The 107,058-nt window shown below is 39.0% G+C and overlaps 6 protein-coding genes across 14 annotated transcripts in view; 2 read left to right on the top strand and 4 right to left on the bottom strand.

The window, feature by feature from the left end:
* The window catches only part of LOC101855438 (protein SDA1 homolog), a 27,463-nt gene extending 26,033 nt beyond the window's left edge, over positions 1-1,430 (bottom strand). Inside the window, exon 1 of the mRNA XM_005104488.3 lies at positions 1,141-1,430. Coding sequence (XP_005104545.1) covers positions 1,141-1,239 — 99 coding nt within the window. The 5' untranslated portion in view covers positions 1,240-1,430. The remainder of the gene's footprint in view (positions 1-1,140) is intronic.
* A 295-nt stretch (positions 1,431-1,725) lies between these two features.
* LOC101854593 (nudC domain-containing protein 2) lies at positions 1,726-10,397 on the top strand. 4 transcript variants are annotated; one of them, XM_005104485.3, is made up of 5 exons: positions 1,726-1,826; positions 2,181-2,475; positions 5,802-5,850; positions 6,760-6,911; positions 8,318-10,397. In XM_005104485.3, the coding sequence occupies exons 2-5, from the start codon at positions 2,290-2,292 to the stop codon at positions 8,390-8,392; spliced, it is 462 nt and encodes a 153-aa protein (XP_005104542.1). In that variant the 5' UTR covers positions 1,726-1,826; positions 2,181-2,289; the 3' UTR covers positions 8,393-10,397. The 4 variants fall into 4 exon arrangements, with proteins under 4 accessions (XP_005104542.1, XP_005104541.1, XP_005104543.1 ...); XM_005104484.3 differs by having other exon boundaries at positions 1,752-1,926; XM_005104486.3 differs by having other exon boundaries at positions 1,753-1,795.
* A 10,041-nt stretch (positions 10,398-20,438) lies between these two features.
* On the bottom strand, positions 20,439-47,640 carry LOC101853477 (transmembrane protein 144). Of its 3 annotated transcripts, none has more exons than XM_005104477.3 (11): positions 47,467-47,640; positions 35,391-35,619; positions 33,077-33,196; positions 31,779-31,878; positions 31,047-31,227; positions 29,547-29,627; positions 27,394-27,497; positions 26,522-26,619; positions 25,015-25,109; positions 22,728-22,907; positions 20,439-21,434 (listed from the first exon to the last, which is right to left on the bottom strand). In XM_005104477.3, exons 2-11 carry the CDS (start codon positions 35,557-35,559, stop codon positions 21,354-21,356), a joined length of 1,209 nt encoding a protein of 402 aa, XP_005104534.1. In that variant the 5' UTR covers positions 35,560-35,619; positions 47,467-47,640; the 3' UTR covers positions 20,439-21,353. The 3 variants fall into 3 exon arrangements, with proteins under 3 accessions (XP_005104534.1, XP_005104536.1, XP_035827242.1); XM_005104479.3 differs by lacking the exon at positions 47,467-47,640 and adding an exon at positions 47,196-47,397; XM_035971349.1 differs by lacking the exons at positions 29,547-29,627; positions 47,467-47,640 and adding an exon at positions 47,196-47,400.
* Positions 47,641-47,874: 234 nt separating this feature from the next.
* On the top strand, positions 47,875-76,221 carry LOC101854353 (torsin-1A). Its single transcript, XM_005104482.3, has 6 exons — positions 47,875-47,987; positions 65,173-65,508; positions 66,596-66,861; positions 70,723-70,898; positions 71,750-71,880; positions 74,660-76,221. Exons 2-6 carry the CDS (start codon positions 65,325-65,327, stop codon positions 74,980-74,982), a joined length of 1,080 nt encoding a protein of 359 aa, XP_005104539.1. The 5' UTR covers positions 47,875-47,987; positions 65,173-65,324; the 3' UTR covers positions 74,983-76,221.
* On the bottom strand, positions 55,701-56,753 carry LOC106012589. Its single transcript, XM_013085957.1, has one exon. The coding sequence runs from the start codon at positions 56,751-56,753 to the stop codon at positions 55,701-55,703; it is 1,053 nt and encodes a 350-aa protein (XP_012941411.1).
* An 8,549-nt stretch (positions 76,222-84,770) lies between the features above and the next one.
* LOC101853110 (GH3 domain-containing protein) overlaps positions 84,771-107,058 on the bottom strand; it is a 23,592-nt gene continuing 1,304 nt past the window's right edge. For all 4 annotated transcript variants that reach the window (XM_035971347.1, XM_005104475.3, XM_035971348.1 and 1 more), the window contains 10 exons: positions 104,802-104,903; positions 104,145-104,395; positions 103,266-103,478; positions 102,599-102,744; positions 100,065-100,492; positions 98,059-98,231; positions 97,165-97,292; positions 95,607-95,764; positions 94,797-94,894; positions 84,771-93,648 (listed from right to left, as the gene is read on the bottom strand). In XM_035971347.1, coding sequence (XP_035827240.1) covers positions 93,427-93,648; positions 94,797-94,894; positions 95,607-95,764; positions 97,165-97,292; positions 98,059-98,231; positions 100,065-100,492; positions 102,599-102,744; positions 103,266-103,478; positions 104,145-104,395; positions 104,802-104,829 — 1,845 coding nt within the window. In that variant the 5' untranslated portion in view covers positions 104,830-104,903 and the 3' untranslated portion in view covers positions 84,771-93,426. The remainder of the gene's footprint in view (positions 93,649-94,796; positions 94,895-95,606; positions 95,765-97,164; positions 97,293-98,058; positions 98,232-100,064; positions 100,493-102,598; positions 102,745-103,265; positions 103,479-104,144; positions 104,396-104,801; positions 104,904-107,058) is intronic.

Here is a 107,058-nt window from a genome sequence, read left to right as displayed (position 1 = left end):
CCTCCCCCTCTCTCTCTCACACATATGCACACACACACATACACTGTCTCTCTCTCTCTTTCTTTCTCTCCTCTTTCACTCCCCCCCCTCTCTCTTCTCTCACTCTCTCTCTCACACACACACACCCACACTATCTCTCTCTCTTTCTTTCTCTCTCCTCTCTCTCTCTTTTACTTTTCCCATCTCTCACTCTATCTCTTTTACTTTTCCCCCCTCTCTCTCTATTCTCTCACTCTCTGTCTCAATCTGTCTCTCTCTCTGTGTGTGTTAATGTATTTTTGTGTGTGATTGTAAGTGTGGTGTGTGTAAAGACAGTATTAGTGGGTGGTTGGTGGGTACTCTTGTGTGGTCTGCTCCTACTTTCCTATTCAACATCTGTCATCCTTATCTTTCTTTTCCTTCTTTTTGTGTTTGTTACTCTACCTCTAATTCTCTGGCGCTCATATGACCTTATGCAGTTGCGAGTGCCGTAAAACCTCTGCTAACACTAAACTAAACTAGGAAAGATGACGGGGAGTAGATTGGGATAATTTTCGTGGTTTTGGAACATAAAAAGCGGAGTGAAACAAGAAAAGGGTCAAGGTCACGAAGGGAGCGAAGCAGTTACCGTGCACCTAGCTCAAGCGCCCGCCCACAAAACAAAATACCCGGTTACAGTGTACGCAGACACTGAGGCTACGCGCCCGGTTGCTGGTTACCGTGTACGTAGATATTGAAGCTAGATCTACTCGCCTGGTTACCGTGCGTGTGACATTGAGACTACACACCCGGTTACCGTGTACGTAGACCCCGAGGCTACGTACGCGCCCGGTTGCCGGTTACCGGTACCGTGTACGTAGACACTGAGGCTAGCTTACCTGCCCGGTTACTGTGTACGTAGACCAGGAGGCTATGTACACGGTTACCGTGTACGTAGACCCCGAGGCTACGTAGACACAGCGTATTATGCCGTATAGTATAATAAATGCAATTCCTCCAGCCATCCATGGCAATGGTCAAACAATGGCACTACTGACTATCTGGATATGAGACTGGTGTGGAAGTAAATCAACACCAATTAATCTGCATATTTAGATCTAAACTTAGCTGGTTGTCAAAGACTAGATCTAGATCTAGTTTAGATCTATGTATCTACCATACCTCATCTTTGTATGACTGTGGATCACGTTTCATCAAATTTTGAAGCTGTGGCAAGTTGGATGCAAACTGCACCGACTTCGCAACGGCTTTACTGGACATTTTGAAGTCAATCAGCTTTAGCCTACTTCTAAATTTGAAGAAAAAGGTCAAGAACCGAATATTACAGAGATGTCAGTTCAGATCAAACTCCCTCAATTTTGGGAGTTGACTTAAGATTCCCTCTTCATTAAATCCATGAAAGTGAAAGCAATGGCACACATGTTGACAGATTTTTTTCCAACTTATTTTCGATTACTATGTACTTATTTTATCGATATTCGTACTTTTTGTTTGTGTCGTTTTTCCTTGGTGTCTAAAGCCAAAGAAATTAGATCTTCCTCATTCTCTTTATGATTGTGTGAATTTCTAGAGACATTACCTTTACAAATATGATTAAAAAAATATTTTTGTAAATTTTTGAAAATATTTGTTATTGTGATCTTATTCTATAAATTCTGAAAGTAATAATATATCAGAGCACATTTCTAAATGTTCTGGCCTACAAACTACAGAAAGTGCAACCTGGCTTATTCGAGATTTGTTTCCTTATCTCCTAAAAGAAAAGAGTGCCCGGCATCCGCACTTTCGGTTTCACATTGTTTATTTTCCTGTAACTGTGGGTGGAAAGTGGAAAGTTTCATGTCATTGTCAGTCATCATACTCAGATTCGTTATACATGAAATATTTGGCTGCTTTTAATGTTGAGAGTAATGAAAGACAGACCATATGAAAGGGGTGTTAATATGGGTATAATTGACTTCGACTTCGCTCAGTCTTCTCCGTCCTTTTCCTCTCGCCTCTTCTTGGTCTTGACAACAGTCTGCTAAGCCTAGATATGTATGTAAATCTAGTTAAGTTGCTACACAGTTGTAGTTCTAGTAAGCAAGTCTTGTCTGCACGACTTTAAAGTGCAGACAGTACTGAAGCTACTAGATTGTAATTCATTTTTAGTTTAATGTAGCCCCCATTCATTTGTACTTTGACTGTTTGTCTTCATCTAGAGAGACTGTCACTCACCTGGGACTGACACCATAAATAATATCCAAGTGAAGCCAGGCATTGTCACTGAGTCTTTAGAGTACAAAAAGGATCCCACAAAGCCAAAGCAGAATGACCCACTTTGATGAAAGAAGTGGAGTAATTCCATGCAAAACCGAATGGGGCTTCTGGTGGCAGACAATGGAAGAAGTCTTTATAGAAGTAGCAAGCAACCAGATACTGAATGCCAAGGAAGTGAAATGTAACATCAAACCGAGAGCCATCAGTCTTTCCATTCAAGGAGCAACAGTGTTTCAGGTAAATGGTTGGATTCTAATTAATTCCAGGTGCTTATTAGCAGGGTCGGGTCAATTTAATGGCGCCCTCAGTTCACAATGTGAACCTTGTGCAAGCTGTTAATTATACTCATCTGATGAATTTTTATGCGAAAGACTCATCATGAACTGAAAGTTCAAGTTTAAAAAATTCTCTGTTAATTCAAAATAAAAATCAGTGTTACTATAGGCCTGACGTAGACTGTGGAGAGCTATCTCAAGCAATGATTTTCCCTCAGATGAACAAATACACCTAGATCTATTATGATAATGGGTCTAGTCAAAATTTTAAAAAGACTGTATGAAAAGGCCACTTCTACAAATCGGACTCCAGTCCGATAAGATTTTTTATCTATTTGGACTTGGGTCTGAAAAAAATGTTTTATTCATTCAGACTCTTCTTCTAACTTACTGGGTTATAGAGTGTTGTTATAAGGAGGCTGCGTAATACAACTGTCGTCGTGGGATTTTTAATTTTACGTAAAAAAACCATAATTAGAAATAGAATTCCCTACAAGATTTGTGTAACTGTGTCAGAAGTCAAAAGACTGCACTCTCATTACCCAACGGCAGTGTCTACGTACATGACATGGTAGCCAACAACTCAAGAGTTGACATATATGTGGCAACCAGCCCCGGGTACCACTACCAGTCAACAGCATCTTGATTACTTTCACCACCTTTTGTCTTTTCAGTATAAAATTTCATTTTGTTGATGTTTATAGTTTTTCTGTAATTAATTTATTAAAAAACAAAAACAATTACATTGCACAAAATTGGCAGCCGTGGCCTCTTCCCAATACCTCTTCCCCCATCTAGCCGAGAATGCGCGATCGGTTATACATGATCTCATTGGTCAACCTATTTAACTTTGCCCCTGGCGAGGTCAACTCAACGTGGTTGTTCTGAAACATGATAAATAGATTACTAGGCCTATAGATGCAGAGAGGACCAGTTTAGAGATCGGGCTAGATTTAGTAACTAGTGTAAGGAAGTTACATTATATAACTGTCATCTGGGGACTTTACGTAAAGCTCACGTCTCGATTTTTATCATTATAATCGAAACAATTTTTGTAAATGCTGGAAATATTTAGCATATAACAGACAACCGACTCGTGTGTGTGTGGGGGGCTCTCGTGGCCTAGAGGTTAAGGTGTTGGCCTCTCATTCAAAGGTCCCGGGTTCGAATCCGGGTAGCGACCAAAAAATTTTCTTCTCTAAAATTGTCTCCTTTCACCTCCTTCCCTGCCCTCTAGCAATGTTCTGTTGTCTGCTTTCATTTCCACTTTCTGCCCCCACCCTCTCACCTCCTTTGCCCCCTCCTCTGGGCTCCTGACTCTTTCTGCAGCCTTTCTACTGCTACTCCTTGGCCCCTCCTTACTGCTGTCTTTCTGCCACACCCCTGATCTTCTGGTAGGAAAGATCTACACTTAGCCTTCTCGGACAAGGGCGAAAAATCTCGGAGGGCCCGTGTGCAAGTTGCACACGTTAAAGATCCCTTGGTGGTCTAAAATCGATAAGAGTAGGTTTCGGTCGCCACCCGGGCAAAATTCAAAATTTCCTACCAACTGAAAATATTAGGTGTGTCCCGCGCGCTCATATGACCTATGCAGTTGCGAACGCCGTAAAACACTTTACAAAAACAAAACAGACAACCGACATACAGATTCGAATCAGAGTCCGAATATAATTTTTCTTGAATTGGACTCGAGTCCGAATAGTCACTTCGATATGAAAATGTATTATGATAGATAAACTATTATTATAACACGATCATATTTATAAATGATCTTTACTTTTTAATAATATTTCATCTTGTTGCATTTTAGTGCTGTTTTATCAGGTATAGTTAGATGCCTATAGAAAATAAAACATTCAAAGGGACTGTCTGAGCCCACCAGCTAGACAGTACATTTTTTAGCTTATGATTGAGTATTTTCTTCTAGTTTTTAGAGTATTTTTCTATTGGATATTGAGTGCTTCAACTTGAAGAATATTTTTGCATTTTGTCTAGCAGGGAATCTTCAGCTACATCAATGACTCTGAGCCCTTCTTTCCTTTGACTTTCTCTTTTTTGGGGGATTTTTTTCTCCAGGGTATTTATTTTTTTCATCTAAATGTGGCAGTCATTGATATTATGCAATGAAAAGGATGTACTATAATTTAACTCTTTGTATATGGCGCAGCAGTGGCCAGTTCAGTGGACTCACGGCAGTCATAACAAGACTCCAACAGACCTCAGCAAATTCTTTCTATATTAACCAACGAAGTGTATACAGACCCGGTAACCGGGAACCAAGTCACGAAGTATACAGACCCGGTAGGGGAACTCTTTTGTGATTTCGGAAAGTTTCAGCACCCAGACCCGGTCGTGTGTGTGTGTGTGTGTGTGTGTGTGTGTGTGTGTGTGTGTGTGAGAGAGAGAGAGAGAGAGAGAGAGAGAGAGAGAGGGAGAGAGAGAGAGAGGGGAGAGAAGTGTTAGCAAAATGTGATAACATGCCCCGAGTTGGTAGGAGGGAACGAGAGAAAGATAGAGTGGGAAATAGGTGGAGAGAAAGAAAGACGGAGACAAACAAAGAAAAAGAGAATGCGAGTGATACACACACACACACAGAGAGAGAGAGAGAGAGAGAGAGAGAGAGAGAGAGAGAGAGAGAGAGAGAGAGAGAGAGAGAGCCAGAGAAATAGAGAGGGTGACTGCTCGATTGAAATTATGACATTGTTCTTTTCTTCAAATTGTGATTCCTCCAACTCCAAAACGGAGGAAAAACTATCGTTCATCGAAGAGACATCTGCAATCTTCATTTAGATCTAGATCTAATCTACATTTATAATGTCTGTCTATCTAGATCTAGACCTGGGCCATAGATCTAGAAGAACCTAGGTCTTCCCTGAGCCAACAGGCGCTGAAACTTTCTGAAATCACAAAAGAGTTCCCCTACCGGGTCTGTATACTTTGTGACTTTGTTCCCGGTTACCGGGTCTGTATACACTCCCATTAACCAAACTGTATTTTACTGCTTAGGACGTCTTTATTTGCTGAGTTCGGTGTTTGTTTTATGCAAAGAAAGTTTGTGATGCTGAAATCTTGGCTGACAAAACTGGCTGCGTAGGGCCTACGGAAGAGTAGCAATTAGCCTTCCGTAAACTAAGAGTTAATATAATTTAAAAAGCTTCAGTACAACATATTGTTCTTCTTATCAGATGAATTAATTATAATTATATTGATATTATATATACATATATACATGCGTCTTTGAAGTAATACACCTACAATGTTAATGAAATCATTTTTTGTCTTCCACAGGGCGATCTGTATGAACCAGTCCACGCTGATGATGCTGTGTGGACACTAGGCGAGTAATTGATTTATTTATGTGTAAACATTTTTAGTCATTAAAACAAGAGACAGAACACTCCACATCATGTGTACTCCACAGGTTCACCTATCACAGCTTTATCAGAAAAGTCCAAATATAATCATTTAAACAAGTCATATTGTGTCTGCTTTTAGCACTTGATCTTAATTTGCATGAACTCAGGCTGATTATGCTAGACTAGTTAGAGTGCTTAAGTGTGGCTTGTGTGCACTTTGAGGTTGAACTCAGTGTGTGCCTTTATATTTCTTTGAATGGGGTTAAAGTCTGGAAGGCTCACCCCATATTATTGCAACAAAAAAAAACCATTGGCTCTGCTAATATGTGTGATCTAGGTCCGTTTTGGGAGGGGCGAGAAGGATTTTATGTTTAAAAAAAATGTTGTTAGGAAAATTGTAGGATGACGACAGTATGAGTTAAAATGTTTTGCTGTAAAAGCTAGTCTTCTGTTCAAATAAGCTAAGTTTTAAGCTCACACTCACAGAGAGCAAGCAAATTGCTGTCATCGCATAGAGTCATAGATAACAGTTATCTGACGCAAGGAAGAGGGATTTTCTCAATCAAAAGAGAATTGGATGATAAATTGGAATGTGTAAACAGAATTTAGAATACTCAGTTCTCTTAAAGTGGCAGTTCTTGTGTGCGATGAATCTGATACGGTTTATATAAATCGCTGTGTGTAACCAGGGATGTAGACTATGGCATAAGAAATGTCCTAATTTGTCTATGATAAAGTCACTATTGCTAGGTACTGTTAGGAAAGAAAGTTCTCGCTCATGTCTGTATTTGAAGTTTGATAGAAAAGTTTTAAATCCATGCTATATTTTCATACTTATGCTATGATACAGAGTGTATAATACATGTATATTCCTGTATTATTGTCCACAGAAGATAAAAAGATGGTACGGATTTGTCTGAGTAAAGTTCACAGCACAGCAGCTCATTGCTGGCCCTCTTTGCTCAAAGACCAGTACAGAGCTGACCCAGTCACCTTTGACGAAATGCAGAAAAAATTGACCTTGCAAAGATTTCAGTTTGAGGTTTGTGATTTTTGGCTGTTTTTTAGTTATTTTTTAAAATACTCCTGAGCTCTGCTCCAGCTCCTTGAATCACTAATGCAATCTAGACCAGTTTCAATGTTTTCAAAGACTTTGTAAGTTGTTTTTTTTGTCCTGTGTTTAGTGTTTTTATTGCCTTTTAGTTTTGAGCAGCTCAGAATAAAAGTGTGTTACCATTTTCAAGGTGAATGTTCCTTTCCGTATAATGTCCCCGAAAACTCTTTCTTGTCCGTCATTATTTTTCAGTCATTGACAAGTGTGCAAGAATAACATCATTTTAGGTGTCCATCCAATAACTATTCATGTGTGTGTCTGTGTAATTGGTGTTCGTGTGTGTGTGTTGATGAGTATGTATGCGTGTACAGTGGAACTCGGATTCATTGAAGTCGCCTGGCCTGACCTAAAATCTTGTTGAATCTGAGTGTTCGTTATAGCAAATATGACAATATGAGGTTTTGTGTAGATAATTACTGGCACTGAGCAAGTAATGTATAAAGTGAAGTAACTAGTGGTGCCTGAAGGAGAAAAAAACGGGGAACCCATCTCCTCTCGTTGAATCCAAGCTCTCGTTGAATCTGAGCTCCACTGTATTTGCCGTGCTGCTGCAAATTTATCTGTGCAGAGATCACTAAATTGCTGTCTTATCTTATTGTTCGGGCTCCCCAGTCTTCCTTATAATGCTTGAGACCTTTAGTATGTCTTTTTTCCTCTTTACTATTAAGCTAAGACAACATGATGGCTTTGCCTAAGTATCTAAGACATAATTCCATAATGATAAATGATGGTGTGTTTGCTGTCTTGGTCATAAAATGTTGCTTGTCAGGTCAATATATGCAAAGAATTTGTGGGTTCTGCAAGTGCGAGGAAATGGTTGAAATCTGCACTCTTTGCATCATTTTGTGTCTCCCCAGATCTTACGGATGCCTTCACTGCTTCATACTTCTGTTTCATCTTGAGATTAGTCTTGACTTTGTCATCTTTGATATTCTGTCATTGTTGTCTGTTCTAGAGTCATCACTCTGTCTGTACGCCTGGGGTTATTTTGTACCCCAGAGGTTGTATTCTTCACATTTTAGAATACTTCTATTGTGAAGATCTCTTTGAAACTTTCAGTATTTCTCAAAAAATCGTTTTGACAGACTGCTATGCAAAGTGTACAGATCGGATTAACGAGTAAATTTCCTCTTTGGAAAGTGGGGGGCTCAGAGTTCCGCATGTCGTATGGATACGATAGTAAAGCACGACGTACGGATAGGGTTAAGTTGATCTCTGACAAGGTCATTTCCCTGTTGTTGGTGTTCAAAAACCAATACTTAAGAGCATTTTGTAATGAAACTTGATTAGGGCCTATTAGTTATTTCCTCACATGTCCCTTTTTTTTTCCACAGAACCCAGGCATGGACTTCAGCAATGCAGCGATGACGGGAAACTATCAAAATGGAGGTCCTGAGATGCCTAGCTAGAACCAACACAAACTGTAAAGAATTTCATACACCAAGACTAATCCTCAAAAAAGAGAGAAAAAGCTGTGTGACAGTGCTTTACTTTTTTTTATAATTTTCGTAGAATTTCTTAAGATGTCAGAGTTGTGAAGATACTTGCTCTACAACAGTCTTCCTGTTCCCCTGTTATGGTTGTTTTAGTAAGATCTTTTTGGAATCATGTTCATAGATGCCAATCAGTATGTTAAAAAAAAAAGTGTTTACTACATTGTTGAGGCTCTGAGTGCATTTTTGTATTTAAAAATATGTATTCATATTTTTAGTTAGTATTGCTCCTCACTGACATGTTTATGCTGAACAAAAATTATGAATTTTCTGATGAGATTTGTGAATAATAATGAGAACAAAACCCAATAGTCAATTGGAAAAATCATTTTCTGCGGGTCAACTTTGAATAGCTTGAATCTGTTGAATACAGAAAAGTGTGTGTGAAAGGTTGGAGGGAGGTCACTTGACCAATGCCCACCACCCTGACCCCTTGCTTGGTTAGTGTCTGTTTTCGGTTTTTGAAAAGTTGACAACTGCGCATGTATATATTTAGTAGACTAAACACCTTGCTGCATAGCTCGTCTCTTACGATCACTTTATCAAAAGTGATTTGCCGGATGTTTAAGACTGCTTCATATTGTTACGCTCATAAGATAATTGCCGGAGTCATTTATGACTGGTTAGTTGGAGTTGGAGTTTTTGGTTCTGAAATGAAGAGCAGAGCTAGCTTGGTAATTTAGTTCACTTGGACAAAAAAATCCAAATATAAAATCAAGTGAGTGTACCAAAATTCAAGTGTTTCACAGGGTCAATTGTTTAAAAGAAAGTTTTTTTCTAATTTTTTTCAAAATGGCTCAAAATGACCTCTAGGCGTTTATCTTATGAGTGTGACAATATAATTTGCCGTAGGAGACTACAATTTCGAACTCCGATATTTTATCATTGTGTTTTACGATAATTGGTGGACTCATCATTTGAAGAAGTTGGATCTTGAGACTACTCTCGCAGTCAAAACAGTTATCAGTACCAGATGCAGGACCACATCAAACCAAATTTTCTTTGTCATTCAACAAATTCGCTTGTTTTCGTAAGTCAAAGGAAAAATATGCTTTGCTAATTCCAGACGATGAAACTGTCAGACTGACTGTAGCTCTGTGAATTTCGCGGTCTCTAGCTTATGTCCTAGCTCTAAAACAGGACACTGCACTGTGGTGACCACCACTGGTGTGGGTATGATCTTATCTGTTTTTTACTTGTTTTTTTTAATGTAGGATGACTACAGCGGTGTTTACCAATACACCATGCCTTTGTAAAATGATTTTTCTGAAAAACGCCAAGAAAGAGTTTTTTTTTTTACTGTTTCCTTGATACCTGTTTTTTCTTAGAGCAGCCTTTTCTCTATTCATGTTTAAACAAAATGAAGCGGAAACTTAAATAGTAGTTAGGCTACCGGACTTATAATCGCGAGGTTGCAAGATCGCGGGCCCGACGTTGTGTCCTTGGGAAAGGCACTTTACACGAATTTTCCTCACTTCACCCAGGTGGGAATGAGTACCCGGCCATAACCAGTGAAAGATCTTGGCGGTATGTTAGTTTTTAGCGCCTATAAATGGCTGCCTGCACTGTATGCTTCCCAGAAAGATGAGGTTGTTTCAGAATGCTCTCAGGTCTGCTGGGGTAATACATGTAGTATAGATTGTGAAGTGCAGAGGGCTTGCTATTGAGCGGGGATTTGCACAATACAAATGCTATCTCTATTATTATTATTCAACTTCGTTATCAGAAGTATCTGCCATGCTGTTTTGTATAACCCTGCCTCTCTTTCAAATTGAAGAATTAACCGATGTAGGCCTGTGTATGCATTTTAGCTATCTGAGAGTGAGAGATGCGAAATTACAAAAACCACTCTCATACTCACATGGCTCTAGATATCCTGCTGATACTGCATAAGCTGATGATTAAAAGCTCATGAAAATTATATGAAGGTTTTTTTAGTGATTTATTTCTTTGATGAAAGTGGAAGAACTGAAATTCACACTGTTGACAAACATGGAATCTTCAATATCTTTTAAAAAATATTTATTTTATTTTACGGACATGGAAGACTGACAGGTGGTCTCAGAAGATGTTGCACGAGTTCTTTTCATATTATAAAAGTATATTTTTTAAATTCCTTCCGCTGACACAGTTTAGATAATTTAGGAAGCAGACTGCTTCAACAAAAAACTTCCACAAGAGAATTGAACTCATGCTTCTTTGCGCAACATTGAAGAGCTTAACTATTACACCACAGATGCTGGTCGAGTCCGTAATTGTCTCTTCATTCCCCATTACTTTTTTCTCTCAACCCGGCAAACTTCCCACTACTTAATACTACTGCAAGCTGCTGTAGTCCTCAGTGTATGTATAAAAATACATACTTCTTCCATCTTTTTTTCCCCTCAATGGACTTGTGTTCTTAACCATTTAAGCCCTGACTTCGCGAGGCTACTGTGCCCCCTCCGCCTGAACTCCAGAGTGATTTACGCCTTCATTCATATCATCATCAGAATCACATTCCATATCCCACATAGGGTAGTCCTTGTCATTACCAGCATCTTATTCAGAAAGATCTTCAAAATATAATCAAAAACGTCCTGTATGGTTAACAGTTTTCTGTGCACATTTTGTCCCAGGTGGGCCAAGTTGAGAATAGAGCCTCATTCACAGCTGTACCTGTGGTTAGGGCTCAAAGGGTTTAAGAACTACACCAATGAAAATCAGATCTTCCTCCTGGTTCTTAATCTAGTTTTTCAGGATATACAATAAATATAATGTTTGAAATATTTCATCATCATAGGGGCTCTGTGCCGAGTCATTTAAACATTTTTCTTTAAGAGGGTAGAAAATTATAGTTGACAAAATTTGTCTGGCTAAATCAGAAACATAATTGAGGATGAGAATTTTTTAAATAGGCTGTTCTGTGAAAATTTCAAATTGTTTCGATATGTAGATTTTTACAAAAATAGACTTAAAAAAGGTCTTGCCCTCCAGAAAATCATGCTTTTCTACTGTGTAAATTTATATCTTTAGTTTTAGTTGTTCAAAAGTTATGATTATTTTTAGGATAGCAATTTTGCCTTGAATTGGTCAATTTTTTTTCACTGATTTTAGTGCCCAAATGAGGACACATTTTAGACAAAAACATCATATATAATATATCAAATTTTTTTGAACCTTTAAATACTATCACAATGAATTTTTTAAAACCACGGTTTCTAATTTAACACAAAAGAAGTAGCCCATATAAAAATCAATCAATATCCAGAACTTTAATTTCTGGGTTTTTTTTCCGGTAAGTGTTTTGCAGCGCCTGCAACTGCATTAAGTCATATGAGCGTGCAGGATACATTAAACATTTTCAGTTTGGTAGGAATTAATTTATAATTTTGCCCAGGTGGCCACCGAAGCCTACTCTCATTGATATTAGGATCACCAAGGGATCTTTAACGTGCACAACTTACACACGCGACCTCTGATGATTTTTCACCCTTGTCCGAGAAGGCTAGGTGTTAGATCTCACCTACACTAAAATCAGGGGTGTGGCTGAAAGACCGCTGGAAGAAGGATCCAAGGAGTAGTAGTAGAAAGGCGGCAGAAAAGAGGAAGAGGCAAGAGGGGGGGGGAGGGGGGGGCAGGGCAGAAAGTGGAAATGAAAGCAGACAACAACAGAATGTGGTTAGAGAGCAGAAAAGGAGGTGAAAGGAGAAAATTTTCCATTACTTTACTGTCAGGTTTTGAACCCGGGACCTATTGAATGAGAGGTGAACACTTTAACCTCTAGACCACAAGAGCCCCCCCTTGGGTATATGAGTATGACAATACAATACATTGATAGTGCAGTACAGAAATTATGACACATTCGTCTTTCTGGGTGAAACACAATTCAATGTTTAATGGGAATGCATAATAATAGCAAATAACACTTTAATTTTGGATATATATAAGAAAATTCACTCTCAGCTGATTTCACAGTCATACAGTGTACTGTAATTGCATTTTCAGCCACGACAAGAATTACATGACCATCAGTGGCTGTCACACATATTGAGTTGCAGAATTCTTACGTTAAATAAACAATATTTGATTTCAGTATCTCAAGAGACACAAAAAGTAACTATAACCACTTAAGGGGATCATCAACTAACATAACTTTTGCTGAAAATATATTTTGTGACACTCATTTTGGATCATGTGGTTCTCATTTCGGTGTAAAGTCTGCAGAGTAAAAGATGTTGAGAGGTTTTTTTAGAACAGGATTCACAACATGCATGCAACAATCTGCAAAGTTTGCAGTTACACTAACTATTCAAATTCATTACCTTATATTTCAAATTACCGTACTCTAACAATTCTATACCGGTACCTTATTTCAAAATACTGTAACTAGGCAGGTAAAAAACAAAAACAAAAAAAACAAAAACAAAAACAAAAAACACTCGCCCTTTTTTGGAATTTTGCTTTCATCAGTAGATTAATATTTAGAACAGTCAATTACAAGGAAAAAAAAATATATAGATAGATCGTAAAAATTCAAGACTAATGAACATTGTACGATTATTTAAGAGGCAGTGCCTTTGAATCAAAATTTAATGTCCTTCCAAAAGTACAGGGTCAAGTGGGTGGAGATATTTAAAAACTCCAAAAAGAACCCATTGGCTTTTCTAACCAACCTCAAATATCCCCTCTTGAAAAAAAATAAATAAATTCCTACACAAATTTTCCTCTCAAGAGATTGTTAAGACAGTTATCAATACACAAACACTCTGTAGTACACCTATCTCACTTATGCATACACACATAATAAAAAAAAGTGTACATGTATGTATTATATACACACAACATTAGTGTACATAAATCACACACACACAAACACACACTTAAGTCCTGTGTACATTTCACACGTTTCTTCTCACAGTTGCACATGTACAACAAGCATGCACAACATACACTCATTATCATAGAAAACATGCTGTATGATTCCCAGCAGGAGACATTGGCACCATCAGAGGGCCATCATGGGTAGTTTGTTCACAATGGGTATACATGTTCTGGCGCACACTTATATTATATTGTATTATATATGTTGGCCTTCGTGATGAGGTTCACACAGGTAATTTCTGTTGAAGGGGGGGAAAAAATACAGTATTCGCCTATAACACAAACTTTAGCACAATCCAGGGGTATGCTTTCACTCAGTGGGTGGTAGCAGGGCGCCACTGGGTAGGTCCTTTTAACTTGTTTACTTTCCCCTCTGTTGTTTTAGTCTGTCGATCTTACTTTTTTTTTTCTCAGCACTAAATGACCGTTTCATAAGCTTCTCTTTACTCAAAAAAACCAACAAGTTTTGTGACCCTACAATCAGCCCATTTTTGTAGGTTGCGTATATAATATCCAGTGAATATTTGCCATGCTTGAGGGGGCTCAACATGTGTGAAATCAAGTACTAGTTGCGTATCAAAATAGTGTTTTTACCTCTTGTGTTTTAACTGTTGTTTGTTGCATTGAGATTGATTTAATTTGTGAGACTGGAGTGGCAGGTAATCCAAGCAGAATGTCATAATGATAATGTGTTGTAATAAGCAGATTTTTAATAAACCCTATTTGGCATTAAGCCTATTTACTTTTCTTGGGGCTGATGCTGTCAGTATGTTGTGTGTACAATACGAGGGTCTATTTTTGGGCCTCATATTTAAAATAGAATCGCGAGTATATATGGTGCATTGTGTATCTCAGGCCACGGTTTTACATTTTCCCACACTACAAATATTCATTCACACTGAAACCATTACAACTCTCATCTTGAAATAGACCCCCCCCTCCCCCCCAAAAAAAACAACATCAAACAAACATGAAAGCACGGACAGCTTTACTTGTTGAAAGGCAAAGCGATGGCTTTTCTTGAGTTTTGTCTGTACAAGTATTAAACATCATTACAGGATTCGTCCTCAAGAGAACCTTTGGGACCAGTTAGCTAGATACCTTTGGATAGAAGCCACTTCATTTATATATCATATATATGTGTGTGACTGTGGGTTAGTGAGAGTAAGCATATATCATGTGTGTATGTGTAGAGCTACATATGTGTGGAAGAGAGAATGTGTGTGCGTGCGTGTGTGTGAGTGTGTGTGCGTGTGTGGTAAAACATTTATCAGTGTGCCAGCGTCTGGACAACAAAAGTCAACAGCAGACAATCCTTAAGTGAATGCCTGCAGAGATCATAGTAGAAACAAACATTGTCTTCAAAATAATAATCACATTTCAATTGCATTCTCACAAACTTCTTTCATTGTATAGCTGTCATATTCTCTCTTTGCAGAAGCACCTCACGGCCGGATTCTTTGTGTGACATTTTAAAGGAAAGATTGTAAAATGATATGATTCCCATATTTAGTTGCATGGAATACAAAAAAAACCCAAAATATATATATATATATATATATATATATATATATATATATATATATATATATATATATATATATATAAAAATAAAAACAAAAACAAAACAAAACAAACCCTGGCTTCCTCCATATGGCCAAATACAGTAGACTGGAAATGTAAAGACTGGAAATGTAAAGACAAATAGGAAGTTCACCCTGTGTGTTTCAGTTTAAGTTTTAAGTACAGTCAAACCTGCTCAAACAAATGGCCATCTGTCCAAAAAAATCACCTGAACAAATGACCATTTCCCACTTCCCCCTTTGTGTTTTTAAAAACATATATTATAATGACACAGTTCAAGATATCCCCTGTCTAGGACAACCACTTTTGTCCTTGATAATGGGTGGCCATCTTGGACAATTTTGACTGCATTTAATTTAAGTCATAAAGTGTTAGTTATATCAAAATTGAAATACACACTCCAGCCTGTGTGTTGTTACACATGAGGACTATACACAAATAGACTTATACAAATTGGAAAAACAGGGCAAGCTTAATGCATATCGATGGCTGGATGCAAGACCCCGACAAATACCATTTGGCAATTAGGTGAGGAAAAGGGGCAAACTTATACTCTCCTATATATACATAATATATATATGTAAACACAATAACAATAGTCATGAGCCTCAAGGCAGAACACAGGGTTTCACTCCAAATCTAACGACTGAATGTAAATACAGTGTAACATGCACATAGCAAAAATGACCAGACATAGAAATCTTTTCTGGCAAGTACAAATTTCGCACTGCCGTGTGTGTTTTAAATACACACAAAAAAAAAAGTAAGTAAAACTCTGGACATGAAAATCTGTTCGCTTTATGAGTGTTTCATTATGTGCATGTTTGCTATGTGTGCACTACATTGTATGAAAAAACTGATGATAATGCAAGAGTGATAATAGGATTTCATAAGATGCTGTAGTTGAATCCAATAGTCAACAGTCAACAAGTTTTTTTTACCTCATATCCCAATCTGGTGCAGTTTGGTAAGTTATGTAGAAAATGTGTCAACAAGGTAGTAAATGTTATTGTTATGCTCCCAAGAAAGTCAATAAGAGTTTTGTTTCCATGTGGTTGTTATTGATTCAGTTATGATTGTTAGTTAAGCCTTTTCCTCGATGCCAAGAAATAAAAATGTTCCAAGTCTGAATAAGAAATTTGCTTGATCTACAATATTAAGACCTGGAACATATTGTTAGCAATGGGAGACAACACAATTTTAAAAAAACTGACTTTGATTTACTACTTCAAAACTGGTAAAAACATGAGACCTACAAAAAATGAACAAACGGTTGAATAAAACACTCTCTTCGTGTTCATCAAATTCACCGGGTTGCCTGTTCCATTAAGAAAACCATGATAGTAAAAACTGGGCACCTGATAAAATGCTGATTTGTAAATGATCAAAATACAATTTCAACCTGTTATCCTTTGGCAGTTAGTACATTCATTAAAACATTTTTGAAACATGAAAGAGAGGAAGACGCCCACGCACATTAGGCAAAATTCATGAGACAAAGTTCACATAATCTGTGAGCAAATGGCAGAAAAATACCTCTAACAGTTCCACTTCTTGACTCTCTTCCTGTTGTTTCTGACTGCCAGTGTAAAAAACAAATCCACAGGGTTTCAACTGAAGATGGGAATCAAACTCATATATAAGCAAGATGATGTTTAGAAAATACTGTACATCTCGCATATATTTTTATACATTTGCTTTCCCTGTTCTCACCATATCATAGTCCATTTTACACAAGACATAATAAGAAATAAATCTAAAGATCCCTGTACTCGCTGTATCTTGCTCTGTCAACATCATAATAAGATTAAAGAAAATCATGCACAGGGCAGTGTTTCTATCCTCCATAGCCACTGGGACCAACATCAATGCACCCAGGGCAGGTCCATCAGACCGCTGTGCCTTTCTCTATAAGACAAACAAATAAGTACCATGACTTATATTCTGACAACCCGTAAGTGCTTAAAGTACAGTAAGCCTACTGCATACACAAATTTGTATGACACACAACTTAACTTTTACAGGCTGTTTTTTGTGTTTTACATCTCAATCGACACAATTTAGATAATTTAGGAGGCTGGCTGCTTTAACCCTGCCAGCAAGAGCCGACCTGTGGGATTGGGAGATTCAACTTCCCAACAGAAACATGCAGATATTCAATAAAAATTCTCCCCACACGGGAATCAAACTCCTTTCTTCTGCATGCAATGGTTAAGTTCCCCACAGACACCAGTTACACTGTCACTGAACCCTCAAGTGTGGCTAGCAATTATTATCAATAACCTCTGGTGTCAGGAAAAATAACATGTTTTCACCACAATATTTTGGAAAATGCTTGAGAAAAGGCAAACCCAGTTAATACACCATAAATCTATTCATTTTCAGATAGTAGTATGTAAAAATAGGAACTAGAGCTCATTTGTGAGGGAGTTAAAATGTCTGATGATATATAACTGAACCAAAGTTGCGCCACCACAGAACGAAACTTGGGGTCAATTGGCCTTCAACATTTGGAGTATTAAGTTTACATACAGCCTTAAGAAGAAAATACTTTCAAAATTTAAATGATGAGAAAATTATGGAAATAGCCCATCAAAAAACATTAATTATTGGAAACACTTATAAAAAAGTTATAGTGTGGCAGGACAGGTTAATTAAGATATCCGATTATCTTCATTTTGGAGTGCATGTTATCATCACATATTTTAAAGAGTTTATAATTAAGGCAACCCAAAGTATCTAAAATTACTTGGTCCTTGTTGCGTGAAAGCCAATAACAAACACAAGAAACAGCGTACATGTGGGCTAAAAAAACAAAAACAAAACACAGCGACAGTAAGAAACATGATAATATTCAAAGCCTTTTAGTATGAAATGCCTATAACACTTCAAACAACTACTCAAATGATTTCGCCAAAATATATTTTATGAGCTGACTTTCCCTTCAACGTAAAAAGAAATGTGCCAATGTTTATTCATACATTTATACAAATGGAGACATATTGCACACACCAGGTATATCACAAATCCTCAACTGGCAAGATGCACAGCAAAAGAACAGTGTAGTAAAAATCAATAAGGGTATCTAAAATATTCGAAGCTTAATTAAAAAAATGTTCATACATAGCTACTGCCCACTTTCATTTCAGCTCCGAGCTTTCTTAGAGAGCTTTGCATCTTACAACACAGAAGATTCCGAAAAAATTATGAATACTACATAGGAGTTCTTGTCATGGCAGCAATCATAAACAGCCACAGCAATAGCTGTAAAAGTAAACTCCGTAAATGGTACAAAACCCCAGTAAATAATCTCAAGTGGTGTCATAGATAAAATGAGCGAGACATTAAGATACACAGGCTAATACCAATAACGAAACTTGTCACAAAAGTAAAAAAAAAAAAAGATCAATAAAGCGTTCTCTAAATCTAAATGCATTTGTCTGATGTAAAAACAATCACTTAAGAATAAAGCATTGGTACAGGAACAGCCCACTGGAGGGAGAGCACAAGTCTGAAGTTGGTCTTCTTCTTTTTTTTTAAAACCAAAATTTTGGTTCTAATCATTAAATACTAGCAAAAATTACATTCCAAACGACTCTAGAGGCATCTCAGTGTTGAAGCTTAGATGGCATTTAGCAAATAAGATTTGGCACTGAAAAGCTCCCTTATGCCTACTGTACAATAGGCACTGGAAAGCTTCCTTATTTATGCCTACTGTAGAAGGGGCACTGGAAAACTCCTGGATGCCAGCTAACATTCTGATTGACCTTTTATAGCTGATACATACAGATTGTAAAGCCCATAGAGCTTGCTGCTGAGCAGGAATTTGCGTTATACAAATGCTATCTATTAAATAATCTATCTATTATTATAGTTCTGAAAAATATGTCAATTTTGTAACATAAATGACAGGTTATCTTCTACGCTAGATGATAAAAGAAATCACAATCAAAGTACTAACAATCTCATACTTATTTCTCTGTCTCCAGTAGTTTTAACAAACAAGATTGGACAACAACAAAAAAGTGGTCTACTTGAAATACAATTATATATTGAACCTGTTCTAATGGCCACATGTCCTAGACAATCACCTGTTCACACAACCACTTTCCCCCCCCCCCCAAACATATTTTCTATGTTACAATGACATTATCCAGGACATTCACCCATCAAAGACAGACACCTTTCACCTTGACAAAGGGCGGCCATTCAAGACAATTTTGATTTTTGACTGCTATTTTTCTGTCTCAGAGCTGGATTGAAGTTAAGTCTGTTCTTTGCCTTAGTTTAGTACCGTAAGAGTTTTACGGTGCTCACAACTGCATAAGTGTTGTAAGTCTGACCACAAGGCGGATGCTGATGAACAAGTGCTCAAAGACACAAAGTCCCAGACATGTATTATGTTTATAAAAAGGGAAAGAAAAATATAATGGCGACATTCACTACATAGGCTTTTGGTCACACTGTATGTATGTAGTTGCTGTTGTTGCTAGTGATCCAGCAGCATCTGAGCGTTAACTCTTCTGCATGATGCCATTCTGTAAAAGCTGCATGTCTGTTCTAATTGTTGTCTTGAGGAGACACTGTATGTATGAAAGTGAAAAAATAGTTGTTCAGGAAACTGTCTATGTAAGGCCAAACATTTCCATTCAGACAGGAGATCTGGGGTATTTGTTGAGAGAAGACAGAGTGCACCTTTTTGTGAAAAAGAAATCTTCAATCAAATCTGCTTCTAATCTCGTGGCATCCATATGGTGCATAAACATAATATATTAATCCTCTAAACTTGAGTATGTGCCTGTGTATCAAATGCACACTTCAGAATACAGTGGGTATATTTAACTGTCGACACACAGGAGCTTAGGTCTTATGGGTTAAGGCAGGCTAGAAGGGTACATAAAACGGTTATCATATTCTCTGAAAAACCTTATCTCCCTTCTGCTTTTTGGATAATCTTTAGTTTTACAAGTATTTCCGGAGGCCACAATTTAAAACCCTCACAATGAAATTGAGAGGCCAATGAAAAGAAAATCAACCATAAATAAGAAAACTGGACAATAATAAAAGTATTCATGAATGTGGATATATATATATATATACAGTAAAACCTGCCCAAATGACCAACTGTCTACGACAATCATTTGTACAAACAACCACCTCCAACTTCCACCCTTGCACTTTTTCTTTATCAAAATGACACAGTCCAAGAAGACCCTCTGTCTTAGATGAGTACTTTTCTTGGACAATGTGGGACAGGTAAGACTATATATATCTGTCTCATCGTTCATGTCACGGCCATCACACATGTGGCAAAATTACAAAAAGGTTGATTTGTCACTGCAGCTTGAGTAGAGACGGGGTTAATTATTTGCTTACATTTTTCAATACAGTAACAAAATTAAAGGTACACACCAATGTTTTAACTCATTGAGACAATGTGCTCTGAATGCCAATGTACGACCCATAGACGCAACAATGTAAGGTGTAAAAATATAAATTGCGTACAATCCCGAAATAAGGGCAAAAGCCGTAGACAGAATTTTATTTGCAGTACTCATAATTATACTAAACATGAACAAAAAAGATAAGCACTCAAATTTCAAGCACTCTTTTTTCATAAGGAAACGAAATTGAACAATTTCTTTAAAAAAATTACTTAAATACATAGAAATTTTAAAAAAACGACCCCCCCAAAAACAGAGCAGTTTATTTCAATTTCTGCAAAATGTTAACTGCTGTAAGATGACAAAACCCCTTTTTTCATTTCTGGTGCCAAATTTTTTTTATTTGCTAAATCAAAAGCCTGATCAGTTATCCTACTTGTGTCAAAAAAATCAAAGTGAAGCTGTAACTAATTTTTGAATGAATTAGAATTCCCTTTTCAGGAGAGCGCCTTTTTTAAATGGTATGCTGGCAAAAAACTTCTTTATCTCGAAACTGCAGTGAATAAAAAAAAAGGGCGCTTTGTCAGCTTACGGCAGTAAAGGGAGTATAAAAAGGCAAAGCTTTTTTGACACATTTGCTGGTCACATGGGGCCCACACCATCTCAATGAGTTAGTATTTCATCACAGCACCAGGGCGGCTTTGCACCAATGTGAACAAATTACATAGAAACATTTCAATAAAGCAATTTATCCTCATTGCAGTTTGCTATCCACGTATGGAACAAAATTTGAAAACTACGGTATAAAGACATTTGATCTGAGCACAATCTTAAAAATCAGCTCACACATTTTAACTAGCATCAATAGTTCATGACAACTTAAACATAAATTGTAAAAATCAAGAGGCTAATACGCGTACTAGAGTAATAAAAAAGGTTTTTAAAATTTTTTGGAAAGTATCTGAATGCTCAATACGCGGATAGCGAAATGCACCAACGATATAGATAACATAGAATCTGTTGTGCCATATCTGAGTCCTTGTGTCCTACTTGGACAGGCCGGCTAAAACAGCACCTCCACTCATGATGCAAAATGCTGCAATCAGAATCAGAATGTTTCGCTTTCCCTGAAAAAAAAAAAAAATTTAATAAAAAAGAACTGCAGTAAACCCGCACTTAGCACTAATTGGCATTGGACAGAAGGGCAGGAGCCCAGCTGTTGCTGGACTGATAACAACAACAACCCTGAAAAAGGGAAAAAGATTCAAGACATCTGATATGAAATTAATATTTCTAACTACCGTACATACATGATCCAGTAACTGATACTATTATTCTTATCATTCTTTACATATCACATATTTGAACACTGAAATCAGATTAAAAGTATTGGTAAACCAGTAAATTAATTTTCTAATGAAGAGTTCAATGACTTGTAGTGCACCCTGAGTCAGCATAGGGATAGCAATATTTTATCAGGGACAGCTTAGGAGAACAAAGTCATCACTGATAAGAGGTTAACTCCACAGGACCAATCAGTCCTTGACTTTCATAAGAAACAGCCAAATATGCAACATCTGAAAAACAACAACAACAAAATTCCAAAAAAGATAAAAGTTACACACATCTGAGATCTTCATAACAACAACATCTCATCTGTGTCTGATAAAATGCTCTCATCTAATTCTTCTGTTGTGATGAAATAAAAAATAGTAAAAACATTTTTTTTAAACCCACAAAAGTGAATGCCCATATCTGAAAGAAAGTACGTTACCGCAGCGCTTGCTGTCGCCACCATTACAGACATACATGAACCTCTTTGTCTGACTAAAAGCAACAACTGTATAACACCAATTTCAACATAGTGAGGATTTCTAAGAGGATAGATGGATAGACCTCTTAATTGAACTTCAGACTAAATAAGATTGAGCCAAGAGCTTAGAATTTCCCCAGCAATCCAAGAACACTTTGGGGAATTTAATCAAGGACATGCCTACCATAGCAAGGCATAACATCAACCACCGTAATGGTGCACCCCCTTCGAATGATGAGAAAAGAATAAATGAAAGTTTGTTCGAAAGACAGAGTGGGAGAGAGAGAGAGAGAGAGAGAGAGAGAGAGAGAGAGAGAGAGAGAGAGAGAGAGAGAGAGAAAGAGAGAGAGAGGAGAGAGAAAAAGAAAGAGAGAGAGGGGAGAAAGAGATGGAGAGAAAGGACCACTACTGAAACTGTATGGTAAATGTGTTCTTAGTATTATTGTAAGTGCATTGGGCATTTTCTTAATGGAATTGTACTGTACAAGTGAAATTCATAATTATTATTTACAAGATGGAAAAAAAAGTTAACAAAAGGACAGAAGAAACAATTTAAAAAGAGAAAAGAAGCAGGGGCCAGAGGAGGCAAAACCAACTGCACACTCACCTTGATCTCATGAAAGACAACGACGCCCCAGAAAAGTGAGGCTATGGCAGCAGGGGCTGTGCTTATGATGGGGAAAGTGACAGATTCCGACAAAGTGGCGTTGGCAATGTACCAGGAAGCTGTGGCGATACCCCACATGATGCCAGACACAATGCCAGGCAGGATCACCTTTGGGTACACCTGTATGAGACAAATATCAGTACAGTGCCAGTAAAAACAAAATTAGGGGGCTCTCGTGGCCTAGAGGTTTAGGTATTCGCCCCTCAGTCAAAGGTCCCGGGTTCGAATCCGGGTAGCTAGAAAAACATTTTCTTCTCTAAAATTGTCTCCTTTCATCTCATTTCCAGCTCTCTAGCAACGTTCTGTCGTCTACTTTTGTCTCCATTTTCTGCCCCCCACTCTGTCACCTCTTTTGCCCCCTCCTTTGGGCTCCTGACTCTTTTTAAGCCTTTCTACTGCTACTCCTTGGCTCCTTACTGCTGTCTTTCAGCCACACTCCTGATCTTCTGGTAGGAAAGATCTACACCTAGCCTTCTCGGACAAGGGCAAAAAATCTTGGAAGTCTCGTGTGCAAGTTGCACAAGTTAAAGATCCCTTGGTGGTCTAAAATCGATAAGAGAAGGCTTCGCCTGCCACCCGGGCAAAATTCAAAATTCCCTACCAACTGAAAATGTTTAACGTGTCCCGCATGCTTATATGACCTTATGCAGTTGCCAGCGCCGTAAAACACTTACCCAAAAAAATATTTTAAAAAAATAATATGAACTTGTACATTGCCCTTGATGACCACAATGGTCAAGGAGAAAACTGGTTATTTTACAAAGGTGGATGTCTTGGACAGTGTCATTACACTTTAAGAGGGGGTGCTGCAGAATAAGTCTATCTTAGCTAATACCACTCCTATGGAGCTTATATTTGGTGTGGACGATTATATAGCAATGGAGATTCGTTAGCGGTTGTGAAAAAAGAAATCACTGATTCGATTACCATGGAAACGGCGGCCCTATTGGATTTTAGAGACATAATGACATACAATTTTCTAAACTTATTTACAAACAGATTAGGTTCATACTTAGCATGCACACTTATAAGACAAAGATAAAACATTCTGTAAGAGGAATTTTTTATATCTACTTTAGTTTTTATTTTATGGCACTTTCAAATCCAGCTCTAGCGAATTAATGGAAAACCTGGAAAAATCTAGTTTTTCAAGCTCACAGATTAAAAACCAACGCATCTATCATTAATTCCCCTTAGAAAAAGCTCAATTTGTATGGTAACAACATTCTGTGAAAGTTTTATTGAAATGGAGTTTGAAATAGAGCAGAAAAATAGTACCAACCGTGAAAAAAATAGGATGCTTATTTTTGGACAAAATTGGAAAATATTTTCTCTAAAAGAGACTTGACCGTACGCTTTTAAATCCCCCAAACACCACTTTAGGGTGCAGGGAGGCGTGTGTACTTTCTAGATATTGTTCAGGACATGTCCAGGAATCTTAAAGTGTAATTATCTCAGTTTGTGTCATTTGGCCCCAAACGGGCTTTTCTAACTGCAGCACCACCCCTTAAAAACAAATGTATTTGTGGGGGGGGGGGGGGGGGGGTGTGGAGTGGGAAGTGGCCATTTGAACAGGTCATTATCTTGGACAAGTAACCTCCAGAGCAAGTTTGACTGTGCATGGTAAAATGCATGTAAAATACAAGTCAAATTCAACAGAAAAATAGGCAAACCCAAGACACAGAGGTGATACTAGGCACAATGCCTCGGAGGATTATGTTTAGGTACACTTGTGTGAAAAAATTCTCCATAGAAACAAGGTATAAACCACTATGTAATGAAAGGTATGTAACATACAATTCAAAATTTATACTGAAACAGACAAGAGCATTATAAAAGGAAAATACTATGACAGTCACATGTGAGGCCTACAAAATTCGATATACTTTCTGTTTATAGATAACAGTTTTACTGTCATTGTTAGGTCTTCTGTGAGACTGTCAACTCTTCTTCAGATATACATGACATGTAGGCTATATACGAAAACACCACATCTTGAGTTAACAGAAAAAAACAACTATCAAATTAATAGACGTCTTGGACAGCACTGACATTGACTTCCTAGAAGTATTTTCAAGCATGTTACTTTAAGGTAAAATGTCATCACAAAAAAGCTAAGAAACAATACAATACCACCCCCACCCCCCAGTCTCACTTTTTCATTTCTAAATTACCTTTTCAAATTGAGGGATATATTGATATATATTGAATCATCCATTTTCCTTACCTTGGGTTTGTTCTTTTTTACAGCACAATAGATGTAAAAGTATATGGAGCTGGACATATAGATGCCGCAAAAGTGGGCAAAGACATAATCCAACCCTGCAAAATGAAGAAACAAGAAGTACAACACTCTTTACATATGTTAAATTCACCAAATTTTAAGACAAGTGTGTTTGGGTGTGTGTGTGCAGTGAGTTAGGGTTCAGAAAAAAAGGGAACTGTGAACGTAAGGATAATAGGGTAAGATCCAATTTAAAAAAAACAATGAAGAAAGTTTGCGTTTCGAAAGATCTCCTGTGCCAAAAGACTAAAACCTATGGAGACCTCGACCACCAAAAGAGCAATCTGTCATGTCATCAAAGGAAACAAGCAGCCAGCGACATGGACCTAGATGCAACAAAAAGTGCAATGAGGGGCTTGCAAAATTCTGCATATTCTGTATGTGCATAAGATTTGTTATTGTTGTAGTTAAAATTTCACTAAGACTTTCAACTCTTTCTCAAACATAATATAGAAAGACCATTTCTTTAATTTAAAAAAGACAATCAACTAGAAGTCTTCGACAGCATTCAAATTGGAGTTTCGAAAATTTCATCAGCACAATACTAAGAACCAGTAAAACAACCTATTTCATGTCCAAACTGAGGGGTGTACTGAAAAAGTTTGCCTTTTGTAGGAATGCAAGAGAAGAAAGACAAAAATCTATAGAGATCTCACCCACCACAAGTGCTAAGAGTAATGAGAAAAGAAGAAAGGACTACGAACTAGTGACTTGGATATAAGTGTAAAAGGAAAGAAACAAAATACCAGTGTCTGCAAATGAACATTAAATTACAACAACTGTCTTGCATTATAAACAACGTATGAAGCTGACTGATACCTTATTTGGTATAATGCTGAGTTATAGCACAGTTCACTATTGTTTAAATCACCAATGAGGCTATCATCATCTACCATTGTTTGAGAAGGTCTCTACGCCCTCGACCCACTTTGGTCAGTCCTATCAGATACATTCATTTTGGAGGCTAAGCTTCTAAAAAAAGCTTTATGTGGATACAGATAGGCTGAACCAATACCATATAGAACACAATGTGCTTTTTCACAAGTTATAGACAGTTTTAGACCAGAACCTACTTTTCCCAAATAAAAAACTTGAGTCTTATTCTGCAAAATAATAAATACTACAAGCACAAAAAAGAAAAAAAAATGCACAGAACTACATATCGATGATACTGTTATTCTCTAACCGTGTAAATGGACAAAATAGATCAACTCTTTTCTTATCTTAAGCCACTGCTATGGTCGATTGAAAAATCAAGGAGATAGAATGAACAAAAAATAGTATTACAGTTATGTGGGCTACCTCTGGTGTCTTTTCTCATCATTCAAATTAGAAATTGCTATTTTGCATGTTAAAATTTTAAAAGAAATCAGTTAAACTATAAGAGAATAGCGCCATCTATATGTGGTTCTGAGTGGGCACTAATGAGGTTACAGCATAAAGCACAAACCATTCTTGCTGGCGCCTTGTACATTGTCCTGCACGTGTATGGCTGGAGTAAAGTTGATGCCGTACATGAAACCAGAAAAAATGGACAACCCTGTGCCTCTGAAAAAGACAAATATGGCGAATTAATGTAATTACGTAATTGCAGCAGTATTATGCCTCCATCGACACTATTTAGGTAATTTAGAGAAGGGCTGTTTCCATACAGCCTTCAAGGGCCAACACGGGCAAAGAGGGATACAACGACTTAGCAGATAGATGGAGACACTCAATAAATAAAAAAACAACCTCCCCACACGGGAGTCCACTCCTTATGTCTTCTGCATGTAATAAAGATGTAAGAAGCAGCATTAGATTTCTTTAACACAATTCAGAGCTGATTTATTCAGCTCACATTCTTTCATTACTGTGAAGAGTGTTATGAATGACACTGCTACGCTACAGAAACCAGGTCATGATGAAGTTATTATTTCATAATCAGAAGTAATAAAGAAAAATTATCATGAAGAATAATAAAATAGTGAGTAAAACATCATTAGTTCTTAGTTTTTAAAAAGGAGCAATAAGATAAAAATCAGCACAAAGACTTATCTATTTAGGATGGGGCTTTCTTCAATTCTGTTGAAATATACATTGTGTTTGTCGTTCTAAAGAAACATTGACTAATAAGTAAAGTAACAACAGTTTTCCTGCCAGATCTTCTTTCCATCAAGCATTATTTACAACACATATCTGTAACTACTTTCTAAAATTAGAAAAAAAAGAACATAACATTGAAAATAGCTGTACCCATATTTGCCTACACAAACAAAAACAACAGGTTCAAAAAAAAAATTCAATAAAAAAAAACAACCCAATCAGTTTGCAATCACTTACATTATTCGCTTCAACATGGGAGACAAATCTTCAATCCACATGCGGTCATCCTGCTCATCATCCTCATCGTTTCCGTTGCCGTTACCAGATTTCTTTGCATCATTCTAAATTTAGAAAAAAGATGAGACAAGAAATATAGTAGTCTCACACTTCTTTGTTAACAACAGACAGCAAACATGATTGTAAATCAACTGTAACAAAACAAGACAGATAAAGACGAGTAAAGGAAACTACAGTTGCATCAGTAAATTAAAGTCAGAATAAAAATTACTCCAATGAATTCTACACCCATATGGAAACGCAGCCACATGCTGCTAACTTCAACTCACCATGGCTGTATCATTATGTACAAGTTTGGGGTAAACTTTTAAAAATAAATACACATCAGTCATTATTGAAAACCAAAATATTTACTTTTCAAAATATAAATGAGGGATTATAAACTCTCCACAGAAAATATGCTTTACGAATTCCTTTTAAAAGACTACGGAATGTGATAAAGAGTCTTGGAAACATCCACAATTTGGACATTGGCATTCTCTGGATTCCATCCTAATAAGAAGGATAGAACTGAACAACCTGCAACACACTCTGAACAGGGACCAGCACTCTCTGAACAACAACACACTCTGAACAGTGTACAATGCATTCTGTAGTGTAGGCCTACAGCATTCTCAGAACAGTGCAAAACACACTCTGAACTGTGAACAACACACTCTGAACAATGTGCAACACACTCTGAACAATGTGCAACACACTCTGTCTGATCTGTGAACAATACACTCTGAACAATGTGCAACACACTCTGATCTGTGAACAACACACTCTGATCTGTGAACAACACACTCTGAACAATGTGCAAAACACACTCTGATCTGTGAACAACACACTCTGAACAATGTGCAACACACTCTGTCTGATCTGCGAACAACACACTCTGAACAATGTGCAACACAATCAGATCTGTGAACAACACACTCTGTCTGATCTGTGAACAACACACTATGAACAATGTACAACACACTCTGAACAAGGTGCAACACAATCTGAACTGTGAAAAACACACTCAGAACAATGTGCAACACACTCTGAACAGAGTACAAAGCACTTGCATATACCACAGCCATTTCTGATTGCAACACTGACCATCTACTCAATATTTTGTAATTAACACTTTCATCGACACAGGGTGCACAGTGCCAAATATCGAACGTGTTCATTGAAATAAGTGTCAGAAATGAAGCTAAAACCATGAGCACATTCATCACCTTCATCCTCATCATAATGACACTGTAAAGCAACGCTCGAAATAGGTGCACTCGACAATTTTAAAGAATTTACACTCTAATCATAGCAAACAAACTGGCTTCAGAGCTCAAAGGCCACAATCCATTCAGGGAGGAAGTTGCAACTGAAGCAATCGCACATGTTTACAGGGAAATCATTCCTACATAGGTTACCGATCAGCGTCTCGTGGGAGCCAAGTGTTAGGCATTTTCAAATTTTGAAACATAACAGTAAAGTCATCATCTTGTCCGAGCAATCAAACACCCCCATTGCTCTTTCACTGTGGTTCTGAGCTTTCCGTTAACCACATGTTGCAACTCTCACAGATAACAGCCTGAAGAGGGACAGGCACTCACCCCCTCCCCCCCCCAAAAAAAAACCCCCTTTCAAATAAGCAACATTCTGTCAGGCTCCTTAGTCTCTTTTTCTTTTCACCACATCACACAGAATATAATCAAAGAGGGCATAAAATAAACAAGGATAAAGTTATTGTCAGTACTGTAAGCCTTGACTCATAGTTATGATAGTCATGCCTCCCCCTATACTCATAAAAGAACTTCACAACAAACTCCCTTGGTTTGCCAGTTTATTCAACATATTATTTCTGCTCAAGTTTTTGTGTGCTCTCCAAACAGAGTTTTAAAAAGAGGTTATCATCTTGAAGTGGGTCGAATAAATTGGTCAAAAGTCTGAAATAATGGAAAATAAAATATAGACATATACAATATCATTGTCCATTTATGGAATCACCTGATATGTCTGCGGTATGAGAAGAAGATTGACGGGACACAACATTGAAGGTTATTTTTGCTCTTTCAGCAAATACATGCACCACTGGAATAACAAAGGTCATCAAGTGCACTTACTGCCAACTTGTTGAAGACAAGAACATCATCACCATTGCGAGAGGCTGGAGTCGACCTTTGCGACTCATTTATTGAAGATTGCTGTATGAGAAAGATAATGGCAAAATAATCACAGATTTCAGCATCTTTTTGCAGCAGCAGCAGCTTGCCGTTAAGCTGTTCTGACTTACGCTGCTTTACGACAAAAAATTTAATTTACTTTGAAAGTTGGATACATCACGGCTAACCTAGCCTAACCCAGCCTGAGCGGAATTAAAGTATCCCAGCAGACGGACAAAGACATTTAATAAAATGATCTTCTGCATTCAGGAGTCAAGCTCATGTCCTCTGCCTTTGATGGCAAAGAGCCTAACCATTACACAAAGAAGGACATGCTCAGCTTGAAGGAGTCGATATCAAACACTACTGTGGCTAGCCAATTAATCAACAGCAGAACAAGCCACAGTCACAGTCTGCTTCATCTATTCAGAAATTCTCACACTATTCCAGAACTTTTTTTGTCATTTCGTCACACTCTTAACATAATTGCCTACGATAGTTTTTCACGTTTCTAGTCATTCTTCTGCTTCTTCTGCTTCTTTCCTGTGGTTGGGGCAACCGTGGGGGCACCACTGCATCTGAAAACCAGCTCTCGCCATCTATTTCATGATTCTAGTCATTGGTATAGTACAAATGTCTATAACTTGTTTTGTATCTTCGATTTAGCAAGGTTTTTTTCTCGTTATTTTAACTTTCATTTTTGATCAAGTCACAAAACTGAATAAGGGAAGCAGTTTTTTTTAAAATGTTCTAAAAATTACTTAGATAATTGAATTATGACCAGATGATAAGTTAGAATAAATCTCAAAGAACATTTGGGTGTTATGGGAGGGTTATCTTTTTCAACGTCCCAGGACAAACACACTGACGTGCTTTCCAAAAAGCAGTACTGGAACCATTACCCACCTGCTGATTTAAAAACCAATCTTTTTTTAATATGAAAAAAGTCTGATCCTTTGTTTTTGTTCCCTTATTTTGTTTCAGGCAATTTTCCAGACCTCACACAGTATGCAAATTTTTACCTAACATCAAAATATCAAAAGAATTTACGTGGAATTATTTAGTTTACAGTTCTTGAAGAAGGCTATTTCTACAAGATAATGACAACAACATTTTGCAAGATCTGGTAGGCTAGAAAAAGCATGTAACTTCAAAGCAGTTCAACAATAAGATGCACTCAAAGACTAGTAAAAAGAGGACTTCCACCATTATACATTACTTTTAACACAAAGTTAACAAGCAATTTCGAATTTAGAAAACATGTTTCCCTATTTTCTTATTGCCACACTGATGTAACGTTTATTCACTGAACCTTGTCACATTGAGTGGGGTGTAAATTCTTGTGTAAGGGCACAAATCTGCATCTTGTTATTTGCAAGGTGGACATGCCATGACTCTGAGGATAAAGTATGCTGCCTCGTCTAAAAAAAAAAAAAATTCTAACCCAAACCCCTTACTTACTGGTCCAGAAATGAGAGGAGAAGTTTCCTCCTCAGTGACAATTATCTCCATCTCTGTGGAACCGCTGACTTCATTTTTCACCATTACATAAAGCAGAATACTTCCAAACGCCAAGCCGACCCCTCCATAGTTCATAGCAGGGTTACTTATTACATCGTCCTTATTCCCAAACCAGCCAAATCTGAAAAAGAGTGACAAATATTCAGCCAAATCTAAAAATGAGTTCAAACTTCTATTTACTTTATAAGAAAACCTTTGGACACTTACCTCATAGAAAACACAACAAAAGGTCACCTTCATTGCTGCAATGACAAATACAATCTATCTGTACAAATATCTGTCGATAGCTGAAGAGTTTTGAAAGACCTGTGCTTGACTGTATATGGCAAACAGCAAATTTCCCTCTCATAAAAAAAATTCAGCTATGAAAATTTTGACTTTCAAGTAAAATCATAACCAAGCATGTACATTCATAACGCAGGTATGCACACATAAACCCACATCACAATTTATAGAATTCATATGGTAAAACAGAGTTAACAAGAGTACGTGGAGAATGTTCTGTTACAAAAAAGCTAATGTAAGCGAGAAAGCACTATAAAATATATCCCCACAGTCTCTTTTGCATTCTCGCTGTGTATCAGCAAAACTGTGCAAAATATTTTTAGCACTTCTTCACTCATGCAAGCTTTTTATAGCCTACAGTGTTCTCTCTGACATTAGGATACTTACTTCCCACTGGCCCATCCAGCCACCAGGGCAAATGTGCCCCAAATGCTCATTCCCAGTCCCATTCCAATCGTTTTAAAAACGGGTACCACACACAAGTTGCCTGTACAATGAATGATACAAGAGAAAACTGAAAACATTGCTACAATATCATTTTTCCAAAATTGGTACTAGCAGTCAGTTTATGGTTGTTCGCCTGAGTGGAGACAACAACATTGACACAATTATAGCTAATAAGAGGAGGGAAAGTAAAACAAACAGCAGAAACAACAAAGGTGAAAAAAATATTATAAGATCTACCAGGGGCACCCCCCAACTACCCACATCCCAGAAGTCAAGAACATAGAGAAATGACCCATTTCATCTAAAGAATATGGTTCACTCATTCGAATTATCCTTTTAGGAGATATCACCACAAAGGATCAGCACAGTTATCAGTTATCACAAAGGCAGTGAGGATGAGGCTAACACCAGCAAAAAGCTGTGTGCCGCAAATCCGCCATAGTAAATCTGTTAGTCACAGTTATTTCCCTTGATTTCCTTCAATTTCTCATAATTTGTGTGTTTTATGGATTTACCCGAATTGTGGATGCATTGAACACATTTACATGTTTCGAGTTATTCCACGCCTGACTGTGTATCTATGCTGCGACAAAACCTCATCATGAGGGACTGTCAATTATTTAGCAGATAATAATGTTTCTAGTTCAAGCAATCATTAAATAAAAAAGCGTCAGCATGAATAACAATAACAATAATAATAATGATAATAATAACTGCATGAATAAAGCACATATCCACACTCTACAGCATGCTATGCCCTTTACTAGTTCTATTAATCCAGTAGACCCCAGAACACTCAGAAACGTTCTCAGCTTCCTTGGGAAGATTGCAGTACAATAAGCCAGCTAAGCGCTCAAACACAAATAAACTGACAAGATCTTTGACTGTCTACAGCCGGGTACTCACTCCCACCTGAGAGAAGTGAGGAAAAGTCATATTAAACGCCTTTCCCAAGGACACAAGGTTCGAACCTATGGACCTTTGGTTACGAGCCAGACACCCTATAACCATTAAACTCCTGATGCCTTAAAACATTTGACTAAAAAGCTGACTTAAGTTTTGTTTGAATAGAGAAGCTCATAGACAAAATAATGGTCATATCACTTTGCGCAAAAGAAAAAGAAAAGTAGACAGACAGAAACAGCAAGGATCAAGACAAGAAGTTGGAAACCCCCAGGGGCACCTTCCAACCACCCACAATGAAAGGATAAAGGAAAATGAAACAGTATAGAACTTACCAGTGGCCCAGATAAAACCTCCAAGCATAACCAGGGGGTAGAAAGTGGAGTTCTGCACAAGCTGAACCACAATTCCAACCAGGAAGATACCACTGCACAGAACATACTGGAAGAACATACCTGTGGGGAGCGGGTGGCATATAATTAGAATAACAAAGGTCAAATAATTAAGGTGAAGATTTTTACAACAGTATAAAGAGGAAAAAAGAATGTACCCCTAGTTACGTTTTAGTAAATGTTTTTTCATTAGTTTTAGTAAGAATATTACAGCACTTGCAACACATTACGGTCATATAAGTGCCGAAGATTAGAGGTGTTACAAGAGAGTAACAAACACAAAAAAGAAGGAGGAGAGATAAGTACATAGATGTTTAATAGGAAAGAAGGAGTAGACCACATCACATCACCCCCCAACCACCCACCAAAACCTTTAATCAAAGTAAAATTAAACATATATACAGTCAAAGTTGTCCAAGACGCTTATTAATACAGTCCAACCAGAGAGACCGACTTGGGCCTGGCAAGGAAGGGGAAAAGCCGTGCACTACCCACTTATGCAGCATACAGATTTAAAGCCCTTTCTAAATTCTGCATTATCTGACTTTGACATATTAAATATGCATCTACGTTAAGAGGAGACTTGAGTCCTCAGTCGCCATAGCAGTGAAGGGGTAAAAGCTTGTTCATTTGCCTTGCATTCCAAGCAAAAATACTCATCTATCTTGAAAAGAAGTCGAAATATTTCCGATTGAAGAAGAGGGGGGGGGGGGGGGGGGGGGGGGGGGTGTCACCTGGTTTCAGAGGTAAAATTGTAGCATTATGTGTTGGCTTTCTACTGACAACCTGGCAACTGACACAATGAGTGGAGGTTAATACAACAAAAAGTATCCAGAAAAAGGCCACCAAATTTTACGAGCTTCTAGTTTGAGAGTTCTTAGAAAACAAAAATTTACTTTTTTCTTTGGCCATTAAGCAACGCTTTTCAATAAAATCCAAACAGGAATGTGTTTTTAAATAAAATAAAAGGTGTTGAGTCAAAAAACAAAAATTCAATAAAAATTGCCAACCCGGTAGAGACATGCCGTTTTCTTCGATTTCAGTATTATGACGAAAGCCTGGTTTCACCTTAATGCCTCACATATGTGTGTGTGTGTAGTGTGTGTGTGTGTGTGTGTGTGTGTGTGTGTGTGTGTGTGTGTGTGTGTGTCTGCGTGCATACGTGCATGTGTATGTCATGAAACTTTGAAATCAGGTGCAACACTCAGTTTTTGGATATGTGGGTTTATTGGTATCATCCTAAAGCTTGTTCAGGTTCATCTGCCTTACTTTTGATGTAAAAAAAACCCAACCTATCTATCATGCACGGAAGTCAACTTATTCGCACTTAAAGGGGTTAGGGTTTGCCTTGTAGAAGAGGTCAAATTAACTAGAAAATGACCACCACTGTTTGGTGTCTTCCAAAGCTTGAGAGCTATCGTGTAAACTGTGAATTTACATTTGTGTGACTTTGATCATTGTTATTCAAGAAAATCGGCCTAGACATGTGTTCTTAACAGGACATAAAGTAAAGGCATTGAGCCCAAAAAATGAAAAATCATAATCAATAAAAATTGTCCTACAGACGGAAAAATACTGCTTTCTTTCATTTTATTATTTTAACAAGCGCCTGATTTCACCAGGATGCCTCACATCTAGATATATATAGGGAAGGGGCAGAGAGAGAGAGAGAGGGTGGGGGAGAGAGAGAGAGAGAGAGGGGGGGTGAGAGAGAGAGAGAGAGAGAGAGAGAGAGAGAGAGAGAGAGAGAGAGAGAGAGAGAGAGAGAGAGAGAGAGAGAGAGAGAGAGAGAGAGAGAGAGAGAGAGAGAGAGAGAGAGAGAGAGAGAGAGAGAGAGAGACGCAAGGGGGGAAGTGGGAAATGATTGTTTGTACAGGTGAATGATAGAACAGGTTTGACTGTTCATGCATCCTTAACTCTGATGTGTAATACATCAAACTTTGCTGGATCATCCCCCATTCCTCCTTATCACAATAAAACATAGGTAAACGTTAAGCCCTGATGTGTGATAAACACACTTTATACTTCGCAACATTATACTTCCATGTTCTTCATTATAACTGTACTGCATCACTTTTCCATCTCCTCTACTCTACGATATAAATTTTTATTTGTTTACTTTTATATGCTATAATATATATATATATGTGAACTAAAGTAAGCAAATAAAAATTTCCAAAAACTGATGTATGTTACTAACTTAAAAAAAGGATTTAAATGACAAAAGAAAGTTCAGTCCAGTTTTCAACTAACTAACCATCTCCGGTGACAAACTTCTTTACGGGTACAAAGTTACTGCCATACATTAGTACAGCAATAAGGGAGCATATGTAGCCAACATAATCAGGATACGAGTGTGACTGGGGTAGGGGTGTTGTCGTGTTGTGTGGGGCCACTGTAGTATTCACAACATTTATCCACTCCATTTTGCACTGACAGAGAATATCCACAGGAGAACCAGTCAAGTCCTTTCACATCAGAATATTCTGAAAATGAGAGTAGAATTTCAAACTTAGAAGTAAAACAGATTGAGGTTATACATACACATATATGAGTGTCCAGCACTTCTCAAGAGGCAAAATATCACAAGTTACTACCAAGTGTAACGCTAAAGCAAATCATTAAAATAATGAACCAATAAAAACATCCAAAAAGTGAAATTACACAAAATTTTATTAGAATTCAATAAAACTGATCTAAAACATGAAAACAAAACTGATTTCCAACTGCTGCATATTTTATAGGATAGTAATGAAATAAGACCTTTTGAGATGCAACTAGAACCCTCAACACAGGTGAATGATCCAAGAAAGAACTAGTACACCTACTCCTCTATCTCTATAGAGATATTTCACAAAATAAAAAACCAAGATACTATCAGGATGGCTCACATGAACTTGCCCTTTGACCTTTACAAATAAAATTGACAAACAGAAACAGATTGAAATCAAATGTTGAGAAAAGAGATAGTACAACCTCAGTCAAAAAAAAATGGGTAAGATTCTTTCAGCGTCTTTTTGATAAAATTCTAAAAAATGAAGGACAAACAAATAGTTTGAATGTTATAATTACAAGGACAAGGAGTTTATCTAGTCAAGTCACCCTCAAGTCTATGACTTAAGCTGTAAACCGACCCATACTTAAATTCCAGCATTATCATTTACTGGCCACTTGGAGATCAAGATGGGACGTTATCATTGAAAAGTTGATAAACTAGCTCTTATGATGAAATATAGGACAACTTCATTATCTACATGAATTAATTTATATGACCTGAACCAACTTTACTCATAACAGGTATGTCGGTAGAGATTAGCAATGTGCTATCAAACATCTCACAGGCAGAACAGACAAATAGCAGATCCACGAAGGAGTATTTCATTTAGCTTGACAGGAGCATCTTTGTAGTAGTTGTAGTATAGGGTTTTATGGCGCCCGCAACTGCATAAGAGGAGCGTCTTTGAATTTTAAAAAATGATATAATATACAAAAGAACTTTTAGGGTACTGACACCTGCACGGTCAAGCTTTTTTCAAATGTACATGATATGTACATGTTGCGCTTTTTAATTTTTTTTCACAGATTGTTTCCCTCTTTGATTTATGTAAAGAGACAATAGCTGTGGGTACACTGGGGTAGGCACTAACTAATTTGACTTCATCATCATCACATTTATTATGTTTATCAGTTTCTAAGGGGTATAGCAGAGCTGAAAACAAAGTAAGCCATCTAGCAGTCATGATAATCACATAAACATCAGCACAAGAACCATAACACTTCAACATAAATCCAAGGGTCAAGAATCACATTGTTGTCTCTTCTGTAATTCATTTTTTCTTTTCTTTCTTTCTTTTTTTTTGGTTAACCAAAATGATTTGCAATCTCTCATACTTATTGTTTTCACATATAGGCCATCTTTACCAAATATTAGCCAGCAATGAAGAAAATCTTTGCTTACTCTAGATACAGGTCAATAAACACACAGCATGTGACCAGAGGGAGCAGAGCATGTGACTCAGCCCTTTGTACTTATGACTCACAGAGTCCAGCTGGAGAGATGAAGAAATCATAAAAAGACCCAGATGGCAAACGTTTTCCCTGAGTAAGCCTACTTGAGCACAAATAAAATGTGACCTGGTGAAAATGTTGACAAGCCCCCAGTTCTTGGCTTTTAACTTATCAAAAACACCCCCCCCCCCCAAAAAAAAAAAAAAAACCTAGTAAAAAAACTCCTTTTCTCATACTTCCAAATCTTAGAGCTAATCAGTTTTCTCTAAAAGCAATATATCTTATGAGCATTTTTAGGTGTGTGGTAACTCTCTATTTTGCCAAACTGCAACGAGATCAAAACCCCAAAAGTGATTCACGAACATGGGTTGCTTGGGGATTCTTTACCTTTTCACCCACTTAACTCAGGTCTATCGCAAGAGGACAGAAAATTGGAGGTTCTGTGTTTCAAATAATCTGACAAAGAAATACTATAATTAAACTTACTTTCATGACCAACAAAACAATAACACCTACCTTGAATTGACTCTAAAAGACAGAGAAAAAAACCCAAAACAATACACAGATCAGAATGTCTTAAAGTGAATCCGCTTTACTGTACGCTGATTTGTTTTCCTCTGCACTTATCTTCATTAAGTTTGTGACAAAAAATAGTGCTCTTTTTTCCTGAGTTAGTTCATATCTGCATCTCAACACTGTAATTTTTAACTAACAAACACACTTCCAATGAAAAGCTCAAATTTTAATAATTTTTCAAAATGTTATAAAACTCTATATGTAAAAGGGTTCTTAATCTTAACAACACTTAAAGAAAGAAGAACAACTCAATTAAATTACAAGAATCTTCCTTCACTTTGAAATCAATAGCTGTGACCACAGTGGAATCTAGGGTTGTCTACCAAACTGAATAACCAAACAGGTTCAAGCACATTATATAATCATAGTATTATTAAATTTTGAATCTTGAAACATTTGAATTGTTGTCTGTTTCTTCTTACACTATCTGACCAGTGACAAAATTTTAAACATGAGTCATCAGAATGAAATTATAGACCCCTATGTCAAGTGCAACCAGATCCGAAGCATTAAATTCCATGGCACTATACTAATCAACAATAAACAATCTATTTTCCTTTGGATGTATTTCTTGCCAGGAGAATAATAAGTTTTCAGGGAAAAAGAAATATCAACCCCCACTACTCCTTTCTCCTCCTTTCCCTATGGTAAACCGCTGACTTTTTTAAAACTTAATAACCATCCTATGATTCATTAGAAATTGAAACCATAGGGAAACAAAACTGCGCTCATTCTGAGAAGACGAAACACTAAAATAAACAAAATTTTAGGAGAATGACATATTGGGAGCAAATCTATAACATCTGTTCCTGAATTGAACAAAGTTACCAGGGTGGATCAATAGATAGTTACACATGGTTTTTCTGATAGTGAGAACTTGGGTGCTATTATGGAACGTGATACCGACATAAACAGAAGCCTATTATGTCATCACATGCAAAGGGGGAGAGAACAAAAATTGTATTGTTTGTCTATGGCCATTCCAGTAGTTTTCTTGTGACAATGAATTTCCATTGCATTCTACAGATTTTAGGGCTCACATCCTCATTGCCAAGCTCAGGATCATTATTCATAATGCACATGTCTGTGAAGAAATGTTAATTTATGGTCTCTTTGAATATTATAATGCACATAAGAGTATTTTTTTTTCAACAGAAAAGCCAATCATAAACACTATTAATTATTACCATTATTGTCGTTTTTAAAATATCATTTATTATAAGTTCAGGAGAGAGAAATTTATTACGAGGAAAGTTGAGACATTCTGCCTCTAGACTCGAGAGGCTTCCAATTTAGAAAGGTTTCCACCCCAGACAACTTACCTTAATACCATGTTGTGGATTAATTTATATAAAAAGGTAGTACAGGAGAGAACAAGTTATGCTACATGATGATTTTAGAGATAGTGGCAAACCATGGATTAGTCGTCACTTATTCATTAAAAAGAATCTTTGGATACAAAAAAAAAAAAGAGCCTGATCAAAAGTGCATTCGTTTTCTCATTCTCTCTAAACACTGTTTCTATTCACAATCAGAACAAAACTATTACGACAAATGTAAAAATCATTTTTTTTGTTTTAGTAAGCCACTTTTATATGGCGCTTGCAACACAATTAGGTCATATAAGGGCCGAATATATATGGTCGCTTTTAAGGACAGGCGAACTAACCCAGATTTGGGGGGTTTCCAGAAATCTTGACCTACAACAAAAGTGGGAATTGCCTTACCTATATGAGAAGTTTGGTTTCATTGGTGAGTTTATTTGTTTGATTATTGAGAAAACTCTCCTTGTCTTTTAAAGAAACTGAATAAGGGTTCAAAAACTTTACCTTCGATTTTCTCAAAACAGCATTTTCTGGGATAGCCCCCTTGTACTTAAAAGAGATCATATATTAGAGGTGTTACAAGAGAGTAACAAAGGGAAAAACAGGAGGATAGATAAGGATCAGGATAGATATTTGATAGAGGAAAAAAAGGAGCAAACAACACTAGAGCACCGGCCAACCTCCTACCAAATGTAAAAAGTTGTTCTTAGAGCGGAACCTGTGACACGAAATGGAATACTTTTTGAGTATGGGGTTGTTTATTGCAGCTGTTTTTTCATAAATTTAAAATTGCTTAGTCCTAGTTTAACAAAAAAACAAAACCCCAACATCAATTTCAGGCAAAAATTTGCCACTATTTAATTTCATCAACCGACAGCTCCCGATAACAACTTCCAAGATGGCCACACAAATCTCTCATTGCCCAACATAGCCATAAATCATTTACTGACCCCTGACGCTGTGGTTAAAAGCCTTTACAATCCATTCACCTGTCGTTATTGTCAGTGGCGGCTCGTGGTTTATAGAACTGACCGGCGGTCATTCACGTCGACTATTTTCCCGCCCCGCCCCCATCCTTCACAACACACACACACACACACACACACGCACACGCACACACAAACACACACGCACGCACACACACAAATGCTCTCTCGCTCTTTCTCTCTCTCTCTCTCTCTCTCTCTCTCTCTCTCTCTCTCTCTCTCTCTCTCCTTATTTTATACCCCTACTTTCGCCATCCCCACCCCCTCCCCCACTCACACACGCACACACACACCACAGTAAACATTGTAATATAATGTGAAAGAGCTAAAATATGCGGTAGCGTCAATAAACAATATTATGAATAATGTAAGATGGAAGTTCCTGAGATTAATAGAAACTCACTTGATCGGCACAGAAAATGAAACACACTACTTGAGTCTAAGCTAGAAAACAAACTGAAAGTGAGAAGCAATAAATCGCTGGTCCTGGCCTCCAGTACAGTACTTTACTCGTACTTTCTACGCCCCCATACAAAATATTGACCTGCATTGAACCCGTTAAATATATGTAATAAGAACTGTCCTGTATGATGACAAAAAGTCAATTGCTACTGTATCAGTGACGCTGTCCCAAGCAGATGAAGTCTACAATCAGATGCTATACAAAGCTGGACAAAGCACACACGTTTCCGATCATTATATCATCAAATGTACTTCATCGCACTTCTCAGTTCTCAGAACTGAACACTGTGTTGTAACAAAGTGGGGAAGTGTGTCAAATTCTAATTATAGAACTTGGTGTCTAGCTGGGGTGAGGGTTGAAAAGGGGAGGGAAGGGAGGGGGTTTTCGGCCCAGACTCTGACAGCTGAGTGCCTACGCTCCTCGTTAAAATTGTCCTTATATATCTTCACTAGACGATTCCTCCCTCCGCCGGCCAGACTCCTATGGGCCAGGTAAGTTATTAGTGGGGAGAAAACGATGAGTATATGTCAAACAGGAACTATAGGTGGTTAAAAAGTCAATAAACAAAAAAGAGTAGTGCCATGCTGACAATAAATGTTCTGATTAATCTGATAGTAGTTAGAGAAAGGCTGAATGATAAATACATGTTTTGCTGATAAAATAATACAAGTGTCTGTGCTGCTCAAGACAGTCTCATTCTTAATTTTGTAAGCTACAAAGAGGCCAATCTGGCAATTAAGGGATACTCTAATCCTTCTATGGACTGACGATGGATTTGTCCATGGGACTGACGTCATCGCTAGGCCTTAGCCAAGCCCGCCATGTATTTGTGTGTACGTAGTACGAAGTTCCACGACGTGACGGTTTGATGGGAGACGATTTAAAGTTACGAACCGGCGCGATAACAAACGTGAAGGAATGAGGTTATGTCGCGAAAAAACAGCAGTGAATCCCACTTGTCTATTTGAGCGCCTTCAAATCGGCAAGGTGTTTTTGAATGTTGATACATGTTTGTTTGGATTTACTTAAAACTGAATGAAAATCGTCATCAGCAATAAACCTTTAGTCAACAGTTCAGTTGACAAAAATCTGACCGGCACCGCCGGTCTTGCCCAGTTAACAAACCGCCCCTGGTTATTGTTTGCCTGTCCTATGAATCAACTAATCGCTGACCAGAGCTTTGCGAAGGCAAGGTTTCTGGTCTCTCCCACTGTAAGTTGACCAGTCAGTAACATTTGAATGGGCCTTGAAGCAGTCTTCAGCTTGTGACCTTCTATGGAAGGATCCTCAGAAGGAATGGTCCATTTTTTTCCCCATTTTAATTGGTCACTGCCTAAGAAGGCAACTTTTCTACTGCAAGGCAGTACATCAGAGTTTACTATTCAAGTGATCCCCACCTCCCATTAGTAGGCAATGTTATTCAGGTTGGCAAGCACTGGTCTAAGGTGTGTATGCAATGGTAACAGTGGCAGCCCTCTATGCATTGATGGGCTCCGTTGTCATTTGAATTTGAGGTAAATTTTTACTTTTAGACCCGCACGTAGGGGTTAAACTGCCGTAATTTTAGCTGCAGAACACACACATATAGTCGCTAAAACCCTTGCAAATCAATTCAAGAAAATATCAAACATAATTGCAAAATATCAAATTAGGCCAGAAATCATTCCCCTGCTGAAACCCCTCAGATTTTTTTTTAGTCAGGTGGGAAACCCCCCCACATTGTTAAGATCAAGTTAAAATTACTACACAATTAGTCCTTGTAATAATTATAACAGTAATATAGTTCGTATAAGAATATATATCTCTCAAAAATGAATAATTTGTGGTGGATATATAATATTAAGTCAAAATTCACGTACAGTGGATACAAATGAACAAGAAAAGAGCCTTAGAATACTGAGCATGAGACGGGTCCATGAGTAAAATAATAATGAATTTGGCAGGGATGGAAAATTATATAAGACTAGATGACCACCCAATAGTTGATGATATACTGTACTTTGCCTCGGAATACCAAAATATGTGAGCTGCATCCATTTCTCTCTGGATCTAGACTTTTCCTACAATACAAATTATAATATTGAAGTAGCTAGCCATACATATAAGGACGGCTAGAAAGGCAGGCTAGCCATACTTAATGATGACTAAACTGACAAAAAGAAAAAAATTGCTGAATTTGTAAATAAAATTTTAGTTTGTAGTAACCTAAAGTATATTAATTTGTATTTGTGACGAAACCAAAAGGTGCCTCAAACTGACAGGCATCATGTATTTAAAACTTGAATAATTACTAATGAGACAGTTACAAAACGCAATAAAACAAAATTGGAAGCTGAGACTGACACAGATGAAACTTGATAATGACAAGGTTCAAACTTAAATCTCCTAAAAGGGAAATGTCTTCTTCCTAGGAAGGGTGGTTGGCGGGTGCTCTGGTGTGGTTTGCTTCTTCTTTCCTATCAAACGTCTATTGTCTTTATCTCCCCTGCTTCTTTTTTGTGTTTGTTACTCTCTTGTAACACCTCTAATCTTCGGCACTTATATCACCTTATTGTGTTGCAAGTGCCGTAAAACACTTACTAAAACTAAAAACTCTTCCTAGGGAGAAACGTAGGAAGCAGTTTCTTAAAAACCTTGGCTCCAGGATTGTGGAATAAAACATGTGTCCTATATGGGGATCTGGGGTCAATTATGACAAATGACGACAAACTACCCTTTGTTTCTCTTGAAATTAACCTTCCTTGATCAAATAAGCAGTATTATAGTTCAATAGAAGTGTAACAAAGAAAATAATAATGGATGAAATTTCCCTGGAAAAAACCCCCCAAGAAATTTAAACACCTGGGGAATTGATGACGCCATGTGTCATAAGTGACACTTGCTCTTTTTCAGATGACTAGTTCATTTGTTTCTTTATCATTTGGAATGAAATGTGATTCCAAATAATACATTTTCAACATTCTCCTTTTCAACTAAGAAGTAAGAAATATCATAGATGAATATACACCAAGTGTCAATAATATTGTCCCATTGTCCCTCAATAATGGCCACCCATCAATAAACAGTAAAACGCACGGAGAATGAAAAATCAACAAAATTCATGAAATATGAACCAAACCAATCTTTGACACACTGACTTAGTGTTTGTAAAGGAAAATGTTGAGTACACAAGTCCCATTAGTTAAATAATTATTATTCATGTTTAAAATATGCACGATGTCAGTAATAGTAAGAGGCACCTTTTGGTTTTGTCTCAAATAATACTTTTTTAGATACAATCTAAGATTTTATTTACAACAGTATTTTGAGCTTTTTCTCAGTCTAGCCATCATTAAGTACGGCTAGCCTGCCAGTCTTGACGTCCTTAAGTACGACTAGCCTCTTCCTTGAAAGGGTGCCCACTAGCGTGGTCGGGTCAGGTCAGGTCGATTTGGTAATCGGAGCTAGCTAAATTGAGGGCGCAAAGCAGCCATCGTGGCACAAACCGATCGACTCGGTCGGTGACCTTCAAAAACGAATCCATTTGTTTTCAGGCCTGCGAGTCGCATGATCAGGCGGTTTGCAGCCAATCACAACAAGGCTGAGTCAGGTAATAATAATAATAATAGATAGCATTTGTATAGCGCATATCCCCGCTCAGCAGCAGGCTCTATGCGCTTTACACTATATTATTACCCCAGCAGACCATAGAACAGTCCGAAACATTCTCAGCTTCCCAGGAAGCATACAGTGCGAGCAGCCGATTAAGCGCTCAAACACTAACAAACTGACAAGATCTTTCGCTGTCTGTAGCCGGGTACCCATTCCCACCTGGGTGAAGTGAGGAAAATTCGTGTAAAGTGCCTTTCCCAAGGACACAACGTCGGACCCTTGATGGGATTCGAACCCACGACCTTACGGTTGCGAGTCCGAGAGCCTAACCACTAGGCCACCGATGCTGTGCTGTCAAGGTCGCGCATTTCCGCGTGAAATACCATTAACAATTGACAACAATAATGGAGTCCATCCACTTAAAGAAAATAATAGAAAGTTATCGAAGTAACCCAATGTTTTTATGGGATTCCAGGCTGCCGCAGCACTGCAACTGGGAACGGCGGAAAGGAGCACTAGACTTGAAGCCACTGAAGTAAAATGTTTCTCTACTTTAACTTCCACGTCGTCAGGTACAATCGCGGCGGGGTTTTGTAGAGTGCACTGAAATCATCAGAAAACGACCCGACCTGATCGCGTTTATGGGCACCCCCTATAGTATTATGCCCACACAACTGTGCAGACTTCCGAAAAACATTAGAAGTGGAAGAAACCAAGAAAGAGAACCCACCCTCAAAATGTCTGAAATAAGCTAATTGCAGTCTTTTGGTCTTGCTTAGCACTTGGCCTTGGCTTGACTTGACTCCATCTGACAATTTTGCGTTCAAGAAAGTGCAAAGTTTTTTACACTAGGATACTAAAGTTTTTATGATTACAGTGGAATCCTGTTATAACGAGAGGGGGGGACTGGTACAAAATTTCAGTTATAGCAGGATTCTTGTTACATAAGGGATCCAGTAATAAATTCAAAGGAAATTTATAATAAAGTAGGCCTAGTGTATGAATTTGGTTGTACATATATTTTTGGGTTTTTTTTTTTCTCACCCCTGATGATGATTTTGCCCAACATGACCTCTTGGTCTTATTTGATCAAAAATCGAATCAGGTTTCCTTCTCTAGCATTAGTAATGTTGACAGCTCGGCGTTGGCGATCAGAAAGAGTTCTCTTGGCTAACTCGCCCACTGTGTTTTCCCCCACCCCACCACACCCTGTGGTGCATTCCGTCTGCTTGCGCATGTCACACATCAGGGTGACCTCTCCATCCTCGCATCGGAGAAGTGAGACGCATGGTAGGCCTAGATAATCTAGACTAGGCTGGCCTATCACGCGATGCGCTCTGCTTCACAATAGCTTGTCTGCGCATTGCCACACCCTCCCCACTCATTTGCTCCGGCCTTCAATGTTGGCACACATGGGCTCTCCCATTCTTTGTTTCGCTTGATCATCAGCAATTCAGTCTCTCAACAGGCGAGGTTTTACATGTATAAATAGCCTATGCGCTGTGCACAGCAGCAGCAATATTCCGCAATATATTTATAACTATCTGATTGTGTTATAGCAGTATTTTATACAAAGATAAAAAAAGGAAAAAAAACGAAGTTTTACAAGAGAGTCTTTATAACAGACTTCTCGCTATTTCAGGACTCGTTATAAGTGGACTCCACTGTATTTATATTGGTCAATGTTGTCGAGATACGCCTGCCTATATATAATCTTAAATGACTTTGGTATGCCTCTAGGAAGAGGCTAGCCGTACTTTCTTAATATGAAGGCTAGATTGACCATAAAAAAGGCCTACTGAACTGTAAATAAATTTTTAGTTTGCAGTACCTAAAGTATTTGTATTTCAGACGAAACCATGAGGTGCCTTAATGACAGTGCATGTATTTTAAACCTCCTGCCTGTTTTCTAATGTTAATAGGGCCTAAGTACGGCTAGACTTCTTGGCTAGCCGTATGTATAGACTTCTTGGCTAGCCGTAGGCTAGATTATCAGGCTAGCCGTACTTGATGAGCCGTAGGCTAGATTATCAGGCTAGCCATACTTGATGGCTGAATTGTAAATGAAACGTTTAGTTGGCAAAGCCTAATAGAAAGTACCTGGGCCCCCTTTCGATGAAAGGGATGATCAGTGCTTTAATATAAGCTAAAAGTCATTGGCCTACTATATTTACACTCTACTGGAATGGGGAAATAAATATTGAGAGAGACGCAAAAAATTAGGTCTAGATCTATACTCTCAAAACAAAATGCGCCTCGCGAAATATCACTTCCGGATTTTCTAAAATTACAGAGACAGAAGCGTCGGACTTCAAAAGCGATCAGCGAAATAAAGAAATTTAGCTTTTTGCAGCAAAACTGTCTCAAAACTGAAAAAACCAAGCAAGGGCGCCATGATCTGGAGAATATTTTAGAGGATTTTTTGGCGAAAACCGCATGTCGATCGATGCAGCCATTAAAAAGCCTTTTGAATAGCAAAATTCGGCCACCACAAATAGATTTAATAGATTTGTATTTCAGACAAAACCAAAAGGTGTCTTACTTTACTGACTTGCACTATTTAAACCTGAATAATTAACTAGATCAAGATCTAAGTCTAATGAGATCTAAGTACTGGCAGTCTAGCCGCACTTTAAAAAAACGGCTAGACTAGCTAGCCACTTCGATGTCTCTATCATCAGTTTCTACACTCTATTGTAGTAGGTAGTCTTGGTATCTAATATAGATCTAGATCTATAGATCTATGCCTCTATCATCAGTTTCTACTGACTTTATTTATCATATGTATGTAAAGTAGAATCTAGGTAGGCATGGATCTAGATTCTAGATCTAGTTTACTATTCATGCATACCCATGAATCCATGATGAGTTCGATGTCATGTCTATTATTATCTGAACAGAAGCAGCGAAAAGAACAACAGTTAGCAAGCACAACTCAGTCTTCAGATCTATGCCTAGACTCTAGACTGTCTAGATCTAGATTCTAGATTATCTAGATCTAGATTCTAGATATAGATCTAGATTCTAGATCTAGATTCTAGATCTAGATTCTACATATCTGGAAGGCTAAGGCAAGGAGTCTCGGGCAGATCCTAGATTTATTCTCTAATCACCTTTCAAAACAAAAATTCGTTGTCGTTTCACATAGATCTACTACACAGCCGCGATAACAAACATCACAGCCAGTGTGTAGGCCTAGGCCTATCACAAACAGATGATAACATTCGGCAGTCCAAGACGAGAGAATGGAAACAAAACAACGAAGTCACATGATCGCAAAGGGGGAGTTACCAAGCAAAGTTGATCATCTCAAAAAGTACAAAACAAACAAACCAACATCTAAATCTAGATCTAGATATTAGATCTAGATCTAGATCTACTTACAATTTATTGCTCCTCAAATTGGACTGAAAATAACTTGATAACTTAGATTTTGTTAGAATCTAGATATATAGACTAGATATCTAGATTCTAGATCAAGATCTAGACCATAGATCTAGGCTAGTTTACACCTTTGTACAGTCAACCATAATAATATCATCACAATAATACAATGAGATCGAAATCGGTAAAAATAGTTCAACATCCAAACACTTACGATAAAACATAATCGATCCCAACATAACATTCTTTCTTTTTATACATGATAGTCGAGTACTTTGGACTCGCTCGCCCGTCTTCAAGAAAGGATTGATATAATCGCACGGTAGAGCAGAAACAATTGAAGAGTGGGGTGGGCAGGGCAGCAGCAGCAGTAGACCTAGATCTAGAATCTAGATCAACGGTCACGGCACGGCGCCATTTCCTGAAAAGTTGTTGTAGTATTGTACTGCTAAACTGCTATTTGAGAGACTGATATTTTTGAATGAAAAAAGCCCGTCCGTAGATCAGATGTCAACAAAGTGGTAACAAATAGAATCTAGATCTAGATCTATCTATATCTAGTGTTATAATTAGGCTAATTAAAATTAATTTTATTCCTAGGATCTAGAATAGATCTAGATCTAGATCTAGATTAGATATCTAGAGATACCTCGTGAATATAGTTTGGGATCTAGAATCTAGATTTCTCTAGCACTCTTTGAAGTCTTTGGGTTGCGAGTGGCAATTTTGTTTGGTAAGAAGATTGAGAATTGAGGTCAGGATTAGTACGGACAAATCTTGATTCCAGTAGTAAAAGTGAGGCTCGAGGCAGGCGCCTAGTTGGCGCAACGCCGCGGTCTGTCTGACCCTGAACTGAATAGCTCCGGTGCTATTTGAAACGCTGCGATAGATTCTGAATAGCTCACATGCTATTTGAAGGCCACCTCTATTCTCACCCAGTTGAGAATAGTGCAGGCGAGTCTTTTGGCTATTCGCTATTCTCACCCGGTGCGCGTTCACCGTTATAGCCTAGATCTAGGCCAACAAATTTTGCGTTCACCCTAAACCACAGAATTCTACACTGTGATAACAGAAAAATTGTAGAATTCTGTGCAGTGAACAAACGTTCCATTACAACTGTAGCCTACTAAAAGCGTACAATTTTGTCTGTGGGCAGTGGAGAGAGAGAGAGAAGGAGAGAGGAGTAGCGCGAGAACTTCCGGTCAAAACAAAATGGCGACCCGCGTAGTTCGGCTCGATTCGAAAAGTTAAATAGCCGTAGCATCTTTGTAGACAACCAAATTAATTTACTTTTGTGTTATTATAACATCATTTTTTAACTTTGTTTTGGTCAATTTGATCGTCCACACCGATGGACAGTATTCAGAAAGAGACAGAGAGAGAGAGGAGGAGTAGATCTTGCGAGAATTTCCGGGCAAAACAAAAGGCGACCCGCATAGTTCGGCTCGATTCGAACAGTGAAATAGCCATATCATCTTTGAAGACGATCAAATTAGCTTACTTTTGTGCTATAACGTATTTTTTTCTTGGCTTTTATCAAATTGATCATCCACATCGATAGAAAGTATTCCGAAATGAGGAAAAACAGGTCTAGTTTCAAACCGGGTGAGAATAGCCTACGGTCGCAAGTCTCACCCGGGGTGAAAGGTAGATCGTTTTTCTATTCTCACCCCGGATGAGAATAGCCACTTCCCTATTTGAAACTCCAGTACTAGAGACAGATCTAGACCTAGTAGCCATCGGGTGAGAATAGTGCAGGCGAGTCTTTTGGCTATTCTTACCCCGTGCGCGTTCACCGTTATAGCCTAGATCTAGGCCAACCAATTTTGCGTTCACCCTAAACCATAGAATTCTACACTGTGATTTTATAACAGAAAAATTGTAGAATTCTGTGCCGTAAACAAACGTTCCATTACTACTGTTAGCCTTCTAAAAGTAAAAGTGTACAATTTTGTCTGTGGGCAGTGGAGAGAGAGAGAGGAGTAGCACGAGAACTTCCGGGCAAAACAAAATGGCGACCCTCGTAGTTCGGCTCGATTCGAAAAGTTAAATAGCCGTAGCATCTTTGTAGATGACCAAATTAATTTACTTTTTTGTGTTTTAACATCATTTTTAAAACTTTGTTTTGGTAAATTTGATCGTCCACACCGATAGATAGTATTCAGAAAGAGATAGAGAGAGAGAAGAGGGGAGGAGTAGATATTGCGAGAACTTCCAGGCAAAACAAAATGGCTTATTTTTACCAACAACGTCCAAAATTCGAATTATTGTACGAATAAACTCTGTCTGGTTATTGGTGCAATTGTATTAATAACTGGTTAGAGTTGTACACACTATTGTACCAGTATCCACCGCCTTTTTTTATGACGTTGTCTTATTCTCCAATCATTATTGGGTAGATGTAGATTAGATCTAACCTTTGTTTCTGACATTGTTTGCACAAACGCAGTGGCTACGTTCACGGCGGCCTTAAAGTAGTTGGCAGGCTACGTTCACGGCAGCCTGAATGAAGTTTGCAGGCGCTGTTGAGGCTACGTTACGGCACTAAAGCTTTCTTTAGACTGAGTGTCCACTGTCGGTTTAAGTAAGCCGGTTTTAGTCACTGACGACAGTAACGTATTTAATATTTTGGCCTACTTCTAACGTTCCATCCTATGAGATGAAGGAAAACGAAGCGGTGATCCTGGACCGATCGACCATTCGTCGTTTTCCATTGCACTGGCTCAGAGCTTGCCAGTAAAAAATGTGTAAGGGAAAGCGACGAACTTTCAATTACGCAACAACGCGTTAGGAAATATATGACAAAAATGTATACACCAACCAAGATGTCTCAATTGCCCTATCTCGCGTCTTGGCGAGACTTGAGCGCGACCGTGTATTAGCGCGTGATGGCCCGTGATAATAATATACTTGTGTAAACAAATGTTCCAGAGCTCTGGAGTTGAAAGCGTGCAATTTTTGTCTGCAGGCAGTGTGTGTGTGAGAGAGAGAGAGAGAGAGAGAGAGAAGGAGAGGGGGGGGGGAGAAAGAGGGAGGGAGAGACAGATAGACAGAGGCCGAGAAAAATAGAGAGAGAAGAGGGGGGGAGGAGAGAGAAAGAGAGAAGGAAAGAGAAAGGGGGAGAGAGAGAGAGAGACAGACAAACTGAAAGAGAGAGAGAGAGAGAGGGTGATTGATATTATAATAAGAATTTATAATTGATTCCCGTCATTTTCTCTCTGCGTCGGTTCCCACGCTGACCCGCTGCAGTGCAGTCATTATTGTTATATTGTACTCTTTTTATGACCTGTCCCATCTTCTGAATCCCACCTTCAGTTTCCCATCTCTCACCTCTTGTTTCCCATGTTCCGTTCCTATTTTCCATTATATCCCATTATATCCTGACTTTAATTCTGTAAGGGTGTTTTCCTTCATCTCATGGGATTCAACACTTGAAGCTGACAAAAATTTAATATTAAAATACGTCACTGTCGTCACTGACTAAGACCGGCTGACTTAAACTGGCAGTGGAAGCTCCCCCAAAATGAAGCTTTAGTGCCGTGAATGTAGCCTCAACAGCGCCTGCAAACTGCATTCAAGGCGCCATGAACGTAGCCTTCCAACTACGTTCATTGCACCACTGCGTTGCACAAAAGTAGACTAAACGTAGTTTTGTTCATCTCTCATAAAATCATAATCATTTGAGTTTGAGCAAGTAAGTGGAAAGACGCTTGGATAACAATAACAAGACAGTGCAACTTGGTATAAGCAGTATTTCCTGTCCGCAGTGTCATCATACCATAGATCTACCTAAAAATATTATCTTTAAGTTAGGTCTACAGAACGTATACAAGCTGTCATTGTTCTCAAATGTTCAGTGCTTGCAAGCGTGGCTTCGAATCTCGGTCCCAGAAGATTTTTTTTTCTTCTTCTGTGCCTAAAGTTTAAAAAAAAAGCAACTAAACTCTCAAACCAAGGAAAGCCTGTATTGAACTCTAACCAGGCCTAGCTCCTGGGGACAAAACCAGAAAGTGCATGCTTCATCCCTACACAAACAACTAAAAGCTCTCTCTTGCCCTTTTTGACTCCCAGTGGAGCACAGGCCATCAACAACATTACTCCAGCGAAGCCTGTCCTGAGCATCCTTTTCTAGCTGTTTTCATGATGTTCCCGCTTTTTCAATTTCCGCTTGTACTGCTCGCCTCCATGTCATCTTTGGTCTTCCCTTCTTACGTTTTCCTTGTGGGTTCCACGTTAAAGCCTGCCTGATGATGCTTGTCAGGTGTCTCCTCAGGGTGTGTCCAATCCATTTCCATTTCTTCACCTGTATGTCTTCCTTTACTGGCCTTCGGCTTGTTCTTTCCCACAGTTGAACATTAGTGACTCGATCGTACCTCTTGATCCCCACTATCCTTCGTAGGCATCCATTTACAAAGCTCTGCAGTTTCCTTGCTACATGCTGCTGATACTGTGAGCCTCCATGTCTCTGAACCATACAGTGGAACAGTCGTCACGTTTGTTGTGAAGATCCTCAGCTTGGTGTTAAATCCCAGTTCCTTACACATCCATAAATGTTCCTGAGAATGATGAATGCTGCTCTTGCCTTTTGGATTCTGACCTTGATGTCTTCGTCTGTTCCCCCTGCCTTGTTGATGACACTTCCCTGGTAGGTGAAGGATTCAACATCCGCCAATGGTGCCCCTTGCAGTGTGATAGGAACGTCGGCTGCATCCATTCGTAGAACTTTCATTTTATCCGTGTGAATATGGAGTCCAACTCTACGGGAGAAGGTCCCGAGGCAATCTGTTGCATCTGGGCTCAACTGTGAGAAAGAAGTGCCAAGTCGTCGGCAAAATCCAAGTCTTCCAACTGATTGGAAAGGGTCCACTGTATGCCACCGCGTTGTCCCGATGTTGTCTGTCTCATTATATCCAATCCACTGCTTATAAAATGAGAAAAGGCGATAACAGGCATCCCTGTCTCACTCCTGTATTCATTTCAAATGAGTTTGTCCGCTTCCCTCCAAGTAAGACTGCAACTCATTCCCTCATACATCTTCTTGATCTATCTCACGAACTTGTCAGGTATTCCGTAGTGGCGCATGAGCTTCCGTATTGAGTCCCTATCTAGGCTGTCAAAAGCTTTCTCGTAGTCAACAAAGTTAACGTACTGGTAAGAGTTCCACTCTGTGGACTACTCCACTATTATCCTCAAAGTTGCATTCTGATCTGTACATGATCTCTTTTTACGAAATCCTGCCTGCTCCTCTCTTAGTTTTGCATCCACGGCTTCCTTCAGTCTTTCCAGTGTGGGACGACTTAAAATCTTCCCAGGAATGGACATGAGCATGATTCCTCTGTAGTTTTTACACTCTCCTTTCTTGGGTAGTTTCACGAGCAATCCCTCTCTCCAATCCTGTGAAAATTCTTTGCGGTCCCATATCTTGCCAATAATTCCATGAAGAATCCCTGCCGCAGTGTCGATATCTGCCTTGAGAGCTTCTGGGGGAATTCCATCTGGGCCGGCTGCTTTGCCTCCTTGATCTCCTCTAAACTAGGCTTTTCTTCACTCTCCCCCAGATCAATCTCTGCTGGTGAAAAGTCAAACTGTTTTTCTGGCCTAGGTCTGTTCAGTAGCTCTTTGAAATGCTCCTTCCAGCGTTCTTTCTTCTTCTTCTTCTTCTCGATCGCATCACACTTGAAGTCCGGTATCTGTCATAAATTGGGCCGTCCTGGTCAGTTCATCTGGCGGCCTGTATAGCTTCTATTGTAGCGTCAGTGGGGTTGGCCATATTTCCTGTCCCAGGGCCCTGTGTGTCTTGCAGTGCTGAAGGATGTGTTCAACAGTTTAGTCCGCCTCTCCACACTGGCATTTTGGTGATTGTACTATTTTAAAACATTTGTACATATGTTGTCTCAGTCTTGTGTGTTGTGTCCTTAGTCTGAAGATAATCAATTGTTCTTGGCGGGACAGCTCATGGTAGCCATTTGGTGTCTGAGGTGCTTTAAATAGTGTATTTATAATAGTTTTTATTTCTGTGTAGTTAACGCTGTTGTCTGGTTGCTCTTTTTGTGCTCCTAGTTTGGCCATCCTGTCTGCCTGCTCATTTCCCAAGACACCACAGTGTGATGGAATCCACTGCAGCATGATCCTCAGACATGGGATGTCCTCAATTTCTTTTCGTAGCCTTGGTAGTTTGCCGGAAATGATTGCCTGCAGTACTGACATGGCATCTGTTAGGAATACTACTTGGCTTTGGGGGTCTACCACATTCTTGATGATGTTTGCTGCATGCACTAGAGCCTCCGTCTCTGCCGTGTAGTTTGTACAATGTCGCCCTGTTGGGACTGCCTCTGCTTGTCGTCGTCCATTTGGGAACTGTACGTACACTCCGGCTCCTCCTCTTTTCACAGCATCAGTGGCAGATCCGTCTGTATAGATCCTTATCCATGCTTCTAGTGGGTATCTTTCTTCATCAAGCATGGACAGGGTGAGGGACTTCTTGCTCAGGTCGCTGTGGTCATCTTTTGTGGTGAACATAGGAATGGACGTGTGTATAGATATGTTTGTGTTTTTCTTTTCCCATGATGGTGCCTCTGGGGTGTGATTCAGCATGTTAACTGTGGCTGGTAGATGGTCCTGTAGGGATCTTTGGATTTTTCTGCTTTCTTTGATGAAGTTGGATCTTTTGAGTCTTGCGGTGTTTGATCTCTCTGTTCTCGTGTGCAGTATATGATCCTCCATAGCTGTGGCCTTGGTGTACTGTATGAGGGCCTTGCGTTCCCATCTCCTCTGCAGGGCCACTATAGATGTTGTTTGTTCCATCTTTTCTATAGGCGTTGACCTCATTGCTCCAGTGATTATTCGGAGAGCCTGGTTTTGCACTTTTTCCAGAGTGTATTTGTGAGTCTGTGCTGCAGTCATCCATGCACTGGATCCGTACTCGAGATGGGGCCTGATTGCGCCCAGATAGACCTGTCTAAGTGTTTTCTCATTTGCTCCCCACTGAGTCCCTGCTAGTTTTCTCATGATGTTAAGTTTCTTCCTGGCTTTATTTTCTGCATTCTGAATGTGTTGTTTCCATGTGAGACGCTTGTCAAAGATTATTCCAAGATACTTCTGTTGATTCTCAAACTTTAGGGGGATTTTGTCTAATGTGAGGTGTTTTGGCTCAGCCTGGCTGAGAGTGAAGAGTGTAGCAGAAGACTTTTCTTTGTTTACGGTTACACACCAGGTTTTTGTCCATGTAGTGAGTTTGTCCAATGCTAGTTGCATGCGATATGTGGCTGTAGTGACGAATTCCTCAGAGCACCAAAGAACCAGGTCATCTGCATACAATGCGGCATGTATTCCTTTGGGCAGTTCATTCATGAGGTCATTGATGAAGAGGATAAAGAGCAAAGGTGACATGACTCCACCTTGGGGTACTCCTTGTCGCAGCAGCATTTTCCGTCCTTGATATCCATCCACCAGCACACGTGCTCTTCTGTTGTGTAGATAGGATTTGGTCCATTGGTACATGTTGCCTTGGATACCACTTCGAAGGAGCTTGACTAGTAGACCCTCCTTCTACACCTTGTCAAACGCTTTTTGTAGATCAACAAAAGTTGCTAGCATCACTTTCTGTGCCTGGAAGGAGTCCTCTATTACTTGGGACAAGTATGTTGTTTGGTCCTCTGTGCTCCTGAACTGACGGAATCCAGCTTGTTCTGGTACTATGATGTGTTGTGCCTCTAGGTACCACTGCATTCTGCAAGCTATGATGCGCTCCATTGTCTTACATACACAACTTGTGAGGCTGATAGGTCTATAGCTTAAGGGTTGTGCCTTACTTTTCCCTGGCTTGAGGATCGGGATCATCGTTGCTTCTTTCCAGCACTGAGGTACTTGCCCTATTTTCCAGCTTAAGTTGAATATATCCAGTAGAGTCTGTAACGCTGTGTTGCCTAGGTGTTGTAACATTTCGTTTGTAATTTCATCGGGGCCTGGTGATTTTCTTTGTTTCAGTTGATTTATTGCTTTTTTCAGCTCTTCCATGGTGATGTCCTTTTCCATTGCTTCCGGGTTGTTATTTGTACTTCTTTTTCTTCTTTCCTCTTGTCTGACTTCTTTTTGTCTCTCTCTTGGTATTTTGATGTTGCTTTCTTGAGCATATGCTTTTACAAAGGTATGGGCAGCCCTTTTCTCCATTTCCATCTCTCCTTCAACTTCTAGAGTGATCTTGGCACTTTTATTTCCTTCGTCATTTAGCCCCTTTACAAGCCTCCATAGTTTTGTGGTGTCCTTTTCCAGGTTAAGTTTGTGCGTTTTGTCTCTCCAGCTTTTCCTGGTGCATCCAATTTGGTTTTGAGATAGTGGGCTTTACACCTCTGTAGCTTGTTATTGTTTTCTATCCCTGGATGTGTTTCGGCTTGTTCTCTGGCCTTGATGAGGTCGTTATGTGTTTTCTGGAGTTCTGGCGTCCAGTATGGGGTGTAATTTTTCCTTACCCCTCTAGGTATGGTTTCTTTTGCTGACTTAAGGATGTTTTCATTGAACTCTGTGATGGCATTGTTTATGTTTTTGTCGAAGACTGCGATGTTCTTTGTCAGCTCATTAGTTCTTATTCTGAATAGTCTCCAGTCTGCCTTTTTGTAGTTCCACCTCGGCCTTTTCGGGCTGTCCTCTGGCAGGCTCTCTACTATGGTAAGAAGAACAGGGCGATGGTCACTTCCCCCGAGCTGGGTTTCCACTGTTCTGCTTAGATGTCTGTGCAGGTTTTCTGTGCAGAGTGCTAGGTCTGGAGTCGTAGTTGAATGCCAAGCTCGAGAATAAAATGTGGGTTGATCTAAAGGATCATTTACAAGCAGAAGATGGTTTTCATCTTGCCAAGCCTCTATTTCTTCTCCTCTTCTGTCTAGTCTGTTGTAACCCCAACTCTGGGACTGGCTGTTGAAATCTCCAGCGATGATAAAGTCTGTGTCTGGGACTTCGATGGTTTCTAGCACAAGGTTTTTATCGTTTGGACAATAATAGTTCACTAGATCCAGATTGCCTCTGCTGGTGGTGATCCTGTTGTGGATATATTCAGCTTCTCCTGTATATTTCTTGATTTCAACGGTATTTAGGTTATTTCTTACCCGGGTCAATACTCCTCCTATTTTTCTACCTTGGCGATCGTTTCTGAAGCACTGATATCCTCTTACCTTAAAGCTTGCCTCCTCCTGCAGATGTGTTTCCTGTATACAGCTGATGTGTATTTCATTATCTTTTAGAAAGTTTTCCAGCTCTGTTTTCTTGTTTGAGATTCCTTCAGCATTCCAGTGCATGATATTAAGACTTTTCTTTACCTGTTTTATTTTGTGTTGCCAGTCGCTTTTCTTCCTCGTCTCCTGGCACTCCAAGACGATGGAAGGCCCTCCAGTCGCTGGGGTGGACCCCTTCGAGGCTTGGGGCCCGGCACTGCACCTGCCTGGTGGGTCCTCACAGGGCGAGCACCATATCTAACGTTACCTTCTTCAAGTGTCATATATTGCAGTATTACGTGGTATTGTGGTTCTCTAGAGTGTGCCTTGCGGCCCAATACCTCCGATTTCAGCACTCCAGCTCCAGGTCCAAGGACCTACCCTGGGAGCACGGGGAGGAATTGTTACCGGATCCCACCCGTAGCCAGGACTTAATGCGGTCCTTTTCCGCATGATGCTCCCGTCAGAGGACTCCTAGGGCATTTAATGACGTGGTAGTGCCACCTACCACCTCACCCCGTCCTGGTAAGAGCATCGCCAGTTGGTCCGGGGCTGCTTATTCAACATATTCACAGCTAACCTCTATAACAGTGGCCATTCCCTATCCGCCACCTGGGACCCGCCGGGTCGGGGATGGTCGCCCCACCCCGGAGCGTTCTTTCTGTTCGTCTGGATTTGTGAGAAGCTTTCTCTCTTTATCCTTCACTGGCACATCTGCGTTCTTGTATCTGCCAGCAAGTTTCTTGGTGGTTTCGTACAGTCCTCTCATGTTTCCTGCCCCTGCTGCTTCCTCTGCCTCCTGCGCTAGCTCATCTACATAGTTTCTTTTGTCTTTCAATACGCTGACTTTTACATCCTTCATTATTTTGGTGTATTCTTCTTGGGCCTTTGCTTTGGCTGCTCTTGTCTTGCTCCTGTTTACCTGATCCTTTTTCTTTTTCCTGTCTTCTATCTTCCTCAGAGTGGTGGCAGATATCCAAGGCTTGTGCTCACGTTTCCGTTTCTCCGGTACCTCTTGACACACAGTGGTCCACCCTTCTTTTATTGCCTCCCATGTTTCTTCCGCGCTGCTATCCTCGCCTAGTGTTTCCAACATTTGGAACCTGTTCTTAACTGCTAAAACTACAAAGCAACAACGAGAATAGGACTAAAAAAAAAAAAAAAAAAAAGAACTTCCTTGACCGGGATTCATACCCTTGCTCCTAAAATAATGGTTTGGCTTCAAACGCAGACGCGCTGCCCCTTCGGCCATCAGAACTTCCAACAACGAAAGGTAGATTTAGCTTCATATAACACACGGTGTTTTATTTAGCTCTGGTGCTAATCGCTACGCGGCGTTGCAAAATAGGCCCTTCCAAAAACAAAAGACAATGAATGCAACGATCTTTCACTTTAGTTTACATTCAGTTTCACCTTGTTTCTGTTTGAATTTGAAGTTTCCCTTTTTTGTTATTGTTGTTGAAAAATGACAATTTACATTAATAAATGGCACTCTTCGGGAGAAGTGGTCCCGGCCTAGATCTAAATCTAACTCCATAGAAATTTATAGGCCTACACAAAATTGGGCACTCCTGTACTCCTGTATAATTGGGGTCCCGTTAGCACTAAATCACACTAGCACAGAGTACTGGATATCGATACTGATTTAAATAGTCAGTATCAATGTTGTATCAGTAGATCTAACCTACAAAATGAGCAGTAAAATTTCACTGGTATTTAACAAGGTAAGGGGAGTTTCAGGGATGACCTAACAAAAGGTAGTGTCAATTGCCACCGAGTCGAGTGATGCGGTGACAATTGATGCCAGCGTCAATTGCCACCGAGTAAGTTGGAGCTCTTTTGCGTTGGTGAGGAAATCTAGCCTATGTGAGCTCGCTGTTCTGCGTTCGTGGACTTTCGGTTACGCTCACCTCTGTCCCTGTGTGTGTGTCTCCCTAACTCATTGACATGGCTTCACTCTGTGGCAATTGACACTAGCGTCAATTGCTACCGCTTTACTCTGTGGCAATTGACGCTACCTTAACAAAAACATGGGGGGGTTTCAGGACATGCGACTAAACGTAGAACGACACAAACTATTTTAAGGTAAGGCGGCCATCTTGTGTGACGTCAGACCGGGATGCCCCTCCAATCACGTGACTGCATGATCCAAACATAGCAAACCGCATCAAACCGAAGATCATGTACCTTCCATGGCACGACGTTTTTGTGCGATATTTTTCCAGGAGACGTACCGGTAATGTGATATGATGCGGTGCTCCGATGATGCTGCTGCTTGTCTCTTCTGCACATTGTTAATCGGGCTTGAGTGGGGTAATCTCTGGGTGTCTTTACGGCGATTTTAGTGCGCTTTATTGTCTTTGCGTTTACAGTGCTTCAATTTGAAGCATCAGCGTTCTTACTGTTCTGAGCATCAACGATCTAAGCGATCTTCCATCCCCAGAGCATGGCTAGCGCGCTGCTGTTAGCCCCAAGTGTGAAATTTTATTGTGCGAAACACATCGATACGAATAATAGGTCAAGCAACTGACCCAACATGTCATTCCATGCGGTATCTCCAAAGATCGTGTAGTGTGTAGTGTAGTAGAGAATCTTTGATATCTCCGCAGTCTTCTAAGAATAGTCTGTGGGTATCCCAGGATGTGATGACATCACATTACTAAAATAAGCAGCCAATCAGGCAGGTGCGTCGTTCTACGTTTAGCCGCATGTGGTTTCAGGGGGATTTGAGGGCTTCCCCCCTGACAAAAATAATAATAAAAAAATAAAACTCACTATCTTCAGGTTTACACATGGCTATTTATCAGTTTTAAAATGGCTGCCAATGGAACGGGGGAGGCAATTTCCAAAGAGCGCCCAAAATTGGAAACGAAAAGGGAAGTCAAGTAAAAAAGCTGGCTGAGTTGCCAGGGTGAAAAGACGCCGGTAAATTTATATTTTTTAAAAAAAGGTCCCCAAACCCATTTTAGACATATTTTGCTAAAGTTTCAAGTTACATAATTTCCTAAATCAGGAGGCAAAAATACATGGAAATGACATCATGGAATCGGACTTGTAACGGTATTTGGACCTTTTATATTTAATAATGGCCTCCTGTCCTATCTATATTCTCACCCCTGGTGAGAATAGCACATGACCCGCTATTCTCATCCCCCCATGGACATCGACAGTGATGTAGATCTATATTTTTTTAATGAAATCGTTCGGCCTGCTTCAAGCGTTCCATCCCATGAGATGAAGGAGTGTTCTTACAGAATTAAAGTTGGGATATGGGATATGGAAAATTACGACTTTTGAAACAGATATTTATATGATCATCTTAACCAGATCTTTGCTAAATTAAATCTTTAATGAACAACAAATAGAATAATCATCATTATCCAGTGCCAGATCTGCGACAGACATCGGCGATCATGGTTCTCCATTCATTCCTTTGCTCAGATGCTCTCAAAAAAGCTACGTTTCCCTGATCTTTCCCTGTTACCCATTTGTTTTGGTTCCTTAAGTAGGTTCTTCTGGGCATACCCCCTGCCTCGTTTGCTCTCAATTTTGCCAATGAGAGCTAGATGTTCAAGACCCTTATAATGTTCAGGTGTCCCAGTAACTGATTTTGTCCTTTCTTGATTGTTTTTAACATTGAGCGTCCCGTGTGGGCTCCATCAAGCTCTACCCCATTTGATTTCTTTTCTTCCCACGATACTCTTAGCAGTCTCCTAAGAAACCACATTTCTGTTGTTTCTACTATATTTTCACTGTCTTTAGTGATTTCCAGCATTCACAGCCATTTAGATGGGTTGACCATTCCTAGCACTTCAGAACTTTCATTTTGGTGGTCATTGAGATGTTTCTATTTTTCAGGATTGGGCTCATTTTATTGAAACTAGCCTTAGCCATTGTAATTGTACGTTTTATATCTGTGGAACATTTGGCATCAGATGTTATCATAATATCCTAGATATTTAAACTGTTGGACTTGTTTGATCTTTTCACCTTTGCTAATGAGATTACAACTAGGATTTGCTGCTTTTTTTTGGGATATTACCATGCATTCTGTTTTCTTTACATTTAACACTAATCCTTTTCGTTCACTTTCTGTAACAGCAGTATGTAGAAGTTATTGAAGGTCCTTTTCTGAGCCTGCTACTAAAACTGTGTCATCTGCATACCTGATGTTATTATTATTTTCTCCCTTTACTTTGAGACCTGGACATTCTTCTATGTTTCTAAGGATTGTTTCATTGTAATAGAATAATAATAATGTAAAAACATTGTTTTCGCCTCTCCAGTAAAAAATATGTCTCACTACCGACACTACTGTGCGGGATGTGGGACCGGCCTCATTCGTTGTTTACACACTTAACGATGGCAGGCCTCTCTGCCTGCACACAATATCTCTGCCTGCACACAATAAATTATTATTTATTGTTCAAGGAACAGAGAACGTGTACGAACGTAACGAAATACGAGCACGAGAATAGTGTAAATTATTCAGACCAAATGGGCGAGGGCTTTAAGTCGTGTTAACTAGTTTAATAATTAAGTAATCCAAGCTCTTTTCTTCACTTTCCTTTTTTTCTTTTATTCTTTCTTTTTCTTTTTTACTTGCCTCTTCTTTCCCTTCCTCTTGAACATTTGGAGTTATGAGTCAAAAAAGAGCTAGAGAGCCAAATGAAACCCTCCGGGCCAGATGCAATCCAAAAAAGAGCCAATTTCTGGGATTTGGCTCCAAACTGACAACACTGACTAACTATTCGGACACATACACGATCCTGGGGAGCATCAGTCCTGATACCCCCCTGAGGGGCATTTCCGGTAACCTGTCAGCCCTGATCCGTCTTGGGTCTTTTATGGTAAAATGAGGGGGTAAGAAAAGCGAGACATTTGTTTTTCTCACCTTGGGTGAGAATAACCCTTTCCTTTAATAATACCAGGCCACCCAATGAGGAAAAAAAATAATGAGTAGAAAGTATTAAAAAATCAAATTACCCCCCCCCCAAATTAATAAATACTCAGTCACTCAGTCAGCTTTTTTGACTAGACTTCCATTTCCGATTTTGTGTATAAAGTTCTATGGAGTTATGGAGTTAAGCTGGGACCACTTCTCAGGAAGAGTGCCAAATTTATAGTAAATGTACTAGCTTTTATTTTATTGGGAAGACCCGGGTCGGTGATCCCAGAAAATATCGATAAAATTTTTCAAACTATTCAACTTTTGTGTTTTTTTGCTGAAAAACATCTTTTGACATTTGTTCTATCAGGTCACAATAAAGAAACTGTGGAAAAAACACACTAAATGACTTAAAAGGGCGTTTGAAAAGTGCAAATTGCACTAAAAATCCTTTTTAAAATCCCTGTTTTCTCTGTTTTTCTCAAAATCTACTTTTTGACATATGTGACCTCCTTGGTGCAAGGCGTTTTCAAAAACTACGGAAGCCAGAAGCTTCAAATTTGGCGTACAGGTGCTTTAAGATCCATTCAGGGGATCTATGTGAGGGAATTGGAAAATATAGGTAACTTGTGGAAATATTCAAATTTTTTGTAATATGTATCCCAAAATTTCGTCAACTGACTCTCGGGGGTCCATTGACTTTGGGCTCACTTTTTTAGTTTTAAAGATAGGTCAAAATCCTCATATGGATCCCCAGTCCATATAGGTTTGTACTTGTGTACCAAATTTCAGGCTGATAAATCAATATTTACTATGAAATTCTTCTGCACTAAGAGACTGGTTTGAAAATCCAGGATGGCCACCACAGAGACCCATTTTTCTGAAAAAATCAACAAATTCACCCTTACTACATCCTACATCCTATTTACCTATGAACTTCTTGCACAATTACATGAAAGTGAATAAAAGTCATTCGTTTAGAAAATTTTTCCGGGAGTGTACGTCTCCCTTTAAGTACAAAGAGAGAGTAATATTGAACTTTGGTGGAACCAACACTGAATGAAGCCCGAACTACTTTTGAGCCTCGCTTTGCAATGCCCTACAATATAATGTTATTGTTTTGCCAAACACGCATGATGGCCCCAAAAACCGTTCCAAGTCAATGGTTTTCAAGAAAACCCCAAACCTTGCCCTATTAAGGAAGAGGCCAATCATACCTAATGATGACTAGACTGCTAGACTAGACGTACTTAATGACGGTCAGACGGCGGCTAGGCCGGTCGTACTTAAGGGCGGCTAGACTGGCAGGGTAGTCGAACGTAATAATGATGGCTAGACTCACAAAAATGTTTTAGATACTGAATTGTAAATAAAATTTTAATTTGCAATACCTAAAGTTTGTATTGAGACGAAACCAAACGCTGCATTACTGACATGCATTTATTTTACCTGAATAATTACTAATGTGTACTCAACATTTTTCACATGAAGCTACAGAGAGCACCTAGCACACTTCTGTAATTGGCCCAAATATAGATGACGTATTTCCGCCAACTATTTTTGTCGTATTCCGGGGTTTCTCTCACGAGTTGACTCGATCTATCACCATCACCTTTTATTATTATTCTTTCATCATCCTAATAATGATCTTTATTGCCATTTTGTATAACAAATAAATTGGTATTATATACATTTTGGTATTGCTCAGCCATTCCAGACACTCTCAATACATAATAATTTATATTCTTAAGCACACACGTATAGACGGACATACATCCACATAAAAACACATACACATGAGCAAAGGAACGGGATGATTTCACACATGCACGCATGGGCACGCTAGTAGATACACACATGCGTAAACAGACACTCTTACACACACACACACACACACACACACACACACACACACACACACACACACATACTATGAGACACACACACTGCAAAGATAGGTATATTTGATATATTTAGATAAATACCCTTTCCAGTTGATATTCATACTTATAATTACACTTGTCACCTTCATTTTGATCCAAGTTATTTATTTTTTTTATGCAGTCTTCAATCAAATTATCATATTCCTTAGTTTTCTAGTCTCAACTCGCGAGGGAAACCTTGGAAGACGACAAAAATAGATGGTGGAAATATGTCATCTATATTTGGGCCGATCGCAGAGATGTGCTAGGTGCTCTCTGTAGCATCATGTACTTTTTTCTTTATAAACACCAAGTCAATTCAATATGTCAAAGAATGAAAAAGCAAATTTTATTGCTCTTGTTTGATTCACATTTCGTGAATTTTGTTGATGTCTCACTAAAGATGCCTTAAATTCGTTTTACTGATTATTGATGAGTGGCCATTATTGAGGGACAATTAACACCTTAATTGGTGTATTCCATAATCCATCTATGATGATGTCTCTCACTTCTTAGTTGAAGAAGAATGTTGAAAGTTTATATTAAATTTCATTCAAACTGATAAAGAAACAAATGAACTATGGTCATCTGAAAAAGCAGGTGTCACTTATGACACATGTCATCATCAATTTCGTAGGTGTTTAAAATATCTTCAGGATAAGATATGATTCCAAGAGAAACAAAGGGTTTACAGTTTTGTCGTCATTTGTCATCATTTTAGTGACACCAGAACCCCATACAGAGAATCGACTGAGGCCAAAACAGGTTTCGATCAATAGGGCCTAACCTAAGTACAAACTGGCAGGCTAGCCGGCTAGCCACTTTGTTTATATTACTATGAAAAATATCTAATTGTATGGGAAAATACAGAACTAAATCCTCCCATATAAATTTCACTCAGGGGATATGCTCCCCACCTCCCTCAATATTTAAAAACCTTTAGAAATGTTTGAATTTTTACTAATTTTCAAGTAGGCCTAACGTAAGAGTAACTTGAGTTACATAGTAGTTCAAAGAAATGTGCAGTCTTACATTAATTTTGGATTTGATGGTGTGTAGACAATTTGTCTTATCAGCTAAATTTTTAGCCTTTGCTCAGGCTGTAAAAAAACACTTTCTTTTTTTTTCTCCAGTGTATAAGACACCTTACTGTTTTCAAGCCATTTGGTGTCTATGGTGGGTAGAAGGTGCAATTTCCATTAAGTCAGTATTACGGAGGTATCAGTCAGAAAATTCTTTTATGTTACTTAAACATCAAAAAGAGTTGCTTGAGAACTGAAAGTATTGTTTTAAGACTGCACCATGTGTCGCATGCAAGGCCCACTAAGTCTAAGAAAGTTGTACAATGTAGGTAAGCTAGGTAAAAAGCAGGTTCAAGCTTGCTATCATGATTAAAAGCAATTCAGAACTCAAAAAACAAATTACCAAATAATTTTTTTATAATGTTGGATATGTGCCTTTATTTTATATTCATGGAAATGTAGGCTACTTGGTGCTCAGCTCTGACCTCCCTCTCAAATAGTCCATCTCTATTTTGGGGTAATGGAACCCCAAGAACTGGAATCTTGGGAAGAGACTATTAACTTTTAAAAAACTGTGTGTTACAGACACAAGTTGATATTTTTCATCTATGAAGGGTTTCAGATCTTATTGACATGCAAATTGACAAAGCCAATGCTTTTTCTTTTTTCAGTTTTGTCTTCAGCTGACTGCCATTTGGGACCATGGAACAAAGTTGATGATTCTGCACAATGTTTCTGGGGAAATTACTAGTTTAATTTTTTTTATTAACTGTAGGTTTATAGGCATTCTTTCTTTTAGTTGATAGCTTCACACAAGTTTAGAATGCTCAAGAGAACTTTTGTGCTGGGCCTTGTGCTCTTGGCTAGCACCCCAGGAATTGCTTTTTCTGCTGGAATATCTGCTGGTTTTGCTGCCTTGGGCTCTTTGGCCTATACCAGCTTCGATGCACTGAGATGCAAAATATTTGTGTGCTGCAATGATGTTTGGATTCCTAGCAACATAGAAGGTTTGTTGTCAAAAATGATATTTTTGTTTAATTTCATTGTTTCTCTCTTTGAGATATAAAATTCATTGTCTTGGAATTGTTCTAGGAAAAATGTGTAAACAATCAATTTGCAAAAACATTTTTTAATTCAATGCTGTATGTGGTGCCCTTTGGTCTGTTTGCATTCTAAATTTATGCAATAGATGAAGTGTTAAAAGTATTGATGGATCAAAGATAGATTGTAGATCTGTGAGCCTTTTAAAAAGGTACCAATTTCAAAGTAACTTGTTCCATCTTAAAACTGATTTTGTGTGTAGAATTTTGGAAATGTAATTAATCCGTGCAAAACTTTGTTGAAGTTTTATACAGGCATCTGGAGAATTTGCTGCTTGATATTACATATCTACCTGATAATTAATATAAAAGGTAATTTTTGCTGCTTGTCTACATTCTGTTGTAATTTGTGAGCTAATCAATTAGAGTTTCGGTTGCCATTGTCAAAATGCTTTTAAAGCTGAATCAAAATCGGAATAGGGCTATACTTTTTTGTCTCATAAAATTTTGATGTTTTTGATATTTGTAATGAAGAAACGAAAGTTTACTTATATTTTTAGGGATATTTTTTGCTGAGGCGAGGTATCACTTTAAAACAAACTACCGTCCCCTATTTGGAAATGAGTGGACCCTCTACGCAGATGTGGGGTCTCCATTCGCAGTGGGGCCTCATTTGAGTCTTGCAATGTCTTTCGAAAAAGGCAATTTAAAACTATTTTGAGAATGAGGTTCTGAAATTTTTCACTCAATATTTCTCGAATCGGTATATATATATTTGTTAACTTTAGCATGTGTTTTTACCCCTTTTGAGCCCCACCGGCTTTCCCGCTGTATAGACATACCGGCTTTTACCTGCCTGACTCACCCGCCTTTAGTGCAAGCTTAGAAATAAAAAAATTCCACTCTAAATTCAGATGCTGACGTCCTTGGTCTTTGTATGGAAAATTTCACTGAAATACGTGGTTAAGAACTTAGATCAAAAGCCAGTATTACTTTTTAATAACAGTAAATGAGAAAATTCTCTGTTATATGGGACTGCTTGATTCTTTCTCAGGCCTGTCTCGTGAGCTGGCTGAAAAGTTACATGGTCAACACCTGGTTCAAAGAACTGTGATTGGTCACGTCAAAGGACACATGCGGACTAGCAACCCACCCAAGGCTCTTGTCCTGTCTTTCCATGGTCTCACTGGAGTGGGAAAGAATTTTGTGAGTCGCATCATCGCAGAGAACATTTACAAAGGTGGTCTGCGCAGCCCTTTCGTGCATCTCATCTCGGCTACAAAAGAATTTCCACATGAAGGAATGGTTGAATTTTACAAGGTACTTTGATTTTGACTTTTCTTGTTGTTTTTGTTAGTAGCAATGTAGGATGTCGTAAGTTTTTTTGTGGGTTTTTTTTTTTTGTCAGTTACTTTTGGGATATTCTAGTCTAGAGGGTCAAGGTATCAGATGAATATTACAAGGATCACAGGCTATATTTCTGGCTGTGACAGTTAAGGTGTTGATTCATTAGAAAAGGTACTTCACTCTACCTGATCTAACTGCAGGTTGGTACAGAAAGGTGAACAGGATGTATTGAGTCAACTGTTTCCCCTGGCCCAGTCACATATATTTTTCTCACAGGGCACTGGCCTCCTCTACCCCAGTCAGGTATTTTTACTGAAATCTGTCCAATTGTCTCCCCAAAAAAAATTCTTCATGTTGTCTTCAAAGACAAGTTCGTAAAGAATTTTTTTTAATGTCTGCAACATGTTAGTCACAGTCAGTATTGGTTAGGCCAGAAGAGTCAAGGACTCCAGCGTTACCTGGGCCAGAGGGAAGTGAGGGCTAAAAATAGCCTGGCACTGTAACTGTAAGGCTTACTGAGCTCCTTGTGTGGAGTTTTGGAATTTGGCCTATATGGGGAAAACTTCTTCCTGAAGTTTTAGCTGGTCTCTAATAGAGGTGTGCCCATTCGACTTTACTATTCGACATTCATGATATTTGCACTATTCACAGCTATTCGAAGCCTGGCAGAGCCATTCGAATGGCGTGTGATTAAAAAGAATAACAGATATGGATTTCCGTCTCATTTTTTATCGAACTCAAACGTAGAAAAATTGGAGCACATTATATCTAAAATCATTAAGATAAATATACAAAAATACTCTTTATTTGATGGTTACGAGACAGAGTGATAATAGTTATAAAACAGTCCTTTAGAGCTCTTACTATTCAATATTCACTCTTCACTCTATGGACAGCTCAAGCAAGGGCACATGACTCTTGAATCGCAGCGAATGTTTTTTTCATGAAGTTAGCCGTCACAATGAGCTCCCCTAACCCTACTCGAAATTCGAAGCGCTATGAACGGTGACGTGATGTCAACATGTTGCACTGTCTGCGACAACAACACACGCGCACTCAGTGACTGGCGTTGAACAGCGCAAGTCAGATCTGGGTTATCACAATATAAGAAAAAACCATTCGACAGCGCTTCGAATTGCGGATTTAGATCTGGGCCCATCTTATATAAGAAAAAACTATTTTTACGGCGCTGTGAAAACTGGAAGTTAGATCTGGGCTTATCACATGTAAGAAAATACGATGCGACAGCGCTTCGAATTGCGAAAGTTAGATCTGGGCATATCTTATATAAGAAAAAACCGTTCGACGGTGCAGCTAATTGCGGAAGTTAGATCTGGGTAATCACAATATAAGAAAAAACTATTCGACAGCGCTTCGAATTGCGGATTTAGATCTGGGCCTATCTTATATAAGAAAAAACTATTTTTACGGCGCTGTGAAAACTGGAAGTTAGATCTGGGCTTATCACATGTAAGAAAATACGATGCGACAGGGCTTCGAATTGCGAAAGTTAGATCTGGGCTTATCTTATATAAGAAAAAACCGTTCGACGGTGCAGCTAATTGCAGAAGTTAGATCTGGGCTTATCACATATAAGAAAAAAAACATTCGACAAGGCTGTGTTTAGCTAGCGAATGTAGAGTAGCGGCACTTAAGTCTGGGTTTATGCTTATCATAATATGTAAGAAAGAAACATTCGACGGGGGTATTCGAATGTCATGAATAGTGAGCTCACGTTTCGAAGCTTGGGTGATTTTTTGTTTATTCAAAATCGCACAGCACTAGTCTCTAATGCTGGCCCTTGTAAAAGTACCTCCTATCTAGTAGAGTTGGGGGGAGCTGACAGACGGGTTCTTTACTCGCCGACTCAGTCTGAGCGAGCGGGTAACAGACGGCCATGCGAGCGTACAGTGGGCCTCAAGACAGTTCGTTTTTTGGGTCCGCTCCCCAATTTTGTTCGCTTAGCGGGCTGGGGAACGGACCAACTCTAGCAGACAAGATACTCCGCGAGGTTAGGCCCTTTGTCTATTTTTTGTGAATTAGGCCAAGTGTTTCAAACCACTAGCGGTGCCACAGGGAGTGAGAGAGGCTGGTGATGTTGTACTATGTGTGTAACCTTTCACCTAGTGTGTGGTTCACACTGAGTGCGTTCCAATTTATCGCGAAGGTGAAGTTTAAAGAATTCGCAAACGCCTTTTTGAGGGGGGGGTAGAGAAATTTCCGCCCTAAACGCGTAGCTACTATGTGAGGCAGGAGGGTGATTTAAACATTTTTTTGTTAGTTTTGAGGGGGGGAGGTGGATGACGGGGTATAGGGGTTCTAAGTAGTATGCAATGGAAGGAGTCGCTCCCCGTCCATCAGCCCGCACGCTCGCTCACTAAACAAACTGTTGTCTCTGCGTCCAATGTGTAGCAAGTAGCGAACGAATCTTCACAAGCAGATGGCTTGTTTCCCATCCGCTCGTTTGCGAGTAGTGCCAGTGAATCATTCGTTACTCGCAGACGCTAATTTAACGAGCGCGACCCAACTCTACTATCTAGAACCATTTAGACCATTCATAATTAAGATAATAGGTTACCTTTATATATAGCGCTCTATCCCATACACGTATAAACTTTGAATGCTTTACATCAATGGCATGAGTAGTGAAAGTAAACCACGCTCACACTCACACACAAAATCCAAAAAGCATTTAATAATATACAGTCGAACCTGCCTTAATGGTCTTAATGGAATCTCCCCGCTCCCCCCTTGATATATTCCTCTGTAATAACCTGTATAAAAGGGAGACCTGTTCGTTGCGGAAATGGAAAGGAAAATCTGCTCCCTTTCGAGGGTTTTAACTGTCTAAGACGAAAAATGCTTCGCTCGCTCAGCCCTTATTTGAAACAAAACTCGCAAGTTTGGTTCCTGCCGGCTCTAAACTTAACGCCATGCCGCTGTGTGAGGAAGGGGGGCAGGGGTGCAATTTGGGGGTAGATGTATCCATCTATGTGAGCATTGAGCGATGCAGATGGTCAGAAAGGTGTGGGTATGAAATCTCACGTGTGCCAGTGAAAGTGCTCGAGTAGCGAGCCACCACGGAAACTTTCTTGGGTATCCAGAAGCCAGGTGTGTGAAATTAGTTTGACTAATACCTGCTGCCCTGACCGTATGATTGTACGGCCCGCTGAGAAAAGGGTTCTAGTATCGTTGTTACATGGCAGTGAGGGGTGGCATTGGTTTGACTGTGCTTGTTACACCGATGGGTGGGGCTAAGGGTGGAAGCAAAGGAGATTCTCAAACGTTTCTGTTTTTAACAGGTCAAAAAGTGGTCCTATGAAAGGCAGGCAGTGGTGGTAATTGAACTTGATTGGACAAGCAAGACTGACGCATGTCATTATTAGAGAGGATAGCAATTGAGAGGTTTGAAGTTTTGACTACTGATTGTTGATCAGACCAGCGATCCTTGATCCCACCGGCTGGGGCTTTGACCCCTAAATTCCCCTAGTGGTAATTGGATAAGTAAGACTGACGCATGTCATTGTCGGAGAGGATAGCAGTTGGGAAGTGGGAAGTTTTGACCACTGCTTGCCGACTGGACAAGCGGTCCTTGATCCCTCAAGCTGGGCCTTTGAAGCCCCGCTCCATCTCCCCCCTAAATTCCCCTGAGACGGAAAATATCTATGACTGTGTTTTTTTCGGGCTCCCTTGCGATTCTGTCTTACACAGGTTTGACTGTATACCTGAAAACTAGTTCAACCACATAAGGAAGAACTCTTTTAGCCGTACTTTAATTATGTGTATATGTGCATTATAAAAGGACATTGAAAATATGTGCACACCTTCTTTCAGGCTCAGCTCAAGTCTTGGATTGAAGGCAACATGACAAGATGTGGTCGGTCCATGTTCATATTTGATGAAGTGGACAAGCTGCCCCCTCTCTTACTGGATGTGATCAAGCCGTACATGGATTACTATGATGAACTTGGTGGCGTCAACTACCGCAGAGGCATATTTTTGTTTTTGAGGTAATGAAAAATGAAGCCTACAAATACGGAAGATAGATCGTATGGCTTTTGTCAAAAATCATATGTTGAGTGAGAGATAAATTGTCCAAAAAATTTTAGAGTTCTCTGTCCCTTCTGTTAGTTTGATTAAAAAGATTTTTGATTTTCGATGTTGATGTAATTTCACATGTCTCGGAAATCTCTTGACGTTCTACTCTAGTAATAATGCTTCTGATCTCAAACAAATGCAATAAATTTAGTCTTTAGTTGCAGGTGGTTGAAATCCATCACTGATCCTCCTCCTTTTCTTCCCCCCTATTGTCCCTGTATGGCTGTTTCCCACTTCCCCTGCTATAAATGACAGTCTTTGTGTTAACTTGCTGCTCTACTCAAATCTGAAGATATTTGTGGGGAACTAGTGTGAGTGTTCTGATGTCTCTTTACTACAACTTTAACTAAAATGTACTGTCCAACCTGTTCTAAGGGCTGGGACAAATGACCATTTCCCACTTCACAGCACTGTGGAGAGGGGGGTATGTGCGGAGATGGCCGGTCATTGCCCGGAAATGTCTGTTGCGATGGGCGCAGGGGATGTGTGGGGCTGGATCAGGCTGGGAGATGAAGTTCTTTCTGTCTTTTCTCAGCTGACTTCTCTGTTCTTTATGCCTGATGCTTTTCTCTTCAAAGTCAGCAACTCTAGATCTTCTTAAAGAGTGCTCAACAGGGTGGTCTTGAGCAGTTTCTTCCCAGGTGATATTGATAAATGTCAACATTGTTACAGGGATACCTTCAGTGATTGAAGAAATACAAAACTCTTTACCACAGCTTCAACGACTTGATTCATAAATACATACTCTTCTAAATGTCAACAGTAACTCTGGAGGTTCAGCTATCGCTCAAACCGTGCTGGATCACTGGCAGTCTGGGAAGAAAAGAGTGAGCCTGGAGTTATCAGAAGTTGAGGGAAAGGTTACACGTGCAGCCGTTAACTCTGACAGTCATCGTAAGTTTACACAGCCAATCCGTATGTGCACATTTTTAAACATTCGGATGGATAAGATTACGGTTTAATTTATTGATCCTTTATATTAAGAAATTGACAGTGTACTGTCACACACTACTGCAATGGATCTCATGGATGGCTGGTGCCTCTATAAATAAATCATTGATGGTCTGGTCTGGTCTGACTACTGCAATGGAAAATACACACACACACACGCATGCAGCTGCACACGCATAAGCGCACTCACGCACGCACACACACACACATACACATGCGTGCACACACACACACACACGTACATTCGAACCTGCTGTAAAAGCCACCTGTATAAGACAATCACCTTTTATGTCTTTTTTGCATTATAAAATGAAACTCTGAGATATCCATCTGTCCAAGACCACCACTTTTCTTCTTGACAACGGACGGTCATCTTAGACAGTATCAACACTATGTAATATCATATCTGCACGTCACATTCTCTCCCTCTCATTCTCTGTCTGTCTGTCTGTTTCTCTGTCTCTCTCACTCTCTCTCTCTCTCTCTCTCTCTCTCAGGGTGTCCAGCAAAGTCGCCAAGTCGTAAAAAAGTCGTAAATTCGGCACCCTAGTCGTAAAGGCCGTAAACGGTAGTAAATTTGTCTTGAAGGTAGTAAACATTTGGTAAACGGTCGTAAATTAGCCTGCTTACTGAGTGATGAAGCCAGCAAGACTTTTCAGTGAACCCTAGCCGCGGTTCATGACTCCGTTTTTGACGGTCGCGATTGTGATATAATATTCGTTCACCTTTTCCCCATCCGAGAGTACGTTTCAAGCGAAAAGGCGGCTATGGCGGTAGGTGGAAGTGTATGTGACACCGAGGCTTGATCGGGAAAATCAAGATCTACTTTCGCTTTCGTTACGACCCAGAAATTTGCCGACGGTAAACTGATAACGCAACATTTGTGATATGCAGGTTGTACAGTATAAACGCTGTGTCGCCGTGCAAATAAAATTTAATCATTACTTGCACTCTTCACCGTGCTGTCACTTGTGTGTGTGTGAAAAGAAAATGCAAGCGTCATCCGATTTTTAGATCGTCGGGCTCGCCGTCGTGACCGGTCAGTGAACCTTCGCGCGAGGCACCACAAGATACAGCATCAGTGAGCACCGGAGTTTGTTGGGGTCGCCAAAGTTCATTAAAAAGTCTGAGCGTTGCGAAGCATAGGACTACGGAATAGGGCAGGGATTATTGATTTTTTTTTTAACTCTCGAGGGAGGGAGGAGGGGCTGAAGGTAGCACCAGAGGACGAAAACTTGTTAGGAAATTTCAGAGTTTTGATTAGATTTAGAGCCCTCTGCAAAGCGCGCGTTGGTGCAGGCCTTGTTTGAATCGGGGTCCTTCATGATACCTTGTAAGCTGTGTTATTGAAATAAAGTGTTCGCGTTTCATTTGTTGGGTGATAGTAAATTAGAACAATATTGTAGCTTTTTGTTCAAGACTGGCAGATTTTCAGTGTCACTGCCTCTTGCCCCCCCACAGTTCTTACACCCCCCACCCTGAATAGGTCTACTTGAGCCATTCAAGTTATTGCTCTACTTTTAGTTTGAGCAATAATTTTTTTCTTTCATGTTCATAATATGAGTCGTGACACCCAGACTGGTTCTTGACAGTAGAGATTCTTGTTCAAGGCCCTCCAAATGCTCAAAGCAGGATTCATAAAAAATATAAAAAATACAATGTATATAATAATTAGAGGAAAATATTAGGCCCCTATAAGAAACTGAAGTACTTAAGTCAAACAAGACCCCAGTGCAACACTGACATGTTGTTGAATGACGTGTGTGTTGTTGTGTAACATGGCTCTGGAAAATGGATGACCCCCCTGGAAAATTGAGAAGCCGGTATGGCAGTCACCCTGTGTGTATACATTAGGTCTAGATCTAAAGCTACCCCCTCCCCCCCACCACCACCACCAGGGCAGTGCTACTGACTGAAACATCTTTAGGCCTTTCCCAAAGGGATATTAACATGTTCTTATGCATAGCAGAATTGTAAATATGGGCTGATTTATCAATGTCATGCTCATATTGTGCTGGACCAACATAGGGGGCACTGTTGCTTGTTCTGTCCTCTTCTTTACTGTCGTCATTTTCCTCTACTTCTTTTGTATGTTTGTCACTCTTGTGAACTACTATTTCCAGGGTGCCTTGTTAGTCAAAGCTTGATTCCCCGTTTGGACTTCTCTGTTGACACCCACCCCTTGTCGCTCATATGACCTATGCAGTTGCGAGCGCTGTAAAACCCTTACTAAAACTCTAAATCTAGCGGCGAGCAAGCTTGCGATCGTCTGTGTCCATTGTGTCGACTGGACTTTGTTGTGTGTTGTTTTCGTTCTATATATTATATAATAATATGTGTTATTGATGGCGCAAATGAACTCCCTTTTTCGAGCTGGTGTGGGGCTTGATTTGCTGGGTAGTAATTTTTTTTCCCTGGTAGTAAATTTTTTCAGGAAATATTGCTGGACACCCTGCAGTCTCTCTCTCTCTCTCTCTCTCTCTCTCTCTCTCTCTCTCTCCCTCTCCCTCTCCCTCTCCCTCTTCCTCTCCCTCTCCCTCTCCCTCTCTCTCTCATAATGTTTTTACTGTATGTTTGCATTACTTCTGTAGCTCATATTTTGTTCAGGGCAGAACCTACCTGTGACCGAACATGTTCTTTGAAATCTCTGCAATTTTTTGTAGTCTGTGGATACTGTAATTACAATCATTTACAATCGCACACTTCTTTGTTCTCTTTTCAGAGGGCCTGTGGCACAGCCAACTTATCAGCAATCATCTGATAACCGCCTTCATTCCATTCCTACCCCTTGAAAAGTCGCACGTGAAGAAGTGTATAACTGACGCTCTCATCGACCGAAAATACTTCAAGAAAAGACACACCATTCCCTCGGAGGTCATAGACAGCGTGCTTAAAGAGTTGACCTTCACACCTACCACTGAGCAGATCTTTTCTTCAACTGGTTGCAAAAGGGTCTCTGAAAAGGTCGACTATGTCATGATGGACAGGGAGGTTGTAGGGAAAGAATCCTGGAATATGCCTGGTGGAAGGAAGGATGAGATGTAGCTGTTATGTAAGAGTGTGTTGTGTTCAACTTTTTTGATGATCAGATGTGTTTGTCTTTCTAAGTTACAACAAGCCCACTCATGTGCTCTCACATACACATATGTGTTCTTTCACACATATTCATAAACACACATCAACACACTTCCTCACACACAAACACCTGCACACTATTTACATACACACACACATGCACTCACACACACACACACACACACACATATTTACACAGGTGCTTGCACTGCCTCACTCATGCACAAAAATAAATGTAACACACACTGACAAATGCATACACACACCCTCTCTCAATGTTACACTCCCTTCTTACAATGATCCAGTTCCACGTGACAGATCTGTGGAACTATTTAGTTCCCCCTCCACATTATATTCCTCTTTTTCTCAAGACATTTTTGTGATGAGAAAATACTAGTCTCAGCTTTCTGGGGCTACCAAACTATGTTGATAAAAATGTTGCGTGTTAAAGCAGGAATTTTACTGCCATTTTATGTTGAATTTACACTCCCATGTTTTATTACTCTTTGTATGTTTTTGTTTTTTTCTCATGTTTCTGTGGTGCTCTTGTGTTGTCTCGTGCTCCCTAAGAACTTTGCTTTCTTTTTCTGTTTTCATTTGTGTGCTAGCTTTGTAGGAGAAGGTGAAGGTATAAAACAGATATTTGGTGCTGATCTGTCAAATCAGAGTGTAAGGTTTATGACAATGGTCTTCATCTTATATCTTCTCTCTCTATCTCCATTCCTCCCTCCCTCTTTGTGTTTATCCCTGTCTCTCTTTTTTTTTCTTCTCACTCTCTCTCTCTGGAACATGTGACTAATTATAATGAAGCTAGTGAGTGTGAGAAAATTCAGATGGCTATAAATCAAAATGCGAGAAAAAGTTGCAAAGCTCTACAATCTGCTGCATCATCTTGTGTCTCTTTAGGTGTGGTATTTTTGCTTTCAGTGCTACCTCCTTCTCTTTTGTCTTGAGACTGGTCGTAGCTGCAATCTCTTGCCGTCTGTTCCCTTATTCTAACTGATCAATGTTATTAAAGTCAAGTCTTTAAGGCAGGCATATATATGTATGTGTACTGTATATCAGGTTTTTTTCTCCTTTGGACTTGATGAATACGTTATTTTTGCGCTTTATAAGGAAATTTGCGAATTGCATAAAGGAGTGCTACTGCATTGCAATATATGACAGTGGGTGACTCAACGTTCATGAAAATCGGAATAGGCAAAACACAGAAAAAGAGTGTGGAAAAAAACCCTGATGTACAGTGTCTTACTAGGTGGGAAATAACTTTTTCCCCTCCTTCCTTTCTCTAGTTCTCAACATAAGAGATTTTTTTTAGTATTCTCCCTTCTTTTTTGTAGTTAAAATGTTTTAACTATCTTAGTCTGTGTTGTACGAGGGCTGTCCCACGGAAAACCAGAATTTGGCTGTAATTTGAAAACTATTCAATATTTTGACATTCTGTAAACGCACACTTGTAAAACAATCATTTTGGAATTTCCTGATTGAGAACCATGAGCATTGCACAAACCAAACGAACACAGCAGTTCTCCAAATATGGCTACCCCCTTGGAAAATTGGTCATAGGTAGAAGTGAGGTCTGTCATTCGGTTTCTGACCCCAAAAGGTCTCAAGCCTATAGAAATACACACTGAAATAAAGTCAGTTTACAGGAAGAAAGAAATGGCAAAGTCACAGGTGTATGAGTGGTGTAGTAAGTTCAAAGCCGGGCATAAGGATGTCAATGACAAAGTTCTCCCAGGACCTTGTTTTTCTGCCAAGACTGAGGACAACAAGAGTCGCATTAACGGACTCATTCAAACAGACAGGCGCCTAAAAATTCCCGAAATTTCCGAGTGTCTAAACATTTCAAAGTCGACTGTTCATAGGATAGTGTTTGATGAGTTGCACTTTCGAAAGGTCTCTTCTCGCTGGGTCCTAAAAAGAGCTGACAGCTGACCACAAGACGCAACGTGTTGAAGTGTCTCAGACTTTGTTGAATCGTTGTCGCCAAGCTGTCACGGGAGTCATGAACGCATCTGGAGACGTCCAACAATACGATGAAGCATTCCTGAGAAGCATTATTACAGGTGATTAGACTTTGATACTCCACATGACCCCTGAGACGAAGAAGGATTCAATGGTTTGGAAGCACACGTCTTCACCTCCCCCGAGAAAGTTTAAAGTTCAGCCATCGGTGAAGAAACTCATGGCCACGGTTTTCTGGGATGCTAAGGGTTCTCCGCTGGAACCAGGACAAAAGGTTAATTCTTACAGATACTGCCAGATTCTTGATAATTGAGAGATGTTGTGCGCCGAAAAAGACCAGGCCGGCTGTTAAGCGGGGTCATTTTGCAGCATGACAACGCCGCGCCAAACACCGCAAACGCTACGAAAGACTGGATCCAAAGGTTCAGCTGGGAAGTTCTGCCACACCCCCCTCAAAGTCCTGACTTGGCCCCGTCAAATTATCACCTTTTGGACCAATGAAACGCCATATTTCTGGACAGCGATTCACCGACGGCGAAGACGTCGTGGAAGCTGTGAAAGATTGGTTGAAATCCCTTGACGAAAAATTCTTCAGGGAGGGTATCTTCTCCCTGATCCGGTGATGGGAAAAATGCGTCCGGCGGGATGGTGATTACATTGAAAAATAGAGCACATGTTTAGGTATGATATGTTACATTTTTATCATGATAGGACAAAGCTTGTTGCTTTTATGGACCTTTTCCGGTTTTCCGTGGGACAGCCCTCGTATGAGCAGTGGGGAAGTGACATAGAAACTACTAATCTTTCCGGCACCTAGTTGTTGGTAATCTTATCTCGCTTTGTTCCTCCAAGAATTATTCTTAGGCATATATACTAAGACAGCATAATATTAATAGAACCCATGTGTAATGCCCACTGCAAATCGGTGACAATACTTCAAGCCAGGGTTGTGCATTCTGTTGATATTTCTTTGTTTAGTTTAGTGTGGCAAGTCCATAATGTGATTTATGCAAAGTGAAATGAATCATCAGCCAGTACGTTCACAGATTGACTTTTTTATATCAGACATACACCAAATTCTATTCCTTGCCAAAGTATGTTCTCACCCAATTTGTCACTGATCTTCCTATAGTCATGGATAAAATTCCTCTTTTTTTTCTGAGGAGTTGTATGTCCTGTATTTCCTATCTCCACATTTTCTCAAATAGTTTGTTACTCTTTCTTGAAGTTTTTATTTTTTTCCATCCCCCTGTTATTACTCTTTAGTTTAGTGTTGTGCTTTCTCCATAACAATCCAGCTTCATGCTCATATTTAAAATTGAATACATGTTCCTTCTTACCGAATTTGAAGTCATAGATAGGCTCATAGTTAGCTCGGTTGGTGTCATGCTGGATTATGAGATGTGAATAGTCCGAGTTGGAGTTTTTGACAGGATGTTCTTGAAGTTATTTTGAGAAGTTAATGGCTTTCCACCCACTCAGCTTGGTCCTGTTGGAGATGGATGTTAAGGTGCTTCTCAATCAATTTGACAGTGTTGAAAGGGAAATGAAACTTGAGCAATACCATAGAAATTGATGTCATACGATATGACACTGTTCTTAGGGTTGGAGTTGGAGAACCTGAGAGACATGATCGACTCTCTCTGTTGATAACTTTGTCTGTTTGTGTAGACACAAAAATGAAAAGTGCTGTGGGAAATAAAAATGCTGTGCATGATGTAAACAAGTGAACGGAATGCAGTTTTACTTGCTATGAGGTTGAATTCAATCATGGTTCCAACACATACCTATTTTCCCACATTTGGCAGTCTTGCATCTTGCCATCGAAATGTATTATTATATATCACTTTTGTTGAACCCTCTGAAAGAGCGCCCTATACTTTTTCTGAACTTGTACTTGTTTTGCCCATTGTGTTTGTGTGTGTATGTGTGTATGTGTGTGCATGTGTGTATGTGTGTATCTTTTTATGAGTTTGAATGAGCATATGAGAGTAGGTTTTCTTGTGAATAAGTGAGTGGTTTTGTGTTTTTGAGAGAGTATTATGAGTGTGGATGTGGGTGTTAATGAGAGAGTGTGGATTATGTTTGTACAAATGTCAGAGAGTTTGTTTATTTGAGAAAATGAGTCTGTTTATGAATGGTTATGTGTGGTACATCAGGAATTGGGGAAAAAGTGTGTAATTTATTTAGTTCTCCTTCCATGAGCGTAATATCCTTTGTTGTCTTGTAAAAGGACCTGTCAAATTTGATGTCACATTTTCACAAGATAAGGCCTGTTGTTGTTTCTCATGTGGATGACGTTATGCTTTAATCGGCTTAACTGGCTTTTTGAAAAATTGTCAACAGGCAAAAACACTGTCTGATTCAAAATTTGTAGGAAGACACAAAATTTAGCCCACAATACTTCTTTTATACTATTCATAGTAGGCCTACATGCTGACTTCTGTGGAGGTGAGGGGTGAGGGGGTTGGGGGGTTTGCACTGCAGATGAACAGATGAACCTGGACAGTGGTTTAAGAACGAAATAGCTTCTTTGACCTATTTCTTCTTATTACACAGTTAAAACATTACATCACTGATATGTCAGTGAGCTAGCCATGTGGCTGAGCCAGTGTATGTAGACACGACACACGCTAGGGAAGTGTTTTTCTTTCAGTTGAGCCAGATCCTTTCTTGTTGCTACACGGGTGTATTTGCAACGATGTGCCTGTGATCTTCCTTTTCATTATGTTGTCTTTGGCGTACAACAAAATGCAAATAAAGATTATCTTTGGAGACTTTAGAGTGCACTTTGTTTAAGAGGTGTTTTGATTTTACCCAAGTGATGGCTTGGTCACTGAATGATTTTAGCTATATGTCTACAGAGGGTTTTTATTGGAACCTTGCTTATTGGGTAGCATTATTGTCTGTTTACATTATTGTCTTTTTCTACATGTAGCTTTTTTCTCCTCTCTGCACAAAAGGGAAGAGGAGCTTAGTGTGCTGCCCTTTCTCAAACATTAGAGGAGTGAAACTATGTTTTTTTGTATTCCGTTTGTATAGTATTTCTCCACCCAATGCTTGGAGAAACTGAGGAGTCATCAAGACAGACACAGAATTTTTTTTCTTATTGTTTTGAATAATTTACTAATAAAACTAAGGGTAGCTAATTGAGATTCTTCAACCGACTGTGCAAAGTAACTTTAGCTTGTTCACTTTCGTCTGACCGCGTAAAAAAATTCTAGCTCATTGAGTTGAGAAATTTACCTATGCCCATGAAACTTTGCATGGCTCTTATGCAGGCCAGCGACCAAACAGTTTTTTTTTTTTTTTTAAATCTTGACCCAGTCATAAAAAAGCTTTTTTCTTTGGGGCCTATATTCAAAACCGCTCTTTTGATGCAAACATAGGATCACTAAAATAAATGACTTACAGTAAACTAGCCTTCAAATTGCTTATTTTGCGACAGTGACACCACTCTGCCCCCATTATAAATCATTTCAGTGTAAGCTTGTAGATTTCATCCCCCAGCTGTCTAGAAGTTTCCATGCGCTCCACGTGAGTCTCGAAAACTACTCACCCCATCTCTTGAGTCATGTTTCTTAGGCGAACGTTAAAGTGAAGCATTGAGAAAAATATGTCAACTTTTAAATGTTTTTGGTGTATGCTGTAAATTCCCTATTATTTTTTTACCCCCTTTCGGCTTGCATCAAAGAAAATGTGTCGGAACCTTAGTTTGCAGTGACCTTCATGAATGGGCTTTTAGATTCTGTTGGTCATCCAACTTTTTGGCCCGTATGCAAAGATCCGAGAAGATTGAAAAGAGTGATTTCATTTTATCCTGTTTTAACTGCGGTCAGATGAAAGCAAACAAGCTATACAATTTTATGCTTTAATATAGATTATTGATTACTTTTTCTTTTTCTTTTTTTTTTTTTTACAAGTTTGTAGTCGTTTACTTTTTGGAAGAGATGGTGTGGTGCCTTAAAAATCTCAGCATAATTAGAATAGACTTTGACACTGATGATTATGAATCTATATAATACAGTAATAATAATAATAGATAGCATTTGTATAGCGCATATCCCCGCTCAACAGCAGGCTCTATGCGCTTTACACTATATTATTACCCCAGCAGACCATAGAACACTCCGAAACAATCTCAGCTTCTCGGGAAGCATACAGTGCAAGCAGCCGATTAAGTGCTCAAACACTAACAAACTGACAAGATCTTTCGCTGTCTATAGCCGGGTACCCATTCCCACCTGGGTGAAGTGAGGAAATTCGTGTAAAGTGCCTTTCCCAAGGACACAACGTCGGGCCCTTGACGGGATTCGAACCCACGACCTTACGGTTGCGAGTCCGAGAGCCTAACCACTAGGCCACCGACGCCACAGTACAGTTCCCTGGCTTATTTTGTCAAGGCTGTGATAACTTTCCCACTAACAATAAGGACCAAGTAATACAGAGCAGACTCTCTCTCACATGGAACATATTGTCTGTCTGTCTGTCATTTCTAAAGGCAGAGAAAAAAAAATTCACATCTTTCAAAGAAATGAAACCTATAATATAAACCTCTTATTTTAGCATCTTGATGTTATTTCCAGCCTTCTCCTCTGAGTGCCAGATCTGAAACAGACATCAGCAATCTTGGTTTGCCACTCATTTCTCTATTGGGATGCTCTAAAAAAAAACTATATTCATCCTGGTTTTACCCCGCCCTATCTAATATTAATGTCTGCCTCTTTTAATAACTTAACAGTGCTGAAAGGGGTGTTGAATCCATTCCATATATATTAATGCTGCTGTCAGTCTGGACGAGTTAATGGCCTACGCTACTTATGCTGGTTTCTCATAGATGGAGATGGGTACTGTTTGTTTCATATTTGAGCAAACTTCTGCAAACATGTCGAAGTCAAAGCCAGTACATCATTCTTTGAAATAGCTAGAAATTATATTATTACCCTGGACAACGTTTGTTTGTTTTATTTCTTAAACATTTCAATTTAATTTCCAGATGAAATTGACATGACAATGATAATAAAAGAATATACAACATCAAATATTACTTCAGATTTCATGTAATATTCCTGTTTTTGAGGGGTGGGATGTCAAACAGGAGAAAACCAAACATCAAAATATTCATACACTCATCAGTGGACACATTCATCACCCCAACAAATCATATTATAACAATTGCCGAACAATCAGTCAAAAGGAGACTGTGGTTGCAAGATTGATAAGTGCATGCTGACCTCCATCATTAGAGGTAGTCTAGATGTAGTATGAGTGAAGTTGGGAAACATACTTTAAAGAGCAAAAACATTTTTTGTGAAAGTTCTAAATGCCCCCATTGGTACAATCTGTAGTCGGATACTGATAACTCAAACACCTTGGGGATTGACAAATGTGTGCGACACATCTATAATTCGAGTTAACCGAAAAAGGAAAAATTAAAGCGATATCAGTCGGGGAATGGCAAATTGTACAAGCTATGCATGGTTTCAAGTTTTCTGTATTTGTGTTATCTGTGCCTGACTGTATATCATCTAAGAGGCAGGCGGCATTGACGCCCTACCGGTATGGCCAACTTGAGCCTTGCAAGATGTGGCATTCTAGCGATAAGACAGAGGTAAAATAAATGTCCCCGCTTTGAAATAAACCTCGCGTCTTTATCTTGCAAGGGCAAAAAGCTTAACTATAACACCACAGACAATGGTGTACTTCTTAGAGATACTCATGAAAGAAACAGACTGACAGAGACCTAAATCTGAAAAAAAAAATGTTCAATTGTTGGGACTGACTTACTTGGGCCTCAATTTGACTGATAACAGGACACAATAATAATATTATTAAAAGTAAGTTTGTCTCTGATTAAACTGGCAGATCCTTTAATTAAATGCTGTGTTGGTTAACACAGTACCTCAGAAAAGTTTAAATAACTAATAACATTTGGTGCAGAGGAATCTGTGATGTGCACTAAGTAAAACAACACAAATGTTTAGAGAAGAAAATCACGAAGCACAAGGTAAGCCAGCTGTTGTAGAAAGTTAGGAGAGGAATTCAGTAAGACTACTGAAGGGATTTCTTGTCTGCTAAGTTGCTACGAGAAGTGGCATTTCTCTCAGGACATGGAATACCTCCTCTCAACTTAGTACAATAACGTGGCCAACCCCACTGACACTACAAGAGAAGCTGTATGGCCCGACGGATGAACTAAGCAGGACGGCTCTGTATATGACAGATACGGGATTTCAAGTATGATGCAATCAAGAAGAAGAAGAACTTGGTACAATTGTGTTTTTACAAGTGGTTTACTTTGAGAAAAGCAATGTTTGACTGACTGAGAAAACATGAGACTTATTGGAATTCTGAAGGACGTTTTTTTTATTGCGATGAATTTTGAAGAATTAAGACCAGTCAGAGCTGATGATTGCATTTAAAGTCATAGAATATGTACAGCGTAACTCGTATTTAACAAGCTCGGATTCAATGAGAACTAGGATTCAATGAGAGGAGACGGATTCCCCGTTTTTTTCCTTATTTTTAAATCAACAACAATAAGACAATCGAGTTGACACAGGCGTGCATTTAAACGACTTGGTCTTTTTTTTGCACAGCTCATATGCAGGAATTTCAGGCACTACTTGTGACTTCTCTTTATACATTACTTGCTCAGTGCCTGAAATCATCTACACAAAACCTCGTGTTTGCTATAACGAACACTTGGATTCAACGAGATTTTAGGTCAGGCCCGGCAAATTCGTTGAATTCGAGTTCCACTGTAATAAAGTACGGTATGGAATGGGGTACATCATCCTGTCATAACAGTAAGGTCACATGCACTTACAAGACAGGACCCACCTCTAGGGGTTAAGCTCACTGGGTGGAGAGCAGAGAAAACTCCTCAAAGTAAAAAAAATGAAGTCCAAAAATGCTCCGCCGGGAATTCGAATTTGGGTAGATTCACACCCACGTAATGTGATAATGCCACACATTGATTCTTTTATTAACGCCTCACATCATGTTTACTTAAAGACTGATACCTTTCATCTTGATTGCATGCACTCATTATCACTTAAACACAATGGAAGTCAAAAACGCATTCCATACATCTGACAGTACGCCTTCAATGCAAAGTACCTAAACACTAGCAATTGAATTAGCAGACGGAAAAAAGAAGAAACCATTTAAGTTGAAACCTAGACTGTAGTACCCTGTCTGTAAGTCATAAAACTTTAAACATAATATTCTGAAAAGAAGAGCAAAAAGGCAGATACATGTATACATGTATTTACATTTAGAACAAAATCAAAAGTATTTTTACCAACAATAGCGAATTGTAACCTAAAAACATCTTTAAAATGGAAACCGTTACCAAATCAGTTCACTTTAAAGCTATCGCTTCCACAAAACCACATTGCTCTACATGCAACTGAAAGGAGACCATTCCTTAATAGAGTACAACACGGATAGATCGAATACAGAAGACTCGAAATTACGCATCTGTCGAACTGTGCCTGCTGTCCAGTTTTTTCTTTCTTATTTTTCTTTGTAAGATATCCCTCGAACTACAGATCTGTCGAACTTCTAGGGCTGATCCTGACAAATTTGACCTATCTTTGTAATAGGTAGATTGGAAAATGTAAGCCCCTATCAACACAATTAAGATCATTCAGTAGGCAAGCTACTTTAAGGCTGCCAGTTTGGGCAAGCCTTGGCTAAGTGGGATGCAGCAGCATCCTAACAGACAGCAGAAATCTGTAAAATAATTTACAGTTGAAATTGTTACAAGAGACAAAACAGACAGTGGTATAGAATTATTCTTTTTAATGGAATTGTAGTTGAAACAATATAAAGGCAAAGAGACAAAATGCATTTACTGAAGAAGAAATAGGAAAGTACTGATTGTCACATAAACTATAACAAACAAGCTTTATCTTGTTCAGACTATTCAAAGACAAAACTTCAAAAGTAGACATGTACAAATTACTCTCAGATAACAGGTGATTTAAACCCTTTAAAGCTTCTTCACAGTGCATTCCATTGGTGAGTCTTCATTCATCATAACAAAGAATTTTGTCATACACAAGCCAAACAAGGTAATTCTTTTTACTTTCCTTGAGTTGCGACAAATATCAACAAGGTCAAGTTTACCAACTCTTTGCCCAAGGCACAGACTTGTTCTGCTAAACTGGGCACTGTCATGGCTGCTGCTCTTTGCTGTTTATAAAAACTTCACTGCTAAGCGTGCACACATAGTGGGCTGCGCCATTATACCCCATTGAAGGGCAAAACACCAGTCTCCCCATAGTCCAATGCATGCGGCACCTCCCCTTTTGCCTTTCATTTGGCTCAAATTGTGTCAAACAGTGTGCTCCAATGTGAACCGCGAAACATCAGAGTGCACAGTCAGGGATATTTTAATACAAGCCTATAGTCCAAGATGAGTACTAAAATCAATTTCCCTTTTCTTCTTGAGGGAAAGTACGAGACCTCTGCACTGATGGAGACTGTGAGAGACAAACAGGAGGGATGTGGACCAGACAGATCTATATCTTTCTGAAGAGTCTACTTCTACAAATGAGTACTTGAATAAACGACTAAATCACGGGTCAACTTTGAGAGGCACTTCACCTTGTAACATGGTCACACTCAGAAATAACATAGAAGTAAATTCCTCGATATCATTGTGCGAAGCAAATTCCTCATTATTGTAGTGTAGTCTTCATATGAAATCTGAATAAAGTCAAAGTGGAGAAAATGACAGACACTGTGGAACACAACCCATTAAAATGACACCTCCTTGATGCCAAAATCTAGACTAAAAAGATTTAATTTTATGAAAAATGCTTTGTTCACTTATAATAATACAACAATACCTACAGATGCTGCCACTCCCAAGATGGCACATAATATTGACGACACCTTCCATGTATCACTACAACAATGTTGTCGGGCACAAACAGGCCAAATCAGCAATTTCCATGATTTTAATTTTTTAAAACCTTTTTTTTCTTTATTTGATCTACAATAAGGCGTTCCAATATCTAGTTTAAAATTAAAAACACTTCATATCCCTCAAACACATCGGAGGCAGGAGGGCGCTCTGGTGTGGTTTGCTCCTTTTTTCCCAAACAAAGATCTATCGTCATCATCACTCCTTCTAATGGTATGCTACTCTCTCTTAAGACACCTAATCTTCAGCTCATATATAATATATGACTTCACAGTGTTGTGGGTGCTGTAAAGCTCTCACTTAAGCTATACTAAAGCAAAAACCTCAATGAGTCAAACTTACGAAACCTGGTGACCCAACATTTCTTGTTCCTTTATGAAGTTTTTGCTCCTCTGGAAATATTAGCTAGCACTGCCCGGGCCTGCTGATGACCGGCACCATCGGCTTGTTGATAGGACAACTAGCGGATTTATAACAACTTTTAAGAATACAGCACTGGAGTCCACTTAAACGAAATTCGCTTAATCCAAAAACAGCAGTAAACTGAAAGAAAGTAAAATCACTTTTTTCCTTTCAATCTAGGCAACCTCTCTAAACTGAAAACCTGGCAAAGCCAAAGAAAATCAGATGACTTTGGTTTAAGCGGACTCCACTGTATAATAATGCAAACGGCGGTTGGGGGGAGGGGGGGGAGGGACTGTAGTTTATGTTATGAAAAGGTGACTAGAGTCATGGGTGTCCACATAAATTGTTGTGTGTTACTGTTAGCCAAATGAGAAAAACTCAACTAACATACTATGCAACAAACAAATCTAAAAACTTTTTAAAGGATCACAGTAGATCCACTTGGCAAAAAGCAACACAGCATGCATTTCAGACCACGGAACGAAAAGTATTCTCCATAAAATTGGAAAAATCTATGTGAATGAGTGTTATGTGTAAAATTGTGTACACAAAATGAGTAGCAATGCGACAAAATGAGTCCTTTGTCACACTCAGTTGTTTCAAGATAAAAAAAGGCAATATCTCCATTTTCTCCAAGCTGTGTGTTTCTGACTCCCTACCTCAATCTATAATTTTGTACTCAAAGCAGTGATAACATTTGTATTACCCTCCACACTTAGGGGCTGGAACAGATATTCAATTTGATATCCTGCTGTCCTACTACATTGTATATAATTAATGCATGGCTGAGAAAGTTCCTCCTTATGTGGTTGAACTGGTTTTCTTGTTTATTTGAAATGTTTTTTCTTGTGTGTATTGAGACATATTCTCAGTAATCATGTCATGGATGTAAAGTGGTCAGAGCTTATACATGTACTTGTACGGGATAGAACGCTATATATAAATGCAATCTATTATTATTATTATTACTATTATTATTAATATATCCATTGAGTTATATTGTCAGAATGTGACATGTGACTCATTTTGCAGTGTTGCTACATGTGTACACAAATACTAAAACACAATGACACTGGGTGAGGAATGTGTGTGGCCTTGAGTCTGAGGAGAATCGCAGTTGACATAACCATATTCTTAAAAAGACAAAACTCTTTTTGTTTAAAAAGAAAACAAAAAAAGAAAACAAGAGTTTCTTTCCACAAATCACAGGATACACCGTCACACCACATTTCTATTGAAATTTGACTTCCAAAGACAGTGAAAAAAACCCCAAAATTTTTACACACTTAAAAACATGACCGGATAATAAAAGAACCTCAAAGAATGGCAATTCTGGATCAGAATACGAATGGCTTTCGATGGATCTCACCAGCATTGGCAACATGCTCTGTACACTACAGATACCCTTTCATTTGTTAAGAAATTTATATACAGTACAGGGAGAGAGGACATACATTATTATATAATAAATACAAATGGAAGTTCCTAAATACATTTAACACTCAAAGAACACCAAAAACCATGAATGCAACACACCACATCAGCTGTTTTCAAGCAGTTTGCGGTATTCGCAGACTAAAAAATATCAACATAGAGATTAGAATCAAAATGATCAACGACTTTGTTGTTTCAATGAAGTTACCAACTAGCAGCTGGCTGGATTTCTACTTCTTCGCTATATTATGTCTGCTTTGATTGTATCTGTCTGTTTTATCTTTTCCCAGCACTAAAAAATGACAGTCATTGTATCCATGTGCTTCCCTTCCATTCGAACTTTTAAAGTATCAGTTTAACATTACATTCCTTTCTATATTGTAAATTTTGACAAACTCAAAAGCTGTACTGGAATACGTCATAAAATAATGTCACACAGTAGGCCTTCATACAAAGTATACAAACCACCTCAGCGAGTCAGTAATCGAAATGATGAAAAGGGTAGAGAATTATCCGTATCAGTGTACAAACTGTCCTTACACGGGTTGTGAACCTTTTGTTGGGTGCTATAATTTTTATCTCCTTATCTGTTTCTAAACATCACCTCCGTTCGTAAATTAAAAACTCCGAACTCACAGAATTTAACTGCAGTTGAGCCTGTTCTAACAGCCACAAGTCCAAGACAATCACCTGTACAAATAACCATTCCCTCTTGCATTAAAAAAATTTATAATGGCACTGTTCAAAACGTTCACCTGTCTTACATAAACACTATTTTCCTTGACAGCGGGTAGCCATCTTGGACAATTTTAGCTATAATTAGAACCAACCTCCTTGATCCATGAAACGAATAAAAGAATGGGTTATTTTTGGCTTTTTCTAATAAAAGAAAGGGAGAGAGTTTACAACTCACAATGTCATGACCTGACAACTGTAGCATTTACTCGGGGCACTACACATCTCATTGAAGTTGACACAACTCAATAACATTTATCCTAAGGTACATGAATATCCTAATAAATATGTACACATTTGTAGATCACCTTAAATGATTAAAGATCGCTTATAAAGCTAACATGTTGAATGCACTGAATCATCAAAATAAAACATTACAAATTCAGGCATTCCAATGTTGAAAAAGATAACCCCATTTTAGACATTAAAATGTCGACGAAGATAACCCATAAAACCACAACAGAACAAATAGAATGTTGTCAAAACAAGGATGAATCTACTGAGCGCAATAAGAAACAAGCAAAAAAACAAAACAAATCAAACAAGCTAAAGGCAGTGGGAAGGAATGCACGATTGTGGAGGGGGAAAGTGTTCTGTACAACAACAACGAGGGATATGGAGATCCCGCCATATCTGACTGGACGTTTACCACATAGGTCCAGCCTCTTGAAACAACCTACATTGTGTGCTACAAATAGAACATAAAATAATAATCTGGGCCACTCCAAGAAAAATGAAACTGAAGAGACACCACAGGCAACACAGACATGACATGATGACTTGATGAAAAAAAAATTCTAAGCACTGATAGAGCCATTTTTTATTATTTTCTTTAGACAGAGGCAATCTTCCTCTTAGTTTTTAGCTTTAGTAAAAGTTTTACTGCACTTGCAACACAATAAGGTCATAGGCCATACAAGTGCTGGTGAAGATTTAGAGGAGTTGCAAGAGAGTAACTAATACAAAAAAAGGAGGGGAGATAGGGTGATAGATGTTCGATATGAAGGAAGGCCAAACCACACCAGAGCACCCGCCAAACTTCCTCTGACACCCCCCGGCTCTATAACGCTTTAAGATTTTTTCAGCAGTTCATCATCCCTGCACTATGTATTTCATTGTAGTTTCATTTTTCATGGAATTGCCTTATTTCAAAACGAAGTACATGTATATCAACAGCAGCTGAAAATTTCTCAACACAACTTCAGTGACCAGAATTTTCTCACTAGAAGAATAGGAGATATAATACTAAGGCCAATAAAACACAAAATAACAAGACACAATTTAGAACACAACCTGCAAAGGAAAAATAACATCGTCAATGTCCCAAGTCTGACCATGTATATCTGCAAAACAGGTCAAACATTTTTTTTTGTTTCAATATTATATAAGCCATTAGCAACCGTAATGTTACAATTGGTGATAATATAATAAGCAAAAAGAACACTCTAGCCAAAATCTGAGCCATTCTGGAAGATAAAAAGAAAGAAATTACAGGTTTTTGTTTGTTTGTTTTATAAAAAGTGTTTGACTTAATTTGGCAGTTACAGGGTTAGAGCCGCATCTCAACAATGTTAACTTTAAAGCCAGTAAGGAACAAGGAATGAAACACGACCACCTCAGAGAATGAAAAAATTATTTCGCTTTGACGAAGAACATTAAAAAGCAGTACTATAGTCATCAAACTGTTAAACTGTCAATACCATAAACTTCTAGTCAGAAACTTTCCATGAAGATAAAGACTGCATATTTATTTCACTTTAATCTCACATATAAAATAACTACTATAAACCTTTGAAGGACATGTATGAGTATTTTTTAAAAAGCCCAATACTCTTTCGTTTCATTGAACATCCTTTTAATATCAACTACAACAAATAAAAGAAACCGACCTGGCAGACTCTGATGATCATACAAAACGAAATACAAATAATCAAAGATTTGAAGAGAAACTTCAACTCTCACTGTCTCACTTTCAAAACATAGCGGTAGTAAAGCCCAAACCAACACTTTTTGCTCTTCTTAAGCACTTACTACACTTAAACAATAATCACTCCTGCCCACTCACAGATGAGATAACAGACTTTCACACATCCAAGATTCCATGTGCACATGTCATGACAGAAATGGATATTTCAGTATTCAGTGTCTAAGGGAACATGCATTTGAAAATGGGGGGGGGGGGGGGGGTTCTAGAGTGTGTTTAATTATTTATGATTTATGTAGAAAGCTGCAACATCAAGAAAGCTCTATTGGCTAGGATTCCCTAGTTTCTTTTTATTTTTTGTTGTCAGAGTAGCTAGCATTCAATATCCTAAAATCTACAGCATACAAAGTAGGTGGGATAATTTGTAGTCTTTAATATATAAGGGAATAAACTAGACCTAATACAAAGAAAAAAACTGTGCTGAGTGCTACATCAATGGCATTTTCAAGCTTTCAATATTTTGTTCATCAGATGATCACAGAAACATTGTGACATCCATCTCACATAGACATCTGAACTCAAGTTACTTCATGTAACTAGATAAAGCAAAATATATAGTGTGGCTTTTATTTCTTAAGCTCTCAAATTCTCTGTACCTCTAGGAAAATCTGATTTATAATTTTCTTTGGTTCACATGAAAGTCCTAAACTAACAAATTAATTTGGCAACATGGGAGTAAACATGAATTCATTCAGAACTTATTTCCTCCTGTCCTGCAGTATGGATTGAACAGCAATTTAATGTAACTCTGGTCAATGAGGCATTGTATGGTATAGTGGGCTGCAGTATGGTACGTTAAGGTGTAAAGGTTCGGTATGGTATGGGATCAACACTCTCATCTATACTGTAAAATATGACAAAGCACCTGGTCTATTCTTTTAAGTTACAAAAAGAAGCCTTCTGCCACAACTTCAGATAAGCTGTTCACATTTTAAGACAAAAAGACATGAAAGAGTACTGAAACAAAAAGCAAAGGAAAATGGGAACAAGGCGCTAGATGATAGTCTTAGGTGCACTAATACGCCTCATATCAGATCGCTAAAAATAAAAATGTAATCGTCAGCTTCCACTTTGCCTATCAGGTCCAAACCTAACTGAGGATTATGATGTCCCAGCAAACAGAAAGTAAACAATATCATTGTTCAGTCAATTCGAGGAGGAGAAAGAAAACAACTAGAACAAACATTTGGCTGCAAAGAGGACAAAACGGAACAAAATGCGGAAATCAAGGGAAGGAAAAGCCAAATGCAAAACAAAAAACACTCTGAAAGAGAAAGCTGTTAGGAAAAGTCAGGAGAACAACGAAATCAGCTTCTGACTTGAAGCACAAATCATGACACACTTCAGCTGTATCTAGAGAGAGGAATGGAACAGAATCCCCCTGGACCCATCCTATATGAGCATTCAAGTAACTTCTTATTATGATAACAGACTATGCTTAAGCACATATATTTTTATTCTTTTATTTATTGAAGACTCTAATCTAACAGTTAACCCCATGACTGCACTGTAAATGTATCCCACATCTCACACGTCTCGATAATCCGCCGCCCAGTGCTGTGCAAGCGTATCTCCTCTGGCAGCTAAAGCCTGTGTTTTATGGTTTGGTATACGCAGGTCTGGTCAATGGATGAATTTATCTCTTCATTTCTCTTTCTGTTGATACAGTTGTACCGATCCGTCTCTTATTAAAAGAGAACAAACATCAATTAAAGATAGTGACCAGTGATGTCTTGTGCACAGTAGAATTTTCCTGAGCATGTGAGGTGCATATGTGGTTAGCAGTCAAGGGTTAATGGTTAAAAAAAGTTGGCACAAAAAGGATCTTATACCATTCTGTCAATAAACTAACACTACGCTGTATTAGTAAAACTGATAATGATATCACAAGAATACCTGAGACAGTAAAAAACAAGCATGCAATTCTTGCCAACTCCTGATGATCCTGTCATTAAAATTATTATTTCGCCTGAAAACTTTAATTCTGAAAATTTGTGAAAACCAGGTCCACGAAAAACCCATCCTGAGGTAAACAAGTCCCTAAAACTAGTAGGTGTCACAACGGCAGCACACTGTCGTCTCGAGGATCAAGTAGATTGAGCATCACATGGAATGACAAACAGACAACCCACCACCTGACTCAACTTAAAACATCTCAACATATAACCAGCGAACAACTGAATAAAATATATCCACTTTGTAAATTTCTAATTTTCACTGCATACCATTTTATGTCCAGTCTTTCTTAATTTCACGAACACATGTATATTAGTAATTATTACTGAACAGAGACAAAAGATGAATATCACTCAGAAGCCTTGATGGAATTGGCTTTTGTCTGAACAGCACATGCCACGACAGGTAGCAGTAAATGTCAGATGCTTCAGGCTGCTGCTCATGTTTTTGCCTACACAAAATAACCCAAACATCCTCACCCCAGAAGCAAATTTATCTCATAAAAAATGTTGTTGGCGAGCTGTGGCATTATTAACCAGAAAAAAACAACCCCAGACAGAATGCATTAATAAAGCCTGGTTGGGAAAGCACACACAACTTAATACAACTTTATGAAGTTACTGTCAAAAGGGCTGTACCAATCAGCCAATGACATGCTTTTCCTGTACCACTCAGCCAAAGATGTGCTGCGACCAATGATGCAGTTCAACTATTGACAGGTTTCAACCAATGATGTGTTTCAATCAATAACATGCTTCAGCCAGTGATGTATTTCAACCAACAACGAGTTTTAACCAATCACTTGTGTCAATCAATAATGTGTTTCAACCAACGATGTGCTTCAACCAATGATGAAGTTCAATCAATACCGCGTTTCAAACAACGACAAGCTTCTTCAGCCAATGATGTGTTTTTAGCCAGTGACGCGTTTCAACCACAACATGCCTCAACCAATGAAGTTTTTCAGCCAACGATGTGTATCAACCAATGACATTCAGCCAATGACATGCTTGAGCATGAACTGCACAGCTTCCTGTCGTCGGAGGACACGAGGCACTTTGTACTGGTTGGAGGCGGCCGGGCTGTCCTGCAGCATGAACCGACGCAGTTCCATGAAGGAGCCGGGGGTCACCAGGTGCACTTGCATGGGAGAGATGCTGCCCTTGTGGCGGAACGACGAGTACGGGTACGAGTGGACCATCATCGAGTCGTCCAGCTGGGGGGAGCAACAACGAAGTTAAGGTTTTATAATGTTTGTTGGAGTTTGGTTTGTTTGTTTGAGTAAAGAAAAGCACATCAACACAATTATGGAAATTTAGTGCTGAGGAAAAGTAAGACACACAAACAGAAACAACAGAGGGAAAGTAAAGAAGTAGGACCTACCAGCAGCGCCCTCCAACCAAACCACCCCGCTTTTGTTTGAGTGAAGAGAAGCATATCCACACCATAAAGGTAATTTAGTACGGGGGGGAAAGTAAGACAGACAGACAGACAAACAGAAACAACAGAGAGAAAGTTAGTCTTGTTTCAGAAAAAGCAAAACAGAAACATCAAAACGTCTGCTGTTAGGTTTAGTTAGAGTTTTACGGCACTTGCAACACAATAAGGTCATATAAGTGCCGAAGATTAGAGGTGTTACAAGAGAGTAACAAACACAAAAAAAGAATGAGGGGAGATGGAGATGATAGATGTTTTGATAGGAAAGAAGGAGCAAACCACACCAGAGCACCCGCCAACCACCCACACGTCTGCTGTATCTGCGATACTGACCTCACTGGGAGCTCTGGGTCGAGACCAATATGCCGGAGAAATGAAAGAAACTAACATTCTTCATTTTCCAGAAAAATAGGTTACAATGCCATCAGTGCTCTAAGCACATAGCACCATAATTTTTTTAAAGAACAAAACAATGTAGTCACATATACACATCACTGAAGGTCACTGCAGCACAGCATCCCCTCCTGAGCTCTGGTAGACATGTCTTAATAAATAGACTGCTCAGTATTGTAGTTTTCACTATCAAGAAACACCAGTCTAACTAAGGAAAAAGATTGATAATAATTAAAAACATTAAGTTTAAATGTGACATTACTTGCTTTATTTTAGACAGAGGAACTAAACTCTTTCACTCAAACACACTTGTGAGAACTATTAATTATAATGACTATTTTTCTTCTTTTTTCTTTTGCAATAATTCCTCCTACCAGCTGTTCTTTCGCTTTTCTTTTTTCAGGAAACCATTTCAATACATTTAATAAAAACAACATTTCACTGTATCTTTAATATGGAAGCACTAAAGCATCAAAACAACAACACTAATGACAAAGAGATGCATTTGGCAGACAGACAGACATCAACTCTCACCATCTTCTTCTGACTGGATGAAATCTTTTTGACCTTGGTACTGTCTAATCCCTCCAGTTCCAAGAACACATGGTAACATGGCTGAGAGGTCTTAAAACCTGGGGGGAAAAATGTATAAGAGTCCTTACATGAGTTTACATTAAGTCATCAACGTCAAATAATTTCTGTATTGTGCGTATTACAGGAGTGAATAACCTCACACAAATGAACCACAAGTCAGATAAATACAAGATTTAAAAAAATATTTCTTCAATAAATAAGGATGCAAATGATTCTATAAACCATGTATACTTTCTTTAAGCCTCAAATTTAGCTTCAAACACCATAGATGTCGGACCTAAAAGACATACATGTACACGGCAAAAGTGATCAAACACAAGTTTTATTTTGACAGGAATTGGAGAGCTACCAAGGGATACAAAGATTTTAAAAAATTAAACTCTATCCCATTTGTAAGGACCAAAATGAACAACCCCAAGAACGGTTGGATTGACAAAGATAAGTAGAGAGACGTTTACATTTTAAAATTTATAAACGAAATAAAAACTGCACGATAAATAAAGAGACATTATTATTTAAAATTCATAAATTGGAATAAAAGCGTATGATAAGTAAAGAAGCGTTATAATTTTGAGAACATAAACTTGAATTAAGAACTGTACAATAAGTTAAGTGGATTTGTCATTTTCAGAACATAAACTGGAATAAAAACTGTAAACTTGACCCAGAAATGTCTTTGAATTTCCAGACCACCTTAAACTTCACCCAAATGGCAGGCAGCCCTGCCACGCTGCAAGAGAAAAATCTCACCTTTGGGCACGTCCATCTGGTCGAGAATAACGCTCTCCATACAGCAGTAGTCCACAAGCTTCACGTTGGACCACACCTTGGTGATGGTTCCCTTGAGCACCTCGTAGAACATGGACTCCGAGACCTTCTCTCCTCGCACATTCAGGAATTGGCCTTTTCTACAGAGGGGTACACAATGTGCCCAAAGAAAATAGAGAATGAATTAAGATTTCACAATAATGTGTCCCGAGATAGTGGAAAAAAGATGGGAAGGATAAATTAAATAAATTTTCTCAAAAGTAAAGATGGGATGAACAAAATTAAACAATTCCTTTAAAAAATATTTACTCATTCTATGTTACAGACACCATAAATGGTGCCTCAAACAGAAGTAGAATAAAGTCTGGGGGAAAAAATCTAAAAATTCTCTGCTCACAAACTTTGCACCTCAGACAGCAGCATGAGGACATTATATATATTATATTACACTGAGGTAACAAGACTCATGGGGGCGTTTAGTGTGTGTTCATGAGGGCCTGCTCTCTCTACATCTTTTCAGCATTGCCACAGTTACTATCTTCTTAATCTGTTCCAATCACAATTTGTGGTGTAAAGGTTTGGCTCCTCACTCTGCAGAATACAATATTCCATTCCAACATGGAAATAAAATTTTAATATTATCTCAATTTTTCAGCCAGACCTAGTATTCCTTACAGCCCAGAACGGCCAAGATAGGCAGGGTCAAAACAACACACCTTCCTACTGATCTAAATCAGGCATGGATAAACTAGTCTGCAGGCCAGATCCAGCCCATGAGCAGTTTCAGTCTGGCCTGCGGGTTAACCCAGTTATTAATAATGAATGTGACCTGCAGTGGGTTGATATCTAATGAAAACCAAACTGTCCACTTCGAAAATTAAAATCAGTAGTTCTCACCCACCTGGAAGCAATAGATTTAATATTTTATCTTATGAAATGCCATTGAGCAGCATTTTTGATGTTATAGGGTCAGTTTTTATCTCACTTTTGAGAACTCGGCAACGCCCAATTTTCTCCTTGCTTTGGACCATAAGATAGGCGGATATGGGAAAGCATGTTCAAGTCGCGGGCCGGATTAAGCGATGCCGAATGGGCCTCTATGGAGGTGTGAAAAATTAACAACTAATCTTTTCTTAGTAAATAAAACCAGGCAGTTATCTTGTGGTAAACTGTAAATTATCAAAGTTTTTTTCATAGACAGAAAGAGCTTGATTAGAAAAGCACTGACAAAGAAAAAGGGTACACCAAAATCCTGGGCATATCAATTTGATATGTTTCAAGAGAAAGTAAAAGCTATAATACGATACAGGTTTCATGCCCCTATAAACCTAGATAGGTGATCTGTGAAACAGGAATAAAAACTCCTTATAAGATCCATTTTGAAGAACAATTCGAACTGAACTATGGACATCTGTACCATCCAAACTAACACTGACTGAGCTATTGATGCAGCTGTTCAAAAGAATCCATACGACTCGAGTCCCTATCTCTCACAAAGCACAAATGTAGCAGGAAATGGTTCCCTAGAAAATACACGTACCTGTACTTAAACTCCACAATAGGGCACTGATTGTGGAAGCCCACAACTTTGATCACGTCCCCGAAACGGTACCGGTACAGGCAGCTGGGGTTGGTGATGACCAGCTCGTAGGTCTGGCCCTCCTGAACCTGAGGGGAAATTTTACAGAGGAAAAGAGAGACAAATGAAATAATGAAAAAGAAAAAACAGCAATAATAGACAGCATTTGTATAATGCAAATTCCTGCTCAACAGCAAGCTCTATGCACTTTACAATCTATATTATTACCCCAGCAGACCTGATAGCATTCTCAGATATTTATCCATGATGTGTAATTAGATTGCAAATCAGAACCATTTGCGAGGGCCGTAAAACTCTTACTAACTAAATTCTTATAAAGTGCAATCAAAAGTGTGCACACATTTCAGTGACATTTGGGGGGGGGGGGGTTCAAGATGGAGAAGAATATAGTAGCAATAGCATTCTGAGGAACAAAACAGTTTCCTATGCGAGTAAAAAGTTGCACATAGATGCAATAATGGCCATTTATGCTGAATTTTTTTTTAGCTTTTACCTTTAGAACCATCCAACTATCCATATAAACAAATATGACACAAAATAGCACAATTTCCAAAGTCGTTTTTTTTGTTTCGAGAAACCTTAAAAAAATAATTTTAAAAGCAGTGCTTACCTAAGTCAACTTTATGACTTGAGCAAGAGGGAAAATGTCTCAGTAACTGGATATTTAGTGCACAAAACAAAACTCTGCTAAACTGAAGATACAAAGCAGGCATTTTGACATGTAGCAATAGCTACGGATTTGAAGAAAATGACTTGGACAATTGTGTTATGATGATGCCAATGATACATAAGATTTACATACAACAGACATGAGTAAAACAGTGGGGCACCTACCTGATGCATGAGCTTTGTGTGAGGCTGGTCTTCATCCATGAGGTAGTCGGGTATAAACTCGAAAAACTGTGTGCGCGGGTGTAGTAGGTAGCGTGATGGCAGCACACCAGGCCAGATGTTCACACCTAGCAGACCCTCAGATGCCGCGTAGATGGGAGAGTACAGCGGAACTCCTGCAGAATGTTTTAGTTTAGTTTAGTTTTAGTAAGAGTTTTTGTTTTAGTAGAGGTTTTACGGCGCTCGCAACTGCATAAGGTCATATGAGCGCCAGAAGAATAGAGGTGTTACAAGAGAGTAACAAACATAAAAAAGAAGGAGGGGAGATAAGTATGATAGATGTTTGATAGGAAAGAAAAAGCAAACCACACCAGAGCACCCGCCAACCATCCACTTAGTAAGAGTATTACGCCACTTGCAACACAATTACATCATATGAGTGCCAAAGATTAGGGGTGTTACAACAAGTAAGTAATTTACACAACAAAGAAGGAGGACAGATAAGGAGTAAAGATGTTTTTATAGGAATGAAGGAGCAAACCACAGCAGAGCACCCACCAACCATCCACACAAAACGTACGTTTGTTTGAGTAAAGACAAGTATGTCCACACAATAATGGTAATATAATGCAGGGAAAAGGGAAGACTGACAGACAGAAACAACACAGGGTGAACAAAAAAGGTATGGGACTTACTCAGAATTGCCCTCCAACCACCCACATGATAAAGGACAGGGGTCAGTTAGTTAAGTCTTAGTAGAGGTTTAATGGCGCTCGCAACTGTATAAGGTCATATGAGCGCCAGAAGATTAGAGGTGTTACAAGTAAGAGAGCAACAAACATAAAAAAGAAGGGAAGATAAGGACAATAGATGGAAAGAAGGACAAACCACACCAGAGCACCCACCAACCACCCACAAAGGGGTCAGTGGAATATTCATTTGCCTCAAAGGATTGTTCTCGGATTCCAGAGAGTAAAACTGAACCAGTGATATCGCCTCTCCTCTTGGATAGGAAGCTACTCTGTTGGCGTCTCTTTAAGATTAACAAGCCAAAACAAGACAAACATAGTCAAAGATGCTTTGTCAGCTTAACAGATATATCAAATGAAAAACAAACAGACTGACAGACACACAAATGGAATCAAACAGATTCATAGAAATCAACTCATTCCTTTGCCAAAACCATCACATCACCCCCACCCAGCCTTTTTTTTTTCACTTTCCACTTTCTTTCTAAAAAATACCACATATGGCAAAATGTCAACAACAAAAAAAAACCACTTTCAGGTGTCACCAGTCATAACTAACCAGTAATGAATACCTAAAGTGTCAAATTAACATATAATATGGTCTCTACAGCCTGTCAAAAGGATTTGAGGAAACAGCAGCTGTGTGGCTTAAATAGCATATCACATGCCGAGCCCTCTCCACTGTGGCTAACAACTGATAACTGAAAACTCAAGGGAAAAACTAAACTGGATATAAAATGACCTGAAGCTGAAATTTAACAGAAATCGATATTTGTTCCCTGTTGAGCTCAAGTTATGACTACGGTACAAAATCAAGCAAGGATTGTTCACGTAATCCTTGCCTCCAGCCATTAGGGAATTATGCATTCTTGCTGAAGTCTTTCTTGTTCAAAACTGATTTCAGTTAGAAGGTAAAATTCAAAACATAATCATGTTGGGGGCCCCACAGGTCAAGAGTCAAGAAAACTCAGATTCACAAAAATAGAGAAAATAATGGCCTATCAGAAGAAACTAAGAGATGGAACAGTATCAGAGACCTTCCCTTCAGCATGCCGTAGTCAAATCTAATCCAAATTATTTCTAAACAGTCAACCAGGAGCGTATCCACCTGAATTTGATCAGAAAATGAGAACGAGGAGGAAACAAATCCACACAGAGCCTGGAGAGAGAATGTCATGGGAATGTGAGGAGCAGGAACCTGCTGGGGTCAACTCCCACCCAGCCACAAGACCTAATTATTATTGATGCTTGGGTCCCTACCTTTGCAGTAGCCACTACGCAGCTTATCCCCGTACAGCTCAAAGGTCCCTGTGTCTGCTCCGAGGATCATGTGCAGCTCCGGCCACAGCCTAAGAGCCAGTCCTTCTCGGCCGCTTCTCATGGCTTCTCGTACTTCCTTCGCTCTTGTCGGGTTCGGCTTCAAAAGCTGCTCAAGTTCTTCTCGGATTTCCGGGTCAATGTTCAAGTCCGGGTTGAGACTTCCTGTTTCGATGTCCTGGGTGAGCTGCTCAAAGTGGTTCTCGAGGGCAGCGAAAGTGTTGAAGATAATGGAAGCAAAGTTGGCCTCGATCATCCCGACATGGGGATCCAACAGAGCAAACAGGAGGTAAAAGTACAAGGCCTCCGGTTCAGATTTCACTTTGTAAGCAGGGGGAGGGGTGGTGTAGATGTGGAGAAGTCCTTTCGATCTGGAGAAGCATCAGATTGACATTACAAGATATCTACCATCATGCTACCAATTTGCCAAAAACTGCAACTTTATTCGCCAAAAAAGCAACTTTATTCCCCCCCCCTCCTCTGAACTCTTTGCCCTTTGCCCATTAACTTCTAGAGCGATCTGCTACACTCTGCTCTTCTAACTCCACTGATAAAAGCAACCTGTTTGCAGTACATCCAAATCAGAGAATCATTTCTCCCATTTCCTTTTAACTTTTCAGCACATGCTCATTACCATAAAATCAAAAGGATACAAGTGCAACATATAGCAAGGGTCTGCCCTAAGATATAACATGTTATAATTTAGTAGATAGATTTATCAATATTATAATGGGTTAAAAAAAAAAGTTAACTAACATGGAAATTTGGTCTCACATTAGCATCACGATATAATATCTCAACTAGTCAATCTATACTTCAGTTTCATTAGACATGCATTTTACTAGCAACTCTAAAAACACTATTGGAAACTAAAATGCTGGAATACAGTTCTACAGGACACAGAGGGTAGCAAACCCCTAAGGTTCATCTGAAACCTGCTTTACCTTTTTGATGAGGGTGACAGATGAGCTGTTTAAAAGGAAGAGGAGCATAACAATACAATGAAGGTCATTTGGATCTAGAACCACACAGACAGACAGGAAGACAGATGGACAGACAGACAGGCAGACACACAGACAGATGCACAAACAGACGGACAGACAGGCGGACGGACAGACAGACAGACAGACAGGCAGACAGACGGACAGGCAGACAGATAGACAGACAGAAAGATGGACAGACGGACAGACACACAGACAGACAGACACAGACAGACAGACAGACAGACAGACAGACGGACAGGCAGACAGACAGATAGACAGACAGACAGACAGACAGACAAACAAATGGAGGTGAAGAACTAATTCACATTCATTTGGCATGATTTGGGTGATAATATAATGCATAGTGCAATAAAATTCTGTCACAGTTGTACTGTTGCATGAATAAGCAGCAACAGATGTGTTTAGGAACAAAGACCAAACCAATCAATAAACCTACTGCAACTCTCATTGAATGCGCCTACCTACAAATCAATCCTGGTCTTCCAATAATTGTCAAGTCACTCAATGGATGGCACAAGGTCATCTACATATTAATCTAGGTAAAACTTGGCCCCTTAGCACAAAGTATAATAGTCAAGATAAAAAACCGTTTGCTGTGTACTCAGTCAGAGTAAATTTAGGCTCAGTAAATGAAAACGAGAAACGTAGAATTTTCAACTAACATCATATTTTGTTCATTAAGAAACTAAAACTATCATTTTTCATAAGTACAAATGGATTTTAACCCCCCCAATATGAAATGGTAGGCCTTTCAAATGGGTAAGGTTATCTGAGTGGCAGGACCTCCTAATTTAACATCCACCTTATAAGAAAGCTTTATACCTCACCAAAATAACCCAATTTCAGAACGCCCCCTTGGAGATTCAAATCAGGGCCATCCACTATGTAGTACAGCACGAATCGTAGTATGGGAAGAAATTACTAGAGAGTCGAGAACAAAGACGTCTTGTGACTGTAACCACCCTCTTATAATTTTCCTCTGACAAAGAGTCTCACTTTCCTTGAAAATTCCCTACACTAGAAATCAAACTCTTATCTGCTAAGTACCCAATTTGAAAAAATTTGAAGTTAAAAATTTTGAGTATTACAACGTGTTAAGCTTTTTCGAATGCAATTCTTTAAATATCATTCATGGTAACAACTGCAAACATTCTTACAATTTTGATAGAGCAGATAGAATTTGGTTTCCGACCTCATGGTCTTAGTAATTCAATATGGCTAGAAGAGTCAGATAAAACTTTGTAATTCTAAGACAGCTAATTGACTCAAGTTTACTTTCAACAGGACAACATAGTCAGGTACACAAAATCTTAGAGATAGTCAAGTTCTGAAACATATCCCCCATTCCCTTCCCTTTTGCTCAGTAGTCTAGTATCTTAAGAGCAGAGCCAATGCTGTGTCCAAATCCTTGGAAGAAAGCTCAAAATAAACTTGGAATTTTCTAAGCAGAACACAAAAAGACAACACAATCACCTTTCCGGGGAAGCGGAGTTAGGGCCTATGGGGATTTCCGTGATGGAATATCTCCAGCTGGGAGAGAAGAAGATCTTAAAGTCTTTGTTCAGCAGCTTGGTGTCTGGGTACGCCTCCACCATACATCTGTATAGCACCGAGATACCCTGTGGGAGGTACGCACACAAACACAGGTTGTGAACATAAGCTAACATAATATATTACATTATGTAGAACTGGCCCAAAAAATCTAATCCTTTTTTAAAGAGATTTTAGTCCTTGTATCTCAGCTGTTAATTCAACCTCTCATCTTTTAAATTGTACTGTATGTATGTCATCTAATCATTTAATTTAATGTAAGTTCAATTAAGGGCTTACTTTTAAAAAGATATATTTCATACATATAAAAACATACTAATGCAGAAATGATGAAAGCACAGCACAGAACACACATTCCATCTAATCACAGAAGGAATACAAAAACATATTATTGTCAAAAGAACACCTGTCACATTGAATGCAGGCGAGATGAGTTCAATCCCCAAGTGAGGAAATCTGTCATATTGAGTACCTTCATCTTTCTGTTTTAATGCAGCCAGGATCCCAGCCTGGAAAGTGTGTCCCAGCTATAAATAATAAAAAGTGTGTAGACAGAGGCATAAAACAATCAACAGACAAACAAGCCTACCTCGAGGAAAAATATTTTCGTCTGCTTCATCAGCATAGGGATGATGTTGCTGTTGCCAGAGGTACCCGAGGTCACAGCAAACACGGACGGATCTTTCGCTGTCATCACGTTCTTCTCTCCGCTGAGCATGCGACTCACGTAACGCGAATAGTGATCATAGCGCGTCAGAGGATGTCTTTGCAAAAAGTCTTTGACCGATTTCACTTGATCTAACTAAGAAGATGAAAAAAGGAAATATGGGTTTACAGATAAGTCTTTCAAGCCCTTCCTTCTATCAATATTAAAACTATTAAGCAGAAGTAGACCATAGACAAAATTTGAAATTGTTACAAACGAGCTTCTCTCAAATTTCAGCTCCAATAATACTCACTCCGTCACCCTTTCCCGCCACTCTAAGCCACTTAAACATCTTCACTAACATTTCATTGGATCTCTTTACTAGTTTCATGCACAAGTACAATAAAGTACCTGTTTACGAATAAAATAAGCATATACCAGCTTATTCCCCACATATTATATTATAATACAGCTACACTACACTTACAACGGCCAATAAGCCTAACTTTGCATAGGAATAGAGTAAATACCAGAGACATTCCCTCTGCATTTTCACTGTGATCCCACGACATTCTCCCAAAGTGAAAATCTTCATACTATGTTCAACAGTAAACAAAACTCTGTAACCAAACCTCAACAGAAGGAAGTAAATGAAATGGTGCTAAACAAGCAAGAAACTCTTCAAAAATGAGAAGAAAAACCAAACAGTCACTTTTTTGCTTCACCCGAGACCCCAGCTCCCCCCCCCCCCCCCCCCCCGAAAAAGAGAAAATAGAAAGAAAGGAAAAAGAAAGTAAACTCAATTAACATTGCCAAACATACTTTGAACTCTTTGCTGTATTCTGTGTCAATGTTGTCCAGGATTTGCTGGAAGAGAAACTCTCTTTGAGCTTTCTTGACATCCAGCGTTGCATCCTCCAACTTGCTCCTCATAATACCACCGAGGAAAGTGAGGCTACGCACAGATGTATAGTGCCTGGCCGCATCCCCTAACGTTTGGTCAGGGTACACACGATAACGGTTCACATCCACCGCTAGGTAGCCCAGGCCGGACACGCCAACCAAGGACAGGCCTGTTGAGGATGAATATGGAGAATGGTTCAAAGCACGGGATACCATTTATTCCTTCTTTCTTCATGACAAGGCTATTTATTCTTAAACTTACTTAAGTTTACACATCAAGAGTTACTGTCGTAGAGAATTTACAAAGACTTTCAGTATGCAGTGAGCGTTTAGAAAATTTGATAGCCCAACAACACTGAGTTTGTCAAAGTGGTCCTAAAAAAACCCAGAGCGCAAGTAATAACTTACAGATTCATAAAAACAAAAGTCTTTGCTTTCTAAAAAAAGAGAGTATAACTGCTATCCGAAACTTATACACAGGTACACATTCAAAGTAAAACTGTCAGAGGTAAATTTTGGCAGCCTCATAATAAATTTAGGCATACATATATATATTTAATTAACTGACATACTAACCTCCAAGTAACTTTTTAATAATTCCCATCTCGAAAATGTTCTGATCAGGATATTAATAAACCATGACTGACTTTCTCGTTCCAATTCAAGCCGTACCTCATACTGTGGGAAGAACAAGGAATAGAAATCAAATTATCAGTCATATGACATAGAATGTTATTTTAGTGAGGAAATAGCAGAGAGACTGTCTTTAGTCTTTACAAGAGTAAAAACATTTTTTAAGGTTTCATGCATTTATTAGCAAAAACCAATTTTTCCATCTGATCACTGACATCAATATGGAAAGAAAGATCACCTAGTTTTAGAATTCGAAAAAATACTTTTGAAGGGTTACATCATAAAGTTTAAGAATTTAAAAAATACTTTTCAATATATGACTTTTTCCCCCCTTTATATTTTATGAGTAGACAGCAATCTTAAACTACTAATGCTGAAGTCTTCTGACAGTTTCTAAACTGTTCACTTCCCATTTAAAATGTTCAGATCTTTTGGTATTTTTTTTACTCATCGAGCTGTCTCACACTCAGATATTCTAAGCACTTTTCTCGAACATTTTATATTATTATTTGCTTTAGACGAATTTTGACTTTATCTGCAAATTTTTAGTTTAGGAGATTATGGATCGTATTAAATATTTTCATTACAACTATAGAACTATAATCAATATTACAATTGTAATAATAATTGACTTGTCTATTTAACAACATGGGGGTTTCGTGGTGGTTGGTAGGGGGGGAGGGACCATGCCCCTGCACGTATCAGCAATTAGGATTGATATTTACTTGAAAACAATTGACATTTGCGAGGTTTTAGGGGCCATAAGCGAAAAAAAAATTAACCTATATATGGTATGGTAGTTTAGCCCTCAAAACAGTGAATCTGTGTTGGGGGGTCTTTAGGTAAAAATTTACCAATCTTTTTTTTACCCCCCCCCCCACCCCCAGCCAGCTCAATTTCAAAAGAATTTAAGGTAAACCACTTATTTAGAAAAACAACAGGCCTGAAGATCTAGATCTAGTAATTATTCAGGTTTAAAATACATGCATCAGTAAGGCACCTTTTGGCTTCGTCTGAAATACAATACTTTAGGTATTGCAAACTAAAATTTTATTTACAATTCAGCCATCATTATTAAGTACGGCTAGCCTGCCAGTCTAGTCATATTTATTTTAGGCCCTATTAGAAACCTGTTGAGTACACAGGTCTCATATTAGTATATATTCAGCTTTAAAAATACATGCACTGTCAGTAAGGCACCCTTTGGTTTAGTCTCAAATACAAAAATACTTTAAGTATTGCAAACTAAAAATTGATTTACAATTCAGGAGGCCTATTTTTTGCTGTTGGTCAGTCTAGCCAGGGCTAGCCTAGCAGTCTAGCCGTCATCAAGTACAGCTAGCCTCTTCCAAAACAATACGGTCAAGTCCTTTGCCCTTTGCTTTCGGCTTGGAAGGGGAGGGGGGCAAGGGGGGTCTCTCACAGGACCACTGTCAAACATCACAGATTGATTAAGATATAATAAAAGTTACAAGAATTGACCACATTATTCCGAGGATGCAAACCACTCTCTCTGCCAAGTCATGAATCATATTATATTATATCAAGACATTATTAGATCTCTATAGCGTAGAATCTAATATAACAAAGATTTTAAAAATAAACAAAGTGGCTACGTTTATGGCACCGTGAACATAGTTGGCAGGTTACGTTCACGGCGCCCTGTATGCAGTTTGAAGGCGCTGTTGAGGCTACATTCACGGCACTATTAAAGCTTTGTTTAGGGGGAGCATCCACAGCCGGTTTTAGTCAGTGACAACAGTGACATGATATTTAATATTTTGGCCAGCTTCAAGTGTTCCATCCCATGAGATGAAGGAAAACAAAGCGCCCTTACAGAATTAAAGTCGGGTGGTCTATGGGATGTGGAAAATTGGATACGAAATAGGAAACAAGAGGTGAGAGATGGGTAACAGATGGTGGGATTCGGATATGTGACTGGTCATAAAATGTGTACAATAATGACTGTATTGCACCGGGTCAGCTTGGGAACAGACGCAGAGAGAAATGACGGGAATCAATTATTCTTATTTATGTAATAAACACCCCCTCTCTCTCTCTCATTCTGTCTGTCTGTCTCTCTCTACTCTTTCTCTTTCCTTTTCTCTTTCTCTCCCCCCACCACCTCTCTCTCTCTATTTTTCTCTGTCTCTGTCTGTCTCTTCCCCCCCCCCTTCTCTCTCTCTCTCTCTCACTCACA

The sequence above is a fragment of the Aplysia californica genome, unplaced genomic scaffold, assembly GCF_000002075.1.
Source record: "Aplysia californica isolate F4 #8 unplaced genomic scaffold, AplCal3.0 scaffold00421, whole genome shotgun sequence".
NCBI classification, from domain to species: domain Eukaryota; kingdom Metazoa; phylum Mollusca; class Gastropoda; order Aplysiida; family Aplysiidae; genus Aplysia; species Aplysia californica.
Note: the sequence above shows the minus strand (reverse complement) of the source record. Positions and strands in the feature narration are given on the sequence as shown.

Coding starts and splice junctions, on each gene's coding strand:
- LOC101854593 (XM_005104485.3), top strand. CDS start 2,290: ATGACCCACTTTGATGAAAGAAGTGGAGTAATTCCATGCAAAACCGAA. Junction 5,851..6,759: donor TGATGCTGTGTGGACACTAG/GCGAGTAATTGA, acceptor TATTGTCCACAG/AAGATAAAAAGATGGTACGG. Junction 6,912..8,317: donor TGCAAAGATTTCAGTTTGAG/GTTTGTGATTTT, acceptor TTTTTTCCACAG/AACCCAGGCATGGACTTCAG.
- LOC101853477 (XM_005104477.3), bottom strand. CDS start 35,559: ATGGAGTGGATAAATGTTGTGAATACTACAGTGGCCCCACACAACACG. Junction 31,228..31,778: donor GCTGGATGGGCCAGTGGGAA/GTAAGTATCCTA, acceptor ACTCTTTTTCAG/ATTTGGCTGGTTTGGGAATA. Junction 21,435..22,727: donor TTGTCTTTCATGAGATCAAG/GTGAGTGTGCAG, acceptor TTTTTTTTTCAG/GGAAAGCGAAACATTCTGAT.
- LOC106012589 (XM_013085957.1), bottom strand. CDS start 56,753: ATGCACTGGAATGCTGAAGGAATCTCAAACAAGAAAACAGAGCTGGAA.
- LOC101854353 (XM_005104482.3), top strand. CDS start 65,325: ATGCTCAAGAGAACTTTTGTGCTGGGCCTTGTGCTCTTGGCTAGCACC. Junction 66,862..70,722: donor GAATGGTTGAATTTTACAAG/GTACTTTGATTT, acceptor ACCTTCTTTCAG/GCTCAGCTCAAGTCTTGGAT. Junction 70,899..71,749: donor GGCATATTTTTGTTTTTGAG/GTAATGAAAAAT, acceptor AAATGTCAACAG/TAACTCTGGAGGTTCAGCTA.